Source organism: Panthera leo, chromosome A2 (assembly GCF_018350215.1).
Source record: "Panthera leo isolate Ple1 chromosome A2, P.leo_Ple1_pat1.1, whole genome shotgun sequence".
Classification (NCBI taxonomy): Eukaryota; Metazoa; Chordata; class Mammalia; order Carnivora; family Felidae; genus Panthera; species Panthera leo.
Window position 1 is genome coordinate 100084 of NC_056680.1, and position 135363 is coordinate 235446.

At 60.0% G+C, this 135363-nt stretch overlaps 8 protein-coding genes, 2 long non-coding RNA genes and 1 other non-coding gene across 14 annotated transcripts in view; 6 read left to right on the forward strand and 5 right to left on the reverse strand.

Moving 5' to 3' along the window:
- Positions 1 to 7132: 7132 nt before the first annotated feature.
- Positions 7133 to 9116, reverse strand: C2CD4C (C2 calcium dependent domain containing 4C). Its single transcript, XM_042927372.1, has 2 exons — positions 9051 to 9116; positions 7133 to 8436 (listed from the first exon to the last, which is right to left on the reverse strand). The coding sequence occupies exon 2, from the start codon at positions 8393 to 8395 to the stop codon at positions 7133 to 7135; it is 1263 nt and encodes a 420-aa protein (XP_042783306.1). The 5' UTR covers positions 8396 to 8436; positions 9051 to 9116.
- Positions 9117 to 14076: 4960 nt separating this feature from the next.
- Positions 14077 to 42869, reverse strand: SHC2 (SHC adaptor protein 2). 3 transcript variants are annotated; one of them, XR_006199604.1, is made up of 14 exons: positions 42405 to 42869; positions 29408 to 29478; positions 27384 to 27444; positions 27091 to 27210; positions 25422 to 25475; positions 25231 to 25282; positions 25015 to 25141; positions 23630 to 23783; positions 22943 to 23000; positions 20216 to 20359; positions 18081 to 18391; positions 16084 to 16217; positions 15882 to 15942; positions 14077 to 14538 (listed from the first exon to the last, which is right to left on the reverse strand). XR_006199604.1 is itself a non-coding variant. In XM_042927700.1 (13 exons), the coding sequence occupies exons 1-12, from the start codon at positions 42867 to 42869 to the stop codon at positions 16089 to 16091; spliced, it is 1746 nt and encodes a 581-aa protein (XP_042783634.1). In that variant the 3' UTR covers positions 14077 to 14538; positions 16084 to 16088. The 3 variants fall into 3 exon arrangements, 2 of the variants coding, with proteins under 2 accessions (XP_042783634.1, XP_042783635.1); XM_042927700.1 differs by lacking the exon at positions 15882 to 15942; XM_042927701.1 differs by lacking the exons at positions 14077 to 14538; positions 15882 to 15942 and having other exon boundaries at positions 16137 to 16217; positions 18081 to 18437.
- Positions 42870 to 45020: 2151 nt separating this feature from the next.
- On the reverse strand, positions 45021 to 49945 carry ODF3L2 (outer dense fiber of sperm tails 3 like 2). The gene is made up of 3 exons (XM_042927373.1): positions 49864 to 49945; positions 47930 to 48032; positions 45021 to 46017 (listed from the first exon to the last, which is right to left on the reverse strand). Exons 2-3 carry the CDS (start codon positions 47952 to 47954, stop codon positions 45533 to 45535), a joined length of 510 nt encoding a protein of 169 aa, XP_042783307.1. The 5' UTR covers positions 47955 to 48032; positions 49864 to 49945; the 3' UTR covers positions 45021 to 45532.
- Positions 49946 to 53667: 3722 nt separating this feature from the next.
- Positions 53668 to 53774, forward strand: LOC122214618. The gene has a single exon (XR_006199999.1). It is a non-coding gene; the product is annotated as a U6 spliceosomal RNA (small nuclear RNA).
- Positions 53775 to 67969: 14195 nt separating this feature from the next.
- On the forward strand, positions 67970 to 77847 carry MADCAM1 (mucosal vascular addressin cell adhesion molecule 1). 2 transcript variants are annotated; one of them, XM_042927374.1, is made up of 5 exons: positions 67970 to 68220; positions 68404 to 68676; positions 74460 to 74783; positions 76461 to 76835; positions 77496 to 77847. In XM_042927374.1, exons 1-5 carry the CDS (start codon positions 68160 to 68162, stop codon positions 77603 to 77605), a joined length of 1143 nt encoding a protein of 380 aa, XP_042783308.1. In that variant the 5' UTR covers positions 67970 to 68159; the 3' UTR covers positions 77606 to 77847. The 2 variants fall into 2 exon arrangements, with proteins under 2 accessions (XP_042783308.1, XP_042783309.1); XM_042927375.1 differs by having other exon boundaries at positions 74460 to 74648.
- A 952-nt stretch (positions 77848 to 78799) lies between these two features.
- Positions 78800 to 85896, forward strand: TPGS1 (tubulin polyglutamylase complex subunit 1). The gene is made up of 2 exons (XM_042927702.1): positions 78800 to 79360; positions 85076 to 85896. The coding sequence occupies exons 1-2, from the start codon at positions 79023 to 79025 to the stop codon at positions 85611 to 85613; spliced, it is 876 nt and encodes a 291-aa protein (XP_042783636.1). The 5' UTR covers positions 78800 to 79022; the 3' UTR covers positions 85614 to 85896.
- An 836-nt stretch (positions 85897 to 86732) lies between these two features.
- Positions 86733 to 91639, reverse strand: LOC122213647. The gene is made up of 2 exons (XR_006199606.1): positions 91056 to 91639; positions 86733 to 86968 (listed from the first exon to the last, which is right to left on the reverse strand). It is a non-coding gene; the product is annotated as an uncharacterized LOC122213647 (long non-coding RNA).
- Positions 91640 to 92357: 718 nt separating this feature from the next.
- Positions 92358 to 99917, forward strand: CDC34 (cell division cycle 34, ubiqiutin conjugating enzyme). Its single transcript, XM_042927703.1, has 5 exons — positions 92358 to 92570; positions 95385 to 95471; positions 95580 to 95677; positions 96447 to 96581; positions 99670 to 99917. Exons 1-5 carry the CDS (start codon positions 92394 to 92396, stop codon positions 99881 to 99883), a joined length of 711 nt encoding a protein of 236 aa, XP_042783637.1. The 5' UTR covers positions 92358 to 92393; the 3' UTR covers positions 99884 to 99917.
- Positions 99918 to 104048: 4131 nt separating this feature from the next.
- Positions 104049 to 108452, reverse strand: LOC122213650. The gene is made up of 3 exons (XR_006199607.1): positions 108365 to 108452; positions 107049 to 107178; positions 104049 to 104506 (listed from the first exon to the last, which is right to left on the reverse strand). It is a non-coding gene; the product is annotated as an uncharacterized LOC122213650 (long non-coding RNA).
- A 162-nt stretch (positions 108453 to 108614) lies between these two features.
- On the forward strand, positions 108615 to 117772 carry BSG (basigin (Ok blood group)). Its single transcript, XM_042927704.1, has 8 exons — positions 108615 to 108771; positions 114611 to 114767; positions 115494 to 115576; positions 115703 to 115839; positions 115916 to 116192; positions 116756 to 116780; positions 116941 to 117002; positions 117097 to 117772. The coding sequence occupies exons 1-7, from the start codon at positions 108705 to 108707 to the stop codon at positions 116999 to 117001; spliced, it is 807 nt and encodes a 268-aa protein (XP_042783638.1). The 5' UTR covers positions 108615 to 108704; the 3' UTR covers position 117002; positions 117097 to 117772.
- Positions 117773 to 122772: 5000 nt separating this feature from the next.
- HCN2 (hyperpolarization activated cyclic nucleotide gated potassium and sodium channel 2) overlaps positions 122773 to 135363 on the forward strand; it is a 22176-nt gene continuing 9585 nt past the window's right edge. The window contains exons 1-3 of the mRNA XM_042927708.1: positions 122773 to 123392; positions 133993 to 134416; positions 134938 to 135099. Coding sequence (XP_042783642.1) covers positions 122773 to 123392; positions 133993 to 134416; positions 134938 to 135099 — 1206 coding nt within the window. The remainder of the gene's footprint in view (positions 123393 to 133992; positions 134417 to 134937; positions 135100 to 135363) is intronic.

Consider the following 135363-nt stretch of genomic DNA (forward strand, 5'->3'; position numbering starts at 1 on the left):
TATTGATGTGAAAGTTCCCGATTGTGATAACCGCGGTGGGTTATAAAAGAGAATCCTGGTTTTTAGAAAATATACGGTGATGTGTTATGGGTGAAGGGGCATTACACTTCCAGTCTTAAGTGGCTCAGAAAAGTACATTTAAATATAAGCATATGCATACAGATAATAGATAGATATAGACACCGAACACAACAAAGCAGACAGGACTAAATGCAACCAATTGGTGAGTCTGTGCAGAGTCTATGAGAGTTTCTGGTATTAACCTTGAAAGTTTCTGCAAATTTGAAATTAGAGCAAAATTAAAAGTTGAGAAAAACAATACCCAAAGTGCAGAGCGCTGGACCCCATCAAGAGACTTGGCTGTACAGGCCCAGAGTCTGCCTGACTTCAAGGAACAAAGAAGGGGCTCTGTGGCTTGGTTGGGGGAGCTAAAGTAAGGATGGGGACCAAAGGGGTAGCCTTATCCGGGGACTCAGGGATTGAGTCCTCCCTCCAGGGAGGTAAATGTAAGCGCCAGTCAGGGGCTGGCAGGGAGTGGGGAGGGGTGGGGGAGGGGACATGAGTGGTCACCATGGCAACATGAGCTCCCAGGGAGGGCAAGGGGCTGGCGTGGCGGTGCGGGAGGAAGCCCAGCTGGAAGGACTAGATGACACCAACTGCAAATCCAGGCAACCCCAGAACCCCCTCACGCTTGGTGACTCTCCGGAAGGGAATCACAGAACTCACTGAACACGCGGGCAAAGCCTATGCGGGCGAACAGGGCCAAGGGAGAAGCGTGGGGGGGGGGGGGCGCGGTTCAGCGGGAACAGCCAGGCTGGCCTCCTGCCACATCCCCCCCCCCCCCCCCCCGCCAGACCCGGCAGGTGGCCCCCTGTGGCTGAACTCCACCTCCAGGTCCGCGGATGTGGGGACCCAAGGCCCCGCTTTAAACCACAGGCATCGGCTGTGTCCCGGAGCCCTCCGGGCAAGTTCAAATTCCCCGCCAGGCAGCGGCCCTAGCAGCGCCCGCTCTGGGTGCACACCTGTGCCAGATCGGACCTTCCCCCAGCCGCCAACAGCATGGGGTAGGACGCAGAGTGCGAGGAGGAGGCTGAACCACAGAGAAGGGACTGACTTGTCCTGATTCAGACTCAGGCCAGAGGCCCAGGCAGGGCCTGGAAGGCAGGGGGTGGCGCCTCCCTGAGAAGGAGGCTGTGAGGGTGTGGGAAGGCAGCCTGGCTGAGGCTGAAGGCTTGGGGTCTGCAGCCAGCGCTGGCGGAATCGCCTTCCTGACACCTGCCAGCTGGGCCTACCGCCCTGTGCCTCAGTTTCCCCCTGTGTGAGTCGGGTCAGCAGAGTCTAAGGGTTCAGCAGTCCATCCCTGTCACCCACCGCGGGCTTAACGACGGGCCCTGCGCGGTCTGCATGTCCACGCAACCCTGGAGGGCGGAACATCTCCAACATACAGGTGGGGCGCGGCCCCAGCAGGCCCTCCGCGGAGGCTGGCTTGACAGGGGTCGGCAAACGCAGTCCGCTCCCTCCCCGAGGTTCCTGTTTATTGAAGTCGTTTTTCTCCGTGGTAGCCGCTCGTCGCCGCCGCGGAGAAGCGGGGGAGGGGGGGGAGGAGGGGGAACAGCTTAATTGAATCCCACACCGGAGAGGGGGTGCCGGCAGCTGGAGGGAAGAGCAGGGGCGGGGGAGCGAGGTCCCGCCCCTGCGGCCAAGGGGGAGCCCGACCACAGTGGGTCTGGCGGTAGCCTACAATTATCACCCTAATGTGATTATATTAATTATCATCGCTAAACTGTGCCTGCTTCTGCAGAACGCGACTGTGCGTCGAGCTCTGCCCACAAAGGCGCCTGGGCCTCATCGCAGCCCAAGCATCGGAGACCCAGACATGCCCCGGGACTCGCTGGAGGCCGCGCCATGGAAAAATCCGGGGCTTGAATTCCAGCGTGGAGCGCTGCCCTTAAGCTCCTCCCTGATTAGGGTTCGGATCTCCAGGCCCAGAAAAGTACAGCACACGCAGAGAACAGGTTCACAGACAGTGGGGGCCTGGCCACAGGGTGGGTCTCCAAGGCCAGGATATGGGGCCATGAGGAGCCATGGAAGGTTTGGGAGCAGGGGTAGCAGATGAAGGCAGAGGGCAGACTGGGGTGGGATGCAGACCCATGGTGGGCCCCATCCCCAGGCCCCTTCCCTCCACCTTTGGAAGGTCCCTGCTGCCCCAGTGCCCTTCCCTGTCTCAGATTCTGCCCCTTCTGCAAAGCCCTCCTTGGTTAGTGCCACCTTCCCCAACGCAGTGGGACGTGCAGCTCCCAGGCCTTCCGGGGCTGCCTGCCTAGGTCAGGGCTGTTTCTACTTCACCAGACTGAAGACTTGGCCTATCAGTGTTCTTTGACTACAAGTGGAAAAACAACAAACAAACAAACAAATATTATCAAGCTGGCTTACACAGAGAAGGAACTTTACTGGCCCTCTGAACTGCAATGGTGTGCAGTTATGGACTTCAGGCACAGTCAGATCCAGGTGCCCACAAGGTCACCAGGCATCTGACTCCTCATCTCTGGCCTCTGTTGTCAATGGTACCGGCTCGGGTCAGACAAAGGGGCACCATTTTGTGATTTGCCCACTGCTAGTGGTGGCCCTGGATGTCCATGGCTCTCCTGGGTGTAGGGGCACTCAGTGTAGCAGCCAGGCTGGAGGCACAAAAGACTCATGCCTCCCCCCGCCCTGCGGCTTGCACCCAGGGCTGAGCGCTGGGCGCAAACAACAGGCCATTCCTATCAACTTGCTATCACAGGCGGTACGTGACACAACCAGGGTCATGAAGGGGGATCTGACCTCACCGGGGGGCCGGCCACCCTGAGAAGGAGAAGGCGGCTTGATACCTAAACGCAGAGTGAGAGCACATGGCGAGGGTGTTCCCAGCGAGGAGCCAGCACGGGGACAGGAGGCAGGGGCCTTGTTGAGCTGCTGGTCCCATCTGGGCACGTCCTCTTGAGTGTCGTGAGGCACGGGGCAGCCACAGCACACACACACTACATGGTGACACGTGCACACGATGCGTGCACAGAGAAGCACACACACAGCCCGTGCAGGTGCGAGGGCAGCGGGTGCACACGTTCTAACACACACGCGCTCCTGCACTTACCCCTGCACAGAGCAGGCATGTGGCCACACTAACACGCCCACAGGGTGAACATGTGCACAGACGCCCATGCACACACGCACAGCACACACCTGCGCATGCACACACACACACAGCACACAGGCTGCCGGCAATGAGTGGCTAGTGGGGAAGAGGCAAGAAGGCGCCCGGTTGCCCTGGCAACACATCCTGGGACCAACCGTGCCGGACCAGGCCTCATTAGTGCGGCTCATCTGGCGGGCTGTCAGCAGGTGGAAGGCTGCTCAGGACCCCAGCTCCACACAAAGGCTCCTGGTGGCTTCATGGTGGGCCTGACAGTCCAGGCCCCATGAGGGTAAGAGGAGAGAAAGGAGCCAGGCCTCGGTTCAGACCAGGAGACAGGGCCCTGAACTGGGGCACAGGGCACTCACAATCTGCTCAAGAATCCCAGAGGAAACCAGCTCTGGTGTTGGGGCGGGGGGGGGGGGGTCCTAGTGGACCCCAGCTCTGAGCCAGTAGTCCGGGGGGGGGGTGGGGGGGTGGTATCCAATCCAGCCCTTGGCCACGCCCCTGTCCTACTGCACATGGGTTCAAGGCCAGCTCCTTCCTGGGCTCCCTGCACTCTCGTTTCTCTGCTGTGAAGTGGGTGCCAGAGGAAGAGACCAGCAGACAACGGCAGGCACCCAGGGCGCAGGAGCTGCACACAGTAGGGCCACACACGGATCCTCGCCTCTGGTCTGCGACATGCAGCTTCCCGGCTGGGATGTGGTGGCCTTGTTCCCAGCATACCCCCGGAGCTCAGCTAACGCCCCCTTCAGGCAGAAAGACTGAACACTCAGATGTGTTTGCTGTCCCCCCAGCCCACGGGGTCTGGTGGGGCCGCTCAGTCCCACCAGTTCTACAAGGACACTGGCTGTGCCAGGTGGGGGTGGGCAGGCCCCACACAGGCTTTGTGGAGGAAGGGGTGGCAGGGAAGCACCCCCAGGGCTCAGCCGTGCCCCCTCGACTGCAGGCAGTGACTCTGTCCCAGAACTGGTGTTGAGGAGGAAGCACACCCTTGTTGAGCAGGTCACTGGAAATGCCGCTGACCTGCTTCCATTCTCTGGACTGGTCCCCCCGCCCCCACATCAGACGGAGCAAGTCTGGAGTAAACGGAGCCCACTTCAGCCGAGCTCCCACACTCCCCGAGACTGACCTGCTCTCCTCCTCGTGATGCCCCACCTCCAACCCCCGGCATTCTGTGACAGGAGCCCCCACACGTCCCCCAGGTCATGGATGCCACCTCCCATCACGCCTTGACGGGACAAGAGTTCTCCACATCTCGTGCCAACTCAGCTCCTTGGTGAGAGCCAAGCTGGGGTGAAGGGCGGGTGCCCCTTCACTGCCGGCTTCCCTGTTCCCCAGCTACCCTGCAGGAGCACAGACGTGGGGGGGTCAAGCTGTGGCTTTCCAATTATTCATCAGTCGCCGGTCAGGCACCTCTTGGGAGCCCAGCATGGTTTTGGACCTGAAGACACCACTCACCGAGATGAACCTGTCCCGACCCTGGAGTCGGAGACAGACAGGACCCCCGGCAGCATGTGAGCCGAGGTCGGATGTAGGACATACTGAGAAAAGCCCCCCTTCCCAGCCAAGAGGACCGGGAAGGCTTCCTGGAGGAGGCACCATCTCAGCTGAAGCCTGAAAGTGGAGAAGTTGGGGGCTGGGAGGCATTCGAGGCTGAGGACACAGCATCGATGTGAATGGCCTACAGCCCAGGCTGTTCCTGCCGCCCTGGCCCGGGGCATCTCCAAGTGGCATGACAAGGGTGGGGGTGGCCTCCTGGCTGAAATGCTGGCTTTCTATTCCTGTCTGACCTCAAGGCCTAGGGCTTGAGAGTGAGGGCTGCGTCAGCGGGGGCATTCCTGCCTTGGCAGCTCATGGCATCTGAGGGGGTCCTTATCGGTGATGACACCTCAGTCCAGTTTGCTCCATAGCCTGGAAGTGGCAGGCCCGAGCATCCTTCTGGTGGCCACAGTGGGTTCCCGTCCTGGCTCTCATTAGCTGGGCTGCCACAGGCAGCTTACTGAAGGTCCCCAGCCTGGCCTGTGAGGTGGGATGTCATGTGTGCAGATGGGGGACGAAAACAGGACAATGCTCACTGACCTGCTGTGACTGTGAGAGGGCCTGGGGGTCCCCAGGGCCATTGCTCTGTGGCAGTCTGGCATTCCCGCCTCCCCCACAAGCAGGAGACAGTCCCAGAGGATCCAAAGGGCTGAGAAAACTCCACCGACCCTCCCTGGAACTCAAGGCAAAATTCCTCTCGTTACTAAACAAGCAGATCTCCACCCCCGCACTCCCGAAACACCTTTATTGCACTAAAAACAGCATTTATAAACAAACACACTTGGGGGAGGGTGTCTTGAAGATTTACCCACAGTCGACACGGAACACAAAGATATCGAATAGTGCAGGGGTGTATAAAACACCCCCCCCCCCAGACGGAAAGCAGGGATGAGAGGTCGGGGTCAGAGGGAAGGGAGACAGTGGAAGCCCCAAGCATCTGACTCAATGCAGGGTCCTCTGTCTGCCTGTTCCAGCCCACAAGCCTGGTGCTGGGTGGTCCCCAGGTTCCAGAGTAAAGGGGAGCCCCTCTGACACTAGCAGCAGGGAGCATGAAGGAGCAGGCCTAGGACAGAGGTAGGGGCAAGGGGGGCACAGCAAGGGACCTCAGCTCCAAGGGCCCCAAATTCTCCCCAAAGTGCAAAGGGGACCAAGTGCTTTCCCAGGCTATGGGGGAAGGGTCCTCCGTCCCTTCCCCAGTGGGATTTGGGAACCTACTTAGGAGAGACAGTGTTTGGATGGGGAGGGGTGCCCCCATCCTGGTCTGCCCTGGTCCAAGGGTGCCCACCAGGTGGGCTAGGAGAGGCCCCTGATTCAAACCATACTGTTTCTGTCCTGTTAGGCCGGAAACTGTCTGCAGACATCATTCAAGGACCCACGTACTGACACAACACTTAAATCCATGCAGCGGCCTAGCGGCATGAAGGGGCACAAGCAGGGTACTCCTGGCCTGCCAGCTTCATCCCTCCGTCCCACCCACACTAACCACAATCATTTACCACGTGGAGTAAAATCCAGCCATCAGTCCCTGGTGTCCAGCTGCCAAGGGCACTGCGCAGGAGGCTGGCAGGGTGGCAGCTCCCAGCCCCAGAGGGGCAGGGAGGAGGGGGTCGGGGGGGCCGGGAGGCTGCTGTCTGGGTCTGTTCTGAGCAGCCCCTCCTGGGGAGGCAGGCTCCGGATGTCCCAGCAGGGTCTCAGGTGAGGTGAGTCGGGCCAGGGAAGGTGCTGGAGGAAGACAGCACACAGGAGAGCTGTCTGCTTTCCACCAGCCCTCCTGGGGCTTCCTCTGCGTCCGGGCCCCCTCCTCTGCCTGTCTTTTGCCAGGTCGTGGCTCTCAGACCAGACGTGGCACCCTGCTCCCCGGCGGGCTCTGCCTCTGGGGCCCTGTGGGTGCTGTTGGCAGATCCCAGGCCTGCTACTGCTCTCTGGCGGGGGACGGGGTGTCTCGTGGGCCGGGCCAGGAGAACTCCCATACGACCAAGGGAAAGATGGGCCTCAGCCTCAGGACTGGTCACCTCTAGGCCTGTGATCCACACCAGCTGCCTCCAGGAACAGGTTCCGGCCCCCCACACCCCACCCTGAGAACCCCTTTCCAGAACTCTTAAAGGGGTAAGGCCGCGCAGAACTTGGGGCATGGGGGGTCGGGAGGGGGGACGCTCAGCCCTGCCAAGTGTCCCTTTCTCTTTGCTGGCAGCCCCCTCTCTTCCTCTTCCAAAAAAAAAAAAAATGAATCCGTGAAAAATAGTATCCTGGCCACCCCCGGCATCGACTGCAGCCCCGGTCTGAGCTTGAACACGCCGCACCCCAGCCCCCGCCCCCCGCCGGCCTGGCCAAGCGGCCTCCTGCCCGTGGGGACCCGGGTGGGGTGGGGTGGGGTCTTCCCCCGCATCCTACCCTCCGCAGGGAGGCAGGGAGGGGCCTTTACAGGAAAGGCAGCAGGGAGGCCAGGGGCAGCTCCTTCTCCCCGAGCAGCGTGTCCCGCTTGAGGCTGCCACCCTTGTTGACCACCTTGATCCGGAGGGCCAGCTTCCGGACACTGGCCGGCCCCAGGCCGTCGAAAAAGAAGTCCTCGTTGAAGACGGGGTGGCGGCTGTTCTTGATGATGGTGCTGCGCTGCTTCTGCAGCTTGCCGGGGACCAGGCACAGGCCCACACAGCAGTTGATGCTCCGGGCGTCACACAGGCGGTCATAGAGGCCCTCGGCAGCCAGCAGGCGCACCCGCAGGCGGGCCTGGGCTGCCTCATACTCTGCCAGCAGCCTGACGCTGCCCCGAGGGCCCATCCGGACGGCGTGCTCCACCCGGGGCGCCTGGCCAGTCTCAGGGCCCGGCTCCGGGGTGGCCCTGCGGGTCAAACGGCGCCGAGCCCCAGGGCTGGCGTCTGGTGCACTGTCCTCAGCAGACAGAGAGCCGTGGCGGCCCGCCGAGTGCTTGAGCTGGCTCACTTTGGCCTGGCTGTCCTGGGCAAAGCCTTTCAGCAGTGACACAGAGCGAGACAGCAGAGGGGACCCGAATGGGGAGGACTCGGCCGAGGACCCAGTATCACTCTCCCCACCGCTGAAGTAGCGACTGGGGCTCATGAGGGCCCCACCAGCCTCCCTGGGCACCCCATCTCCCCCATTGGCCTTGGGGGCCCCCCGACGGCGCCCGGCACCTGGGGACCCCACCTGAGCCAGGGCTCCATGCTCGCTGTGGAACAGGGACTCCTTGCGCCGCGTGTGGGGGCTCTCTGCCAGTGTGGCAAAGCCATAGGACGTCTGGGCTTTGGGCACAGAGGGCAGGGACATGGCGCCCTGGGCCTGGGGGTCTGCGTTGGTGGCAGCCTCCTCCGCTGGCCAGTCCTCCGCACTCTCAATCTGGATCACGTGCCGGGTGGCTGCCTTCAGCAGGCTCTTGCTCTCAGCCGGCAGCTTGGCAGACAGCCGGGGACTCCGGGGGGCTCGGCGGGGTGTCCCCGAGGCCAGGTTCTGATCGGAGGTGGCGGGGCCCAGCTCTGCCTGAGCCTCGGGATCTGTGGGGCCAGCGGGCAGCTTGGGGGGTATGAAGAAGTCAGGGATCTTGTCGGGTGTGAGCACATTGCTGTACAGGGGTCCCTTGGATCCCCTGTCCCCTGCCTCACTCCCAGGGCTGGCGTTTTCTCCGGACCCCCGGAGACGCTCCAGGAACCACACGTTGGTTTTCTTCATGGGGGCAGGCAGAGGGGAGGCCAGGAAGAGCTCTGCAGAGTCTGAGAGGACAAGCGGGGTCAGGAGCTGCATCCCAGGCCCTGGGAGAAGGGAACAGGGGCTCCCGACGCCTGTGTAGGGGAGCCACAGGGGCAGGTCCCGGCCAAGGGGGGTTGCGCAGGATCACTCAGAGCGCATCACCTCTCCCCCGTCCTCCCTCCCCAGGGAGATCGAGCTTAACTTCCCAGAACCAAGGCGAAGCTAGGGAGGTGGGGGCGACGTTCGACTCTTGGGAAGCTCCCAGGGGACAGCGACCCCTCTCCCGCCCCCACCCCGTCTTGAGGATCTCAAAGCGCTTGCTAAAGGGTCTGTGCTCAGTCCAAAGGGAAGGCACCCCTGGTATGCGCGGATCCCCAGGATGTCCCCGCTCCGCCCCCCCCCCCCGTCCCCCCTCCCACCCCCCGCCAAGCTCCCACCCACCTGTGGCTTTGCCCAGGACTGAGGGTCCAGGCACCAGGGTCTGGGCAGGGAGAGGAGGTCAGTCGGAGGACTGAAGGCGCAGCGAGCTGACCCCTCCCGCGTGTCTCCCCGCCCCCCCCCCCGCCAGACTCAGCTTGGGGTGGGGGCGGGGGTCCTAGCAGACCCCCGCGGACCGTGGCGGGGTCCCCACACTCACCTGCCCCGGGGTGGTGACCCGAGGCTGGAGGCTGTCCCGCGGGCACGCCGGGGTCGCAGCGCGAAGGGGTCGGGGCCCGCGGGGGGACGCGGTCGCAGCTCCAGCTCGGGCGGCGGCGGCAGCGCAGCAGGGACTCATTCACCGGCGGCGGCGGCGGGAAACCGCCCAGCCCGGCCGCCGCGCCGCCGTATTCCTCCTAGTACAGCCGCACCACAGCCCCCGCCCCGCCCCGCCCCCAGGCCCCAGGGGCCCCCGCCCCGCCCCGCCCCCAAGCCCAGGCCCCAGGGGCCTGGTGGGGGTCGATGGGAGGCAAGCAGGTGGTTGCGCCTCGTCGAAGGCCAGTCGTAGCTCTTGTGCCTGCGGATCCGCGCTGTAGGGCCCCCGGAGGCCCCAAGCCCCTGCCTCAGCTCACCTGGGCGGGGCACAGACCCGCATCTGCGGTGGGCCGGGGCTCCAGAGACAGGCCCTTCCCGTCTCACGCGATGAGTACAGTAATGGCAACAATTGGGGCCCCTGGGGGGGCGCAGTCGGTTGAGCCTCCGACCTCCGCTCGGGTCATGAGCTCACGGTTGGTGGGTTCGAGCCCCGCGTCGGGCTCTGGGCTGACCGCTCGGGACCTGGAGCCTGCTTCGGATTCTGTGTCTCCCTCTCGCTCTCTGCCCCTCCCCAACTCATGCTCTCTGTCTCTCTCCAAAAATGAATAAACATTAAGAAAAAAAGTGCGGCTGAAGGTGTCCCCGCCGGCCCCAAGGATTCACCAGAACCCGGTGGGTCTGTGCAGGGGAAGTGAGGGTTTCCTTCCGGAAATAAGGACATGGCCGCTGAGACGCGCTCCTGTCCAGTAAACGGGCGGGCGTCCGCACCTTGCTGCCGTGCGAGAAGCGGCCTTCATTTCGAGAACAAATGTTTATTGAGCAGCTGGTGGACGCCGGGCGGGCAGCAGTCTGGGTGCTGAGGACGCGACTGTGATGCATGGACACAACGTCCAGCTTTCTGACGCGTCCCAGTGCGAGAGATGCCAGAAGACAGACACCGGTGAGATGTTAAGGGTTCGGTGGTTCCTGCGACACACGCATAACAGGAAACTGTGACCCAAGGGAAGAGGGGACAGCACCGACATGCTGTCCACAGACAGAGAGACAGAGGAGGGGTGAGACCAGGAGCACACAAGGTCTGCTGGATCCCAGCCCCTCCCGACTTGTGATCTGCTCCCCTCAACCTCTGCTTCCTCATTCCTGGCCCTCCCTCCAGCCTCGACGCCCCCTTCTGAAACCTAAGGCCTGCCGGTCTTGCGAGAGGAGACAGCACGATAATGTACGGCCAGGACTGACCCAAAGCCCGGGCTTTATTAAATTACGATTGTCCCAGAGCCTCCTGTGTTCCAAGAATGTCCCCAAGCCCCATCGTGGCCCCAGCTTCGGCTGGGGCTGGTCTGGAGTGGCCACTGGTTCAACAGCAGAAGGGGGTGCAGGGGGGCAGGTGGGAGCCGGACAGAACTCCTGCCCCTCCAATGCCTCCACCTGACCTTGGAGTGAGGTGGGCTTTGGAGTTCCATTGTCCAGATGAGAAAAGCAAGGCTCAGCAGGGTCCATGACTCCCCCGCAAAGGTCTGTCTCAGCTTTGCTCTCTCTCAGCAAATATTAAGGCCCCTCTTTGTGCTGTGGGCAACACTGGCACGACCACAGGGTCTGACAGGGGAGGCAGATGCCAATGAATGCATCATTTCACCACTGCCTCCAGGAAGCCTGCCCTGCCTGCCAGCCTGGGCTGGGCCAGCATCACGGCCTGGCAGAGCCCACCGAACCGCAACCTGAGCTACCATGAAGAATGCCCTGGAGTGCATACTTGTTTGACATCCGTTGCCCCTGCCAGCCTGGAACCGCTGGGAGGAAGGGGTGTGGCAGCCTTGTCCCTGCCTGGTGCCCAAGACACTGGGGTCTTTAATAACCACCTGGCAGACGAATGGATGAACTAGCACCACAGTAAGAGGGATGACTCGTGGAAGTGCACTCTTTCTGGTAGCAGGCAGGAGGGAGGACCTCAGAGGCCACGGGCCGCCTCTCTCCATCGCACAGACAGGGACAGTGGTGCCCACTAAGGTGGAGTGACCATCTCAGGTCTTCTGACGACAAGCCACGCTGCATGCTGGGGGCTTCACTCCGCCCTCACCCCGACCCAGCTGGGGCAGGCCTACTCCCAGTTGGGTTGAGGGAGGAGGCAATGAGTTTATTCTGTGCCGGTTCCTGTGCTAAGCAACCGGGGATGCTCATCTGGGGTTTGAATCCCGAGGCCAACACTTCCTGAAGTGTCCAGACCTCTCTGCCTCTATCTCTTCGGCTGTCCACCAGCATAACAGCTGTCCCTGCACCACAGCCACAGAGCAAGGACAAACAGGTGCTGACAGGCAAGGTGCTCACAACAGGGCCTAGAGCACTGATGTGAGCGCCAGCCTTCACTTCTTGGGTGTTGCTCCTGGTGAGAAAAGGGGCTCAGCTGTGGGAGGCCTGGCCGGGCCTCGAAGGGAACCCCAAAACCTGAACGCCACCACTGCTAGCTCAGCCGAAGCCACACCCCTGTGCCTGCACCCCATCACCTTTGGGGGCTGGGGAAACTGAGCCCCAGACAGAAAAGGTAACTGGGGACAGGTCCCAAACACCTGCCTTGGGAGGGGCGGGGGCCGGGAGGCTGGCCCTTCCTGCTGGTTAGTGAGGCTTGCGGTCCGTACAGAAGAACCTCTCCCAGCCGACAAAACCTACCTCTTCTGCAGAGCCCTGTGGCTGACCGGCGTGGCAGACCCCCCGGGACTCCCCCACACCCCAAGTTGCAGCCTTCCTGGGATCAGAAATGGGGAGGTGCAGCCTTCCAGTCCAAGCTGGGGAGGGGGACCAGGCGATATTGGCCAGCACCCCCACCCCTGACCTGAGTCATGCCACTGCATGATGGATGGCCTTGGTCTTCCACTCCCACCCCCCAGGGAGCTAGCCTCATGGGAAGGAGGAGGGACACGGTGCTTCCCAGGAGCTAGCCTGAGTCATAGGCCGCCCCCCACAGCCACCGCAGACAGGTCTTGGGAGAAGCACAGGGAGGGGCCTCAAAGAAGGAAGCTCCAGTCCAGAGGGCCACCTTGTACCCACACAGCTGTGGCAACAGCTGCTCCTCTGAGCTCTGTCTCCTCCCCTGGAAAAGGAAGGCCTGTCTGCAAGCTCCCAGGAGAGACCCCGACCCAACAAGGCAGAGGTTAACTCTCTGTGGGGGAGGGCCACCACGCCCAGTTTCCAGGTAAGGAAACTGAGGCACAGGGGGCAGCCCAATTCCACAGGGCACGCAGTTCAGGGAAGGGAAGCAACCAGTCTGAGTTGACACGGTGGCTGCCTCCCACCCCAAGACTCCCTGAGGGTGAGGCTGGCGCAAGGAGCATCTGTTGAGTAATTGAAGGTAGAATGGCGCAAGAGACAAGTGCGGGGTACCCAGCTGAAGCTAGGCTCACAGCTCCCGTCGCTGTGTGTGCACCCCAGACCTGGCTTTTCCAGCGCAGAGAGCAGGACGAGGAGGTGATGGGGTGCGAACCCCAGCTCTGATACCCCCCGGCGGTGAGGCCTCGAACAAGCTGTGTCCTCCGCTCCACCTGTAGTCACACACAGGTCATCCTTCTGGTCCCTAAATGTGCTGGGAGCCACACACACCACAGGGCCTTTGCACGTGCCATTCCTTCTGCCTAGAACTCTGTCCTCCTCATCTGGGGCTCTCATCCTCCAGATCGCAGCCCCTGTGTCATTCCCACAGATCACTAAGTTCAGGACTCTTTCCTTTTCACTGTTGTCATTACACGCTTAGCAGTGATTTGCTGATTAATGTCACTTGGCTGTTAACCCCACAAGGACAGACCACAAGGACCAGTCTCGGTCCTGCTGCACCCTTGTTAATCCACCAGAGGTCCAGGCAGGTAAGAGGCGAATGCAGGCTTACTAAAGGGTATCAGGATGGGGGGGAGGGGTGGATGGCCAGTGAACGGAACGCCTAATAGATGGCTGGATCGATGGGTGGACGTGGGTTGGGTGCACACACTGGTGGCTCTCTGCCTCCGTGTCTCCAAAGTAAAAGGCACGGCGTCAGTCTCCTCGGGCTGTTTTTTGACGGCTTTCCCCCCTGGTTACAGACAGAGCAGAGTGTGGGCTGCTCCCCTCACCCTCACCAGGCTCCCCCAGGGCAGGGGGTGTGGCCTGCTGACTGCAGAGAAATCCCATCGGATCTCTCAGTCTCCCCAGAGATCCAGACCCTGGGCAGGGGTGTGGCCCTGGCAGGGAGGCCTCTCCAGGAGGGCCAGAGGAGGGGTTCCTGGAGAGATGGTGGTCTCTGGGAAGGAGAGCCCAGAAATCATGTGAGGCAAGGTCTGCAGAGCAACAGCTGTGTGCAGGGGCTCTGCCGGTGACAGGGGTGGTCTGAGAGAAGTCAGGCCACATTCGGGGGGAAGTCAGGAGCAGTTTGGAGGGAAAAGAACTTTTTGCCAGACATGCAGGGGCATCTTGAAAGAGGTTTGCAGCATTCAGGAAATACAGATGTTTCCAAGGGGAAGACGGGGGTGTTGGGGAGGCTTTATCTCGGGGTAAAAACAGGTGTGAGGGAGATGCCGGGGGTTCTGGGACAGCAGACCACTGCCCCACAGGCCCAACGCCCTCTTCCCCATCCCCCCTCTCCAGTCCCCACATCCTCCAGCCCCGAAAGGCCACACCGTGGGCCTTGACTCTGCCCCTGGGACACTGGCCTCAGCCTTCCAGCCAGAGGGCCTCTCAATGTGCAGGTGGGTTCGTTTCCTCATGGTCGTGTTACCAGCAGATCCCAAATGTCCATGCAGGTTGGCAGCCGGGAGGGCAGAGTCCCACAACCACCCACCGCTCCCCCCGCCGAGCCGGTTGTGCTGGCCTTGCCTGGATGCCCCCCATCCCAGCTGGGCCCCAAGACTACCCGCCCCCTTCAACATCAGCAGGTGCCCCGGCCTGAGGACCCAAAGCATCTCAATTCTTCCCCATAAAAGACAACTGTGCACTGATTTTTCAGGTGGAAAAACTGAACCAGTCAAGGACAGGAATCCCTCTTTCCAGGGAGAGAAGCTGAAGTCCATCCGGGAAAAGAGGTGGGCCTCCTTAACCCATCAAAGGCCCTGGCCAGGGCTTGGAGATGGAGGACTGCTTGTCTTTACTGTATTTTCTTTAGAGGTGAGAAAAGGTTCTGTCTTTGGTATGGACACCCTCACTCCAGGCAGAGGGTGGAGGCAGGCAGGGCGTCAGCAGGATAAAGGGGTCGTGGGCCCCCATTTCTTGGCCTTGTTGACCCCGCCCAGGGACGGCTGGAGAGAGGCCTATGCGGAGGAAGGAGAGACAGTGGCGGTTCCAGCCTGACCAGGGTCCGGAGGGAGAGGCTGAGGAGCCCGTAAGGCCACAACAGGGGCATCTGCGGAGCAGGACAGGAGCTGGGAGCTGAGAACCATCACCTGGGGAAGAAAGAGAAGGAGAGGTCAAGGGTCAGCTGAGACGGCAACCAGAGACCCAGGTTCCGGCGTCCAGGACCCTGAACCTCAGTGACAGGGCCCAGTGAGGGCCTCCAGGCTGAGGGACCGGGGTGAAGCTCCCCACGTTCTTACAGTGTGACCTAGGGTAGTGCTCTAACCTCCCTGTGCTATTTCTTCTGCAAAACGACAATGCTAATGACAGTGCCAGTTCAGAACCACGGGGGAAGCCTGTGGAGTTTCGGGAGGTGGGAGCATAGCTATTATTACTGCCATCAGCATTGTTTCTCGGATCCAAACACCTTGGGGAAGAGAAGCAAACACACAGCCCCGCACCTGCTGATCCTTTCAGGTGTCCCATGGGCCCACCCCCAGCCCCAGAAGCCCTTCCCTAGACTGGAAACCCCTTCTATGACTGCAGCCTGAGGCCTGGGTGGGGGAGGAGGCGGGAAGGGGACCGTTGTCTTGGGGACAGGAGAGCAGCCCAACCTGGCCAGAAGCTCCTCTCTGCTGAGCCCTTGGGGAAATTCCACAACCCTCTTCCTTTGCAGCCCCTCCCTCCCCAGCTGAGCCCCCAGCTCCTGGCTTCCAAATCCCAGGTCTTGCCTCTCCCTCCTCCCCAAGACAGTTTATGCCACCACCACCCCCTGCACCCGCAGCTCACGCGCATGTCCTGCCTAAACCACCCCCCACCTCCCCCAGAGGCCCCAGTCTCTCACCAAAAGGTCCTGGAACCACCCAGACCCAGACCTGCCTGTCCCTCTCCAACACCAAAAGCAAAAGCCCAAGGGTGCACCTTTTCATCTCACGCACCTCTCCTGAAACACCCATCGGACCCAGGCTACGCTAGCCCCTCCTCCAGAATAGTGCCCCCCCCCCCCCGTGTTTAATTAAACACGGAGTTACCATAGCAACTCAGCAATTCCACTCCTGGGTATATGCCCAAGAGCCACGAACATAGTCCACGCAAAAACCTGGACGTATGTGTTCTGAGTGGTCTTCCTCGTGATAGCCAAAAAGTGGAAACACCCAAAGGTCCACTGACAGTGAGTGGATAAACACGTGCCCACCGCGCACGCGCACGTCCACAGATGACTGCATCCCCCGCGCATGCGCACGTCCCTCGGCTGCAAGCCGAAGCGAGACATCCACACCTGCTGCCCGTGGGCGCACCCCGAACACACGACGCTCAGGGAGGGAACCAGACACGAGAGGTCACACGGAGTGTGAGTCCACGTGTGTGAAACGTCCAGAACAGGCTCATCCACGGATGGGAAGGGGGCTCGTGGGGGCCGGGGACTGGGGGAGGGGTGATGGTGACAGGGTACCTTTTGGGGTGGTAGAATGTTCTGGAATTAGGTAGAGGATGGTTGCACATCTCTAAACATGCTAAAAAACAAAACAAAACAAAACACTGAGTTGCACACTTTAAATGGGTGAACTGTGTGCTTTGTGAATTTTCTCAGTTTCTAAAATGAGAGAAAAGCTGGCGAACGGGTGAAGCTGGGATCCGTGGGGCCCACTGCGCACCTGGCTCAGGGCTCGCGTTTGACCACGCCGCGCAGATGCAGCTCGCTTTCGGCCGCCACGATGGGTTGCCCATTCTGCAGGTGGTAGTCGATCAGATGGCTGATGCTCTCAAAGAGCACATCCTTCGTCCGCACCTGTGGGGCCAGAGGCCTCAGCGTCAGCAGCACTGGGAGCTGGAGAGGCCTGCTGACTGGGAATCTGCAACCTCGGGAGCCTGCCCCGTGGGTCTGATGCATGCTCCAGTCTGAGAGCTGCTGCGTCAGAAGCTTCCAGGACTTCAACCATAGAATCAGACTCAAGATTCCAGAGTAAGGTATGCACACGGGCCCCAAAACCACCAGGGTTCTGTGGTCCCCAACAGACCCCTTTTTGGTGGTCCCCAAAAAGTCGTGTCCGTGTCCCAAACCCTGGAAGCCGTGGACAGGAACTTATTTGGAGAAAGTGTCTTTGCAGATGTGTCTTTGATGCAGTTCAAAGACACAGCTGATGGTTAAAAAACACGCAGGCTTCAAAGATGTCAAAACAGATGAACGTGGGGAAAGGGGGTGGGGGGGGTAGAGGGAAGCAAACCACAAGAGACTCAATGATAGAGAACGAACTGAGGGCTGAGAGAGGGAGGTGGGTGGGGGTGGGCTAGATGGGTGATGGGCACTAAGGAGGGCATTTATTGGGATGAGCACTGGATGTTGTATGTGTGTTATGAATCACCGAATTATACTCCCGAAGCCAATTTTACCATACATGTTAACTAACTAGAATTTCAGTAAATACTTGATATCAAAAAATAAAACTTAAATTTGAAAAAGGAACTAAGCTTAGTCTCTTCAAAAAAAATGAGAGAGGGGTGGCTGGGGGCTCAGTCGGTTAAGCATCTGACTTTGGCTCAGGTCATGTTCTCGTGGTCCATGGGTTCGAGCCCCACACTGGAGTCTACGCTGACAGTTTGGAGCCTGGAACCTGCTTGGAGCCTGGAACCCTCTCTCTGTGCTCCCCCCCCTCAATTGTTCTCTCTCCCCTGCTTCTCAAAAATAAATAAACTTTGGGGCGCCTGGGTGACTCAGTCGGTTAAGCGACCGGCTTCGGCTCAGCTCATGATCTCGCAGTTTGTGAGTTTGAACCCCGGGTCGGGCTCTGTGCTGACAGCTCTGAGGCTGGAGCCTGCTTCAGATTCTGTGTCTCCCTCTCTCACTGCCCCTCCCTGGCTTGCAGTCTGTCTCTCTCTCAAAAATAAATAAACATTAAGAAATTTTTAATAAATAGATGAAAAGAAAGTGTGCATCATGAAGAAATTTACTAACTTGTAGACCCTAGAACTCCTTGCAAATTGACATGTTTATGAGGCTTGAAATACATTATTTAAAAAAAACACTCAAAGACATCATTCTTTGTAAGACACACAGTGATGACATGAGACAAAGATAATGTAAAAACGGGGTGGGGGGACAAAACAAGAGACCCATAAATATGGAGAACAAACTGAGAGTTACAGGAGGGGGTATGGGAGGGGGGATGAGCTAAATGGGTAAGGGCACCAAGGAATCTACTCCTGAAATCATTGTCATACTATATGCTAACTAACTTGGATGTAAATTTTAAAAAATAAAAAATAAAAATTAAAAAAAAAAAAAAAAGACGCATAGTGATGACAGACTGTAGGGGCAAAAGCGCATCTTATAATTGATCAAATACAGCACTTTGTAACCCCTGAAAGGCCTCGAGGCTAGAAAAGGTTTTGTAACCCCTAAAACGCCGTATAGACTGGGAACTCCCCTGTAAACCCTGAAATTCTTCTTAAACGGGAAAATACTTTGTAATTCTAAGCTACCTGGTAAACGGAAACAGAATCTGCTTTGTAACCCTCAAACAACTTCGTTAAACCTAAAGGTGCTAAGGCCGTCCATCCGGGCCATGCTCCCGGCCCCGGCCCCGGCCCCGCCCCCTGCGGCCCCGCCCCTCCGCTCTCAGGCCCCGCCTCCGGCCCCCGCGCGCCACCTTACCACGCCCTCAGGGTCCACAAGTAGCAGGTGCTTGGGCTGCCCCGCGTGCATGCCTGTGAGGACGTACTGCCCGGGATTGGTGACGCTGTCGCGCACCAGGAAGTCCCCGTCGGCTCGAAGCAGCTTCTCTGCGGCCCTTCGGCTCATCTGGCCATGGTACCAGGGCTCCTGCCGCAGCTGCTCCTCCGTGGGGGCGATGGGGGCCCGGCGGGTGGGGGGGCTGGGCCACTGGTCCTCCAGGGGAACGGGCGCTACCGCCGCCCCCGCCCCCGCAGAGCACTCGTGCAGCTTCAGAGCGTCCTCGAAGGGTCCTGGAGGCGAAGATGAAGTGCAGGAGGCGGGGTTGGCAGCTGCCTCCTGCTGGAAAGCGGAGGTGGGTGGCCTGGGCTGGGAGGAAAAACCTCCAGGTGGTTACCCCCCACCCAGGACCTGAGCAACATTGAGCACCTAGGGTGCCTCAGACCTTGCCCTAAGGCCACAGTACGTCACTGGCTGTGCGCTGAGTGGGTGTGTGTGTGTGTGTGTGTGTGCTCTGTGTGGTGCCAACCTGGTCACCAGTCACCTTCCTGCCCCTCTAATGGGTTCTATTAGTTATGCAGTATATTCTCACGGATTCGGTTAAGTCTATGCAAATGAGGTCAGCGTTTCTTCCTCTCCAGTGTTTATGCCTGTTTCACTAATTGCCTGGTGACATCGCCAGCCCCTCTAATACGACACTGCATCTCGGTGGCAGGCAGCAGGCATCCCTTTCTCTTACAGACATTCACAGAAAAGCTTCCTATGATATGCAGGGGTTTTCTGAGGCTTCCAGCAAGCACCAGTGTGACACTGGACAAGCCACTCGCCCTCTCTGAGCCTGTCTCCTCACAGTAAAGTGGATGTGGAGCTGTGGCGCGGCATAGATCAGACACCCTGGAAGGCAGAATCCCAGCGCTGACCCCCGCACTCCCACTTGCCTTCCACTTTCTCACCCTTGGGAATCCCTCCTCCCTGACTCCTTCCATGGTCTGGGCGCAGCCAACCCAGCCTCCAGCCACCAGGACGTGTGACCGCACGAGTCAGAGACAGACCCAGAATTTTCAATGGAAGCCTGGCCAGGGTTGCTGGGCCGCCTGGTCACCCCGGGGGACCGCCGGCCTCAGAAGCCCCCACACTGGAGCAGCTCCTTTCCCAGGTGAGGACTGCTGTGGGGAGGCAGCGGGGGCCACGCCTTTAGTCTGGCAACTGCTGCACAGTGGGCACTATCAGCCCATGTCCTATTGCGGTAAGAAATCCAGTTGGGGGGCCTGGGTGATGGCACGGAACCTGCTTAGGATTCTCTGCCTCCCTCTCTCTCTGCCCCCCGCTCACATGCACACTCTCCAGTTGTCAGATGGTGGGGAAGGGGGCTTGGCAGACTTTGTGAAGGAAGAAATTTCCAGCCGGCTTCCTGGGGCTCTCCCACTAGGGAGGCGTCCCGAGGAAGGGAGATGACCATGCCTGTGGATGATCACGACATTGGCGTGGTTGCAGATAATGACGCTGTTTGGATCGCAAACTTCCCCCGATAGACTGACCACCCCCTCAGGCTGGGGCATCACGGAGGGAAGAAAGGAATCAAGTGTTCACTCCATCAATATGTGGTTCGGCCTCCCTCATTACACTGGGGTCCCCCCAAGGTTGCCTCCCCCACCAGGCTGGGATTCCCAGTGGAAGGGGCTTGGGCCTACTGCCTGGAGCCACAGAGTCACCTGAGGAGGGAGCTAAAATCCCCTTGTCAGACTGGGAGACCCAGAGGTAAGGAGCTACCCCCGCCCCCAAGAGACTAAGGAGTATCATGGAGAAGAGGGGCCTGAGCCTCCCCCATCATACTAGCCACTCTTTCCAGGCATGAACTGGGCCCCTCCCCTCAGACTAGGGACCCCTACAGAGAGGAGGCTGGCTTACTCCCAACAGACTGAAGAGCCCCGGGGAGGGGGGTGGGGGGAGGCCACCAGAGCCTCCCCTATCACACTAGGGAGTCCTGTAGGAAACACTTCCCACCCCACCCTCACCACTTTGCAAAGTCCCAACTGAAGAGTGCTGGGCCTCCCCCATCAGACTACAGGTTGCTAGGGGCATGGCCTCCCCCCTCAGGCTGGCCTGCCCCTACATACGCATGTCGAACAGGTCCTTCTTGGGGCTGTCCTCCGGCTGCAGGGGCTCTGGGGCATCCAGACCCTGTGTGTTGACGTACAGGTGGTCCTCATAGTCTCGGGGGCCCCGTGCATCAGCCTGCACGTAGCCATCCCCTGGTGGGCCTGGGGAGGGTAGGAGGAGTGGAGGGGCCAGCTGGGGGAGCAGCAGACCTCACCTGGGAGCCCCGCCCAAGCCCGCCTCCCTGCCGTATGGAAACTTCACACCCTCTTGCAGAGCCATCTGGAGTGAAAACCCATAAATGTCCAACCAGGGACTGTGGGGCACTAGAGGGCCACTCTCGGGGAGGGGCCACTGCGACTAGGCAGGACGATGGCAGAAACCCCCATGTTTCTGTTAAATGTCCCCATCTAAAAATTACTAACAACGAACTGTCCCCTCTGTAATTATGCTAGCCACATGACACATAGGTCATGTGTTTCTGTTTCTGTCCTGTTGTAGGATTTCCTTTCTTTTCAAACTTAATTGTGAGTGTGTAACGCATTTGCATGGTTCAAAAGCCACAACCACAGTAAAAATTATCCTTGGAGGGATTTCTCACTTGGGTCCACTCAGTGCCCCATTCAGATTCTGCTGGATCCTGACCACTTTGCCTCTGCCCTGTTCCCCTGCCCTCACCCCTCCCAGGGTGTTGGGTTTTTGCTGGTCTGACAGGTTCCCAGGTAAATGGCGTCTGGGGGACCTTACTTCCCATTTCTCTTATTTTGAGCAAGGCTGAGCTTTTCCCAGGTTCAAAGGGCATTTGTGCGTATTTTTCTCAGAACTGTCTCTTCATTTCCAGACGTCACCACTTTTAATCCTTGGCAGAGAAATAATGATTTTGGCACACTGCGTGGCCAAATCCAGCCCAAGGGCCCTACTGTTTGCAATCCCCATGGTATGCCAACTACATCCTTAACCTCATGGGCATTGGGCTCACAGGCCAGCTCCGCCTGCCCTCTGTGGACAGGGGAAAGTTCGCCACCCTCTCTGTGCCTAACTCTCTTCCTCTGTAAAATAGGGAGAATAGGAGTCTCCTTCATAAGCGGGGTGAGGACCAAAACCGTAGAACAGTGTCTGGCAAACAGATACGATTCGATAGGAGTGCTGACCATGTGCCAGGCCTGGATGGCTGATGGGGGCAGAGAGGTTTCGGTGCAGGCTTCCCGGTATGCCTGGAGGAGGCATGGATTCTCCCAGCCTTTCATGGCCAGGGCCAGGGAAGAGGGAAGAAACTCAGGTTGCAGAATCCGGACAGAGAGAATCCCCAGACACAGGAGCTGGGGCATTGATGTATTGGGAGGAGTTCTTGGCTAGAGAATTGGGAAAGGCGTAAACAGAAGCCTTAACAGTGTGTGCAAAGGCTCAGGGCTGGGAAGTGCCTATGAACCCTGGAAGTCATGGGTGAGCAGCCCATGTCCCAGACAAACAGCACACAAGGGCCACATTATAGCTTGGCACCTGGTTCTTTAACCACTGGGTGCTGGCAGTCGACGAGGGTTCTGACGCTTGGCAGCGAAGTGCCCAGATTATCTGGGAAGATCTAAAAAAAAAAAAGCCCAGCACAGATGTTAGGCTGTGAGGGGACAGGCGACTACAGCAGGCTGGTGGGCGAACCGACAGGCACCCTCGCTTCGGAGAGCAGCTTAGCGGCCTCCAGTAACGTGACTAACAGGCTCTGATGTCAGCAGCCTCACGGCTCGGCACCCACAGGAGAATAACGGGGCTGCACACCGTGTGTGTGAGGGGAACCCTCGGTGCCCACCAGTAGGAGCTACGTAGGCAAGCAAGCTCCAGGAGGCTGACGCTGCAGAACCTCAAAGCGACCAAGACGCCCACAGCACGCCTGGAGAGTCACCATGTCTGCGGGTGCCCGTTCTTACCGAGCCCGAGAGGAGACACAGAGGAGCCGGGGGGCTGAGCGCCCCGACTGGGAGCAGAGGGCCAAGGGGGTGCCAGCCTTACGTCACTTCTCATTCTGTGTAACAGGGCAAAGTGCTCGTGGGCCGAACACCCAGTCGATTCGTGAAAGCCAAAGCCTGAAGTGCCAGGTGGTGGGGACGCGCGTGATTTCCATCACAAGAGAACAAGGAGCCGCCCTCAGGGGACCGGACCGTGTCGAGACCAGAACCAGCGGAGTGACGAACATCCGTGGCCCTTCGTCACACCACAGACGCCACAGCAAGCACTTGGAGTCTACCCAAGTGTCTGTGAGTCAAGTGCAGGCGAGATAAAAGAGATCCTCTGCGCGGGGGGGTCGCGGGCAGTGCGAACAAGAACGGGCACGGGGCGCGTGCTGATGCGGAAGGAACTTCAGGATGGATTGCTACATGGGAAAAGCTAGGTGGGAGCGAAAGACATAGTACATGGATTGGAATGCGCGTGAACGTCCGTGGAAAATACTGGAAAAATAACGGAAACTGGTACTAAGTGGTGGCCTGACTGGGGAGGTGGATAGGCAAACGGGGCCAGGGTGACACAATGACTTCTCACTGAAGGCCTTTCTGTGCTCTGGCATTTTGAACCACGTGAATGCCGTGTCTCTCCCAAAATGCAATGAACCTAGTCTGTACAGAAGAAAGACAAACCAGCTAAGAGTGTGGGGGGTGCACAACATCTCGCGGGTGAAAGTGAAGTGGTGCAGAGGAGAGGCACTGGGGGGGGGGGGGGCGGGGGCCTCCCTGAGCCTCCAGGGTACCTACTGTTACCTGAGGGGCCCAGGTCCCATGGCAGACTGCGGGTGTCCTTTCGAGCAGGTGATACGCCCTGAAAAAGAGAGTGAGGGGTCCTTCTGCCACGTGCAAGCCCCTTCCCAGCCCAGCACCCCGCCCTCCCGGAGGGCTGGACCTTCCCAGCCCAACACCCCACCATCCAACACCCTGCCCTCCTGCACGGCTGGAGACCTAAGTCAGACGCTAAGAGGGAAGCTCTGCACCCTGCCAACCCTGCCCCCAGGCCCTGGCTGCTGCATGCTGTTCCCTTCACCTGGATGCCCTTCCCTGCACTGCTCTCCCGGGCAACTCCTGTTCACCCGTCAGGGCCCAGCCCAAACACTGCTTCCTTGTGGAAGTCCTCGGACCACAAAGTCAGTCTCCCTGTTGTACATTCTCATTACCTCCCCTGGAAACCTGTCTCGTCTCGTGGCCCTGATTAAACTGCCAATAGAATTCTCTAATCAGTGTCTGAGGGTGGGAGTCACATCCGGAGTAGGGCCAGACCCATCTGTGCAATTTGGGGCAGGAAGGAGGGAAAGGAGGGGCAGGGAAGCATGAGATACCTTCCCCTAGGGTCAAGGAGAAGGGAAGCAGAAGGAGAAGCCAGGGTCAGGCCCAAGGAGCCAGTGCCTCGAGATGACCTCCCACCATCCCTCCCCCATGAGGGCCACAGAGGCTGACCTGGCCGAGGGCGCCGACGGCACAGGGCTGAGTTAGGGCGAGCCTGGAGTCCACCAGCCCGCCCAGGGGCGGCTCCTTCCCTGGGATGCTGTTGTAGTAATTGTGTTCCGTTTCCTCCTCGTCCCCCCAGGCCGACTCCTCGGGCCTGGTCAGCCTGGGGACAGACAGCAAGCAGGAGCACAGGCAGGGACCTCAGGTCTCAGGGGCAGAGAGAGAGGGAGCTCCTGCCAGGACGCCAAGGCCGCGTGGCTGGAGCTTTGCTCGGTGGGCCGGGCTGAGCCCCTTCCTGCTCTGGGCCAGTGCTCTTTCCTCCTCTATAAAATGGGACCTCGCACTCTTTCCAGTGCCTTCTAGAAACTACAGCTGGTCTCCACTCCCTTGCGCCCACCTCTGCCCACCCCGCCCCCACCAGGCAGCACACACAGGGTGCCGGTCTGGCACACAGGGCCGGTGCCGCGGGGCCGGGATGGGAGTGCCCTCAGCACCATCTGGCCCTGCAAGGGCCCCTGTAGAAATTGATCAGGCGACTGCGGTCCGGACAGCCAGACAGGGGAGGCTGTTATCAGTGTTTATCAGGCACAGGGTGCAGGCAGCAGAGGAGGGCCCCGCAAGCGGACACGATGGACATGTGAGCCCGTGTGGTGAAGGCATGCTGGTGAGGGGCTGAACGGAGGAGAAGCGCACGGCAGCATGTATTCCTGCAGACGCTCCCTATTCCTTAAGGTGAGCACGTTTGTACGTCTAACACGTTCACCTGTCCGTCATTTAGTCTGGCAAGTTTCCACCCAGTGAGCTACTAAGTAGCTAAAAGCAGGGCTCAGCAAGTCTGGCCCCGCCTGCATGCGTGCAGCCTAGGAGCTAAGAATGCTTTCTACTCTTTTAAACCACAAAACTTTTAAGTGATTAGGAGAACATGCAAAGAACAATATTTGGTGACACGTGAAAATTACATGAAATTCCGAATTTAGCTCCTATAAATACAGTTTTGCTGGCAGGCAGCCCATTGATCCTTTCACGTATGGTCCCCAGCCGCTCTTGCTACAATGGCTGAGGCAGATGTTCTGGCCCAGGAAGCTGAACACACTGACTGGCCCTTTTGCAGAAGCGTTGGCCACACCCGTCCAGGCTGGTGATGACCACAGCCGCTGACTGGCTCCCCTAATCCTCGCCCCAGCCCGGGCGCGGGCTGTTTTCACCCGGGTTTTATAGAGGAGGGTGTGGCGACCGGGCAGTGGAGCCGCGTGCCCACTGGGAGCAGAGAGGGAAGGAGGGACAAAGCGAAGGCCCACACCCGGGGTGGAGATGGTGAGGGCAGGGACTGCGCATCTGGCCTTGGTCAGGTGGCACGATGTCTCTGGGAAGACGTGGAGGACGTGGCCTGGTACCTTTCCGGGGGCAGGACCACCCTGGGGGGGCTGTGCAGGTACTGTTTGAAGCGCAGCTCGAAGGCTTGGCCCACGGTGCTGATGATGCTCTGGGCGAGGCCCTCACAGCACTCCAGGATGTGGCAGGCTGCAGAGGGTCACGGTAGCATCAGCGTAGCCTCGGCCCACTGGCACAGCAGCCCACAGGGCCCCCGCCCGCCCCCACTGGGACCTCACCTCTCTGGTTGATGGGATCCTTGGCTACGTAGGCCACATAATCAGTCATGTCCTGGGGGAGACAGAGGACAAGTGGGAGGGCTGGACCTGCCGGGGCCACCCCGGCCTGGTAAGGGGGCAGGGGTGGATGGGCATGGGGCCGTAGGGCACAGATAGGACCAGAAGTCTACCCCCCCAGTCCCTGGCCTTACCGTGTCACCTCCCGACGCAAAGGAGATAGACTGCATGTGGTGGTTGGCAATGACCTGGTGGGAGAGAGACACAGTCATGGGGGCCACAGTCCTGGGGCCGGGGAAGGGGGCAGGCTCACCAGGCCAGGGCCACAGAGAAGCGACCAGGAAAGGGCTGGAGTCAGAATGGGGACCAGGGTGACCAGGAGAGCAGCTGGATGGGGAACGCCCGCCACCCTCACACGTGCATACTTCTGACACCCAGACACAGACGCACGGACACGCCTGTAGACGTGCACAGACACACGGACAGCCCACAGACGTGCACAGACATGGACACAACCACAGACGTGCACAGACACACGGACACGCCCTCCCACACACAGATGCTCACACATGCAGTCACACACACTCAAGCCCATCTTTGCACCCTCACGCCTGGTGCTCTGGCCTGCGCGTCCGCCCAGACACACACCGCGGACGGCGCACTAATCTGGCACAGCCAATGCAGCCATGGAGGCTTGGAGGAGACGCAGGAGGGAAGAGCCGGAGGCTCTTTTCTGGCACCAGCGCCCAGGCATCATCATCTGTGTGCTCATTTGCGTGCTCATTTGCATGCTCATTTACATTTGCTTGCTCATTTGCATGCTTGTTTTTGGTGCACACTTGCAGGCCTGTTTCCCTGTTCATTCACGTGCTCGTTTGCATCCATTTGCCACCTCCCATTGCTGTCCTCAGTGCTCATGTTCCTTCAGGGCCCAGGGAGCAGTGGCCGCCTCACCAGGTGCTCCACAGATGCCCTGCTTGGGCTCCCTCCGTGGTGCCCCCACATCACCGCTCTTCCCAGGCTCACAGTGCTGTCTGGACAAGTCCTAACTCCCCACCACGAGCCTCACTGGCCTCTCCAGCTCTGTCTCCCCACAGGGTGACCTATGCCTAGGACATCTCTCCTCACCTCCTCCCTTGGAGCCAGCATCACCGCCTCCAGGAAGCCCTTCGTGACACCCCTGCTAGGTTACAGTGCCCTGTGCACACCTACAGCACCCCTTGCCTGGCCTCACAATGCTTTTTATTTTTTTATTTTTATTTTTTTTTAATTTTTTTTTTTTTAAACGTTTATTTATTTTTGAGACAGAGAGACAGAGCATGAACGGGGGAGGGTCAGAGAGAGGGAGACACAGAATCCGAAACAGGCTCCGGGCTCTGAGCTGTCAGCACAGAGCCCGACGCGGGGCTCAAACTCACGGACCGTGAGATCGTGACCTGAGCCGAAGTCGGCCGCCCAACCGACTGAGCCACCCAGGCGCCCCTCACAATGCTTTTTAGAATTTGTAATTATTCCCTTATCTATGCAATATTATTTTGCTGGATTGTTTCCACTAGAAGATTCCCGGCCAGGGGCTTTCACCCTCAGCACTGCTGACAATGGGGTGGGGTCCATCTCGGCGGGGGTGTCCTGGGCACTGTGGGGTTCAGCAGCCTCCCTGCACCCCACCCCGCACTCGTGCCAACTGTGAGTGCCATGAGGGCAGCTCGGCTCCTGGCTCAGGCGGGGCCTCAGCACATCTCCAGATGAACATGTTCATACACAGCCCCACACCTGTCATCTCTCCAGCTTCGCCCACGGGACCCTGGACCTGCCCTGCACAGGGGGCTGCTGGGGGCTGAGGACACGGGTGGCGGCACTCACCTGGCGCGTGGCAGGCACGGACAGGTTGAGGCCGTCGGTGGAGATGCTCACAGCGATGCTCATGCCAGCGAAGCGCAGGTTGCTCTTGCCCAGGATGGAGGCTAGCGCCTTGTTCGGGGCCTGGGGACAGGGCAGAGGGCAGTGCTGGGCCTGCACAGTGGGGAGCCCAGGCACTGGAAAAGGTGGGGCAGCAGAGGGGCTCCAGCTGGGGCAAGGTCCAGGAAGGCCACGGCGCCCCCCCCCCCCTCCCCCGCTCCAACCACACCCACCAGGACCACAAGCCGGTCACCCACCTTCTTCTTCCAGGAGCCCCGGATGCCAGGCACTGCCTCATGGAGCCGGTTGATGGCTTCCCTGTGGGGGGGGGGGGGGGGGTAGGAGGAGGCTTAGTGAACTCGGAGGGGGGCTTGGGGAGGGGGTAGGAGCTCAGGGAGTGTGGGGGGCAGAAGCCATGGGCAGAGAAGGTACTTGGATCCTGAGCTGGGAAGGGGCTCACAGGAGGGAGGGAAGCGGGTACCTGGAGAAAGGAGGGAGGAACAGAGCCATGGACGGGGGGCTCTCAGCCCCCAACCCGTTTGTACCCGGCAGATACCCATGCACATACCGACCTCAGCTCTTGCCCTCTGGGGCTTCCTTCTCAGTGACCAACACATCCCTGGGCCATGGCCCAACTCCAAACCACAGGGGTGAGATTCAGGGGAGCCAACGACATAGGGCCTCAGCCTGGACCCCAAGTGTCATGCGGCCACAGGCCAGCCAAGATCCCCAGCTGTGGCATGAGAGCGTGACCTCTGCTCTGGGCTCGCCAGACTAAGAGACAGACCTCTGTGAAACCGCTAGCCCCGGGGAGGACTGGAACTTCACGGGCCCTGAAGGTCAGAGGGACCGTGCTGGGCCCCAAGCGGCCGGGGCCCTCACACCCGGCAGGCGCAAAGGCAAAAAGGCGCGGCGGGAAAGGTCTTGCTGCTCAAACAGCGAGATGTGGAGACACCACACAGCCCGACACCCCACCTCCCATCCCAGGAGACATGAAAACACACGTGCACACAAAACCAGTGCACGCGCGTTCACAGCAGCACGAGTCACAACAATCACCAAAAGGTCGAAGCCACCCAAGTGTCCATTGACAGGTTGACAAACAATGCGTCCACCGCGCAGGCACAGGTCCACAGAGGAACGTGTCCTTCGCGCACGCGCACATCACGCAGGTGTGTCCACCGCGCATGCGCACATCCGCAGAGAAACGCGACCACCGCGCACGCACGTGTCACTCAGGTACATCCACCGCGCACGCGCACGTCCACAGATGAACGTGTCCACCCCGCACGCGGACACCCCTCCACCGCGCACGCGCACATCACTCAGCCGGGAGCAGGCGCGAGAGGCACCCGCCCCCGCCGCCCCGCGGGCAGACCCTGGACACACGAGGCTCAGGGAAGGAACCAGACACGAGAGGCCACACGGGGTGTGAGTCCGCGTCTGGGAAACGTCCAGAACAGGCACACCTCTGTGAAGAAACCAAAACACATCGAGTTGTGGACTTTAAGTGCGTGAATTGTCTGATGTGTGAATTACAACTCAGTAGAGTGTTTTTATGCCTACAGTGAATGGCCTGTTTTCACATGCAAAAAGACCTCGATCCTGGGACGCCTGGGTGGCTGGGCGCAGGTCATGATCTCGCTGGGGTCCATGCGTTCGAGCCCCACGTGGGGCTCTGTGCTGACAGCTGGCAGCCCTGCCCCTCCCCCGCTCACGCTCTGTCTCTCTCTCAAAATAAATACATAAATAAATAAATAAATAAATAAATAAATAAATAAATAAATAAATAAAACATCAAAAAACAAAATGGACGTGGATCCCTAAGCTTCTTCATGACTCATTCCTGGCAGCTCAGAGCATCACGAGATCGATGTGCTTTGCACCAAAAAAAGCAGGGACAACAGAGGTGCCACCCAGAACCAGCTCGTAGCCCCTTCCAGGCCTGACCTGAGTCCTAGCCGGACACCAGCCAGCACCCGCGGGTCCAGCACACCTGTGGAATTCGCACACGGCAAGGCGCCAGGTGTCATTTCTATTAGAATCCGGGGTCTGGGGAGCAGAGACAACTGGACGGCAGGACAGAGCTGGAACTCAGCTTATGCCCCGCCACAAGGCCATTCTCAGTCCCGCCACACTGTTCTCCAAGCTGTGAGGCAGGAGGGAATGTTGCTGCGCAGACTGTCTGAGCGGCTACTGCCACCTCTCCAAAGCCTCACATCAGCCCTCCCTCAGCTGCCCCGAGGCCCTGGCCCCACAGCAGCCGGTCTCAAAGGCTCACCTGGTCACCTGGGTGCGAGTGTTAAAATCCAGAGAGCGCATGGAGCGGAGGACTTCGATGCAGCCCATGTACTAAGAGAAGAGAGAAGAAGCAATTAGCAGGCAGGCCCTAAGCACGAGCCCAGCAGAGCCTGGGTCAGGTGACAAGTGAATCCAAGCCCTTCCTGCAGCGAGCTCTTCACCCTCGTCTCCAGCCCCGTCCTCAGCAATGTCCAGCTTTGCTGCCTCAGGGCCTTTGCACCTGCTGTGCCCCTGCTGCTCCCTTTCCCCATCTTCGTGTGCACTGGTTCCTTCCCCGTCTCCAGGCTCAGTGTCACCTCCTCAGAGAGAACCCCCTTCCCTGATGCTAAGCAAGTTGTTCCACGGAAGCTGGTTGACTCTCCAGGCTCAGTCTCGCTTTGCCTTAACCATCAGCTGCTTGTTCTCCCTTCCTGTTCCATTAGAGTGTGAGCCCAGGAAGACCAGGATGGTGATGCTCCTGTCACTACTGTAGCCCCAGAACCCGGCACAGGGCCTGCAAGCAGACTGGGAGGAAACCATCTGGCCTGTGAAACCCAGCGCATTGACTGTCTGGCCCTTTCCAGGGAAAGTTTGCTAACTCCTGCCTAGGCCACCATGTCCACGGAAAGGTAGTTCAGAACCTCCAAGAGACAATGCAGAGGGACAGAGGAGGTAGAAACAGTCAGCAGAGCTCCCAGACTGCTTCGACCACAGCCAAGGGAGGGGGAGCGGGGACCAGACTAGGGCCACAAGCCTCTTTCCAGCCAGTGCCTGTGTGCTGGGGGGCATCTGGCACAGCATCTTGAGGGCCACGTGGCAGCAGCACCTGTCCTGTGATTCCCTGTCTGTGCAACGTCCAGACAAGTAAATCCACAGACACAGAGAGGGTTGGCAGGTGCCAGCAGTTAGGGGAGGGGAGGGGATGATGGCTAATGAGGACAGGTTTCTTCTAGGGTGATGGAATGTCCTGGAACCAGATAATGGTGATGGTTGCACAACCTTGCGAATGTACTAAATACTATTAAACTTTGTACACTTTAAAATGGTTAATGGTTGGGGTGCCTGGGTGGCTCAGTCAGTTAAGCGTCCGACTTCAGCTCAGGCCATGATCTCGCGGTTTGTGAGTTCGAGCCCCATGACGGCCTCTGTGCTGACAGCTCTCAGAGTCCGGAGCCTGCTTCAGATTCTGTGTCTTCCTCTCTCTCTGCCCCTCCCCCACTTGTACTCTCCCTCTCAGAAATAAACATTAAAAATTGTTTAAATAAAATGTTAATTTTGTCAATTTTACCTCAATTTTTTAAAAATCATAGATGCCCATACATTTTGACCTTGAAACTCCATTTTTAGGACTTTAGCCCACAGATACATCAGCCCAGGGACTGCCAGTGTGTTTACAAGTCACTATGTGGGGTGGCCCATGCTCTGCCCGCTCCACGGGGCTCCGAGCACAGGACTACAGGGAGACAGGTGGACAGGTGCTTGGTGCCCCGATGGATCCGCGCTTACCCACTCCCTTTGCCCTTGGGCCCCCCCTGGTGCTGGCACCAGGGGCTGGCTCCCTACACCTGGCCCTCTTCTGTGTCTCCTGCCTCAGTCTCCCCTCAGGGAGAGCTTTTGCACAGGCACTCCCTTGCTGCTGGGACCTGTAGAACTGAACAAATTAGCAAGAAATAAGAGACACCCTAAAACAACACATCTGGGCTTGTGCGATCCAATACATGACTGCAGGCCAACTGGAATTACCACTAAACAATGAATATTTCTTAGTGTAAGTATGCCCCCAAATAGTGCATGGGACATACTTATGCCAAAAATTATTGGTATTCGTTGGAACTTTAAATTTAACTGGGCGCCCTGTATGCTTGCTAAATCTAAACAAATCATTCTTGAAATGGAAGAGTATGCATTTGTAAAAGAGACAAGAATTGTTTATTTACATGAAATTATCTCCAAGGTATATTATTAATCAGCAGGAACAAGGTGCAGAACAGAGGTCATGGTGAGTCACGATTCCCTCGGACAAGGGGTCAAGGGGGAAGATGTGCACACATGCGAGTATACACAGTGCGAGTAGATGAGTAATTCTAGCAGATTCTAGCATGGTAAAGTGGTTGTTTCCAGGGGAGAAACCACAGGCTGTTGGCAGACTGAAACTATGCTCACAAGCCGTCCCTCACCCCATTCCCTCCTCCCCTCCCCGTCCCTACCCACCCCCATCCCTCCCTCTATCCCTCCCCCTATCCAGGCCCTTGTATGTCAGGAAAGATGACACATGTCACGAATGGCATGTCAGGAAAGGTGACGCAGCCAAGGCCTAAAAGGCCCTTGTGCCCTGGAGCTTGTCCCCTCACTAGTCCCAGGTCCCTGAGACCCTGCTAGGCCAGCCTGCTCTGTGAGAACAGACACGTCCCCATCGCTATCATCCCAGCTGACACTGGCCAACTGCCACGAGAATGAAGAGATCGGCTCAAGCTGACCCACAAAGCCACAAAAAAATAACGTTTGTTGTCCTGCATTAGACTGTGGGATGATTCGCGACACAGCGACTGCCACCTGAGGTAGTGACCGGAAGACAAGGGGCGAGGCAAGCAAAGACCCAGGCAAAGGGAATGGCCACTACAAGGCCCACACGTGAGAACAAGTTTGAAGAGGCTGCAGGCTCACTCCAGTGCAGCTAGAGCAGAGCACAAAGAGCTAAGAAGGATAGCAGGATCTAGGCAAGAAGGCTGCAGAGCCCTGGGGCTATGCTGAAGGTCTGGGTTTCATGCTGGGCAAGCAGGGGAGGCATGGGAGAGTTTTAAGTAGGGAAGTGAACAGATCTGTTTCACCTTCTCTTGGGTGGATGGATGGATGGATGGATGGATGGATGGGTGATGGATGGATGGTGGATGGATGCATGAAAGGGTGATGGATGGACAGATGGATGGATGAGTGAACAAATGGATAATGGATGGGTGGAAGGGAAGATGGCCGGCCGGCCGGCTGGCTGGCTGGCTGGATGATGGATGGATGAACAGGTAGACCGATGGACAGATGGACAGATGGACAGGTGGATGGGCACGGCCTATATGCCAGGCATGTGTCAGACACAGGGGACCTCAAAGGGAATTTGCCGTGGTCACTGCTCCGAGGAGGAGATCTGCACACTGAGAGGACAGCTTGGGTGGGTTTCGGCGTTCTAGGCCCGGGTTCTGATTCCCATACCACCTAATTCCCTAGACTCACCTAACTAATGCCAGCCCTCCCTAGCTGTGAGGCTGAAGTCCTCCAGTGTGCCCCCGGCCCTTCCTTAGATGAAGGGAAGAGGGAGCTCACACAAGAGGGGATACAAAGGGGCCGCCCTGGGACAGATCCCTACAGGGCCAGGCGGGCGAGGCCAGCAGAGAGGGGAGCCCCCCCACACTGATGGATCACAACCCACTTATCACACAAGCGTGCTGCACACATTACTTCTCTTAATGACAGCACTCACGTCCCCGTGCTGGAATGACCACTGTTAGGTGGAGTGGCCACTCTCAGGAAACAGAGGCCCAATGAGGCTCAGTAAAAGTCATAAGCTGGTAGGTGCAGATGCGGGGTTTGAACCCATGCCCTTAGGCTCTGGAGTCTCCCCGCTGCACAACAGGAAGGAGTGGGGACTGGGGTAAACTGCATATTCCATAGCCAGAGGGCCCAGTGCTGCCAGACACCCGAGTCTTCTTTAAAGAGACAAGAAATCCAGGACTTTGGAGCCAGAGCAGGCGCCAGGCTGTGAGCTGTGAGCACAGAGCCCGACGCGGGGCTCAAACTCACGGACCGGGAGATGGCAAGCTGAGCTGAAGTCGGACACTTAACCGACTGAACCCCCAGGTGCCCCTTCCCACTGCCTTCTCTTTAAAAGTAAAAACTCAGGGGTGCCTGGGGGGCTAAGCCTCTGACTTCGGCCCAGGTCATGATCTTACAGGTCGTGAGTTCGAGGTCTGTGTCAGGCCCGTGCTCACAGCTCAGAGCCTGGAGCCTGCTTCAGATTCTGTGTCTCCCTCTCTCTCTGCCCCTGCCCCACTCGTCCTGTGTCCCCTTCTCTCAAAAAATAAATACACATTAAAACAAACATAAAGACAAGGCAGTGGGAGAAGATCCGAGGTCAAATTCAGCCCTGGGTCTGCCAGTGAGTGTGACCTCTGTCCTAGAAGCACAAACTCACCCAACGACAGCCGTGGTGTGTTGGAGGCTGCCCCCCTGAAGGTGGACACACGTGCTCACCACCCCGAGCCTGTGGATGGGATGGGCCCCAAATCCAAGACAAGTGTCCCAGTAAGACACAGGCAGAGGGAGGGGTGTGAGGCTGGAGGTGGAGTGTGGAGAATTCGAGAGGCCGGCACCTCCAGAATCCGGGAGAGCCGGGACAGGTGCTTCCCTCCGGGCCTCAGAAGCAACCAGCCTGCCCCGGCTGGGTCTCAGACCCCGAGCCCCGGGACCAGGAGAGAACACCCTTGTGTTTTAAGCTGCCTCGTTTGTGCTAATGTGTTGCAGCCGCCCCAGGACACTAACACGGAAGGTCAGGACACCCCTGAATGGCCCTGCGTCCCACCTGCTCCTGTGCACGTGCAAAACCAGGGCAGCCCAGAGCCCACCCCAGGACGCCACAGGGAAGGGGTGATTTACCAGTCGGGGAACCGAGGCCCAGAAGGGGACGGGGCCAAGCTCCCACCGCCCTCATCTACCTCCTCAAGTCGTGCCACACGGCACATACTATCGTTCACTTAACATTTCATTTTAAATAAATTCCAATTATAAACATAACTGGGTTCATTTTTCAAGGAAATGGCAGGAAATGACTCAAACCTTCATCAATGGATGAACAAATCGACACGGCGCGTCCCCCGAGCACGCGCACGTCCCTCGGCCGCGAGCAGGAGCGGGGTTCCCACCCCCGCCGCCCCGCGGACGGACCCCGAACACGCGACGCTCAGGGAGGGAACCCGACACGGGAGGCCACGCGGGGTGTGAGTCCGCGTGTGTGAAACGTGCAGAACAGGCTCATCCACGGACAGGAGGGGGCTCGTGGGGGCCGGGGGAGGGGAAGGGGAGTGAGGGTGAATGCTAATGGGGACAGGGCTTCCTTTCAGGGTGAGGAATGTTCTGGGATTAGATCATGGTGAGGGTTTCACAACTGTATAAATGTACTAAAGATCTGAACTGTACAATTTAAGCGGGCACATGTTATGGTACTGAATTATATGTTGTTTTTTGGGGTTTTTTTTTTAGCTTATATGAGGAAGAGAGGAGACTGTCTGTTGCCACCATCAGACTCCGGTTTGATGCGTAACAGTGTTTTCCTAACGGCCACTGAAGTAAACATCATTACCGGAAAGGGAAGCATCCATCCAGGCAAGAGCTGTCCATTTCTGCTAAGACGAATCAGTGGGAGCGTGTTGGGAACCAGGATGTTTGCACAGCCTCTCAATCCCCCTCCCCAGAAAGGTTCTAGAACAGACCAAACCAAACTCTGCTGGTGGGGGTGGGGAGGCTGCAGGCCCCTGGGGGGACGCGGGGGCACTACAGGTGCCCAAGCAGACACGATGAGCTTGACACGCCCTCACACGCTTTATGCTTGTCATCCTTCAGTTTTAAAGGTCGGATTACACACACACACACACACACACACACACACACACACTACATCCCCGCAGACACTTACTAATTACAAAGGAAATAAATTCACCAGTGTGACGGTGTGTCAGTGTCCTGGGGCCACCGTAACAAAGCACCACAATCCGGACAGCTTAGAACAGGAATTTATTCTCTCTCAGTTCTGGAGGCCAAACATCCAAACCCAAAGTGTGGGCAGGGCCACACGGCAGCCAAGGGCTCCAGGGAAGCTGACGCTTTGCGTCCTCCAGCTTCTGACGGGGGTGGCCGGATGTCCTCGGCTGCCAGGCACACTCCAGTCTCTGCCCCTGTCGTCACATGTGTGTCTGTGTCCAACTTCTCTCCTTTTAGGACACCGGTCGTGTAGATGTACGGCATCCTGTCATCTAAACTAGATTACGTCTGCAAAGACCCTATTTCCAAAGAAAGTCACATTCTAAGGCTCTGGCAGCCACGAATTTGGGGGAACGCCATTCTTACCAGTACACCAAGCGATCCAAGTTTCCAGAACCGGTATCGGGACTGGCACCCGTCCCTGCCTCCTGCTTTGCTCAGTGGGGAACACACAGCTCTGTGCTGCTCGCCCAGAACGCACAACCTGAGCCCAATCGTGAGCAAACACCAGTCAGACACAGACCCAGGGACGGCCGGCAAGACGACCAGTGTGAGCTCTTCAGAAAGCGGGGGCGCCCTGCTCCTAACACGGGAAGTCTCCCATTGATGCCAACCGCCCTAGGTCCCCAGGGACTTCAGAATGGCCTGCAGGCTCTCGTGTACGTGGGAAACCCTGTGTGACCACCGTGCCTCCAATCTTAACTCGTCTCAATCACAACCCAAGCCATGGGAGGCAACTTCTGTTCACTTCCTGTGGTAGAAAACACGTAAGATTTGCCACCCTAACCATCTCTTTTTCTTTAAAGATTTTATTTTTAAGTGATCTCCACACCCAACGTGGGGCTCGATCTCACAGCCCCAAGATCAAGAGTCGCATGCTCCACCAAGTAACCGACTCTAAGCGCGCAGCCCAACAGCATCGAGCGCACTCACACTGTCGCGCAGCCGCCCCTGCCCCCCGTCCCCAGAACTTTCCGTCTCCCCAGACTGAGACCCTGTCCCGTGAAGCACTGACTCCCAGCCCCCCGCCGCACCCCTGGCTCCCAGCGTCTACTCTCTGTCCCTCCTCTGGGGACCCCCTGTGCGTGGGGTCACGCGGGACGTGTCCTTCTGCGTCTGGCTCCCGTCACTGCACACAGTGACCTCCAGGTCCGTCCACGTGGTGGCAGGTGGCAGGACGTCCTTCCTTCCTGGGGCTGGGTCACCCTCCGGGGTGTGGACGGGCCACATCGTGTTCACCCTTCATCCACCGATGGACACTTGCGGTGTGTCCACTTTTTTTTTGTCTTTGGCTGTTGTGGAGTGTGCTGCTGTGAACACGGGGCGGCGAATCCCCGCTTGAGTCCCTGGTTTGAATTGTTTGAGGTGCACTCCCAGGAGGGGGATTGCTGGGTCGCGTGGTGATTCCACGTTTCACTTTTCAGTATGGTTTTGATAGCCACGGAATTAACAAAACCATCACACGTATCGACACGTTACTTATTCTGTGTAGCTCAGACTTTACCAAGAGGTGCCCCCTACTTTGGAACATCAAGTTGCATACAGCACCTCCAACGGTGTCTGTGGCTGCCACGTGCATGGTGGGTCTCAAAAGGCACTGGATCCTGTTCCCGTCACTCTGCTCCTACAGGACGAAGTCTGCGTGTTTACATCCTGAAACACCCCCTAGGCCACCATCAAGCGCTGTCCTTGAGCTTCTCTTTCCACTGTTGCTTTATTAAATCACATGAATTTTAAGGGGAAATGAATGTGCGGGTAGGTGTTATATGTATCTCAAGTTCATTTCAGGGCGGAGGGTTTCAAAATACCAGGTATTAGTAAGTCGTGGTTAATCCAACAGGATGGCAAGCAATTGTCTTAAACTGGTGGTTCCCAAACATTAACGGATGTTGGAATCACCTGGAAACGTCGATTGCTGGGCCCACTCGCAGAGTTTCCAGCTCTGGGGTGGAGCCCAAGAAGTTCCCAGATGTCTAGGCACCTCACACTGCTCATAATTGGTTTAAGCCACTTTGGTAATCCGATTTCCCTTACTGTGAATGGATTTTGCCATTTGGGGGAAATGAGGGAGGGGGTGGGGAAGAATGGTGGAGAGTTTCTGAAAAAGAGAACTAAGGAAGAAATGGTCTTTTCTTCCAGTACATGTGACTGCATCCACGTGTGACGCCTGGTGCTGTGGCTACCGTTTTGTGACCACGAGGGCAGCTAAGCCAGCATGCTGAAGATGGCAGTGCAAAAAGATGGAAAGACCTAGGTCTTTAGGGATGTTGTCAAGCCACTGAGTTAGTCCACCCTGGAGACACTCTACCCCTTTCCTTCAAGGAATAAGCTACATTTGCGGCTAAAGGACATCTCTACTCAGTCAGCCTCCCATAGTTCCTTGCGTATTGCCAAGATATGAGAACCACACTTCAGGGGAGACTGGGCGACACGGAGTCCTAGTCATTTCACTGACATGTGTCCAGGCTTGAGCTCCCTTCCACACCCAGAGTCAGTCTGCCTGGGCAGGGTCACTGTCTTTCTGTGCCCCACAGCACCTCGAGCAGAGTCGGGCACACGCTGTAAAAACCTTCATTCAGGAAGAGCTCCTGAAAGGACACGAGCGAGGGCACCTCAAAAAGCAGAAAGGTCTCATCAGGGAAATTCTAGTGAATGGAGAAGTCAGAAGTGTCAAAATTGTAGGAGTGGGAGGAAAACAAGATTAGCAGCCCCCGCAGCTTGGTGCAAATTCTGGCTTGTCCACATCGCAGGTTCACTTCTGCTCAGATATCTACCTCTTCAGACAAGGTCCAAAGACCAAAGGAAACTAGACGAGCCACCCAGCACAGTAAGCACGTGCCTCGTGGGACCAGTTGAATTTAAAGTTAAGTAAAATTAAGATTTAGTTTGTTAGTCACACCGGCCACATTTCAATGGCTCAGGGTCACGTGGAGCTACCATACTGGACAGCACAGATCTAGAACATTCCATCATCTCAGAAAGTTCTTTGGGCAGCGATGACCTCGGTTTAGGGAAAGTCACAGGACACAAGTCTGGCCAAAGAGCCATGAGGGGAAGCTGGCTAGGGATTTCTGGGAATGGTCCCCTTATTCAAGAAAGGCCCCGCGGGAAGAGGGTCTTTTCTGCAGGCTGACGGGACAAGTGGAGCCACAGCCACTGCTTTGCAGCCAGGAAAGGAACTAATCCGAGAGGGAAGTCACGTCAAGGGTGGTGTATTCGTCTCCTGGGGAGGCCGTAACAGGGCACCGCAGACTGGGCAGCTCGCAAGAACAGAAGCACGTGCCCTCAGAGTCCGGAGACCAGAGGCCTGACATCCAAGTGGTGCGGAGTGCTTCCCTCTGGGGGCTCCGGGGAGGGTCCTCGCTGCTGTCCAGCCCCTGGTGTAGCCAGGTCACTCCAATCTCCGCCTCCCTCGTGTGGCCTCCTTCTCCGGCCCTCACGCGGCTCACAAGGACACCGGTCGCCGATTCAGGGCCCACCCTCCTCCGGCACGGCCTCATCCTCGGGTCATACATCTGCAAAGACGCTACTTCCAAATTAGACCATGTTCTGAGGTTCCAGGTTGACCTGAACACGGGGACACCATTCACCCCAACACAAGAGAAGGGCTTGAATCCATGATGAGGTCACCGAGCTGCTGAGGTAAGCACAGCGCCGTCCACCCGGGGTCTCTTCTCACATACGACAATCGACACCTTTTACCTCTAAGCCCTGAGGCAGGATGTGCGATACGGCTGAAGGCATCGCAGCTGCCAGGACCCTCACCAGGACAGCGCTCCTGGCAGGTTCCTGGACTTCGCCGTGCCTCCGCTTCCTGATGTATAAAATGGGTGGGAAACCTCAGAGTTGCGAGGATAATCCCCCCTGATCTGCACACGGCACTGAACACGGTGCACCTAGGACTCAGATGCCACGTTCCCATCTCTGCTCTCCGGGGCCGGGCCTTCTCATCTCAAACAGGGATCTTTCCAGGCTTTTGTGACGGTTCTGACATCGGGGAGGTGAGCCGACTGACATACTAGCTTCTTCTTGCCGCTACGATAAAAGACTACAAATTTAACATAAACTTATTCCCTTATAGTTCTGGAGTCAGGGTCGGACCCGGGCCTCCTGGCTAACACCCGGGCGTGGGCAGGGCCGGTTCTCCCGGGGCCCCAGGGAGCCCCGCGTCCCCCTTTTCCGGCTGCCAGAGGCGCCGCATCCTGGGCCCGCGGCCCCTCCTCATCCTCACGGCCAGCAGCGCGGGGTCCGCCCGGCTCTCTGCCTCCCTCTCGTGAGGACGCCGGGCCCCCGGGGCCCCCAGGGTCACCCTGCCTCAGGGGCCTGGACAAGGTCCCCTCTGCTGTGTGAGGGGACACATCTGTAGGTCCCGGGACGGGATGTCTCTGGGGTTGTCAATCTGTCACCTGCCCTCGTATTTGACAGACGGGTGAGTTCAGGCTCTGTGGGAGGGACCTTAGTTCCAGGTCTGGTACTGGATTTTCACTCCGCAACTGTGGACACGCTCTGCCGCGCTGTGCCTCAGTTTCCCAACTCACAAAATGGGAACCATACATCCTCTTCTGCAGTCCCAGGGTCCTAGTGTGAAAGAGTCCTGCTCAGACCAGCCAATCCCGGTGTGACCTGAGAGATGCCTGCCCCCTGCCCTAACCTCATGCCGCTCTGTAAACCAAAAGGCGCCACTTGGCTCTGTGACGTAGGCGCGCGCGCGGAGAGAGGCTCCCAGGCAAACACAGCGGGGGGCCGAGGCTGTTCCGGACCCCACGGGGCCCTCCGACCGGCCAGGGTCAGGGCCCTTCATCTGTCAGTCGGAGACCCCTCTGGGCTGCATCTCCAACACAGACCCTGTCCCCACCTCTCTCCACCCTCACGTTGCCCGGGTCCAGGTCTTCTCCCCTCACCCCCTCCTGGGTCTCTCTGCCGCCCTTCCAGCCCCCACCCCCACCCCGTTTCCATAGCGCCACCAGAAAGACCCTTTCAAACCCCCAACTCCACCCCGCGACCCATGCTTAAAACCATCTACAGCCAAACTTGCCAGCAAATCTCTTATCTCTCCTTCTCTAAGCTCCATGTAGGTCTCCTGCTGTTACCCAAACATGCCAAACTCATTCCCTGCCACCGGGCCTTTGCACTTGCTTTGCCCCTGCCTGGAACTCTCTTTCCCAAGTCATTTTGTGTCTGGGGCCTCACAGCTTCAGGTCTCAGTTTAAACGTCATCTGCCGAGAGATGCCTTCTCCTTAACGCCCCTGCTGAGGTGACCACCCAGTGTCTCTCTGGTACTGTCATTCCTGCATCGTAATTTAGCACCTGCCTGCACCTTCCATTTATGTGTTCTCTTGGTTAGTTACTGTCAGTGTCTCCCTCTAGAATCTAAGCCCTGTAAGGGCAGGCACCAGATCTTCCCCATTTCCGACCAGAGTGTCCGTGCCTGGCAGGGTGGGCATGCATTAAATACCTGCTGCATTGACAAAAATGTCATGATCATTGGAAGAACCCAACACCCCGCACCCCACAACGCAAGCATCTGAACTCTGAACATCCTACACGCCTGCCCTCACAGCCAGTGGGCAGACACAGCTCCCCTGTCAAGTCCGCAGCGCTACCCACGAGACACTCTTGCTACAAAGCCACTTCTGAATCGGGTCAAGCCTGTGGACCCACTGCCAGGACTCAGGAAGGGAAAGGGCAAAGAACCCAGTTAAAAGACGCCGTGAGAAAAGAGACAGATCCAGAGTGTGGGGCGGTCTACAGCCTCAACAACTCCACGTTGGGCCTGAGGCTCTACACATCTAACAGGCCCCCCTGGGATGTGATGTAGCACACCGGGACCCCGCGTGGAGGGAGTGTCTGGGACATCCAGAACGTCCACCCTATCAGGGGCACAGTCCTCTGCTGGGGCCGGCCCTGACGAAGTACCGCAAACTGGCCGGCTTACGACAACAGAAACATACATGCTCCCAGTTCTGGAGGCCCAGAAGTCAGAAAACAAGGTGGAGGCAGGGCCGCACTCCGTCTGCGGGCTCCAGGGGAGGGTCCTTCCTGCCTCCTCCAGCTCCCGGTGGTGGCGAGCGGCAACCCTTCGTGCCCCCAGGACTGTGGCTGCATCACCCCAGCCTCTGCCTCTGTCCTCCGTGGCTTCTCCCTGTGCGTCTGTGTCCTTATGCCCTCTTCTCATAAACACACCAACCATCACATTAGGGCCACCCTCCAGGATGACCTCATCTTAACGTGATTGCTTCTACAAAGACCCTATTCCTAAATAAGGCTGCATTCGCGGGTCCCCACGGACATGAATTTAGCGGGAGACACTACTCAGCCCAGTCCTGGGAGAGGTGCTGGACACGGTTGTAAAGGGAATGGACAGATAACCAAATGCAATCACATTAACTTCCAGGCTCCTGGTCCCCAAAGGCCAACTGACGGGGTGTGAATGACTACCAGTTTGATGACACTTAGGGATCTCTGGTAATTTCCCAGACGTAACAATGAGCTGTGCGTGTGCAGGAGGACGGCTATCTAGGGAGACGCGTGCGGGACATCTCACAGCAAGCGTCACACTCGGCCGCTTACTTCCTTCTGCTTCATGGAAAACCACACGCCAGGATAGGTATTTTGAGTGGAGAAGGCGAAAATGTTGACCGTCGTAGGTGCAGGTACACAGGGGCTGTTCCGTGCGTTTGCAAGGTTCCCAGTAAAGCACCGGGATAAAAGAGGGCCCCTCTCTTTACACCGCAGCGCGAGTCCCCTAGTCCCACTGCGGTCTGGCTGGGCGCGGCCGGGTCCGGATACCCCTTCCCCGGGCCCCCCACCTGGGCCAAGGTCTCTGCAGGTTCCGATTCCGCCGTCCGAGAAAGAGCTTTGAACCGGCTCCGGCGGTAGGACGCGACCACCCGCGACCGCCCTCCGCAGACCCCACCCCCCCTCCCGGCGCCAAAGGGAGCGCGTTCACCCTACGCCCGCGGGCGCCAACGGAGCGGGAGCGCGTTCACCCTGCGCATGCGTGTCCCCCACCCACCTGCCTCCCTCGCCCCGCCCCTCCCCACGTGACGCCGTGGGAACACCGAGCCCGGAGCCTCCCGGTTGGGGGCGGCCGGCGCAGAGCCGGCCGGAGGTGGGGGTCCGGGGTGGCAGGGAGAGGAGGGACGAGGGGGCAGAGGGGTCCGAGGGTCCAAGAGTGGGAAGTGGGGGAGGGGCGCCCCCAGCTGGGGTCCGGGGGAGGTGTGGTCCGCGGGATCCCGGCCGGCGCACTCACCCGCACGATGTAGGAGACCCCGGGCCCCAGGACCCTGGCGTCTGGGTGCAGCCAGCCGTGCGCCGGCTTGTGGATGAAGCTGCCTTTGCGGATCCACTCGTCGGCGCTGGCGTCCGCGGGCCCGGCCGCCCCCCGCGCGCCCCGCGGGCCCCTGCCCCCGGCGGCCCGGCAGCGGCTGAGCGCTGGCAGCGGACAGGGCGCGGCGCAGCGCGGCTCGCAGGCGCCCAGGACCGCGGCCGCCAGCGCAGGGACGCTGGCCGGGCCGGCCGGCTCGGGCTGGGAGTCGGCGGCCCCCGCGCCCCCGGCCGCCCGCGCTGCCGCGGGGCCCCGGCCCAGGAAGCCCGCGGGGGCAGCGAACTTCCACTGCGGCATGCGCGGCAGCAGCGCGCAGAAGGTGGTGGGCGCCTCGGGCTCCGGGGGCGCGGGGGGCGCGGGGGGCGTGCGCCCGCCCGGACCCTGCGTCATGGCCGCGGTCGCCCGACCGAGCCCGACCGGGCGCTGCGCCTGGCGCGGAGGAGGCCCTCCCCTCCGTCCCGCTCCCTCCCGCTCCCTCCCCGCCCCCCGGCCCGGTGATGTCATCCGCCCGGCCCAGCGCGCAGCCGCGGGGGGCTGCGCCCCTGGGACCCGGGCCCTGGGCGTCCCGGCGCCTGCGGGGAGGCTGGGGAAACTGAGGCCCACAGAGGGCACGGACCCTGCCTGGGATCCGCCAACCAGCGAGGGAGCGATGTTTCCAACCCAAGACCCGGACAGCGACCCCAGCGTGGCCCCTCCACCCGTTGTCCAAATTCCTAGAAGGACCGAGGTGGGAGAGACTTGGAAATCACTTGTCTTCTCCCGGTTTTGACCGATGGGAAAACTGAGGCCTGCAGAGGGTTGGGGACGCGGTCCGAGGAGAGAGCCCCAAACCCTAACCCCAACCGCTGTTCCAGCTGCAAAGTACTTGAAAATCACGCCCTGCCCTGTGTCTTGATGGGGAAGCTGAGACCCAGAGAGGGGCACGCAGCGGCCGCTCGTAGTCGGAAGTGTGAATTGGGCCGGCTGGGTCTGGGAGGGGGACTCAGGACGAAGCCGAGGCCCCCCTTCTGCCGCTTGCCCGTGGGCTTCACTTTCCAGGCTGTAAGCCGGGGACGCGGGGCTGGAGGGTCACGGGCTCCTCCTCCATTTCTGGGGAGCTCTGTCCCGCAGCGACCCAGCTGAACTCGTGGGCCTCAGCCTCGCAGGCGGGCCCGCCCTTCGGTCCCCAACCTCTCTGTCCCCCACCCAGACCTGAAAGGGTGATTCTTTCTGTACTGGGGATCAGGGATGCCACGGTCACCCCAGGCCTCCTGGCCTCTCTTGACAGACCTTCCTTCCCCTCCCCCGGCTGGGGTGGGGCTGACTGCCGGGAAACAATGGGAGGGGGCCGGGGCGCGCGCGCAGGTGGAGGAGGGGTGAGGCTGTCTGGAGCCCGATCGATAAATCAGAGAAATGAGATCACAGACTGGCGGTCGCCGCGGAGCTCGTGGAGGAGGAGGCGAAGCGGAGGAGGGACGCGCAGCCGATTGGCCGGCGTTGGGGTGGGGGTCGGGGATGCTGCCCCAAGCCTGTGTGTCTCACGCTGGGACGCTCTTGTGCAGGGTCCGGATGAGCCCCCATAGAGCGGGCGTGGCCTCTGGGTCTGCTGGTGGACGGGGGTGGGGGGGGAGGGAGGGCGGGGGACGTTTGTCTGGGTCTGGAGCCCCTCTGGACGTGTTTGTGTCTATTATTGTCTGCATACATGTGGGACTGTGTGGGAGTGTATATTGAGTGCAAGTTTGAACATGCGTGTGAGGAAGGCACCTGGGTTCCCCTGAGGGGTGTGTGTGTGTGTGTGTGTGTATTAGGGGTCCTGGTGTGTGTCCACTTAGTCAGTTAAAGGGGTGTGTGTTCACGATTGGCATCCCTGGACTGGGAGAAAGGGACAGAGCAGAGGTCATGCATGTCAGGACCCTTCTGGGTCAAGCCTGAGGTGCAGCCCTGGGGCCCCCTCCTTGGGGAGACATGGTGGCAGTCTGTCCCTCCCAGGCTCCTGGGTTAGGGTCTTTCTGGGTCAAGGATTTATAAGGCCTGGGCTTTCACACGGGAGGCTCAGTCACATGACACCACCCCTGTGTGTCCTTCCTGTCACTAGCAAAGAATGGCAGGAACAGAGCCCAATGGCCAGGATTCGGATCCTGGCATTAGGGGGACACGAGGGCTCATAGTGTGTCCTCAGGCAAGTGTCCAATCTCTCCAAAGCCCCATTTTCTCTCAGTGAACATCAACTGCCACCCGATTGCTGTGAAGCTTAGATGATCTTTATCAATATCTCAAACACGGTAGGCACCTACTGATGATGGATATTAGAATATATTAAACTCCTATACATCTTTCAAAACCCACCTTCGATGTCCTCTTTTCCAAGAAGCCTCCCTGACTTCCCCCATTCAAAGCCCTGGGTCTGCCTCTGGCCTTACCCAGCCCTGGATCCCTCCTGTGGTTCCATCCAGGCCCCGGGGGCTTTAGAATTGGGGGTCTGGATCTCAAGGGCACAGTTAAGTCTCTTTGCTTTGACATGGACAGGGGGTTAAATGAGCTCACATGTGTGATTCTGACAGCTCTGGTGCCACAGAGATTTATTGGCAAGCAGCTAGAGAGAGAGGGATCAGGCTGCTTCCAGCCTGATTTGGGGGCTGGGACCAGGGGCAGGCAGCTGGCTGTGCATCCGCGAGAAGCAGAGAAGAGCCCAAGTTTAGCAGAAACGTGAACTGTGCCAGGGACCCAGGCCCTAGCAGGGTGGACACTGAGCTCCAGAACACAGAAAGCTCCGCCGGCCGCTGGGCAGGGCTGCAGTCGTCCCTTTCTCTGCGTGGCCTGACTTAACCTGCTGTGACCGGGAGGAAGAAACTGGGGCACTGGAAGGAAGCTCGCCCTGCACGGAGCCACGGGGTCACAGCCCCCAGGGACCAAAGGAAGCAGGGGACCTAGAAGGACCTCAGAGTTCAAAAAAAGGAAGGCAAGATGTGTCTTCTCCACAGCCAGGCCCAGGAGGGGCCTGCCCACACCCCGTGTGACAACACAGGTAAACTGGGTTGGTCCCGGGGCAGCTGGGAACCCTAACCCCAAAGGTGTCAGGGCATGGTGTCCACAACCATGGTGGGAGCGCGTTTGGAGTGACGGATGCCCATGGTGAACGCTGGCGCCCGGGCTTTGGTCATGGTGACCTGCTCAGGGCTGTGGGTGCCAGGGCCAGGAGTCTCCTCTGGGGGCCGGGGGGCACGGGGCCGGCCCAGCATGGTGAAGGCGGGCTGGCGCTGACGGTAGGTGTTGGGGTCGGGGCTCTCGTACTGGCCCGGGCCTGGGATCTCAGCAGGGTCCTGAGGGGGACGGGCGGGGGGCGTGCGGCCCACCACTGTGTAGCTGGGGCTGCTGGGCTTAATGAATATCTGGGAACCCCAGAGGGAGGGCAGGGTATAGGCGTTAGGAGCAGGGGTGGAGGTGTCCTGGAGCTGTGGGCGCAGGCGGGAGCCCAGGGTGAAAGCTGGGGGTGTCCGCTGGCGCACAGGGGCCACCTTCTCTGGGCTGTAGGCCCCTGGGCCTGGTGTCACCTCCAGACCTGTGAGAATGGGGCAGGAGGGTTGATAGGAGTCCTCACCTGCTCAAAGACCTTGCATGGCCTCCCACTGCCCCTACACATCCTGGAGCTCACAGCACTTGTCAGGCAGCCCCAAAGTGTCTCTGCTGCTTCCCAGACCTCCCCCCCCCCCCCAACACACACACACTACCTGTTGTCTTTCAAGCCTCCAGGCCTTTGCCCATGCTCAACCCTCTGCCCCGCATACCTTCCGTTTTCCCATTCCCACCCCCCAGGGGCTGCTCCTCACCCTTCCAGACAGCCCCACAGCCCCCTCCTTCCTGCAGCCTTCCCCACTCCCTCCTCCTAGGCAGGCCCTCACAGCCCTTCCAAGGGCCCTCCAGGGTCTTCCCCTCCAGACATGGGCACAGTGAGGTGGGATGGTCTCCATGTAGGCCTAACTCCATCACCAGACCGGGGTCTCATAAAAAGCAAGGGCATGTCAAATCTACTTCAACTCCTCAGCTTAATACATGTTTGGATGAGTGAGTAGAAGGATGGGAGGTGAGTGATTGAATGGGGAGTGAATGAGTAGATGAATGGATCCATGGATATATAGATAGAGGGATTAAGAGCTGATTTGTGGGTGGGTAGATGGATAGATGATTGGGTGGATGATAAATGGGTTGATGGATTGTGAATGGAAAGATCATGGTGGATGGATCAGTAGATGGATGGATGGAAGGATGGACAGATGGGTGGATGGATGGTTGGATGGAAGGAAGGGTGGGTGGCTGGTGGGTGAATGGATGGATGGATGGATGGATGGATGGACTGATGGTTGGATGGATGGATGGACAGACGGACAGAAGGATGGATGGATGGATGGATGGATGGATGGATGGATGGAAGGAAAGGTGGCTGTCTGGTGGGTGAGTGGATGGATGGACGGATGGATGGAAGGAAGGGTGGGTGGCTGGTGGGTGGATGGATGGATGGATGGATGGGTGGATGGATGGAAGGAAGGGTGGGTGGGTGGATGGAAGGATGGTTGGATGGATGGATGGACAGACGGACAGATGGATGGAAGGAAGGGTGGCTGTCCGGTGGGTGAATGGATGGATGGAAGGATGGTTGGATGGATGGAAGGAAGGGTGGGTGGATGGATGTATGGAAGGAAGGGTAGGTGGGTGGGTGGGTGGATGGATGGATGGATGGTTGGATGGACGGGTGGATGGACGGATGGATGGAAGGATGGATGGATGGATGGATGGGTGGATGGACGGATGGATGGAAGGAAGGGTGGGTGGCTGGTGGGTGAATGGATGGATGGACAGACGGAAGGATAATTGGATGGATGGATGGATGGATGGAAAGGTGGCTGGGTGGGTGGGTGGATGGATGGATGGATAGGTGGGTGGGTGGATGGATGGACAGTTGGATGGATCAGTGGATCAACAGATGGACTGGATGATGAGCAGTGGGTTCATGGATAGGTTGGTGAGTAGATAGATGGGTGAATGGATGGATAGATGAACTGATTGATCAGGGAGTAGATGAGCAAATGGGTGATAGGTCAAAAGAGGAAAGGGTGGATGGGAGACTGGAATCAGGTTATTAAATTCGGCACTTAAGGTGGAAGTGAGTTTTTTGGAGTCTGTGGAGGGAATTGCCACATTTGCCACAGTCCCCACTGTGCCCTGTCATCCCCTGATGTCACGGATGAGCCCCAGATGCCCTCTTGGCACCATATGTACACAGGGTCACTGTCACCCTGGCCCACTTCCTCATTCAGGTTCTCTCAGGGCCCCCAGCCCCTCTTCGGAGTCCCTTGATTTGTCATTCCAAAGACACTGAAATTCTAAGAACCTGATGATGGGAGGAGAAGGAGAGGACAGAGGTGGGAGCCTGAATGGGCGGGGTCCTTGTGGGGAAGCATTGATCAGATACTCACCCCGAGACTTGCCCCGGCCCTGCATGGAGTAAGCAGGGGTGCAGCTTCGGCCAAACCGGGTGACTTTTGGGTCCAAGAAGTAGACTGGCCCAGGGCTGACGTCCTGTGGAGACGCTGGGGAGAGGAGCCCCCGGTCCTAATGGCACCTCTGATGGCCCCACCGACCCCGCTCAGTGCCCCTGGTCGGCCCCACCCCCGGCCCCATCTTGGAGAGCAGGGACCTTAGACCACTGACCTGGGGGCCCCGGGTACCTGCTTTGGCTTTGTCTGACAAGCACATCAGTGCCCTTGTGATCACAGCTGTGCCCCCCTCGACCTCTCTTCTGCCGCAGACTAGGAAACCAGCTGGTGGGTGGGTCAGGACTGTGCCACAGTAAGAGTAACTAGGCTCTGAGGAGGGCCCTTTGCATGCTTGGGCTTGTCATGGGGCATGCCTAAGGGGGCCTTGAGTCGGACCTCGGGGGTCTCAGCAGGGCCTCCGTGAGCTTTGTCTGTGGGCAGGCCATCTCCCTGTCTCTGCCTCTGTTTCCCCACTGGCAGGGCGAGTGAGGAGATTGAAAGCTGAGAGGGTCCATGGAGGGCAGCCTGGCACAGGGCACTTCCCTGCTGGGGCCAGTCACCGGGGCCAGTGCTGTCACTGCCGCTTCCAAGCCGTTCGGGCATAAATGCACACGCATCGGTGTGTGGCGTGTGGGGCACACACTCGCTGGCTAGCGGCTCTGTGTGCATGCGGCACACACACGCAGGGAGCACCTTTGCTGACAAAGGAAGGGCGTCCCTCCCCTCATCAAGGCCTCTGCTTGGGCTGTCCTTCCTGGGCCTCTTGTCTCCTGGGGCTCCATGGAACTCCTCCTCCTGCAAGCCCAGACCGTAGGCCTCCTCCTCCAAGAAGTCTTCCCTGGCATCAGCGAAGTCTACGCTGGCCACCACTCACCCTCAACTCCCCAATCTGTCCCTCTGCCCCAGAGTGTGTGTCCTGTGACAAGGACAGAACCTGGGAACCCAGGTCGCCCTGGGCCACAGGCGAAGTTCTTAACCCTTCCCGGTGATAGATGTGATGCTCATTCCCTCCTTTGCCTTCCTGGGGACCCCCTGGAGTTGCCTGAGTTGGGTTTCAGTTTGGTTTGGGGTTTTTGCTGATTCTGAAGATGTCAGCCGCCCCCTCCCCACGTGCCTTCGTCCAGGTGAGTCAAAGTCCTCCTTCAGGGCCCTCCCCACCCAGGTGCACTTGGGACCTCAGAGCAGCTCTAGAAAATGGGGTGATGGAATTTGTGGGCATTCATATGAAGGGCACAGTCTTGCTAGAACGTGACGGTGACACTGCTAATAGGCGTGGACAGCGTGCTGGGGCCAGGGCCTCCCACGTTAACAGCATCGATGCCCGTGACGTTCACTCACATCCCGACGCCGTCATTCCAGCCGGGAGAAGGGTGCACCACGCGGAGGCGAGGACCCCGCTGACGGGGCCAGCCCCACGACCCGCTGCCTGCCCAACAGCAGGAATTGTCACCCTGTCCTCTCCACAGCTGCCTGTGGGGGGCCTCGTCTTGCCGACAGAGAAACCCCTCCGCACCCACTTCTACGGAGCACTGTCCAGAGCCGCAGACCGTGCGAGCTACTTGTAACGGATGTTTGTTTAACCCCGAGGACAGCTCTGTGAGGAGCGTGGCACCACTCCTCACAGAGAAGGAGACGAGGGCACAGAGCGGTTAGGACACTGGTCCAAAGTCCAGGGGTCTGCAGCGGCCCAAAGACACACTCGGGCCCTAAGCACCACACCCTGCCGTCTTCTGCCTACGAGGACGCAGCTTCTCCAGGCTCCCCCAGCGAGCTGCCTGCCTCCCTCGGGGCGGGGGGGGGTGGGGGTGGGGCCTGAGGGGACACAGGGGGCTTGGGAGGCCCCCGCCCCCACCCGCACCCCCCGCTGGCCTTACCTGGGCGGGGCCTCCGGAAGAGTGAGTAGGCGGGACCGACCGCCCTGGTGCAGTCGTGGTTGACGTAGCCCACGGTGGACGGCAGGACGTACAGGCCCGGTCCGGAGCCTGCGACCAAAGCCCTCAGGTGAGGGCCTGGGGCCGGACACCCTGAGACCTGGGGGAGAACCCGGGGCCCAGCCCCTGAGCCCCCGCCTGGGCTCCCAACCACCCTCCGTGGCACGTGGAGGTGGGGGGGCTGCCCCCACTGGAGGGGGAAAAGTGAGGGGGGGCATTGTGAGTCACATCTGAGTCAAAGGTAGGAGGGGCTGCAGGCCCAGACAGAGATACGCTGTCACGCGGGGAAACTGAGGCCCAGACACGGGGATACGCTGTCACGTAGGGGAAACTGAGGCCCAGACACGGGGATACGCTGTCACGTAGGGGAAACTGAGGCCCAGACACGGGGATACGCTGTCACGTGGGGAAACGGAGGCCCAGACACGGAGATACACTGTCATGTTGGGGAAACTGAGGCCCAGACAGAGATACACTGTCACGTAGGGGAAACTGAGGCCCAGACAGAGATACGCTGTCATGTTGGGGAAACTGAGGCCCAGACACGGGGATACGCTGTCACGTAGGGGAAACTGAGGCCCAGACACGGGGATACGCTGTCACGTAGGGGAAACTGAGGCCCAGACACAGAGATACACTGTCACGTGGGGAAACTGAGGCCCAGACAGAGATACACTGTCACGTGGGGAAACTGAGGCCCAGACACGGGGATACGCTGTCACGTAGGGGAAACTGAGGCCCAGACACAGGGATACGCTGTCACGTAGGGGAAACTGAGGCCCAGACACAGAGATACACTGTCACGTGGGGAAACTGAGGCCCAGACACAGAGATACGCTGTCACGTGGGGAAACTGAGGCCCAGACAGAGATACACTGTCACGTGGGGAAACTGAGGCCCAGACACAGAGATACGCTGTCACATAGGGGAAACTGAGGCCCAGACACGGAGATACACTGTCATGTTGGGGAAACTGAGGCCCAGACAGAGATACACTGTCACGTAGGGGAAACTGAGGCCCAGACAGAGATACGCTGTCATGTTGGGGAAACTGAGGCCCAGACACGGGGATACGCTGTCACGTAGGGGAAACTGAGGCCCAGACACGGGGATACACTGTCACACAGGGGAAACTGAGGCCCAGACACGGAGATACACTGTCATGTTGGGGAAACTGAGGCCCAGACAGAGATACACTGTCACGTAGGGGAAACTGAGGCCCAGACAGAGATACGCTGTCATGTTGGGGAAACTGAGGCCCAGACACGGGGATACGCTGTCACGTAGGGGAAACAGGCCCAGACACGGGGATACGCTGTCACGTAGGGGAAACTGAGGCCCAGACACAGAGATACACTGTCACGTGGGGAAACTGAGGCCCAGACAGAGATACACTGTCACGTGGGGAAACTGAGGCCCAGACACAGAGATACGCTGTCACACAGGGGAAACTGAGGCCCAGACACGGAGATACGCTGTCACGTTGGGGAAACTGAGGCCCAGACAGAGATACACTGTCATGTGGTGAAACTGAGGCCCAGACACAGGGATACACTGTCACGTAGGGGAAACTGGGGCCCAGACACAGAGATACACTGTCACGTGGGGAAACTGAGGCTCAGACACGGAGATACACTGTCACGTAGGGGAAACTGAGGCCCGGACACGGAGATACACTGTCACGTTGGGGAAACTGGGGCCCAGACAGAGATACACTGTCATGTGGTGAAACTGAGGCCCAGACACAGAGATACACTGTCATGTTGGGGAAACTGAGGCCCAGACACGGAGATACTGTCACGTTGGGGAAACTGAGGCCCAGACAGAGATACACTGTCGTGGTGAAACTGAGGCCCAGACACAGGGATACACTGTCACGTAGGGGAAACTGGGGCCCAGACACGGAGATACACTGTCACATTGGGGAAACTGAGGCCCAGACAGAGATACACTGTCATGTTGGGGAAACTGAGGCCCCGACACGGAGATACACTGTCACGTTAGGGAAACTGAGGCCCAGACAGAGATACACTGTCATGTGGTGAAACTGAGGCCCAGACACAGGGATACACTGTCACGTAGGGGAAACTGGGGCCCCGACAGAGACACCCCACCACAACTGCAGTGCTTGGTGTCCTCAGCAAGAATGTCAGGGCCACGGAGCTTAACTCCTGCTGTCTTGCTACACACAGATAAATGAGGCAGGGGCCTCGACCCTCACTGAGAATGCACAGCGTCAGAACCAGGATGCCCGTGGCCCCTGCAGAGTGTCCAGGCCTCAAGCCTCCACACCTGCCCGTTCTCTCCTTGCCGCTCTACGTTGTCGAAGGCACTTATCACTAATATGCTATACATTCTGCTTATTGGTTTTGCCTTGTGTGTGTCTCCCCCACAGACCTTTGCTGCTCTGTCACTGCTGAAGCATCAGCACCTGCAAGGGTGCCTGGCCCATAAAATGCTCAGTCCTTGCTGAGTGGAGGACTGCACAAGAGCCAACAGAAATGCTATGTTCACACCCATTCTGCTGGGAGGAAAACTGAGGTTTGGGGAGGAGCAGGGACTCATCAGAGCCTCCCCACTCCAGGTGGCTCCCAGAATATTCTAGAAGCCCCAGCACAGCTGGGGAGAAGAGAGGACGAGATCCCACCACCATGGCCTCCCTCTCCCACAGTTGGTGCGTACCGTTCTCCGAGGTGGCCGTCCCACAGGACTTCCTCAAGCCGGTCTGAACACTCTGGCACTCAGTGGTCAGCCGTGGAGCAGGGTTGCAGCTAAGGGTCCCCATGGTGAGCAGGGGAGGTGGCTGCACGAGGCACGGGGGCCGGGCAGCTCCTGCGCCTGGTGTTTTCTCCTCCGCTGCAGCGGCTCCGGGCCGCAGGTCAGGTACTGTCCTCAGTCCTTGCAGCTTGTGCTGGTGTCGGCAGAGCCCCAGCCTCACCACACCCCCCTGGGGACGGCACAGACAGTCCCTTGTCCCGCAGCACAGAGTCTTGGGGCCCCGGCCCTAGCAGGCTGGTCGGCGGACGTTGGCCTGGAAGTGAGGCCAGGATCAAGTGTCGGCCCGGTGGCTGGATGGTCCAGGGAAGAATCCGGTGTCAGCAGAGCAGGTCCCCGGGGAGCCGCCAAGCTGGGCAGCCGGGGCCAGAGAAGGCTCCAGGGAGCCAGAGCCACAAACACAACACCTACAGCCATGTAGCAGGAGGGACTGGTGAGGTCATGGGCGGTGTGGCCCCATTTCTACAGCTGGGGAAACTGAGACGCAGCCCAAAGTCGTACAGTGAGTTTACCACTCTGGGGGTTGCAACTTTAGGCCAAGAAGCCTGCCTGCATTCTTCCTTCCTTCTTGCCTTCATCCAATAAGCACCTATTGAGCACCTACTGCATACAGGTTCTGTTTGGGTTGGTGGGGACACAACAGGAATACACAGACAAGAAGGTAGTGTTCTCAGGAGAGGACAAAGGAAACAGACAATAACCTAATAAATAAGCACATAGTATATAAGAAGGCGTCAAATGTGCTAGAAAACAGGGGCGCCTGGGCGCTCAGTCCGTTGAGTGTCAGACTTCGACTCAGGTCATGATCTCGCGGTTTTGAGCTTGTGGATTCGAGCCCCGTGTTGGGATCTGCGCTGACAGCTCAGAGCCTGGAGATTGTCTCAGACTGTGTCTCCCTCTCTCTCTGCCCCTCCCCCACTCACGCTCCGTCTCTCTCTCTCAAAAATAAAATTAAAAATATTAAAAATTAGAGTGCTCGCCTCGGCAGCACATATACTAAAATTGGAACGATACAGAGAAGATTAGCATGGCCCCTGCGCAAGGATGACACACAAATTCGTGAAGCGTTCCATATCAAAAAAAAAAAAAAAAAAAAAAATTAGAAAAAAATGTGCTAGAAAACAGACAAGGCTGGGAGCCCAGGATGGCAGTCCAGGTACAGGCCAAGTGCTGGGGCAGGAGGACGGGTCACTGAATTGCGAAGGCAAAAGAAAAGCATCTCATGATAAAGGAATGGCTGTGCAAAGACCCTGGGGCAGAAGCAAAGATGGCAGGGAGGTGATGGCGGTCCTCCAAGACAGCCCACTGCCTCCCAGAAGCCAACAGAGATTTCCTCCCAAAATAGAGTACATTTCCCTGCCTGCACTAAAGGCTACCACTGTGTCAGGCTCTAAGAAGAGGCTGAGGGAAACTTGGCAGAGCAGAATTCAAATTCCTGTCTCTTCCATGTGTGTTGCTGTGCGGTCGGGCCATTTCAGACCAGATTTTAACAGCTTTATGAAATTATAATTTACATACAGTACAATTCATTGCTAATGTAATTTTAATACATTCTATAATTTTTAACTTATTTTTCAGTTTATTTATTTATTTATTTTGAGAGAGACAGAGACAGCACAAGTGGGGGAGAGAGGGAGAGAGAGAGAGAGAGAGAGAGAGAGAGAGAACCCCAAGCAGGCTCCACGCTGCCAGTGCAGAGCCCGATGCAGGGCTCAAATCCACGAAGCCACGAGATCATGACGTGAGCCAAAAACCAAAGGTCAGACACTTACCTGACTGAGTCACCCAGGCATCCCTTAATTTTTTAACTTTTTAAGCAAAATGTTCCCAAAATGAGTCTGAAATGCTTATATTAGAAAAGAAGGGGGAAAAAAGAAGAAAGATCTTAAAATCAATGACCTCAGGTTCCACTTAAGAAGCTAGAAAAAGAATAGTGGGTGGCTCACTCGGTTGAGAGTCTAACTTCGGCTCAGGTCACGATCTCATGGTTCGTGGGTTCGAGCCCCGCATCGGGCTCGGTGCTGACAGTTCGGAGCCTGCTTCGGATTCTATGTCCCTCTCTCTCCCTGCCCCTCCCCCATTCTCACTCTGTGTCTCTCCCTCTCTCTCATAAATAAATAAACATTAAAAAAAAAAACTAGAAAAAGAATAGTGGAGGGAAGGCAATCAAAGATGCAACAGCAGAAATGCAGGAAATAGAAAACCATAGAAAGAACCAACAAAGCCCCTCTCCCCAAAGCTGGCTCTTTTAGAAAGACCAGCAAATTTGATAAAGCTCAAGCTAGAACGACCAAAAACAATGAGGAAAAACACATTACCGTTATCAAGAAAGGAAGAGAGGGCCGCCTGGGTGGCTCAGTCTGTTAAGCGCCCGACTCAATTTCGGCTCAGGTCATGACCTCACAATTGCACCCTGCTTCTGGCCCCTGAAAGTCAGCAGAGCCTGCTTGGGATTCTGTCTCTCCCTCCCTCTCTGCCCCTCCCCCACCCACGCACACGTGCTCTCTCTCAAAATAAATAAACTACTTTAAAAAAATGGAAGAGAGACATTACTACAGACCCCACACATTAAAGGGATAGCATGGTCTGTGTGAAGCCACCAGAAAATTCCCATGTGCTCAGGCACTTCATGTGCCTCGTGTTGTTTAATTATCTCAGCATCTCACTGACGGAAATGCGGCTGCTAAAACCTCACCTGTGGTTACAGGTGGGGAAACTGAGGCTCAGAGTTCAGGTCCCTGAGTAACATCAGCAGAGCCAGGAGTTGAATCCAGGGCTCTCTGACTCAGATTTTAGCTCAAGGGTCCAGGTCTTCTCCCAGACTGCAACCCCAGCTCAGCCTTCTGGGAGTGCTGGGGGTCCACTGCCAGCCCTCCCTGGCACTCGAGGCCCCACGAGGCCCAGTCTTGCCCCCTCTGCCCTCGCCCCCTCTCCTCTGGCCACAGTAGCAACCTCCCAGTCCTTAAAGCCACTCAAGCCAGTTCCCACCTCAGGGTGCTTACCTGGGCTCCCTTCACCTGGGGAGACTCGGCCAACAAATCGGCCCATAGCCAGCCCCGTCCTCAGTAACCTGTGGGCCCCCAAAGTAGACGAGCCATCGCTTCCTTCCAGAAGCAGCACAAACTCCAGAGCTGTGAACAGAACTGGGCACTGAGGATGGAGATGGGAGATAGACACCCCCACCTCCTTCTCTCCCTCCCGGCAGAGTCTCTGATTGACCCAAGCTGGCCAGAAGTGCAGGATACGGCCGCTGGGGTCAGCCTCAAGGACCCCAGGCCAGGCAGAGAAAGAACCAGCGTGCCGGCCGGAGGACAGTCCTTCCTCCAGGTTCTAGCTGGGACTCAGCCCCAGCTGCCTTAGTTTCCCCACGGTGACACAGGAAGGAGCCAAGAGCTAGTGTGGGGTGGGGAACAGATTGGAATGATTGCCTGAGCCTGAAAGGGAGGTTTGGGGGGCCTCGAGGTCCAGCAACATCACCAGACTGAGCTCAGGCACCCCGGCCGGCCTCGACCCGTGACCACCCGGCTCCTCCAGCTGTCACTTTCAGCTCGGAACCCGCACAACTGCCAGGTCATAGCATGTGAATGGGAAGCTAATTAATTCTAAGCCCATGCACAGGAGCCATGTTTTTAATCCAATGTGCTCACTGGCAGAAAAGAGCAGATCAGCAAACTGAAACAAGGAAGCCGGGACTGGGATGGGGCACAAGGCTCTGCCCTGGCAATGCGGCGCCGCGTGGGGGCCTCAGTGCCTGGAGGAGGCTGCAGGGTCTGAGCGCATAAGGGTTAACGCGACCTTTACCCATCTGTGTGCCCACCGCGTGCAGGCGCTGTTCAGGTGCTGGGAGAAGAGGTGTGCACAAAACACACAAACTCCCTTCCTCACCCTTTTGTTGAAAGAAGCAAACAAGCGAGTTACACTGCTTTAGAAGGCAAAGCAGTGCGTGGAGCAAAACCAAGGCTGGGGCGCCCCGGGGGGGCTCCGCCGGTTAGGCGGCCCTCTTGGGCTCAGGTCGTGATCTCACGGTCCGTGGGTTCGAGCCCCGCGTCCGGCTCTGTGCTGACAGCTCAGAGCCTGGAGCTGCTTCGGATCCTGCGTCTCCCTCTCTCTCTGCCCCTCCCCCACTCAAGCTCTGTCTTTGTCTCTCTCCAAAATAAATAAACATGGAAAGAGAAAGAAAGAAAGAAAGAAAGAAAGAAAGAAAGACAGGAAGAAAGACAGGAAGAAAGACAGGAAGAAAGAAAAAGAAAACCAAGGGTAAGGAGAGGTTGGAGGTGTGGAGAGTTTCCAGTCTGACATGAAGTGGTCACTGAGAAGGTGACATTCACGCAGAGACTTGAAGGAGGTTGGGGGTGGAGGGGGCGGTCTGGGGAGAAGACACAGCAGGCAGAGGCACCGCGGGTACAAAGGGCCTGAGCCTCAGGTGCACCGGGCGTCCGGCAGGAGCAGCGAGGAGGCCCGTGTTGAGTGGAACAGAACGAGCGATGGGGAGAGAGGGAGCGGGCCGTGCAGGGTCCCGGGGGAGGCACCGCGGAGCCCGGGAGGGCCGCGGGCAGAGCTGCACCTGCTCGAGCCGGTGCTCGCCGGCGCCCTCTGGCGGCCGCGGGGAAACAGACCGTGAGCGGGGCTCAGGGGAGGGGGCTGGTCCCGGACGGGTGTGGGGAGGCGGGGGGCTTGGTGGGCGATGGTGGAGGAGGAGGTAAGAAGCAGGTGGGTCCTGGATCTATTTTAAAACTACAAGCAACAGGGTTTGTGGCACATTTGAGGTAGGGGTGAGGGGACCGGAGGTGTTGGGGAAGCTCCCTGTTACTAGGAGGGAACACGCAGGGGAGGGGCAGGTTAGGAGAAGGTCTAGAGCTCAGTTTGGGAGCTGTGAGGTGTGGACTCTCCGGTGGACAGCCAGCTACGCGGGTCCAGGCTGCTGGCTCTCTGGGCCACATAACAACCCCCCCCCCAACACAGTGGCTCAAAAAACACCCACATTTCTTACCTCACAGCTTCTGAAGACAGTCCATAGACAGAGCTGGGTCCTCTGCTCGGGCTGCAGTGCTGCTGTTGGCCAGGGCTGAGGGTTCATCCGGAGGCTCCACTGGGGAGGGGCCCACGTCCCAGCTCCCCGGGGTTGCTGCAGGACCTGTGGCTGTGGGACTGGGGGGCCCACCTCCAGCTGGCTTCTGGCCAGGTGGCCTCCAAGCATGGCTGCTTAGCTTCTCAAAGCCCCAAAGGAAAAAGTCTGCGCAACATGCAGGATGGAGCTTATGTTGTTTGTAACAGTAACGGGAGCAGGTGTCCCACCCAGGGCCCTGGTTCTTCTTCCCTCTCTCAGCCCATCTCTTCCTGAATCCATTAGATCCTTCTTCAATCACGCATCACTGCCCCCAAATCCACTCGCGTCCCTTCTTCCCCTGCAACCCGTCTTCTGCACAAGAACAAAATGATCATTTGAAGTCAAAAAGTCACCGCGTACCTGTGTCCCGCTCACAAAACATTCCCCAGGCTCCCACTGTGCCGTCAACAAATCCAAACTTCTAACCTTGCCTTTGTTTGGCTGTGAGGGCACAGGCTGCATTTATTGGGCACCTACTACATACCAGCCTCTGTGCAGGTGCAACAACACAGCCCACAAGAAACAGAATGCAAACCACATGTGCAATTTTGAATTTTCTAGCAGCCATGTCAGAAAAAGAAACAAGATCATTTTAATGATACATTTTATTTAACTCAGCATAACCAAAATGTCATTCCAGCATACAAAAGTTGTGCTTGAGACATTTTACATTATTCTTTCCTGCTAAGGCTTCAGAACCTAGTGTGTCTTGTGCCCACAGCACATCTCAGCTTGGGGTTCAGATGCTCAGCCACGGTCCAGATGCTCCGTGACCACACGTGGCCACTGTGTGGTCAGCACAGATTTAGCGTGCTTTAGAACCAAACCCTTAGTCCTGTGGCAGTCGGTCCCCCAGGGGACACTGCAGAATGTCTAGAGACACCTTCTGTTGCAAAGACTGGGCGGGAAGGGTGCTCCTGACACTTGAGGGTGTGGGAGCCAGGGATGCTGCAGGGGAGACTGATGCAGAGGGCTGCAACCAGCATCTGTCCCCACAGATCAGGCCCGCCCACACAGCCAGCACTGACATCCCTGGACAGGATGCTTCCCGCCCTCCAGAAGCCCCACCATGCCCCCTTGCACTCCTCTCCTCCCCTCTACCCTGTAACCACCATGGTGACTTCAAAAGCAGGGCTATATTGTGCCCCCCTTTTTTTGCTTTACATAAATGGTAGTGCACTGCGTTCCCGTGAGCCCTCTTTCCCTGGACCTAGTGTGTACGATTCATCCTCTTGCTGGGTTCGACTGTAGACCATTCACTCTCATTGCTGGGTGTAATATCCCGCTGCATGAAGACAGCACACTTTATCTGATGAGCTTCTAGGAGGTTTCCCCTTGAGGCTACTGCAGATAATGCCATTCCCAACATTCCAGGCGGAGGGCACAGCCTGTGCCAAGGCCCTGGGGAATCGCTGGGCCTTTGTGTTCAAGAGCGAGGAAGCTCTTGTGGCTGGACCAGCAGAGCAAGGAGGAGAGGAGGAGAGGGAGGGAAGGGAGAAGGATGGGGTGAGGGGGCAGGTGGTGGACATGGGCTTTTACCCTGAGGGAGGTGGGAGCCCTGAAGGGCCCTGGGCAGAGGAGGGGTGAGGTCAGGTGTAAGAGAAAAGAAGTCAAGGCTTCTTTGGACCTGAATCTCCTCAAGAACGGATCTGACCTTAACCCAGACGAGGGGCCTTATTTCTTTTGTTGTTTATCGCCAGTCTCCCCCACACTCCTCTACGCAACACGCTAGCACACGCACACATAGGCGCGCACACGGGAAGAGGCGGTAGGAGTCCAGAGCAGGTGCAGAGCAAACACCTTTGACTTGTGGGTGAAGGGGGCTATCACTGACATCACCACTGCTGTGGGTCTAAGTCCCCACCATTCCCTTCTGGAATCATCTGGAGGCTGAAAGTGGGGCTGCACCGCCAGGAGGCTGGGTCAGTGACTGGCCTGCTGTTCTCTGTCCCTGGCACACGGGTGGCAGCAGGCCAGGTGTTCATGGGCCGCCCCATCCAGCATTAGCTGTGGCTCTGGCTCCCCAGTTGCCCTGATCTGTCACTCCCCCAGGGCACTCGCAATTGTCCTCTGTCCCGAGGTCAGCCCCTGACTCAGACTCACGTGCCTCTGTGGCTTCCTGCCCCTTTGTTCCCAGCGGACTCTAACAAAGAAGACTTGTTCTCCCAAGACAAGAACACAGTGAACCAGGGGAGCCAGGCTCCCCTCCGGTCTCCCTCCAGGAAAGTGGCAGCTCTCCACGTGGGACAGAGCTCTCGTGTTCTGCTGAGTGCCCGGCTGCGTGTCTGAAGGGTCTCCATTTTACAGATGCAAACACTGAGGTTCAGAGGAAGGAAGGGCTGTACTGGGAGGACTGGAGGGCTGGATAGGGGTCCCGGCAGGCTTTCCTGGAGCCTACAAACTCCTACCCAGCCAAGTGCTTTCTCTCCTCTCTGGCTCCATCCATCCCTCTGCTGCAGCCCTCTGCCTTCTTTGCTTTTCTAGAACACACCAGGCAGCTCCAGCCTCAGAGCCTTTGCACTCACTGTACCTTCCACCCGGTACACCCTTTCCCCCATACATGCTTGCTAAGTCTCTGCAGTCCCTTCAAGTCTCTGCTCAGACCTCTCCTTGCAAACATCCTCCTCTGACCACCCAGCTTACCACTCTACCGATCCCTCTTCCACCTTACTCGTTTTCTCTCACGGAATTTATCACTCGCTAACACAGTATACCATTCTTCCCATTGCACAGTGTTGGGCTGGAGTTGTGAGAGACGACTGTGCAGCTTGCAGGAGTTCTGTGAGCTGGTTGATGCCACGTGGGTAGTCATGATGGTGGTTTGATCAGCCACGACGGGATAGCGACACCACAGGAATGAGCATGCGCCACAGAGTTAGGCTTTTGACCCTGTTTCTCCTGCCCCCTCCCCCTTCCATTAGAATGAACGCTCCTTGGGGCAGGGGTCTGCCCACCTGAATTTCTGCTGTCACCCTGGCACCTAGAACAACGCTTGGCATCTAGGAAGCATTCAATAAATACTGGTTGAATTGAGTCACCCTCATCCCTAGCAACTGCTCTCAGACTTTGACATCAGGCCCCCCGTGACAAGCCACCCTTCGGCCTGACTCGGGTCTCTGCCACCATTTCGCCAGACTCCGGAAACATCCTCCAACCCTTAGATGACACACTCGAGTTCCCCAGCACCTTGGCCCCAGGGCGGTCAATAAGCCCCCGGCCTCCAGCAACAGGCCTCTTCTCGCAGAGGGATCCCAGCGCCCCTAGCCGCGATCCCGGCCCCGCGGGGAAGAGAGCAGGAACCCCGCGGCCTCGGACTCCGGTCCCAGAGACGCCCCTCTGTGCACTCATGCCGCGCGTTATCTATCGAGCGCCTGCTGCCTCCGGGTTCCGCACGCAGATCCCGGGTTCAGGACCTCTCGCTGCCTCCCCGACACCGGCCCCGCGGACGCGCGACCGAGACGTCGGGCCGGTGCCCACCCCAGAGGGCTGGGGGCGGGGGGCGAGCACCGCAGTTCCTCGCGCGACCTCGCAAGCGGCCAGGCGCCCACAGCACGCGCCCCTGCCCCCGCGGGTCCGCGGCTCGGAGCCCTGCAGGCGCTGTGCGCGGTGCTTTGTGGGAAACACCGACCGGGGTCCGCGGCATGCCGGGAGTTGTAGTGCGGCAGCGCGGGGCGAGCGCAGGGCCCGCCGGGACTTGTGGGCGGCACCGGGGCCGGAAGGCAGGATGCGAACGTGCTGCGGGGCCGCGGCGCCGCTGCCGACGACAAGATTCGCGATGTCCCGCTGGCTAAGAAGATCGTCACCGAGGACGGCGGCGCCGAAAGTGCCCGAGCCCCTGTCCACCCCTGACCCTCGGCGCCGGCCCGATCCGGAACCCTACCCCAACCCTAACCATACTGGGCACCCATAGCCCGTATGGACGGGCCGGGACTCCAGTCTTAGCCTTGGACGCTGAACCCCCTCCCTTCCCAGAAGCCCCAAAGCCAGCTCGGTCCACCCAGGCCCCTGTCGCAGACACCCGGGCACAGTCCTGCAACCTCAGTTCCCACCTTCCTCGCGGAACCACCTCCATGCTCTGAACTTGGCCCCGCCTCATCACTCAGACATAACTGCTAGACTCCCATCCGTGCCATCCGTGGCCTAACCCATGTCGCAGGTGCAGACGCCTGAAAGAAGCTTCCTGGGCAAGAGACCTTCTCTGAAGGGCTCTGGTGTGAGCGCCGACCGTGACCCCCGGCCTCAGCCTAACCGTAACCCCGGCCTCAATCCCTACCCCTCCACATCGTCACCCATCCAGCATTTCCCAACCTCTGAAGTTCCCAGCACTGCTGGCATTGGGGCTCGATTGTTCTCTGGGCCCCGTGGGGGGGGGGGGGGGGGTTGAGCAGTAGCAGGCCCCATTGCCATGCCAGGAGCACCCCCCCCCCACCCCCGACAACCACCTGCCTCTGCTACATATCACCCAGGATCACCAGGGTAAGAACCACTGTCCTAGTGTGATGAAACACCAGGGGTTCCCAGGTCTTAGCCTGCAGGTAGGTGGAGGAGAGGGGAGCTACCCACCTAACCAAAGGACATTTCCATTCTGTGCCCAAGACAGGCCACAAACCCAGCCTGAGGACAGAGCCCCCTGCCCACTAGAACACACAGCTCACTTAAATGCTCCGCAACCATGCTGAAAAAAACACAGTGAAAAAGGGACATAAATAGCATCTGGCTGGCTCAGTCAGGGGAGCACGCGACTCTTGTTCTAGGGTTGTGAGTTTGAGCCCCACATTGGTGGAAAGGTTACTTTAAAAAAAAGTCTTAGGGCGCCTGGGCAGCTTAGTTGGTTAAGCCTCCAACTCTGATTTCAGATCAGGTCATGATCTCTTGAGGCCAAGTATGGCGGGCTCCGCTGGGCGTAGATCCTGCTTAAGATTCTCTCTCTCCCTCTGCCTCTGCCCCTCCCCAGCTCATGCTCTATAAATCAATAAATCAATACATAACTTTCTAAAAAGTAGCATAGGGGCACCTGGGTGGCTCAGTTGGTTAAGCGTCCGACTTCCTTAAGCTCAGGTCATGATCTCACAGTTCATGAGTTTGAGCCCCGCATCAGGCTCTCTGCTGTCAGCATGGAGCCTGCCTCTGATGCTCTGTCCCTCTCTTTCTGCCCCTCCTCTGCTCACTCTCTCTCTTTCAAAAATGAATAAACCTTTTTTTATTTAAGTTTATTTCTCTTGAGAAAGAGGGAGAGCACACTCGAGCAGGGGAAAGGCAGAGAGAGAGAGGGCAAGAAAGAATCCCAAGCAGCCTCCTCGATGTCAGTGCAGGGCTCCAGCCCACGAACCAGGAGATCATGACCTGAGCCGAAAGCAAGAGTCAGACGCTTAACTGACCGAGCCGCCCGGTGCCCCCAAAATAAATAAATTTTTTTTAAACTTTAAGGGGCACCTGGGTGGTTCAGTCAGTTAAGTGTCAGCTTTCGGGTCAGGTTATGATCTCACGGTTCATGAGTTCGAGCCTCGAATCAGGCCCTCTGCTGTCAGCGTGGAGCCTGCTTCGGATCCTCTGTCTCCCTCTCTCTCTGCACCTTCTCCACTCGCATTCTCCCTCTCTCTCTCTCAAAAATAAACATTTTGATAAATAAAAAATTAAAAGGTAGCATAAATAAAATGAGTTTTATAGAATGTAAAATAAAATGTATTTTATATATAGTATATTCAAAGTACAGTTGTTTCAATATGTAATCAATATTTTAAAAAAATTTTAACATTTATTTTTGACGCAGAGAGAGACAGAGCATGAACAGGGGAGGGGCAGAGAGAGAGGGAGACACAGAATCCGAAACAGGCTCCAGGCTCTGAGCTGTCCGCACAGAGCCCAATGCGGGGCTCGAACCCACGGACCGTGAGATCATGATCTGAGCTGAAGTCAGACGCTTAACCGACTGAGCCACCCAGGCGCCCCTCAACATATAGTAAATATTAGGATGTGTGACATTCTTCATACTAAATCCTCAAAGTTTAGTCTGTATTTTACACTTACGTGCATTTTACATTTAATTTTCATTGGATGTTTTTCATCTATAAGATTTAATAAAATTGCAGATGAAAAAGTAGATTCACAAAGCCAAGTTGTTGCAAACATACTTACAAGTTTTCTAGTAATTGAGTCAAGTGTCTGCTTGTAAGTTGAAACTTTAATTCAGAATTATATTTCAGGTGGTCAGTAGGGACAAATCAGTGACAGTGCTGCCCTGGCCTCCGTTCACGGTGTGGCCCAAAGCTGTCACCTCGCCAGCCCGGCCCTCCGGTGGTTGCTGGGCCAGGCTGACGTAGCACGTGGCTGGAATCACCCAACCACGGACCCGGCGACCCTGGGCAAACCCTTCTGAACGATGTGAATCTACTGCCACATCTACGTGGATGGATACGGGCACGGATGGGGATGGGGAAAGGGTGGCCCACCGCCTCACAGAAAAGCCAAGGAGTCACCAGCACTGCATCTTTCTGGGGCACAGCAGTGACTGCCTCGTCAGGTACAGCTGGTCCCCAGTCCGTGACGGCTGTAGTCGGCACGGTCAGCCCGAGGGGAGAATGGTGAGGGCACTCAGTCGGGGCAGGACAAATGAGCGGGTGTCCACATGACGGACATGTGCACAGGTAGATGCACAGACGATGGGCCGCGGGATGGACAGACGGTCACGGAGTGGAGAGATAGATGGATGGACAGCGGCGGATGACCCACGGACAGATGGGCAGATCGCTGGTTAGACTGACAGGACTGGCTTCAGAACTCCACCCTGGTCTGCCCGTACCTCCTAGGCTCACTTTGGGCCTGTTCTGCCCCCTGCCCTGGGGGGCATCCGGGAGGGGCGCTGACTCACCTGCAGTTCTGGCCCCAGGCGTCGTGCAGAACAGGACTGCCAGCATCCGTGGCCTGTGCAAGAGGCTGGGCCCCCCCCCCCAACTACAGCTTTGTCTTCCATCTGTCCCGCATGGAGCTGAGCAAAATGGTGGCCCGGGGCCCCAGACAAAGCTGTCAGGACCAACATGGCAAACCGTTTGGACAAACCCTTGACCCTCCTGCGTCCCACATGTCTACCTGCCTGCCTCCAGGGACACCCACATTGACCTCTGATGCTCACTGTCTTCTCACTGGCGCATCACCCTGGGCCCCCCTTCCCCTTCAGCACCTCCTCTGTTCTCCTCGAGCTCCTGGTCACCCTTTTGACCTCCCCCCGCCCCCAGCACAATCACCTGCCCTGCAGCCCAGTGCCCACAACAAGCTTGGTGGTGGGCCCCCAAGGTGTCCCACAGCCCTTCGGGTGGGGCCCCCATCAGCAAGAAGCCGCTGCTAGAGGACAGCATAGCCTGACTTAGCAACAGGGCCTGAGGTCAGGGGTTACAGTTCTGGGAGCCCTGGCCCCACCAACTCCCGCTCAGGTCCCCCAGCCTCGGAGTGATGGAGCCAGCACCCCAAAATCAGCTGTCACCAAGATGTGCCTTCCGGCTCCTCAGGGCCCAAGGATCTTCAGGGCACCCCCAACCTTGCCTATTCAACTCCCTCAGCGCTAGCCCAGCCTGAGGTCCCCCTGGTGGGGGGACCCGCCACAGTCCCCAGGGACACCGGGCCCAGCTGCGGGGCCTTTGCAGACTACCCCAACCCCACCCCGCACTGGGTGCCTCCGTTCAGTCCGAATCAGATATCACAGCCCAAAGCCTCTGCCCCCTTGATGCTCATGACAACTTAAATCTCAGGTCCTCAGACAGGCCCCAAGGGGTCAGGGAGGGTGTAGACTCCCGGGTCTAACAGCCCTGCCTGTGACAGCTACCTGGCCACCACGTTTGGGGCTGAGCTTCACAGAAAGAGACTCATGCAGTGTTGTCCTTCATGAGCATTCAGTGTTCACTATTTACTTGGGGCTCCGGCCCCCGATCTTGGTGCCCTGGGGATCATCCCTCCTGCCATGCTCCCTTGGTTAGCTCAGCCAGGCAACTTCAGGGCAATTTTGCCAGCCCTCCAGAGCCTTCTGCGTGGGTCTTTATTAAAGAATCATTCACAGCCTCCATAGCCTTCTCCACCATCCCTGAGGCCCACAGAAGCAGAGAGTGACCACAGGAGGTGGGGGGGCACGTCCTACGTCTGGGGTCCTCCAGCACCAGAGCTAGATGAAGGACCCCAGAAGACCCTGCCCTCATGGCTCCAGCCCACGTCAAAGAAAGAGCTGTGAGCCCCCCACTGACCAGTAGCACCAATGAGTGGAGCTGGCCCAGCCCCGGTGGGAAGGGTGTCCCTGAAGAGAATGGGCATCTCTGGGGGGCTGGGCAAGTGGTCTCCCCTGGATACCCTCTGAGGAAGCCAGCACCCCCCCCCCCCCAGAGAACTACTGCTGTCATGGGAAGGTGGAGTCCACGATGACAAGTCTTGGGTGGGGGGAGGCTGGGACCCTCCATGGGAAGGAGGTTTCCTGCCAAGGCCACTGAGGACTTCATCCTGGGCAGGGACAATGCCGGGAAGGAGGGGGGGATCTGCAGGCAGGCACTGCAGGAAGCTCAGGTTGGGGGGGGCGGGGGATGTAGGGGAGGACCTCAGTCCCCACCCAGGCGGCTCCATGGGCTGTCTCCTAACAATGAGACCAGATATGAGACCAGATGCAGGCGCGAAATGCCGTTCAGTCCCCTCCAGTGCTGGTCCTGGGCTCCCAGAGTTCCGCCCCCTCTCCCCAAGGTCCACCTCGACCCTCTCTCCAGGCCCTGTCCCGTCCCTCTTCCCCCCTCTTCCCCCCCCTCCCCCCCCACCCCAGGTTCCAGCTCCTCCTCACCTCTGCCCAGAACCCTCTTAATCTGATCAGCCCATACCAGCGGTGATTAGAGCTGTGAGTGTCCTTGAGCGCGAGGGTCTGTCATCCACACAGGTAGAGCGTTTGGGGCTTGGAATGAGCACCATGGAGCACCGGTGATGGGTGGGGAGGCACAGCCCAGAGAGCTGGGTCACACCCTACAAGAGGCCTCGGCAGGGACGGAAGCAGGAAGCAGGGTCAGGGGCTGGGAAGAGGCCCATTCACCGGGCCCACTGCCCCCTGCCCGGGTTAAGAGCCCAGCTTCCCGAGAAAGGCCCGCACCTCCGGCCCGGGGAGGGCCGCACCTTGGCGTCCACCTTCCTGTGCCGCTTTCCCGGCACAAGGCTCGAGGGGGGTGGGACCAAGGAAGACAGGACTCAGCTCACACAGACGCCTCAGTTTCCCCCCTGTGCTGCCAGCCCCTGCTCTTGTGCCTCGGTTTCTGCCTCTGGCAGTTGAGACACTGAGAGGACACAGGCGCAGGGCTAGCGGCCCATCGACACCTCATTGCCGGGGAGACTGAAGCTGCTTGGGAAACACTCTGAGGAGGCAACCTTTGGGCAGAGGCGGCACAGGGCGAGGGCACCGCCACGCCGAGGCCCCGAGGCTGCCCGGCCCTGCAAGGCTCCGGGCAGGTGAGGGTTCTTCCCTTTATGCCACAGGCAGCCTGGCGGTGTGAGTCACCGTGCGCAGAGAGGTGTCACTCTGGGGGCTGGTGATGCATGGCCACAAAGGACAAAGAAACGAGGCCAGGCTGAGAGGCAAGAGGAAACCGTGGACGGATTTCTCAGGACTCACTGATGACAGCTGTGAGTGGGGAGCCTGGCCAGAGTCCCTTCCCAGGCCTCCCTGTGGATCTCAGGACCCGTGTGGAACACAGCAGGGAGGTCCCAGACTCCCAAGGGCCAGAGCTGTCTTACCTGAGGGCAGACAAGCTCAAAGGCGGCGGCCGTACCTGTCTCAGCTCCATCACCCCCAGGAGACCCTCCCGTCTCAGAGAACATAACCCCTAGGAGACCCCCACCACCCCCAAATCCTCACCCTGAAGGACCCCTCTTTCGGGAGGCCGCACCCCAGAAACCGCCCCCCCAGGAGCCCACCCCAGAGACTCTAGCAGCCAGGAGGCCACCTCCCACCCACCCATCTCTGCACTTCCGGGAGGTAAGGAGGCTACTCTCCACCCCCGCCCCCGCTCAGCCTCCCCGGCCTGGTTCTGATTTCCATTCAGTTGACCTCAACTGCCACCCCTCTCTGGCCTCCAGCCTCCGATCTTCCGGTCTCTCAAACTGGAGTGCGCGCATACCTTCCCGCTCCGCTCCCTCTGTTCTGACTTCGTCAGGTCCCCCCGCCCCCCATCTCTGGCCCCGGGCCTCTGCCTCGCAGCGCCGCCGTCGCCTCCAGGGTCGGGGGTCAGGACGGGAAACCCCCTCGGGAAACCCCCAGGGACTCGCTGGAGGAGGGGGCGGCGGGAAGGAGCCGGGTCACCACTATTTAAGCCAGTCCTGTTGGGCGGGGGAAAGAGCCGGACCCGGCATGGACCAGAGCCTCTGCCTCCTGCTCCCCTTCTTCCTGGGGCTCCTCCATCGAGGCCTCGGTCAGCAAGGGAAGGGGCCCCGTTAGGGGAACGAGTTTGGGGCGGGGGGGTGGGGGGGCTGCTGGCACAGGGAGGACTGGAGCAGGGCGGCGGGGAGGCCGCTGAGGACCCTAAGGCGGGGACAAGGGGGTCCGCCGCTGGGGTGGGGGTGGGGTCAGGGCTGAGAGCGCCTTCTGCCCGCAGGTGGGCCCCTGGAGGTGGAGCCCCCAGACCCGGTGGTGGCGGTGTCCTTGGGCGGGTCGCGGCGGCTCACCTGCCGGCTGGCCTGCGCCGGCCACCGGGCGCCCTCGGTGCAGTGGCGCGGCCTGGACACCAGCCTGGGCGCCGTGCGGTCGGACGCAGGCCGCAGCGTCCTCACCGTGCACAACGCCTCCCTGTCGGCGGCGGGCCCGCGCGTGTGCGTGGGCTCCTGCGGGGACCTGACCTTCCAGCGGACCGTGCAGCTCCTGGTGTTCGGTGAGCTCCCAAACCCCCCTGCCGCCCTCGCACTTTCCGCGGCCCAGCAGCCCTGCCCTGCCTCGGTCCGATACCGCGTTTTCCTGGGCGCCCTCCCAGATTGCCCAGCCCGCCCCCCACCCCGATCAAAGACTGCCCCAGCTCAGCCTGAGTCACTCGGCAACCCATTCCCCGCCCTCCTCACCCCTGCCCAGTGCCCCTCCCGACTCCCGGCCCTTCTGCTCTGCTCTCCTCACCCCCCAGCCCACCCCTCCTGACTCCCGCCGCTTCTGCTCTGCTCTCCTCACCCCCCACCCCGCCCCTCCTGACTCCTGCCCCTTCTGCTCTGCTCTCCTCATCCCCCACCCCGCCCCTCCTGACTCCTGTCCCTTCTGCTCTGCTCTGTTCTCCCCCTCCACCTGACTCCTGCCCCTTCTGCTCTGCTCTCCTCACCCCCCACCCCTCCCCTCCTGACTCCCACCCCTTCTGCTCTGCTCTCCTCACCCCCCACCCCACCCCTCCTGACTCCCGCCCCTTCTGCTCTGCTCTCCTCACCCCCCACCCCGCCCCTCCTGACTCCTGCCCCTTCTGCTCTGCTCTCCTCATCCCCCACCCCGCCCCTCCTGACTCCTGCCCCTTCTGCTCTGCTCTCCTCACCCCCCACCCCTCCCCTCCTGACTCCTGCCCCTTCTGCTCTGCTCTGTTCTCCCCCCCACCTGACTCCCCCCCTTCTGCTCTGCTCTCCTCACCCCCCACCCCACCCCTCCTGACTCCTGTCCCTTCTGCTCTGCTCTGTTCTCCCCCTCCACCTGACTCCTGCCCCTTCTGCTCTGCTCTCCTCACCCCCCACCCCTCCCCTCCTGACTCCCACCCCTTCTGCTCTGCTCTCCTCACCCCCCACCCCACCCCTCCTGACTCCCGCCCCTTCTGCTCTGCTCTCCTCACCCCCCACCCCACCCCTCCCGACTCCCGCCCCTTCTGCTCTGCTCTCCTCACCCCCCACCCCACCCCTCCTGACTCCTGCCCCTTCTGCTCTGCTCTGTTCTCCCCCCCCCACCTGACTCCCGCCCCTTCTGCTCTGCTCTCCTCATCCCCCACCCGGCCCCTCCTGACTCCTGCCCCTTCTGCTCTGCTCTCCTCACCCCCCACCCCTCCCCTCCTGACTCCTGCCCCTTCTGCTCTGCTCTGTTCTCCCCCCCACCTGACTCCCCCCCTTCTGCTCTGCTCTCCTCACCCCCCACCCCACCCCTCCTGACTCCTGCCCCTTCTGCTCTGCTCTGTTCTCCCCCCCCACCTGACTCCCGCCCCTTCTGCTCTGCTCTCCTCATCCCCCTCCCCGCCCCTCCTGACTCCTGCCCCTTCTGCTCTGCTCTCCTCACCCCCCACCCCTCCCCTCCTGACTCCTGCCCTTTCTGCTCTGCTCTGTTCTCCCCCCCACCTGACTCCTGCCCCTTCTGCTCTGCTCTCCTCACCCCCCACCCCTCCCCTCCTGACTCCCACCCCTTCTGCTCTGCTCTCCTCACCCCCCACCCCACCCCTCCTGACTCCCGCCCCTTCTGCTCTGCTCTCCTCACCCCGCCCCACCCCTCCCGACTCCCGCCCCTTCTGCTCTGCTCTCCTCACCCCCCACCCCACCCCTCCCGACTCCCGCCCCTTCTGCTCTGCTCTCCTCACCCCCCACCCCACCCCTCCCGACTCCCGCCCCTTCTGCTCTGCTCTCCTCACCCCCCACCCCGCCCTCCTGACTCCTGCCCCTTCTGCTCTGCTCTCCTCACCCCCCACCCCGCCCCTCCTGACTCCTGCCCCTTCTGCTCTGCTCTCCTCACCCCCCACCCCACCCCTCCTGACTCCTGCCCCTTCTGCTCTGCTCTGTTCTCCCCCCCCCACCTGACTCCCGCCCCTTCTGCTCTGCTCTCCTCATCCCCCACCCCACCCCTCCTGACTCCTGCCCCTTCTGCTCTGCTCTGTTCTCCCCCCCACCTGACTCCCCCCCTTCTGCTCTGCTCTCCTCACCCCCCACCCCACCCCTCCTGACTCCTGCCCCTTCTGCTCTGCTCTGTTCTCCCCCCCCACCTGACTCCCGCCCCTTCTGCTCTGCTCTCCTCATCCCCCTCCCCGCCCCTCCTGACTCCTGCCCCTTCTGCTCTGCTCTCCTCACCCCCCACCCCTCCCCTCCTGACTCCTGCCCTTTCTGCTCTGCTCTGTTCTCCCCCCCACCTGACTCCTGCCCCTTCTGCTCTGCTCTCCTCACCCCCCACCCCACCCCTCCTGACTCCTGCCCCTTCTGCTCTGCTCTGTTCTCCCCCCCCACCTGACTCCTGCCCCTTCTGCTCTGCTCTCCTCACCCCCCACCCCGCCCCTCCTGACTGCTGCCCCTTCTGCTCTGCTCTGTTCTCCCCCCACACCTGACTCCCGCCCCTTCTGCTCTGCTCTCCTCATCCCCCACCCCGCCCCTCCTGACTCCTGCCCCTTCTGCTCTGCTCTCTTCACCCCCCACCCCTCCCCTCCTGACTCCTGCCCCTTCTGCTCTGCTCTGTTCTCCCCCCCACCTGACTCCCGCCCCTTCTGCTCTGCTCTCCTCACCCCCCACCCCACCCCTCCTGACTCCCGCCCCTTCTGCTCTGCTCTGTTCTCCCCCCCCACCTGACTCCCGCCCCTTCTGCTCTGCTCTCCTCACCCCCCACCCCACCCCTCCTGACTCCTGCCCCTTCTGCTCTGCTCTGTTCTCCCCCCCACCTGACTCCTGCCCCTTCTGCTCTGCTCTCCTCACCCCCCACCCCACCCCTCCTGACTCCCGCCCCTTCTGCTCTGCTCTCCTCACCCCCCACCCCACCCCTCCTGACTCCCGCCCCTTCTGCTCTACTCTCCTCACCCCCCACCCCACCCCTCCTGACTCCCGCCCCTTCTGCTCTGCTCTCCTCATCCCCCACCCCGCCCCTCCTGACTCCTGCCCCTTCTGCTCTGCTCTGTTCTCCCCCCCCACCTGACTCCTGCCCCTTCTGCTCTGCTCTCCTCACCCCCCACCCCTCCCCTCCTGACTCCCGCCCCTTCTGCTCTGCTCTGTTCTCCCCCCCCACCTGACTCCCGCCCCTTCTGCTCTGCTCTCCTCACCCCCCACCCCACCCCTCCTGACTCCTGCCCCTTCTGCTCTGCTCTGTTCTCCCCCCCACCTGACTCCTGCCCCTTCTGCTCTGCTCTCCTCACCCCCCACCCCTCCCCTCCTGACTCCCACCCCTTCTGCTCTGCTATCCTCACCCCCCACCCCACCCCTCCTGACTCCCGCCCCTTCTGCTCTGCTCTCCTCACCCCCCACCCCACCCCTCCTGACTCCTGCCCCTTCTGCTCTGCTCTGTTCTCCCCCCCCACCTGACTCCTGCCCCTTCTGCTCTGCTCTCCTCACCCCCCACCCCTCCCCTCCTGACTCCCGCCCCTTCTGCTCTGCTCTGTTCTCCCCCCCCACCTGACTCCCGCCCCTTCTGCTCTGCTCTCCTCACCCCCCACCCCTCCCCTCCTGACTCCCGCCCCTTCTGCTCTGCTCTGTTCTCCCCCCCCACCTGACTCCCGCCCCTTCTGCTCTGCTCTCCTCATCCCCCACCCCGCCCCTCCACTCCTGCCCCTTCTGCTCTGCTCTCCTCATCCCCCGCCCCGCCCCTCTTGACTCCTGTCCCTTCTGCTCTGCTCTGTTCTCCCCCCCACCTGACTCCTGCCCCTTCTGCTCTGCTCTCCTCACCCCCCACCCCTCCCCTCCTGACTCCCACCCCTTCTGCTCTGCTCTCCTCACCCCCCACCCCACCCCTCCTGACTCCTGCCCCTTCTGCTCTGCTCTCCTCATCCCCCACCCCGCCCCTCCTGACTCCTGCCCCTTCTGCTCTGCTCTGTTCTCCCCCCCCACCTGACTCCTGCCCCTTCTGCTCTGCTCTCCTCACCCCCCACCCCACCCCTCCCGACTCCCACCCCTTCTGCTCTGCTCTCACCCCCCACCCCACCCCTCCCGACTCCCGCCCCTTCTGCTCTGCTCTCCTCACCCCCCACCCCACCCCTCCCGACTCCCGCCCCTTCTGCTCTGCTCCCCTCACCCCCCACCCCACCCCTCCCGACTCCCGCCCCTTCTGCTCTGCTCTCCTCACCCCCCACCCCACCCCTCCCGACTCCCGCCCCTTCTGCTCTGCTCTCCTCACCCCCCACCCCACCCCTCCCGACTCCCGCCCCTTCTGCTCTGCTCTCCTCACCCCCCACCCCACCCCTCCCGACTCCCGCCCCTTCTGCTCTGCTCTCCTCACCCCCCACCCCACCCCTCCCGACTCCCGCCCCTTCTGCTCTGCTCTCCTCACCCCCCACCCCGCCCCTCCTGACTCCTGCCCCTTCTGCTCTGCTCTCCTCATCCCCCACCCCGCCCCTCCTGACTCCTGCCCCTTCTGCTCTGCTCTGTTCTCCCCCCCCACCTGACTCCTGCCCCTTCTGCTCTGCTCTCCTCACCCCCCACCCCTCCCCTCCTGACTCCCGCCCCTTCTGCTCTGCTCTGTTCTCCCCCCCCCACCTGACTCCCGCCCCTTCTGCTCTGCTCTCCTCACCCCCCACCCCACCCCTCCTGACTCCTGCCCCTTCTGCTCTGCTCTGTTCTCCCCCCCCCACCTGACTCCTGCCCCTTCTGCTCTGCTCTCCTCACCCCCCACCCCTCCCCTCCTGACTCCCACCCCTTCTGCTCTGCTCTCCTCACCCCCCACCCCACCCCTCCTGACTCCCGCCCCTTCTGCTCTGCTCTGTTCTCCCCCCCCACCTGACTCCCGCCCCTTCTGCTCTGCTGTCCTCACCCCCCACCCCACCCCTCCTGACTCCTGCCCCTTCTGCTCTGCTCTCCTCATCCCCCACCCCGCCCCTCCTGACTCCTGCCCCTTCTGCTCTGCTCTGTTCTCCCCCCCCACCTGACTCCTGCCCCTTCTGCTCTGCTCTCCTCACCCCCCACCCCTCCCCTCCTGACTCCCACCCCTTCTGCTCTGCTCTCCTCACCCCCCACCCCACCCCTCCTGACTCCTGCCCCTTCTGCTCTGCTCTCCTCACCCCCCACCCCACCCCTCCCGACTCCCGCCCCTTCTGCTCTGCTCTCCTCACCCCCCACCCCACCCCTCCTGACTCCTGCCCCTTCTGCTCTGCTCTGTTCTCCCCCCCCCCACCTGACTCCCGCCCCTTCTGCTCTGCTCTCCTCATCCCCCACCCCGCCCCTCCTGACTCCTGCCCCTTCTGCTCTGCTCTCCTCACCCCCCACCCCTCCCCTCCTGACTCCTGCCCCTTCTGCTCTGCTCTGTTCTCCCCCCCACCTGACTCCCCCCCTTCTGCTCTGCTCTCCTCACCCCCCACCCCACCCCTCCTGACTCCTGCCCCTTCTGCTCTGCTCTCCCCCCCCACCTGACTCCCGCCCCTTCTGCTCTGCTCTCCTCATCCCCCACCCCGCCCCTCCTGACTCCTGCCCCTTCTGCTCTGCTCTGTTCTCCCCCCCCCCACCTGACTCCCGCCCCTTCTGCTCCGCTCTCCTCACCCCCCACCCCTCCCCTCCTGACTCCCGCCCCTTCTGCTCCGCTCTCCTCACCCCCCACCCCTCCCCTCCTGACTCCCGCCCCTTCTGCTCTGCTCTCCTCTTCAGCATCTTGCACTCTGGACACACGAGCTGTGGCCGCTGGGCCTTCCCCTCACCCTGTGCACCAGCAGCCCCCACTCACCCCTTGGCCCTGCCCTCAAGTCTCCTCCTCAGGGCCCAGCTGACCTACGGGCTAAGCCCACCTGGCCCCAACCCTCTGTCCATTCTGCAGCGTTCCCAGCCCAGCTGACTGTCTCCCCAGTGGCCCTGGTGGCCAAGCAGGATCGAGAGGTAGCCTGCACGGCGCACAATGTCACGCCGGTCAGTCCCGAGGCCCTCTCCTTGTCCCTGCTCCTGGGGGACCGAGAACTGGAGGGGGTGCAGGCCCTGGGCCGGGATGTGGAGGAGGAGCCCCAGCAAGGTGAGGACCTGCTGTTCCGAGTGACAGAGCGCTGGCTGTTGCCCCCCCTGGGGACCCCCACCCCACCCACCCTCCACTGCCAGGCAACCATGAAGCTGCCTGGCTTGGAGCTGAGCCACCACCAGCCCATCCCAGGTGAGTCTTCGGGGTTCTGGACAGCCTGCACTCGGTGTCCCCAGGAAGTAGGTGAAGTCACCCAGCTCCTATGTGCCTTGATGAGTGCTGCCCGGGGGCTCTTCTGGAATCCTGGCTCCACCCCTCGCCTGCTGTGTCCCGGTGTGGACCGGTCACAATTCCCACAGCAGGTGGGGCTATCAAATGCCACCAGAGTGACGTTCCCTACTCATCTATTCAGTCATTCACCAGATTTATTGAGCACCTACCCTGTGTCGGACCCCCTGAGATCCTGTCCTACTTTGCCCACAGTCCTCCAGGGCTCCTACCTCCCTCAGGGTAAAAAAAAACAAACAAACAACCAATCCTCCTTCATCCACGGGGCCTTGAATGACCTGCTGTCACCTCCTCCCTCTTCCTCCATCACCCTGCTCCAGCCACATGAGCCTCCCAGCTGCTCCTCCAACAGGCCAGATGCAGTCCTGCCTCAGGACCTTTACACATGCTCCAGCCTCCACTGGGAATGCTCTTCCCCCAGCTCTGTCCATTGTTCCATCACTCACTTTCCTCGGGTTGCCTTCCCAGTGAGGCTTTTCCTGCCCTGTCTGAAGGGTCAAAGCACCGTTACTGTCCCTTACACATGTATGTGTACACACACGAGCCATGTGACTTCTCTTATTGTATATTCTTTGACACTTTTTATCAATATCTGGCATCCTGGATTTTCTCTTCATTTTTTTCCCATTGTCTGTCTCCCCTACTGTTGGCTTTGCTGAGATAGGAATATGTTTTATTCACGGCTACGTCCCCAGTGGCTAAAACAGTGCCCAACACATAGTAAGTATTCAACAGATACATTCCGAATGAGTGGATGGGTGGACGGAAGGACAGATGAAATCATGGTGCCTGGCACGTGGTAGGTACGCAGTAAATACTTGCTGAATGAATGAACAAATGAAAACATTTAACTTGGGGCTAAGAGCACGGCAGGTGCTCAGTTCGTATCAGACATTATTAATTTAACAACGTGTCTAATGTGGGAAGGGCCGTGCCCACATCATGAAGCCCCTGGCAGGCTCTCATTAAAAAAGCACAAATCCCTTCTCCAGCAGGGCACCCTGAAACTCATGTTACTGCACTTGGGGTCATCGGGGTGGGGGTAGATCAAGGGAGCTCCCCGGGGGTGGGGATCGATTGGAAGGGGCGGGGTGCAGGGAAGGGGTGGTGGGAGAGCACACAGAGAGGCCACTGGATCTGAAAGGTACTTTCTGGTAAGATGTACAAACCCCTCCTGGGGCTCAGCCTCCCATCTCCAGCACGAGGGATGAGCAGAGAGCCCCGGCACCCTTCACTTTGTCAGGGAGCACCTCCCCTCTGTCCACCTACTAGCCCTGTAATTTATAAAAGTCGGTACTCACCAAGCCCACACTCTGATTGCTCTCCATGGCACCCCTAGGATGGGTGGCTCTCAACCCCTTTACCACTGAGGAAATTGAGGCGCAGAGGTTCAGATGCTTACTCAGAGTGGGGAGAGGACCAAGACAGGCCCTGGCCCCACTCCTACCCACTGGGATACCCTTCGATTTGCCCAAGTGGCCCAGGATGGGGCCACAGGGTCAAACCCTGTGGTCTAAATGGAGAGGCAGGCAGGAGAAGGGGCCTGGGGCAGGAGAAAAAAACAACCCCCCTGTTTTCCAGTCCTGCATAGGCTGACCTCCCAGGAGCCCCCTGTAACGACCTCCCCCAAGGCCACCCCAGAGCTGAGCTCCACCCACAGCCCCAGGAGTCCTGGGCCCCCGCCTGGGAACAGCTCCGCCAGGCCCTGTCGCCCTGAGATCCACCAGTCACCAGCACCAGGGGGTCTGGAGCTACTGTGTGAGGCAGCCTGTGGCCCCGGTATGTCAGCGAGCTGGACCCAGGCCCCCGGGGGTCTTGAAGCCTACGAGAGGCAGGAGGCTGGGGCCCTGGCTCGGCTGACCGTGCTGTGGGCCAGGTGCAACCCTGAAGGCTGGTTTCAGTGTCGCCTGGACCCAGGGGGACAGATGGCCAGCCTCTACCTGGTCCCTGAAATCTGTGAGTTCTGGGGGCTAGGGAGGGGGCTGGGGGAGCCTCAGAGGGAGGAAAGCCTTGCATCAAGCCCTTAGACAAGGAATGGTCCCGCCCGGCTTCAATTGCCCAAACTGTCCAGTGGGCTTCCCAAATGTAAGATCACGCTTACCTGGCAGGGCAAGGACTGTAAATCTAAGGGACTGTGTAGATTTCACAGCACTTTGTAAACTCGAAACTTTATAGCCTACAACAGCCTATAGAATAGAATACAGCCACTTAGGTCATTTCAAATTTTCTAGTAGCCACATTCAGAACTATAAATGAGACATCTTACATTCTTTTCTCCTTTTTTCAAACTAAGTCCTCAAAACGTGGTGTGGATTTTACGCTGACCTCACTTCCCATTCAGACATGCCGTATTTCAAACACAGGCGTGGGGGGCGGTCACCTCACTGGACAGCCCGTTTCTAACTACAAGGTCCTATGTGCCTTTCAAAAGATTCACTCCAAAACCTTTGGATAGTCTAGCAGCTTTTGGACATTTCAAAAGACATTCTAAACCGTGAAGTCCTTTGTAAAGTTTCAGGGAACCCAGTAAATGTGGAGGCCCCTAGCAGATTCTACTAAGCTTCTCCCCCAAACCCGCCAAGAGGTGTTCAGAGCTCCCGACACTTCCTTCTCTAGGTCCCCCAACGACATCCGCAGCCCTGTGGCCGGGCAGCTTGGTGCTGGGGCTGCTCTTCCTGGCGTTCCTCACCCATCGCCTGTGGAGACGCTGCAGGCCTGCTGGCTGACCACCAAACCCCAGCAGACCCTCTGGGCCCCTGCCCCACGCAGACTGGATTGAGGAGGACTGGCCTGAAATGGCCTTCCTTGCCTTCCACTCAGTTGCAAACAGAGGACATCTGCAGGGTTCTGGATCTACACGGTTGAGAGCCGGCCATGACCTGCTAACTGTGATGGCCAGCATCTGAGTTTCCCCTCAGTGGGACCCCTGGGGCCCCACCTCCCAATGGGCCAGAGCTAGGGAATAAAGGGCGTGTGGTCTGACCTCAGTGGTGTCTGTGGTGTTTCGGGGATGCCAGAATCTCCTACCCAGCCCCAGCGACCCTCTGCACTGGGGGGCTCCCCTGAGAGGTCGGGATGGACAGGCACCCCACCCCCACTTGGCCAGGGCTGGGGGAAAGGGCACAACAGGGAGCATGGCGTGGATTCTGCCCGGGTGGGAGAACACAACTGTTTGTGGCTTCTCCTGGATGTGGGAACACTGATACTTGAGAATAACTGGGATTCCTCAAAACAAGTGGGGACAGGTATTGGGGGGGGGAGGGGCGGGGGGGATGGGGAGGAGTGTGAGCAAAGACACAGAAGTGGCTCGTTAAAGGAAATTTTATCTCTCTTGGGGTGGTTTGGGGGCGAAGTCAGTCGGGTGGGGTTGGGGAGAGCTGGAAATCAGATGAGCAGGTGACAGGCTGTAGATGCTGAGGGTTCCGCCTGAGGGCACTGGGGAGCTACCGGAGAGTTCAGAGCTTCAGAGGCTGTGGTGTGAGAGAGCCCTCTGGTGGTGAGGCAAGGTAACAGCATGGGACGGGGAAATGGGGGCCTTGGTTGGTCCACTCATTCAGGGAGCTGTGGGAGCTCAGAGCAGATCCCCCAATTCATCCTGGTGGGTGGTTGGCGGGGGAGAGGAGACCTCGCCCCACCGGGCGAGCCTGAAACTCAGACGGAGATTGGACTAGGCTGAAGGCCAGGCTGAGCACAGACCCAGCGGAAAATCAGAAAACAGGGCAGGGGCGGCGCTCCGTCCTGGAGTTGGAACAACCGCCCGCACGCTCCGCCCGGCATCGCTGATAGCCAAGGAAACCGGTTGCTAGGGGACCATGCTAATGAAGGACTCGCCCACTACCAAGATGGCAAACAATCCGGCTTCAGGCCAGAAACCATGTCCTTTCCTAGAGAGCCATTTTGGAGTCTGGTAAAATTCAGGTTCCGGACCGAAGCCTGGAAAGCTGTCCAACCCACGTGAAGAGGAACCCGGAGGGAAAGTGCCAATTAAAACCCAAGGGGGCAGGAAGTGGACTGCTCCAGTTATTTGCCAGAGTCTTCCAGCGGGATCCGGGCGGGCTCTGCCCTTAACCAAGATGGCCGTCCCGAGGCGCCAGCGCACTGTGGAATACGGCGGCGCTTCCGGTCCCGCTGCCCTCAGCGAAGATGGCGGCAGTGGAGAAGCGGCGGCCGGCCGTGGCTCCGGCGGCCAGTTTCCCCGACAGCGGCCGGCCGGCGGTGTCCCGGGCAGCGGCAGCGACCGAGAGTGAGGAGGACTTCCTGCGGCAGGTCGGCGTGACGGAGATGCTGCGCGCGGCTCTGCTGAAGGTGCTGGAGGCGCGGCCCGAGGAGCCGATCGCCTTCCTGGCGCACTACTTCGAGAACATGGGCCTGCGCTCGCCTGCAAACGGCGGCGCCGGGGAGCCCCCGGGCCAGCTCCTGTTGCAGCAGCAGCGCCTGGGCCGCGCGCTGTGGCACCTTCGCCTGGCTCACCACTCCCAGAGGTGCGGGGCGGGGCCGGGGCGGGGAGTGGGTGGGGCTGGCGCCTGTAGTTCTGGCCGTCTTCGTGTGTTGTGATGCCTTTCTGCAGGTGCTGAGTTCCCCCTTGAAGCCCACGCCACTTTTAAAAATCACAAAGCTCAGAGAGGACTTCACCCAAAGTCACGGAGCGAGACCTCCGAGCCAGGTCCTAACAAGCTAGGTTTTTTCCTAGATGTGTTGTTACTAGCGTCGTTGCATCCCCATCCGTTAGGCCAGAAAATGGATATTTACAGGGCTGGGCGGTGGAGTCACCCAAGACCCCTACCCTAGGAGGTAGCGCCCATGGGGCAGGAGTGGTGTCCAGAAAGAGGCCTGCTTTAGGCACAGGGAGAGGGGCTGCAGGCTCGAAGCCGGCGGGTGCACTGGCCTGGAGGCTGTAGAGCTGCAGTGTGGGACCCACAGGCTCCTTAGCCTTCTGGTGGCTGAGGCCTGGTGGGGTGGAGGACATGGTGACCGCACGGGAGCACGGCCCGCCCCCAACAGTTCTGAGCCCAAGGAAGGTGGTTGAGGACCATGGATTGAATGAATGGTCCACATCAGGGGGGTTGAGGAGAAGCTTTCTGACACGCACCGTCCACCAGACCAGGTCATGACTGGGTGTGGATGGCTAGGTCTTGGTTGAGACCCCTGGAGAGAGGCCCCTAGAAGCAGAGCCTGAGGCAAGCATCTGTGTGTGGGTAATTTTATAAGGGAGTGCTTCCAGAAGAACCAAGGAAGGGAGCGGAAGCCAAGCAAGGGAGTGTTCCAGCCTGATCACCAGGGGGTCCCCGCACGTTTCAAGCATGTGCCCACCTTTGGGCGGCCTCCCAAGAGAGTCATGGGTACAGGCCATAGGACGGCACAGAGAAGCTGGGGAGAGGTCTCAGGTGTGGGAAGGGGTGTGGAGGGTGGGCATCTGAGAAGAGCATGCACGTGTCTGAAGGTCTGCAGGGGCTGGGGTGGGAAGGGAGTCCCAGGTAGCCCATGGGGCCGTCCACTGAGATGGGAGGTCATTGGTCTGGGGAAAGCGTGCAGTGTTGCTCCAGGACTCTAAGTCAGGCTCTGGGAGAACCATGCAGCTGGAGAATAGACAGGTCTGCAACTGGGACAGGAGGTCGTCGGCTGGGAGGGGTGTGAAGGCTTCAGGAGAACCAAGAAGAGCTCAGGACCCAACCCTGAGGAGCCCCAGCCTCAGAGAGCCCGCAAAGAAGCATGATCAGGCCAACCAGACATGAGGGCGGGAACCAGCGGAGAATGGCATCCTGGGGCATCTGGCAGAGAGGAAAAGGGCCACCATGTACGGTGATGCAGGTCAAGCACTGCATGAAGCACTCGCCCACAGGCAGTCACAAATGAGGACATTTATATAAATGGCTTTTTGCAGAGCTTTTTCCTAATTCACACGGAGGCACTTTGTGGACCGGGGGCAGTCCTGTGTCCGTCCGGCGGCCCGTAGACGAGGGCTGCAAAGCGTCTGTTGGATTTAAGGCCAGGAGAGCCCTATTCCTTTCCCGTGGCTGCTGGGACAAATTACCACAAACTCGGTGGCTTAAGACAACAGGTATCCGGGGCACCTGGCTGGCTCAGTAGGTAGAGCACACGACTCTTGATCTCAGAGTCGTAAGTTCGAGCCCCACGTTGGGTGTAAGAGATTACTTAAAAATAAAATCTTAAAAAAAGAGAAACACACACAGAGACTTATTCTCTCACAGTTCTGGAGGCTGAGAGTCTGAGATCAAGGTGTCAGTGTCCCGGGGCCGTGCTCCCTCTGGAGGCTCCAGGGGAGAGGGTCCTTCCTGCCTCCCGAGCTCGGGGGTCTCCAGGCGGCCCTCCTCCCTCCAGGGTAAGCCTCCCTCCTTCTGTGTCTCTCTGTCCTCTTGTCTCTCATCTGAGGACATTTGATGTAGGGCCACCTCATCTCATCTCCACATCCTGAACTAGTTCCCTCAGCAAAGACTGTATTTCCAAATAAGGCCAGTCACAGGTTCTGGATAGACGTGCAGTTTGGGGGGGACTCTGTTTACTGCAGTGCGGGGGCATGGGAGCCATTGGCTGGAGGCAGTTTGGAACGGCAGGGCCACAGAGGGTGCAGTGAACAAGGGCATGTCTGCCGCTGGCATCGGGGCTCACCTGGGCCCCCCAGAGACGGAGCCGGTGGCTAACTCAGAAGACAGTGCAGTCAGGAGCCCTGAACCTTGCCTGACGGGCCAGAGGCAGAAGCCAGGCCAGGCAAGTCCCCGGGCAGAAACCAGGGGCGCCAGCTGAAGCCGGGCAGCTTCGCCCTGATGCGGTGGGGCTGACTGGGCCAGGTTGGGGCTGTCATCGGCATGAAAGGTTTGGGAAGAAGTCATCCAAACTCCCCTTGTCCTACGTCTCGCAAAATCAGAAGCGCTGGCCCCCCGGGATTGGTGACGGTGGCAGTGGTGTGCAGTCGGCCACCCCCCTGCCAGCCCCAAGTCCCCAAGAGCACAAAACAAGCCTTATGAGACCTGCTGAGGGCCGTGTGGCCACTGAGGGGCAGAGCCCGAGCCCGAGCTGGGTGTTGGGGCCCCCGGGGCGTCTGGGCCACTGTACCGCCACAGAAAGAGCGCCACCTCGCGCCCCCATGACCCGGGAAAACGCTCAGAAGGCACCACAAAGCCCGGTTCCTTAGGTCACTCTGAGTGGGGCCATCCCAGGCCCTGCCGGGGGCCGAGTAGCACCTCTGGCCTCCACCCACCCGGTGGTAACAACCAGAAGTGTCCCCAGATCTCACCCCCATTGACAACCTCTGGTCTAAAGCAAAATGTTTCCACGTCTCATTCTGGAGATACATGCACGTACACGGATCTTTAAAACAAACGCTCGCACTCTTTAGCGTGACATGGCCAGAGCCAGGTGGCCCCGCATGCGGTGTGGGTGAGGGGCTGACTTGAGGCCAGTGCCCTGGAGGCCGGGTGTCTCCTTCCTCAGCACCCTGCCTGGGACTGTGATTACCTCTTTGCTTGTCTCCCTGCCCCGCGAGGCGGACGGCATCCGGACAGCCCACTGGACCTCGGCCCTGGACGCGGCTCAGAGCGCAGGAGGCCCTCCCACGTATGGGGCGCTGTTTTAAGTCCTTGACATAAATTCCATCCCTCTATCCTGCAACACAGGCATTAGGACCCTCATGGTCCAGACCCCCAGGGTGGGGGGCTCAGGAGCTCGGTGAACAGGGGACCCGGCCGGCTCCTGGGGTTTCTCGCGCCAGGCTGTCTCCATCTCTAGGGAGGAGCGAATTCGCTCAAGAGAACCGGTGGCTGGAAAAGATGAGTCTTGGGCCACGTCGGTGTCGGTCGAGACAAGCCGTGTCACGCGGCAGTAACAAACAGCCCTGACACGAAGGACTGCTTCTCACACCACGAGGCCGTGGCCGCGAGGGGCTGTGCTCACGGACTCTCGCTTGGTTTCCCCAAGTACGGCAGCGGGGAGCGGACCGTGGGGACACCACAGTCACTCCCAAAGCTGGCTCGAGACAGGACTGCGCGTGGCTCCGCTCACCTGTCGGTGGTGGAGCCACGTCCTGTGGCTCCTCTCACTTGAGGGGCGTGCTGGGCCTTCAGAGCGCCCGCATGTCAGATGGGGAGGCTGCCACGTGGGGAGGGCGCACGGCGGCTCTGGAGACGCCACGGGCCCGGGCGCCAGGGTGCCGGCGTGTGAGCCTCAGGGGACCCTGACGGCAGCCTCGCGAGAGACCCTGGGCCACTGCCGAGTCCCCGACCCGCAGAAACAGGCCATGAACGCTTGCTGCCATTTCAGGCCGCTGGGCTCAGGGCAGTTTGTTACGCAGCGACACGTAGCTGCTGGGGGCGCCGGTGACGGCCGAGTCTGTTCACAGCGGACCTCCCCCACGTTCTTTCCTCCTCCCGGTGGAAGGAGTTAATGTTTCGGGCTCCTGCAGGGGCCCCTGTGTGGCTCGGTCGGGTAAGTGGCCAACTCTTGATCTCGGCTCATCTCAGCTCAGGTCGTGATCTCACGTTTCGTGAGTTGGAGCCCCACGTCGGGTTCTGCGCTCACGTCGCGGAGCCTGCTTCCAATCCTGTGTCCCTCTTTCTGCGCCTCCCCTACTTTCGTGCTTCCTCTCTCTCTCTCTCAAAAATAAGCAAATGTTTAAAAACAGAACCCAAGTCCTGCACAGGGCTGGTTTGAGGCATCGGCTCACGTGGGTGACAGTCGTGGTAGAGGAGTGAGCACTAACGCCACGCCAGCGCTCCCCGGGGCAGTCTCACCGACCGCTGGCTCCAGCAATGGCGAGGGGCCAATGAGTGAGAAGAGAAAGGGGTTTGTAGCCCGACCGACGGAGAAGCGAGTCCCAGCTGGCAGAGAGACCCCCCAGGCTGCACTTCTGCAGCCCCTGGGCCTCGGTTTCCTCCTCTGTCACGGGGCTCCGATCCACAGAGCTCGCTGGGTCGGCACATCCGCCCACAAGCCCCACGCCGGGCAGCAGTGATGACCGCAGTGGCGGTCACGTATTGACCAGCATGTACTGAGCACCGGCCGTGCGCCAGCCCAGCCTCCACTAAGCACCCGCTGCTTACGGGCCAGCATTTGCTGGGGTCCATTGCTCGCTGGCCCATAGAAAGGTGAGACGACGTGCCCAGGTCACACGGAAGGTGAGTGGAGCCTCTGCGTACCTTCCCTCACCTGGAGCGGAGCGGACAGAGGAGGAGTGTAAGCCTCGCAGTTGCCCGGCCCCCTCCTCTCTGGGATCCTTGGCCTGACCGTGAGCCTGCACCGAGCCTCAATACCTATTGGTCACGGTGGAAATGCTAACGGGCCACCAGCCACGGTAGCGCTGGGCCACCGGCCAGGCCCTAGGCTGCCAGTCCAGTGAGGGAGTGAGACACGGGGCGAGCCAGCCACCCAGGCTCACCCTGCAACCCGCACGTAACCGCCGTGCTCCCCAATCAGCTCGTGAGGCCCCCTGCACGGCCAGGCCGTGCAGGGGAACCTGAGCCATGCCCGCCTTGCGCCGACAGCTCACAGCAGGGTCAGCCCCCTCCTGTGCCGGCGGTTTTGTGCCCCAGTCGCTGTTGTAGCCATTCAGCTCTGCCTTTGCAGCGACCACAAGCAACATGTCAATGGATGCACGAGGCCTTGTGCCAATAAAGCTTTATTTACAAAATAGACGGAGCGGGGGGGGGGGGCTGGGGCAGACTTGACCCCCTGGTGTAGTTTGCCTACTTTTGGCCCATGGGACTCTGACAGAATGAAATAAGCGAATCCGTATTAAACGCTGGGCTCAGCTTTTGGCCAAGAGTGACCACCCCGTAAGCGTAAACGTGATTGTCGGACGGTCCCTGTGGGGCAGTGCCCGTTGGTTGACTTAGCAGACATTTCTAGAGCACCTGCCATACACCCAGCAGTGCTCTAGGCACTAGGGTTCCTGGGCCGACATTCCGAAAGGACATCTTACACTAAGTCGGATGGTGGTAACTGCCATGGAGAAAAATAGGCGAGGCAGGGGAGGTCCCCACAGGAAAGGTGACATCTCAGTAAAAACTCAGGAGCTGGAGGACCTGTGGGGGAAGGGCACTCCAGGCAAAGCACATAGTCCGTGCAAAGGCCCTGGGGCTCCCCCAGGCCTGGTTTGTTGGAGGAAGATAGATGGGGACAGGGGAGGGGTCCCAGGGCTGTGCTGGACTCTGCTCAGCTGGCCCAGCACGCCTATCCTCCCGCAGGACGGCCTTCAACAACAACGTCGGCGTGGCCTACGAGTGCCTGAGTGCCAGCGGGCGCAAAAAGAAGCCGGGGCTGGACGGGCGCACCTACAGCGAGCTGCTCAAGCGCATCTGCCGGGACGGGGAAGCCCCCGAGGAGGTCGTCGCACCGCTGCTGCACAAGATCCAGTGCCGGGACCATGAGGCCGTGCCGCTGGACGTCTTCCGCGCCGGGATGCTCACCTGCTTCGTGCTACTGGAGTTTGTGGCGCGGGCCGGCGCCCTCTACCGGCTGCTGGAGGACCCCACGCTGGCTGTGGCCGACCGCCGCGTGGGCCAGGCCGTGCTGGACACCCTGGAGGGGGCCCTGCGGGCCAGCGACGGGGCTGCCGTGCCTGCCTGCTTCCTGGAGGCTGGCTCGCGCCTGGGCCCCGACAGCCTGGCGCTGGCCATGGACCGCGCCCTGGTGGCTCGGCGGCCCAGCTCCCCCATGACCCGGGAGGAGTTCCTGGAGAAGGCTGCCGCCCTCTTCATAGCCAAGGTCAAGCCGGTGGGCTGAGCGCCCACACGCCTGCCCTGCCTCCTCCCCCTGGGCGGCTGGAGGCACCACAAGGTGGTGGCCACCTGCTCCCTGGCGGAGTGCAGGTCTGAGGCCGGAACTGGAGTGTCCCTGCATGCAGCGGGGAGTGCGGGGAGCCCTCCCGACGCCCGCCTTCCAAGCTGGAATCGTGCCCCAGCCCCTTCGGAGGGGAGGCCGAGGGTCCCAGGGAGCGGGCACCCGTCCCCCCACCCCCACAAAGGCCCCTCTCCTCGACAGCAATAAAGTCTGTGCTCGAGGCCGACCCGGTGTGTGTGCTCCCCTCCCTCCCCTCCATGTCCGCTGAAATGCTTCTCCGCTCCTGCCTCCGCTGCTCAGCGAGGCGCCCTGGACTCACAACCCTGAGACCCAGGAGGCCCTGCTGTCCACAAGTGCCCCACCCAGCCAGTTCCTGGCCACGGGTTCCCCAGCTGTCGAAGGAAGAGTCCGGCTGGGCAGGTAATCGTGACAGTGATGATGGAAACGGCGGACACGTGTGAGCCCTGCAAGGTCTTATGTGCCTCCGAGGAAGGCAAATCACTACCCCGATTTTGGCAGATGGGGAAGGCGAGGCCCAGAGGAGTGAAGGGTCACCCTACCGGCAAGGGGCGTACTCCAGAACCCACACCCTCCACCACCTCTGTCACCTGCCGTCGGTCCACCCAGAACCACACACACCTGCGAAGTCTGTCCTATCACTGTTCACCAAGCACCCGCTGGGCACCCCTCTCCCCTCCAAGGGGACTGTTGCTTGCAAGAGGAACCCCTCTGGGAGCAGGAGGAAGGAGTCACATTCCCAGCCCAGAATGGTGGCCGGCCGGTGACCTCCACCTCCAACTCTGGTAAATGGGACCCAGGACTCGGCCCCTTTTCTGATTGAAGGAGACCCCGTGGGAACAGAGCTGAAACCATTTTTCAGGCTACCGATGGCAAGGACCACCTTGTCTCCCCATCCCTCCCCCCTGCACAGGCCAGGTGATCAGCGAACTGTGAGTTGTGGCCACTATGTGTTTTGCAAAACCGACCACAGCAACATTTCTGTTCCCACACGCTTCCAGAACGTCCCCACCCCTCCCTCGAAAGGCAGATGGAGAGGTGAAATCCGCATTCCCTTTCACTGAATTTGGGTGGCTTTTGTAAGACCACAGGATCTCCACGGCTAGGTCACAAAAGGTGCCAGGTCCCATGCCCCCCGCCCCGGGCTCACCGGTTCACTCAGCAGCCGCGAGTTGGGACAGCGGGCGACTGGCAGCACCGACTGCGCAGATTCACGAGCGAGACAGATCACCGTGTTTGCCATGAAGCTTTAGGGTCATTTATCATGCAGCCATGGGCAACTGGAAGATTAAGGAAAAGCAAGCCGCTGGATAAGTGTTGGCTGGAACGCTTCTACTCTGTCCTGCGCCCACACACAGGGATTGCTCCAGAAATTTGCAACCCAGCCGCCACGGGGCCGGGCAGCAGCAGGGACAAATCGTGGGTGAGGCCCCTGCCCACACTCGGCTCGTAGACAGGTGGGCCATCTGCATTAGGTGCATACCTGTCCCGGAGCCCAGGCAGGTGGGGGCCTCAACGGTCAGCTCTGCGGTCACTCCTTCATGACCTCAGAAGCTGAGGTGGGCACTGTGTACTGGGTCACCCCTCCCTGCTGCCCCCTCCAGGCTGCCCCCGCCCTGCTGCCCCGGCTCACCGCTGCCCCTCTGCAGGGGAGCCACGCTGCCCAGGAAGCTCCACTCCTTCTGGGGCAGGCATTGCTAGTGAGTGAGGGCCAGAGGGTATAAAAGCCAGCCCCTTTGCCTCAGGTGGAGCTAATTTTGGGGCAGCTCATGTTCCAGAGCCCCCAGAATAGAGTGAGGCCAAGTCCAGCCAGGACGATTGCCCTGCCCCATCCAGCCTCGCCCGCTGCCTCCCTGGGTCACCATCATGCGTGGCCTTAGGTCCGGAAGTCCCATTCGTTACGACCCCGGCTTGATCTCTGCCAGCCGCCAGAGTCCAGGGAAGCTGACACAACGTTCGCACCTGGCCTCAACCTCATGGCAGTGTGGACCATGCGACACTACAAACCTCCCCCTTCTGGAAACACCCCCTTGCCCACTCTCTAAATGCTCCTGCCCCGCCCCGTGGCGGCCTCCTCCTCTTATCTCAGCTTTGGGGGTCGGGGGACATGGCCCCCCAGCTCTGTCCAGGGCCTCTCCTCACACATCCTCCTCACTTAGAATATCACCAGCCTGAGGCATCTATTGCCGCCCGGACACCAGGGTTCTCAAAGTCATGGCTTGGACCCCTTGCCTTGCTCTACTCCAGCCTTCGAGAACCAACCACATACCTAGGACTTCTGGAGACATCCCAAGGACACCCTAGGCCTGCTGTATCTGGGACTGAGCCTCTAGCTGACCTCCCAAACCTGGGGCTCCCCTGGAGTTTGTGGCCACTGTGGAAGCCCCCTGTCCACCCGGGTCTGGGGGAGTGGCTGGATGCCTCCTCCCCCTCAGCTGGCCCTTTTCTGGAACAGCAGGTGACTCCTGGATGGCCAATGAGATGCAGCCCTGGGATTGTTTTTGACACAGTTGAGCTGGGAGGACCTGGCCTGAGTTCTGGAGCCATTACAACACCACAAGTCCTGTGAGCAAAGTCAGCACTCCAGAAAGCTGACCCAGGAGACTCCCCAGCTCCTTGTCTTGCCTCTGTCCCCTCACTCTGTCTCGGGCACACCAGTCTCTAGCTGAAGCAACTTGTCCCCACCTCAGGGCCTTTGTATGTGCTAGCCCCTGTCTCTGTAACACTGTTACTCCAGACCCACATGGCTCACTTCCTCCCTTCATTCTGGTCTCTGCTCAGATGCCACCTCCTGAGGGACACCTCCCCTGACCACTCTCCAAACCAACCCTCCAACCACTCCTGTTGCTAATGCCTCACCATACTGTATTTTTCTTCTTGGCAATTATTGCTACCAAAAATCGCTATTTATTTACCGATTTGTTTATGGCCTCTCTCCCTACCTCTCCAAAGGTGGGAGGCTTTGCTAGTCCTGTTCTCTGTAGCCCCGGGGCCTAGATCTGTGCGTGGAAGTCATGAATCAATCAATCAATTTTCCAGCGGAAGAATCTGAAGCTTACAGAGCTAAGTGTATTCAATTCCCACGACTGTTGTTACAAATCACCGTGAATTCAGTGGCTTAAAGTTACACACACTGGTTCTCTGACAGCCCTGGGCTCACAGATCCTAACTCCCAGGTGTAGGCAGGGCTGGCTCCCCCGGGGGCCCCATCTCCTCGGTTTTCCGGCTTCCAGAGGTGCCGTCCTTGGCCCATGGCCCCTCCTCATCCTCAGAGCCAGAAGCACGGGGTCTGCCCATCTGTCTGACTTTGGTCCTTTGGGAATGGGGTAGATTACACAGGGCCCAACCACCGTGATTACCCAAAATAATCTCCCATCTCAAGATTCCTCTTCTTTTTTTTTTTTTTTTTTTTTTTTATTTATTTTTGGGACAGAGAGAGACAGAGCATGAATGGGGGAGGGTCAGAGAGAGAGGGAGACACAGAATCGGAAACAGGCTCCAGGCTCCGAGCCATCAGCCCGGAGCCTGACGCGGGGCTCGAACTCACGGACCGCGAGATCGTGACCTGGGTGAAGTCGGACGCTTAACCAACTGCGCCACCCAGGCGCCCCAAGATTCCTCTTCTTTTTAATGCAAGCTTTATGCCCAACGGACTCCAACTCATGACCCTGAGATCGAGTTGCATGCTCCAGCCAGATGCTCTCTTCCCATCTCAAGATTCTTTTTTTTTTTTTTTAACGTTTATTTATTTTTGAGACAGAGAGAGACTGAGCATGAATGGGGGAGGGTCACAGAGAGGGAGACAAAGAATCTGAAACAGGCTCCAGGCTCCGAGCTGTCAGCACAGAGCCCGACGCGGGACTTGAACTCACAGACCGAGAGATCATGACCTGAGCCGAAGTCGGCCGCTTAACCGACTGAGCCACCCAGGCGCCCCAAGATTCTTAATCTCATCTGCAAAGTCCCTTTTGTCCTGTGAGGTGGTATAGTCACAGGCTCTGGGATTAGGATGTGGACGGCTATGGGAGGTGAGGGGGGCATTATTCTCTCCCGCAGTAAGTGACCGGCCCCGTGGCACAACCAGGAAAAGGCAGGGCTGACCTCGAAGCCAGTTCTATTGCATCCAGAGCACACTGGCCTTGAAGCCTCTGTCTTAGGACCCCATTTCCCTCTACCCTTGAGGGGCCACATTCCCCCCTGTCCGTCCTTTTATTCCACTCCTGCAGTCCCTGCCTCCTGAGATCACGTCTTCCTTCTCAACCGGCATGATTGCAGCAAAATGCCATTGTATACCTCTCCATAACATCTTCAAGGCCCATGCTAAGAGTTTTCCAAATATTATCTCATGTAACTCGTTTTACAGATAGAGAAACTGAGACCTGGCTTAGCATCCCAGGGCCATTTCCAAGGTCAGAGCAGAACTTAGGTTTGAATGCAGGGCGCTCCTGTGGCACGTGATGGGAGGCGCACATCAAACTGGCTTCATAAGAACGAAAGTAATTTATCAGCTTGCACCTCTGGAGCATTCAGAGAAGGTCAGCATGGCTGCATCCAGGAGCACACACAGGGTCATCAGGATCCCCGAGCGCCACCTTTGTTCGTAGGGCTTGTGGTGATAAGACGGTCCCCTAACCTCAGGCCAGGTCCCCACTCAGTCACCCCAGCCCAGTGTTCTCAGAAAAAGTCCCAGAGCTGCATCTCATTCGATGGTTAGCCACATGCTGTTCCTGAACCAACCAGTGCAGCCAGGGGCTTGGAACGCTCTGATTGGGTGACCCGTCCCTGCAGCCAGGGTTTGGGGGGTCAGTCCAATTTGAACCTTACAGACTAAGAATGAGAAGCCCCTAAGGGAAAATCAAGGTGCTGTGGACACGCCAGATGACCAGCTCTCCAGGATATTGCAGAGCCCAAGGAGCAGGCTTTCCTGGGGATGAGGCCCCATGTGGCACCTCCTGGAGCGGCCATAAACTTGGTACCTCCCTTTCCGTCTCCAAGGCCACCCCGCCCACCCAACACTTTGTGGGGATTACACAGGGAGATCCCGGGAAGCCTCTCTGGAAGAATCACGATTAGCTCTCACGACCGTTTATCCATAAGCTACCACACGCCAACGCCGACACTGCTGCTGTAGGCAGAGAACGAGCGTCAGAGTGCACTTGCCACAGGGCACACAGTCCTTTTACAGCTGAGGGGCCCACTCCACGCGCCTCCAAGGAGGGCGGAGGTTCCGAGACTCGAAGCCCGGAGCCCCCTTTACGGATGAGACGGTCAAAGCCCCAGGCTTGGGTCAGCCCTCTGAAGCTCAGCTCCGCCCGGGGTTCCTTCTCAGAGTACCCTGACTCTCTCCCCTGTGGAGATGTTGCTCACCTTGCCCCAGACAGGTTGACACCTGCCTGTCCTCAGCTGGGACACCTGGAGGAGGGCGGAGCCCAAGGTGTTGCAGATATTGGCTGCCCCTGACACCTGCCAACAAGGCTACGGGCACATCCCAGGGCGGGACCACAGCAGGCGCCACTGGCCCAACGCCCACTCTCGTGGGGAGCGGTCACCCTGAGGTTGTGCAGGATGTTGGCCGGGGCACCACGTCTGACTCTCATGCCCAAGTGTCCCAGCAAGGGTTGTGTGTCTAGGCCTCGGACCAGCCAGATCTGAGCTCAGCCGCAGTCGGGAGGAAGGACAAGCTGGGGTGGAAGGTCAGTCTACGATTCGGGCACAAGCAGGGCTCAGCCGAGGGTGGGACTCAGGCGGGGGGGGGTCGGCCAGGATGGGTGCTGAATCAACACTGCCGAATGAAACCCGAAAGCGGGGGTGCACTGATCTCCCCAGCTTCCCTGGGGAGCAGTGTCTTGCCCATCTCTGGATTCCAGTTCGTCGGACCGTATTGAGCAGGGAGGTCACTCCTCACCTCTGCCTCGAGAAAGTGAGGCACCGCCCAACGAGGACCCGGTCTGCGGACCCCAGACACTCCCTCACCCCACCCTCCCGCCTACCCACTGCCGGCCGGGCCGCCCTTTCCGCTCGCTCAGAACCGCCGGAGAAGGGAATCCGCCTCCGTCCTCCCTTCCCGGCCAAAGGACCCCGCCCCGGCCCGCCCCCGGCCCCACCCCGTGCTGGGACGTCATAAAAAAGACCCCAAAAGCTCAGCGGCCCGTGCCGGGACGACGCAGCCCAACCCTGCCCGCCTCCCCGCGCACAGGTGTCCGGGGTGCTAGCCCGAGAGAGGGGCGGCGGCGGCCTCCCGGGGTCGAAAGCTCCAAGGCGCCTGCGCGCTCGGCCCCCCTCCCTCCCCGCGGTCGCGCCTGCGCGCTCGGCGGGCCGGGGGCGGGGACTCCACTTCCCGGCGTGCCCCGCGGGCGGGCGCGCAGGTGCGGTCCGGGCCCGGCCGCCGCGCGCAGGCGCAGTCGGGGGGGGGGGGGGGGGGGGGGGGGTGGCGGCGGCGCGCAGGCGCAGCGTGGGGCGGGGCGCGCGGGTCAGGCCGAGGCGAGCGCCGGGCGGGCGGCGGTGCCAGAGCGAGTGGAGCGCTCAGGGGGCTCGAGCGGCGGCGGCGGCGGTGGCGTAGAGGAGGAAGGCGGCGGCGGCGGCCCCAGCCCCGGCGCCTCCCCGGCCGGCGCGCGGCCCGGCCCGTCCCGCGCCTCCGCGGCGGCCCCACGGCCCAGCGCGCCCCCGACCCCGGGCCCCGCCGCCGCCGCCGCCGCCGCCGCCGCCATGGCCCGGCCGCTGGTGCCCAGCTCGCAGAAGGCTCTGCTGCTCGAGCTCAAGGGGCTGCAGGAGGAGCCGGTGGAGGGCTTCCGGGTGACCCTGGTGGACGAGGGCGACCTGTACAACTGGGAGGTGGCCATCTTCGGGCCCCCCAACACCTACTACGAGGGCGGCTACTTCAAGGTGAGCCCGCGGCTCGCAGTCCCGGTTCCCACCCGGCCTGTGTGCCCGCGGCGGTCCCCGTCTCCCTGGGTCTAGCTGGTGGTTCTCTCGGCCACCCCTTCCGTCCCTGGAAGCAGCTCCAGGCCCCCGCCTTCCCAGCCGGTCTGCTGGATCCCCGGAGAGAAGGCTCGGGGCGCTCCCTGTTTGTTTGGGTGTGGGGCTCGTGCTTACCTCAGCCTCTGGCGGACCCGGGCCCTCAGCTGCCTTCCCCGCCCCCTGCCCGGAGGAGACAAAGAGCCTCCCCAGACCTAGCAAGCTCTATTGTTGGGGAGCACGGGGTTGGGGAAGGGAGGGAGGGAGGCCAGACTGGGGGGGCTGCTCCGCCACTTGTTTGGGTTCCAACAAAGGCTCAGATGGGGCCTTGCCAGCTGGGGCCTGCTTGGAAAGCAGCCACTCTTCCCGATAGCAGCAGGCCAGGCCCACTTGGCTTCCTCTGGAGCTTTATGTAAGTTGTTCTCTAGGGAACGTTGAGGCAAGACGGTGGCATCACTGCCACTCTCCACTTTGTCCCTGGGAGCCACACCTCAGAGAGCAACCCCACGGACCCGGGACCCGGGACCCTGGCCTCCAATCCTGGGGCCCCTCTCTTGCCGCAACTTGCTTTTCTCAGGTTTCGCTGAGCAGGTGTCCTTTTGGGGCTCAAATCTCACGTCTGGGTCGTTTTCTCTGTCCCCTGTGATAGTTTCATCCCGGGCAGTTCTTTTCTGGGAGCGGGGAGGGGGTGCTGGCCCTGGCACTGGCTGTGTTTCCCGCTAGTGTGACAGAAGATCTGAGCCAGAACCCAGGCAGCTTTCTTGATCTCACCATTTGAGCCCCCACGTGGCCTTGGAAGGACCCTTGTCAGATTGTAGGGCTTTGCTCTTTGAGCCAGAGGGATGGGGCAAGGGGTCTGCCTGCACGAGAGGTGGGGCAAGGATCCTCAGCCTGGGAACACCCTCCTCCCCCAGCCCTGCCCGGTTGGGGGGGGGGGGGCGGGCAGAAACCACAGCTAGGCCAGGCTGTGGGGGAGGGGCGGGTGATACTCCCAGGACACATGTCTGCGTTTGCACTTTTGGCTCCTGTTTTAGCTGAGCCTGCTCAGTGGCTGTGAGGGAGCAGCCTGGTCTGCTGGGGGTGAGTCCTGAGTTGAGATTCCCCTGGTGTTGGGGTGGGATGGGGGGAGGACTGTGGACCGCTCCCGCCCGAGTTGTGCATCGGCAATCCTGCCTCTTGCATGCATGCGGGGACTGGATTTGGGATTGATCACCTGATGGTCCAACTAGATCCCTCCCCCAGCCTCCTTTGTGTACTTCAGGCTGGAGGGGTGGGAGCTCCATTCAGAGCCGGAGGTGGAGTCCCACCCTGAGGCAACAGCGAGACTAAGAGACTGAGTGAGCTCACAGATCTGGAAGGAAGGGATGTGGGCTTCTGACTTTTGCTCACTAACTGGTTGCAGGGGACCCTCCACACTAGGGTTGGGGGATTGTCCTGTTTTTCTGGAGAAGAAGGGACTGGGGGTGGGGCCCTGCCAGATTCGAACACATCTGCCGTAGGTTGTGTTGTGTTGTGTCCTCAGAGGAGCCGGCGGGGGACCCGGGGTGGTTTTGGCACCCACCCTGATCCTCCTGTCGAGGCGTGACTGGGTGGGGAGACCCTCTGCAGCAGGTGTGGAACAGCCAGACTGGGAAGTGCCTGGCGGCCACCACCACTTCCCAGCCACTTCCTGCGGCGCCTTCCTTGTCCTTCATGGGCCATGGTGAGCATTTGGGCAACGCAGTGTACTCAAGGGGGTGCCAGAGAGACGCGGTTCAACAACCTCCTCCCAGCTTGCTTGCTGTGTATCCTTGCGCAAGGTACTTTCCTTCTCTGAGCCTCAGTTTGCTCAGTGGTGAAGGCATCTCTGGGGACGCTTGAGACAAGATGAGGTGGGACTTGCTGGGTGTTTGAGAACAGCTGTCCTCGGGGCCATCGCTTAGAAACCTGTAGGGCAGGTTCTGAGCTCCGGGTTTGCTCTGCAGTCACCAGCAAGTTACCTGCCTCCCAGGCCTCAGCACAATCACCCAGGAACAGAGGGACTTCTAAATGCCCCCGTGCCCCTGCCCAGGAGGGTGACTCTCCAGAGATGGGCCTGCGAAGCTCCAGCAGAGGAGCCCAGCTTTGGCTCCCAGCACACTGGCTCGCCCGGGAGAGCCTGGAGCACCACCAGGACCCTAGGCCAGACATCCCCATGTCTGGGACTGGGGCTCAAGCCGCAGACGAAGCTCCTGCACCTGCTGAGGCCTCGGCAGGCAGCCCTCCCCAGTCTGCCCCAGGACCTTCCTGTCTGCCTTCCTGGCCCCCCAGGATGGATGCTTGTGGGCAGAGAGCCCATCCGTCCAGCGCTGACTCATCTCCTCCCACAGAGCCCAGCCCACAGAGGTGTCGGGAATGATTGCCGAGTGAACACACATCTATTTTTAACCTTCCCCACAGCCTGGAAACTGAGGCCTAGGAGTCGCCGCCATGCTGGGGGTGCACAGCTCCCTTGGGGCCTGGCTCCTGGCCCCTCCCACGGGTCTGGGCCAAGAATGGCCTTGGAGTTGCCCTTCAGCAGCAGGAGGGGGGCCAGGGTCCGCTCAGGCCACCCCAAAGAGTCCTGGGGGGGTCTGTGAGGGGCGACCAGCAGGGTCCAGGCGGTCCTCCTGCAACAGGGGGGGGGTCTGTCCTGGCCAATGTCCTTGTTTGTGTGTTCGTGGGCACAGTCCCTGAGCAGTGGCCAGCACTGGCTGAGCTCTTCTGCTCTCTGCCCCTCCCCAGGCACGCCTCAAGTTCCCTATCGACTACCCCTACTCCCCGCCGGCCTTCCGGTTCCTGACCAAGATGTGGCATCCCAACATCTACGAGGTGAGCCCACCGGGCAGGCCCCTCCCGGCTCCCCTGTAGTGGGGAGGGCACTGCGCTGCCTGGTGGCAGTGCTGTGGGCGCTGACCCCTCTCTCCTGTCCTCACACAGACGGGGGACGTGTGCATCTCCATTCTCCACCCCCCAGTCGATGACCCCCAGAGTGGGGAGCTGCCCTCAGAGCGCTGGAACCCTACGCAGAACGTCAGGTGAGGCTGGGCCAGACCCTGCCGGAGGGACTGGTCAGCACGTGGACCCCTGGCCCCGCAGCATTCCTGACCTTGCTCCTTCGGGGCCTCTTCAGGGCCATGACTCGCCAGAGTACCGTGGCATCTGTCCAAACTGGCCTCCCACCAGGATACTGGGGGCCCCAAAGACCCCAGGACCAATTCTCCTAGCCTCTCCTCTCATTTCTTGGTGCCCCCTGCCCCATCCACCATGAGAAACAGCCCCTGGGAGTCTCGGGTCTGTGTCTTCCCTCCCATGGCCCCTCTGCCTGCCCCTGGGATCTCCCCTCCGTCTCAGGGCTGAGCTGCTCATCCTGAGTGGGCTGGCCTCCCTGCCTCGCAGCCTGCATGTCTTTAGTCCAGCCCGAACTATAGTAGAAGTTGGTGGCACAGAGGGACCTGTTTGCCCGCAGGATGCCTCGGGGATAGGGGCATGTGGGACAAAGGTGGTCCTGGCTTCAGCTGCTCCCACGTCATGTTGTCCTGGGAGCTGGGCGGGCAGGTGGATGGACTGGGGGGGGCCGGACCCTGCTGTTCTTGGGGCCTGAGACAAAAAGGGACAACGAGAAGTCCAGTCAGATGTCATCTGCAGGGTTGGGGGGCTGTGAGGGTCCCCAGGCAGGTGCTGGCTTCAGAGTGTCCGGAAGCTCCCCAGTGACGCTTGGGCCTGGGCGTGGCCTGAGAGCCCAGCTCGTAGGCGGGTGGCGTGGGCCAAAAACGCCCTGCACCTGTTGACTCCCTACTTCCCCAGGACCATCCTGCTGAGCGTCATCTCCCTCCTCAACGAACCTAACACCTTCTCGCCGGCGAACGTGGATGCCTCTGTGATGTACAGGAAGTGGAAAGAGAGCAAAGGCAAGGACCGGGAGTACACGGATATCATCAGGTGAGGAGGGCTTCTGTGCAGGCCCACACACCTCCAGCTTGCTCATGGCCAGCAGTCCCAGTCCCAGTAGGCTCATGGCCTTGCAGCCCTGGGGAGGAGCCAGCCAGCCTGAAGCCTACACCTTGGTTCTTCTGCTGGTCTCCTTGCCCCCCCCCCCTTTTTTTTTTTTTTTTAAAGAAAACGTGTGTTCTCTGTCTCTGTTGCACGGTGAGGTGCCCCAGTGTGTGTCGCAGATGTGTAGCTTAATGCCTGTGAGATGTGTAACACGGTGTGTGCATTCAGAGCACCTGTGGTGCACGTGTGTCGCGCACAGACCCGGTGGCACGTACATACAGAAGCCCCTGAGTGGTGACCGCCAGGCTTTAACAAGGGTTCACTGCGGTTTCTTTGCTTTGTAACTAAAATAGCAGAGACTCTCCTGGTCCCTCTCTCCTCCCTCCTGGGGAGCCTCTCCCAAGCATTGCGGGGCCTCCTGTCTGCATTTTGGCCCCTCGTGCCTATCTACAAACGGGCGCTCCGGGACCACAGTCCTTCGGGTACCTGCTCCTGACATCAACTCTGTTTTCCTGCTTTCTTTTGGGGGGGAACATAGGTTTTGTGTACTACTGAGGTCTGGTTTATGTCACGTCGTATCTTGGTTTCTTGCTGTGAACGTCATTTACATTTGTAATTTTGAAGCTTGGAATCATTTCCTAAAGGCAGAAAATGATCATGATACCAGCGCACTTAGAAAATTGCTATCTTTTCTAGAAAATAAGTTTTGTCTGGTTAGGAAGGCGATGCATCACTTGGGGATTGGCCAGGACTAATCCTCCACCTGGCGGGTGGTCATTTCCAGCGCTCTCCCCTTCGAATAAACAGGTGAGCACCCTTGGAAAGGGACCTTTGCACAGGATGGACACTCAGCGGGCAGGTGCGGGACCAGGGTGGGAACCTGGTTGGTCTAAGGCCCTGGGTGCACACGCTGTCCGCTTAGGACCTAGAGCTGCTTGTGCTTCACCCCCTTTTCTCTCTCCCTGGATTTGTGTGAGCTGCTCTGTGTCTGTTGTCCATTGTTGCTTTTTAATGCGGGTTTACTGACTCGTTTCATGACAGGCTTAACCCTTTGTTAGGTTTTTCTAGATACCCTTTCAGTTTGTCATTTTTTAAGTTTTATTTAGGTAATCTCCCAATGTGGGGCTCGAACTCATGACCCCAAGATCAGACATGCTTTTCCGACCCTGCCAGTCAGGCACCACCCCCCCACCCCCCGTCATTTACCTTTTAATTAAAAAAATGGGTGAGTCATGTGCACACCTGCATTAGGACCCGGCCACTTGAGGTCTGAGTATTTACCCAAGAGAAACGGGGGCGCGTGTCCACACCGGTACGCACACGAATGTTCAGAACAGTCTCGATTTGCCAAAGCTGTCAACGGCCCAGGCGTACAGCCGCAGGCGAGGAGGGAGCAGGCCGGGGCCTGTCCACGTGGCCTCAGAAAGCACGTTGGTGTCTGTCAGAGGGGCAGAATGCACAAGACACGGCGGAACCTCCGGGGGGAGGGGTATGCTTGCGCCCTCGCTTGTGGGGCAGCGTCTCAGGACACACGTGGGTCAAAACTCACCGCCACACACTTTAAGTTGCCACAGTTCACACAGACGAAGCCCCAGAAGCAACTGTGTGCTGAGAAGGCAACGTGTTCGTGATAGAGAAACACACACATCCTGAGAGAAACGAAAAGGAAGCCCCGCAACACTAACACCTGACAGTTTCCGTGTAGCCTTCCAGACGCCCACGTCCGCCGCCACCCTGCCCTGGCAGCCGCTGATCTGCGTGCTAGAAACGTGGAGAACGGTGCCGTGCACGTGCACGGGCCTCACACGCTGTTGCGCATCGTGTGCCAGAGCTCCCTGCCGCCTCGTGCTTCATGCTGGACAGACGCAGGTGTCAGGGGTCCACAGCCCGTAGCTGCAGGCCGTTTCTGTGGATTTTGGTTCTCTTTCCTCTGAGTAAAGTTGTGCCGGTTTTCTTCCGTAGACCTGGCCCGTTTTTTGCTGCTTCCGTGGTATTTTACGTGAGCAGAATTTTCTGAACGATTTCTGCGGTGTTGCACGTGTGACCTGAGTGCATCAGAGCCCCCCAAGCCACACACGCGGCCCCAGGGTGACCCATGTGCGTGTAGGGCAGCCCCTTCCCCCGTTTGTTTGTCCCCCGTTGTCGTCCCAGGATAGCTGTCCCCCGATGCCGGGCGGGGTCACAGCCTTGGGTCTGTGGAAGTGAGGAGGCGCCGAGCGGGGTGTCTGCCACGAGTGATGCCGGGTGCTCTGCAGGCCTCCCGGTGCTGCTGTGCGGGACCCTCGTGGGGTCTCGGGGCAAGGGCGCTCGGCTCAGCTCCGTGGCGGGGGGTCCTGCCCACATGGCCTGTTCTTCGCCCCAGTTTTTCCCAGCACCTCCCACGTGGTGCCAAAATTAAAACCAGACTGTTTTTTATCCCTGAAGACTCCCCGTGGGCTGGCTCACATGCGCCCACGTGAGCAAGGCTGTGACGGGCGCTTCTGCCTGCCTTTCCCCCACCCCCGCCAAGTGTGTTCCCTGCACAACGGGGCAGAGCCGGCTGACTTGGAGCCCCCCCCCCCCCCCCCCAGTGGGGCGATGCTGCAGGGTGTCCGTCTGGGGTGTCACCTGTGCTGGGACGTGGGCTCTCGGTGTCCACCCTGCCACAGCTCATGGGGGCGCCACGCCGAGTCCCCAGGAGAGCTGTCTGCTCTGTCCTGGGCGTGACCCATGGCGCCTGTCACCTCCCGGGTCCGCGTTCCCTTGTCCCCATTTCCCCCTGGCGTTGGCCCTCTTCATCCGCTCCGCCCCTGTCCGGCCGGCACAGGCAGCTGGAGATCTGGTCCAGCCCCGGTCCCGTCGCCCCTGGTGGCTGATGTCTGCCGGCTCGAACCGCGATAGTGGCTTCACCCTCCCACGGGGTGCCGCCGGTCTCCAGGATTCCTGTCTGGTGGCTCAAGGGGCCCTCCCCTGTGGCGTCCGTGCTCCTGCCTGCTCCTGCCTGCGGGGCCCCGAGGAGACAGAGCAGTGACCTGTGGGCCCGTGTCTCCCGCAGGAAGCAGGTCCTGGGGACCAAGGTGGACGCGGAGCGGGACGGCGTGAAGGTGCCCACCACGCTGGCTGAGTACTGTGTGAAGACCAAGGCGCCAGCGCCCGACGAGGGCTCAGACCTCTTCTACGACGACTACTACGAGGACGGCGAGCCCGAGGCTGAGGCCGACAGCTGCTTCGGGGACGACGAGGACGACTCCGGCAACGAGGAGTCCTGACAGGGCGACCCCAAGAATAAACGTACAGATTTTACCTCAGCAGCCCCGGACTGTGTGGCGAGACTGCCCCATGGGAGGGGTGCTGCCCGGCCCCCTGGGTGGTCTCCTCCCGGGCGTCGCCCTCCCTTCCCGCGCGCGTGTGTGTCCCGGGTCCCTCGCAGCCCGCCAGGTGGGGCGGGCCTGGGCGGCGGTGGCCTGAGGGACGCGGACCCGCCCGTGTGCGTGTTCAGCTCCTGCTGGCCGAGCCAGAGACTTGGGCCTGCGGCTCGCGCTGACGGATTCACTTGTGGTCACCTCTTCTCTCTGCTTTGGTTTGTTTGGAATCTAAATAAAACGACTTTATGAGAAGCTACAGAACCAACCTGTCCTTGGCCTTCCCGAAGGACCGCAGAGAGCGGTGTGCCACCAGGCGCCCCGTCCGGGCCGGGTCACGGCCCCAGATTCCCACCCGGGGCCGGCTGGTCTGCTGGCGGGGCTGGCCATCGGGCCCCAGGCAGCCCCTCTGTGGCCACAGCACCCCCAAGGAGCCCTGTGTGCTGGTGTCACCCAGGCCCGGTGGCTTCATTTCAGTGTAACTGTTAAGTCCAGAGTGGCCTGGGCTCAGGGTCAGATGGCATCAGGACCGAGGTCCCCCCTTGGGTCAGACGAGCACACGCCCAGCCTGACCAGTCACTGCGCCTGGGGCTGAGACGACCCCACACAGGTGGGGGACGGGCCAGAGGGGCAGGTACATCCAGGGTGCACACACATCCCCACAGCGGCCTGCACACGCCTTTCCCGGTTTGCCCTCGCGGTCTGGTGGTGTTTTAACCTGAATGATGTTTCTCCATTAAAACGTGGAAGGTTTCACTCTTCATCTCTGGCTTTTCTTAAACCCGGAGGGAAGTGCAGGGCGGGGAGGGCCCCTCCGGACTCAAGTGGTGTTCTCGGCGGGACTGTGGCAGCCACACCTGTTCCCGCACCTCCTGCACCTAGTTTGGGCCTCTGAGCTCTGTGGTGTATTACCAGCGACCCAGCCTCCGGAGTGGGAGCCTGGGCGTGTGACCCTCGCCCGTGTGCTGAGCAGGTGCAGGCAGGGCCAGGCCAGTGGCTCATGTTCATAACCTCCACAGGGCGCCGAGGCACCCTTCACCTCAGCCTAGAGGCATTTCCGGGGAGTGGTGTGGGGGGCTGGCAGCCCGCACGAGAAGACCTTGGTGGAGGTCTGGAAGCGGACGGCACGGTGGGGTGGTCTGTCCCTGCCCCACCCTGTCCGGGTGTGCTCACAGCACGGCGGCACGGGCTCCGGCGGGAGGACCCCGGGAACAAGGCCGCTTCAATCACTCGGGGGTCACACGCACCACTCCTGCACAGGGCTGGACACGGGCGGGCACCCACCCAGACCCGAGGGGAGGGGCGCGGACCCCACGTCTCCATGGGAATCGTGTTCCCTTCATACTGTCCCCCACACAACTGCCATGGAAGCTTCTGCACAGAGATCTGACTGATACCTGAGGCCTTGGGGTTCACATCCCATAACCTATCTGCAAAACAGAGATCATAATTAGGGTTGCCCGGGGGAGCCTGGTGGCTCAGTCAGTTAGACGTCCCGACTTCAGCCCTGGTCACGATCTCACGGTTCATGAATTTGAGTCCCACACTGGGCTCTGTGCTGACAGCTCAGAGCCTGCTGAGAATTCTCTCTCTCTCTGCCGCTCTCTCACTGTCTCTCTTTCTGAAAAATAAACCTTAAAATAATTAGGGTTGCCCAGTTAAATATAAATTTCAGATAAATCATTCTTACTGTGTATATATATATATATATATATATATATATATATATATAATATAGTGGGTATATGTCCTGTGCAGTGTTGGGGACATGTTTACAAAGTATTTGTTGTTTATCTGAAATTCCAAGAACTCTATTTTTAGTTATTCGATTTGACCATCCGGATACTAATGGAGCCTACTTCCTGGGGGTGGTTCCGGCTAAACTAGACAGGACATGTGAACACACTCTATAAATACTGATTTTTCTTGAACTCATCCCTGGCCTGACACACCCGACTGGGTGAGGACAGGATGCCACCAAATGGGCGGTAATGGTTTCCAGAGTCTCTGCACCTGGGTGAATTCATCTGCCTGTTGTGATCAGTTGTTTTGGCCACCTCTCCTTTATAATGACCCCTTCGGTAGCAGGACAAAATGCCCAACTCAAACTGACTTAAACAGAAAGGAATTTAATTGGCTTCTGTGAGTGACAAGGCCAGGGATTTCAGGCATAGCCTGTTCAAGGCACTGGTTCTGCGCAGTCTCTCCCCAGACCTGTGGTCGCCAGAATAACAGCTCCAGAGATGTCCGTGCCCTGATCCCGTAACCTGAGAGCCAGAGAGCTCTCTGAGAGCCAGAGCAGGCAGGGGTGCAGGTCTCCCCCGGAGCCTTCACGGGAGCCAGCACTGCCCACACCCGGACGTTAGCCCCGTGAGGCCCGTTTCCTACTTCTGGCCCCATAGCTGTCAAAGAATAAGCTTGTGTGGTTTCAGGCCCTGAATGTGTGGTAATCCGTTAATCCGCTAGAGCTGCAAGAAGAAACCGTCACTTGCCAGGCTCAGCTTCCACTGAGTGGCCCTCGTTCTCAGGTGTGCTCCTGTCACCTTGGGCCCACGCAGGCCGACAGGCTAACCACGGCAAGTCCAGAGGGCGAGAGCTGCTTTGGAGAATCCCCACGGAAGAGGTTCCAGACCACGGTCTTCATTGAGCTGACTTCCTGGGCACCACGGGAGCCCGTAGCCCCTCTGCTGGCCTTGGGGGCCTGTGTGCAGGTGAGTGGGAGCCAGAGCAAGATGGGGACGGCCCCTGACTCTCAACTTGAACCTCTCAGGAAACGGGGACTTGGGGCCACTGCTAGGCTAGTAACATCAGGTGTCTGGGGCCTCAGAGCTGAGGTAGCAACGTCACAGGAGGGGGTGGGGCCCCTGCCCCTAACCTGGCTCTCTCCCCAGGGGCGACACCCTTGAGATTCACATCACCACAGGGTCTGCCCCCCACTCCTCGCCCATACTGGTCTCGCTGCAGAAAGCTAGAGCCCGCCTGTGCAGAGCTGGGGGGCAGTCCTCATGCGCTCAGGACTGTGCCTCCCACCTAGCCACAGGGGCAGAGCTGACCCACGAGGGTGGCAAAGTCCACACCAGAGGAACTGGGGCCTGCATGCCACGGTGAAGCCCCCAGATAAACCCATCCTGGAGCCAGCACCAAAGACCCCAGACTACACCGGTTCGGGTAACCAAAAGGCCCCCGGTGCCTCCTGTAATTGCAGAGTCTGGGAGGACACAGGCGTCAGGCACAGCGGGATCCCAGCGCTCACAAGAGGTCCTCACGAACCTGCCGCCTCTCAGCCGTGGGATCATGAAGGCTTTCTCTCCTGGCGGCAAGGACGGCTGCCCCTCGGGTCCCGTGGAAAGAGCTTGTTTCTAGTGCTGCTGGACCCAGCCTAGGTTTCATGCTGGCCTCTGGACAAATCACTGGTTGAGGCAGAGCCCACGCACGGGGCAGGGCCGGAGCCCCTGCTGAGGGGAACCCAGCCAGGGGCTTGGCGTTTTTGGACACACGCCTTCTGGAGTTCGGGGCAGCGGTGGGAACAGGGGAAGACTGGCCAGACGGGAGCCAGGAGGGGGCTGCAGGCTGCGGGGCGTCCCCAGGACACAACAGCAGCCTTATGCGAAGCATCAGGGCCACAGCCTAGCACCCAGAGTACAACTGGCCTCCAGTATGGAGAATACCTTCAAGATGTTCAAGGTGCTGCGGGCAGGTTGGAGGGGTAACAGCTTGCATCCCAGGACCCCCTCCCCCGGCTTTCCCATCCTCCACTGCTCTCCTCCCCCCATCCCCACTCACCTACCCCTTCCTGTCACCTGTAGCAGGACCAGAGGTCCTGGCCTTGCCCCAGTGTCCACAGCAGCCCAGTGCAACATGGCAGGCTGGGGGCTGACCCTCCGGGGTGGGCCCCCACCAGGGCGCTTCGGGGCCGGGCCTGCAAATGCCGAACATGCATCCAGAGTGTGTAATTCAGTGGGTGTTCGTACATTCACCGGGTTGTGTGACCAGCACCTCTGGAACATTCCATCTCCCCAGAAAGCAACTCTGTCCCCACACAGTCACGCCCCACCGCCCAGCCCCTCCCCCACGAACCCCCTTCCGTCCGTGGATGAGCCTGTTCTGGACGTTTCACACACATGGACTCACACCCCCGTGTGGCGCCTCGCGTCTGGTTCCCTCCCTGAGCGTCGTGTGCTCAGGGTCTGTCCGTGGGGCGGCGGGGGTGGGCGCCTGGCTCCTGCTCGCAGCTGAGGGACATGAACCTTTCGCAGTGGACGTCCACCTTTTGTGTGTGTCCATCCACCTGCCGATGGACATTGGGGCTGTTTCATTGGCTGCTGTGAGCTGCCTTGAAGCACTTGTCTGCCCACACGCGCCCATTAAGACCGAGGTCCCCACTGGTTTTGCAGGAAGCTATGGTTTTTATTGTTCTTCAACAGACATCCTCAGGTGAGACTGCATTTAGAGGTGTGCTCCCAGGCACCAAGCAGCTTCCTCTTCCTTCGCGCCGAGGCCTCATCAGGGGTCTGGCATGGCTCCATCTGGCTGCAGATTAGGGGAGGCCCGCCTGCTGCTGTCCCGGGAGAAGGCTTATCTCCCCGCCTGGCTGTTCCTTCCTGGCCCAGCAGGGCTCCTCCCCCCGCCCCCCCCCCCCGCAACCGGCCCCCAGGTGAACGGGAGGCCACCAACAGGAATAAGCAGGTGCCCCACCCTGCCTGCCTGGGGACTCAGCACCCGCCCAAGGTGGCCTCTGATGGTTTGATGACACGGTCTGATCTGGGGCATCAAAGCCACACAGCAGGAACTCAGAACAATGGGACTCTATCTTCCCACATTCTGAGGCCAAAAGTCAGAGATCGAGGTGGGCTGGGCTCCCCGCCTCCACAGGCTCCAGCGGGGAGGGTCCTTCCTGCCTCCTCCAGCTCCTGGAGGCCCCGGGTCTCGCTTGTGGCCGTGTCAATCCCGAGTCTGCCCCCAAGATCACATGGCCCCTGCTCTGGGTCTGTGCCAGAATAACCCTTTCGTCAGGATGTCAGCCATAGGATAGGGCCTGCCCTGTCCGCTCCTGGCCCTCTTCTCAGGCCCCTCTCCCCTGGGCGGCTCTGATGTCTCCCCAGAACACAACAGAGGAGGGACCGCCCTGGCTCAAACCCCTCCCAGGGCTCCCTAACACCAGAATAAAACCTGCCCTGTCCTCCTTCAGTCACTGCCTGGAGGGGGTGGATTTCAAAGCTCCCCCTTTCAGAAAAATGCACATAAAAAACTAAGCTGAAACATTTTAGCAGTGGACAGATGGGTAACAGAATGAAAGGCTGATGTCATCTCCTCACCTGTGAGTTTGAGGGTTGTTTTGTTTTGTTTTGTACGTTTATTTAAGTGACCTCTAAGCCCAAAGTGGGGCTTGAACTCACAACCCTAAGGTGAAGAGCTGCAAACACCTCTGACTGAGCTGGCTGGGCGCCCCTGAGAGGTTTTGGAAGAAAAAGCAGACGGCAAATGAACCAGAGCAGACGCCGTGTCCTGTGATGGGGCAGGGGTGGCATGCTGGGGCTGAGGTCCTGAAGACACGCTGCCCAGGACAGTCTGGTGGTCACTGGGGTGCAGGGAGGGAGCCAGCGGCACCACACGGCAGGACTCCGAGGCAGGACACAGGCCAGTGAGGCCTGAGGGGTCGGTAGGGCAAGGTTTACGGGTCTCCAGAGATTCTGCATCAGAGGACGGGCTCCCTGCCTTCTTCGCACCCCCAGCCCGGCTGCTGCACAGAACAAAGCTGCAGAAACAGGCCAGAGAGCTGGGCTGCTTCCCTGCTTTTCTGTCTGAGGAAGACGTCCGGATCCGGAACCTGGGCCCATCCCAGTGAGGGTGCCGGCCTAGAGGCCAGGGGTGGGGGCGCGGAGTGAGGAGGGTACCCTGTGTCCCTGCTCTCACACACAGGTGGGTTGGACACGAGGTCACAGAAGGGACCAGTGCAAATGAGGGAAATGACAGCGGGTAATGGAGCAGGGCTGCTTTTGAGCAGATCAGATATAGAACAGATACATTTTAGCATAAGTCTACCCCAAATACTGCATGGGATAGACTGATACTTTTAAAATCACTCTTTTTTTTTTTTTTTTTTTAATCTGAAATTCAAATGTACCTGGGTGTCCTGCCTTTCTATTTGCTAAATCTGACAATGGAGTGGCCCTAGAAGGCTTCTCCTGCCCCAGGTGGGGCCAGGACTGAGCAGCAAAGGGATCCATCTGACCAGTGGGAGGAGACAGGGAAGACTTTCCAGAGAGGGAACCAGAAAACTGGGCCTTGGAGAGGACGCAGCTTGGTTTTATAAACAAAAGCAAAGACTGCCTGGTGGCCCTAATATTTCCCACGAGATCTGTCCTCAGCCCAGCCCAGGGAGGGCAGGAAAGGGGGCCGTGGAATTCTATCCAGGCCAGAGGGACTTTGAAGCCAGCTGGCTGCTTTCCGCCTCATTCCGCACGTAGCCCTTGAGCCCCGACACTGCCTCCTCCCCACTCCTGACCGGCTGTTCTCAGACTTGCAGCTCACCTCCCGCGGCTGCTGCCTCTCTGAACAGCACAGCCTTCAAGAAGCGGCTCCAATCTAGAGAAGCCTTCCCTTTACCCACAAGGGGCAGAAAAGTTTCCCTGCTTCCCTTTCAGGTGCTTTGGCTGCTCCAATGATTAATGGATGTAAAACAGATGAGCAGGAGGAAAACAAACAGAAGTTTAGTAACACATGTACTGAATGGGAGACAGTCGCGAAAACCGAGTAACATTCAGAAGTACGGAAGCCATCACCTTCAGAGAAAGCCAAAGACGACGCTGGGGGTGGGGAGTGTGTGATGGGAGGTGACCCGGAACCGCACAGTAGACGGGGGCAAGGCTGCAGCACATTCAACTCCTCGCCTCCCCTCCTTACAGGTTTCTGAAGGGACACACCCTTACACAGGGACTTTCCCTTGTAAATGTAAATGTTTCTTGCAAAAGGGTAACTGCTGCTCGACTTTTCAGAGCATCTCAGGTATCTGCAGCTCTTAAATATCCAGTGGAAAACAATCAGGATGCCGAAGAGGGACGCGGTGCCTCACCTGGCTGTGACCGGCACTCCCTGATGGCTCACGATGGCCAGCGTCTCCTCATGGGCTTGTCCATTTGTAGGTCTTCTTTGGAGAAGCGTTGTATTCAGACCCTTCATCCATTTTTTTCTTTTTTTTGATACTGATTTTTGAGAGAGAGAGAGAGTAAGCAGGGGAGGGGCAGAGAGAGGGGGGGACAGAGGGTCTGAAGCAGACTCAGTGCTGATAGCATCAAGCCCAACGCAGGGCTCAAACCCATGAACCACGAGATCGTGACCTGAGCCGAAGTCAGATGCTCAACCAGCTGAGCCACCCAGGCGCCCCTATTTGTACTTGTTTTAAATTGAATTGTAAGTGTTCTTCATATTGGATGTGAGTCTCTTATCAGATCTATGATTTCCCAGTGTTTTCTCCCATCCTGTGGGTTGATTTTTCACTTCCTTCTTGGTGTTCTTTGAAACACAAAGTTTTTAATTTTGATGAAATCCTATTTATCTATTTTTTTATTGTTGCTCAGGCTTTTCGTGTCACAAGTAAGAAATTACTGCCTAACCCAAGATCATGAACAATAGACTACCCGTTTTGTTTTGTTTTTTGAAACTATTTTGTCATTTAACAAGGTATTTGCTGTGGGGGCGGCCGGCTGGCTCAGTCAGAAGAGCATACGACTCTTGATCTCAGGGTCATTAGCTCAAGCCCCATGTTAGGTGTGGAGATTACTTAAAAATAAAATCTTAAAAAAATAGGGGCGCCTGGGTGGCTCAGTCTCAGTTAAGCCCCCGACTCTTGGTTTTGGCTCAGGTCATGATTTGTGAGTTCAAGCCCCACACCAGGCTCTGCACTGACAGCCCAGAGCCTGCTTGGGGTTCTCTCTCTCCCTCTCTGCCCCTCCTCTGCTAGTGCTCTCTCTCTCTCTCTCAAAATAAGTAAATAAATTTTAAAAGTTTTTACTAAATAAATAAAATCCTAAAAAATTAAAAAAGTATTTGTTGTAAAGTATGGGGAACCTCAGGATGGGTTTTCCAGACAAAACACAGTACAGCCAGTTAGTGTGAATTTCAGATAAACAGCGAATGTTCTTGCACAGCCACGTCCAAATGTTGCACGGGATACTTAATTTAGAAATTACTGGCTCTCCACCTGAAATCCACACTTAACTGCCATCCAGGTATTTTTATTTGCTAAATCTGGCAGCCCACCCCAGCCCAAGGCACACATCCCACCTGTTCACAGGGATCCCCACCGCCTCCCTTAACGCTTTATTTTCCGTATTGTGGTAAGATGTACATAACATAAAGCGAGTATTTTAACCTCTACAGAGCACGCACTTATCTGTTCTGTCATCACACTCCGAGAGGCTGAGGAAACAGAGGCGGGGCCCCGCCCAGCCCTCGCAGGCCCCGCCCCCGTTTCCTAGCAACGCAACCACACCCCTAGCCCGTGGGGCGTGGCCGCCAGGGTCACGTGGCACCGCTGCAGGCGCCCGCTCGGGCCCACGCGTGCGTATGTGCGTCCACGCGCATGCGCAGGGGGCGGCTGGCGTGCCGTGCGCGCCCCCGCCCCGCCCCGCCCCGCGACGTTGCCCTGCGCGCGCGCGCCCGGCCCCTCCCGGTTCTTATAGTGCCGCGGGCGGCGGTTGGTGGCGGGGACGGCACGGACGGGGGCGACATGGCGGTGCGGCAGCTCGTGGTCCTGGCGCTGGCGCTGCTGAGCGCCGAGGGCGGCTCGGGAGCAGGTGAGGGTCCTGCCCGGCGCGGGTGGAGGCTCAGCCGCGGCAGCGGGGGCCCGCTAGGCGGCCCTGCAGGTGGAGTCCCTAAACCCCGGCGGCCGGGGAACGCGAGGGGTCCGAGGGCTGGCCTGACCCCTGGGTGAGGGGACCTGGGGTGGGGTCTGGAGGCGGAGCCCCGCCCTTCCGCCGTCCCCGCGTCCGGCGGCGGAGGCCGGGGCCGGAGTCCAGGAGCGGCCCCCTCTCAACCGGCGGGGTCCCCGCCCGCGGCGTGCCAGTGCCACCGCGGGGTGCATTGGCGCGGCCCCGGGATCCCGCGAGCCGTGGCTAAGCCTGTGCGGCCTGGAGCGGTGGCCGCCTCCACAGGCCCTCACGTGGACGCTGGAACCAAGGACTGAGGAATGCCCGCCCCTGAAGCCGGTGGGCTGTCTGGCACAGGAAGGGATTGTCATTCTTCCCAGGATTTAGGTCCCATGTCTGGCTCTGGGTAGGCACCTGCCCCCTGGTGTTTGCCCAAACCCTGAAACCTCCGGCAGGAAGCCAGCACGCTCTGCTTCCTTTGGTTTTGTCTGATTCCAGGCCACAGAATGAGGTGGCAGCTGGTCCACCCTCCTCCTTTAACAGGAGTGGAAACTGAGGCCCAGGGCGGGAGGGGACGTGTTCCAAGGTCACCGTGAGGTCGCTTTGGCAGCCCAGTTCTGGGCAGGATGTGTTGAGAGGGTGTTTTTAACGGAGTCACAAACAGCACTTATTTCTGGGAGGCCCGCACCGCACCGTGTAGAGAACGCTCAGGGGAAAATGGATCAAAGCGTATTTTTCAGGGGAAAGCGGGACAGCCTCTCTTTTGCCTGATAGAAATTTTCTTCCTTGATCGAGACTTCCCGTTTTGTTCTGGGTTAAAGATTTATAGTGATGGGCATGTAGGGAACAAAGTGCAGAGAAGGGTCTGGGGAGGCAGGAGTGCAGGGTCACAGTGTCTGCTGGGGGTGGGGGGCAGGAGGAGCTGCCTCTTGTGGGAGCTTCACCCACTTACTCCTGACCCACTTCAGGAGCTCAATTGGCCTCTTTCCTCTTCCTTATGATCAGAACGGCCGTTCATTGAACGCCTCTGGGCAAGGGCCTTGGCGCCTGGCGTGCACATGGCTCACTGCCCGCCAGCGGGTCCCTGGCCGCTGGAGCCCTTCAGGAATAGCTCTCCCTGGCGGGAGGTGGCCGCGGACGGCCCCGGGGACGGTGGCGGGGGGGGGGGGGGGGGTAAGGAAGTCTCTGCGTTTGCTCCTCCCGTCAGGGGGAAGCCCTGGGGTAGCGCCTTTTCACCTGTTTCCTGGGACCAGGCACCAGAGCTGTAGCTGGAAGCCCTGCGTCTCGCGTAGGGTGTGTGTGCTGGGGAGTCTAGGTGTGTCTGTGCCCTGTCTGAATCCACCTGGGACCTTTTTACTTTGTCACCTTTCCCGGGGACCCTCACAAATACCATGCGTCCCTTTTCTGCTGGGACGTGTGAATTAGTGACCGTGTTCACCTCTCGTGGCTGGGTCAGCTAGCTCCCCAGAAACTTGTTTCAGGAGCTCTGCCAGGGGGACCCCTGCTCTCCCTGGGACTGTCCAGGGCCCCGCTGTCCTGGTGCACCAGGTTGGGAGGGCACACATGGGCACCAGGTTGCTAGCTGGGTCCTGCGGGCTGGGGATTTGGCCCGAGCCTCAGGTGAAGGGAGCAGGAGCGGCCTCCTGGCCAGATGGAGGGGAGGGGAGGGTGGAGAGGCCCAGAACCCACGCCTGGCATCCCAGAAATGTTCTCTTGCTCCTCCTACCTGAGTAGAGCTGCTGAGTTGGGTGGGGAGGAGGGTGGGTGCCGGGAGCCTCAGTCTCATCCCCAGCTCGTGGGCTGTTTCCCATAAGGCCTGCCTGGCCCTGTGCCCTGCCCGGCAGCCTGAGGTCAGGGAGGAGGGGTGGCTGTTTTTAGATGAAGGTGACTTTACTTGAGAACGTGGGTCACAGTCACATGGCCAAAATGGGGGGGGGGTCAAATGTTCTCCCTTGTTCCTCCTTCCTGTCCCTGTGGCCCTTAGGGTCCCTGTGAATTCCTCGGGTGCCCTCCCCCCTCAATCTGCTGGGCCAGGTGGGGCGTGTCTCAGTTCCCTGCTGTGTGCTACCCTCAGGTCAGGGCAGGGGTGTCAGCCTGTGGTTCCTCAGACAAGGGAGGAGGGAGGCAGGGTGGGGGAAGCTGTGCCTAGGCCCTCACTGCTCCTGCTGGTGGAAGTGGCCCTCAGGCCTGTGGCCTTTGGGCGACTTCTTTCTCTCCCAGGGAGGCAGGGCGTGGCTGGGTAAGATCGGACTGACCTTTCTAGCAGCCTCTGGGTGAGGGGACAAGGGCACAGACGCGAGTCTAGGAGGAGGGCATTCTCTGGCTTCACTTCCTGCCCTGACTCACCCTCCCGGCTCTGCACCGGCTGTTGGGTTTTGCAATCTTGGGAAATCTTGACTCCTGAGAAATGTGGGTTGCCGGGAGGTGATCCTTCTGAAGAGACAGCACAGCCACAGAGGGCTCAGGGCAGCCACAGAGCCCCAGCTTCACCCTTCTGCCTACTTGGGATTGTGCCTGTTTTGAGTCCTGTGAATGGGCTTTGGGCCACCCCAGGGGCAGGCATGAAGGTCCACCTTGCCCCAGAGCAGTAGCCCGCGCCCTCCGATACGGACTTGAAGCCGTGAGTGTGTGCACGCACGTGTCCCTGTGCGTGCTTTCTGTGTGTGTCTGCACACACGTGTATACGTCCGTACTCACGTGTCGTGTGTATGTGTCTGAACCCATGTGTCCACGCGTGCATACACGTGCTGTGTGTGTGTGCACGCCCGTGACCACCCGTGTGTGTGCGTGCGTGCGTGCGTGTGTGTGTGGTGCTGTGTGCGTGTGCTGCGTGTGCGTGCACGCGCCAAGGGTGGGTAGTGCCTAGGGCAGCAGAGAGGAGCCTCCCTGTAGCTCCTGTCTGGCTGCTGCTGAGCTGTCTGCCTCTTCCCCTGCCCGTCTAGAGTCCTGGGACCTTGTGTCCTGCCCTCCACTGGCCTCAGGTCCTGCCTCTTCCACACAAAGAGGCCACCGCTCCCCAGACTGGAAGTGCCAGCCTGTGGCCAGTCTGTAGCAGGACAGGGGAGGGGAGGATTCAGTGATCTCTCTCCAGTAAAGCTCGCCTGCTGCCCTTTGGGTCAGGTTAAATTTTCTTAATGACCGACCCGGTCTCTGGACGAGAGAGCCTGCTTCTTGTCGCTGCTTACTTCACACTGTGGCCTTTTAAATACAGTCTCACATTCTGATTTTTCACCCAGTTTTGTGCTGTAGGCGTCTCCCTGCAGACTGGATGGAAAAGAAGCTTATCGCCAATAGCCCTGGGATGGATCTCTGTGCCCAAATCGTCTGGGCGTGGTCTTCTAGAAGGGACGCCTCTGGGGCATATGTCACAGGGGAGGCGAGCTGGGGACAATGTGGAATTCCAGGATGATCGCACCAGAGCGTCCCTGTGACACCTGCTCTGAGCCCCGGGATAGGGCTCTGACGTGCACAAGGATGGGTTTGCTGCTTCACTGATGCCCAGTGTCTGGTGTAGAGGGAAGTGGGGGGGGTCCTCCTGGTTCATTCTCATAGCTCCATGCCTCTTACCTTCGACCCTGGGTCCCCTTGAGCGCCTGACAGTCTCCCTCCCTGAACTCTGGTCCCTGGAGGGCAGCCCTCCCTGGCTCAAGCCTCCTTGCCTCAGCAGGCTTCTTACTGTCTGGTTCTAAGTGATTTTTTTTTTTAATGTTTTTATTATTTATTTTTGAGACAGAGTGTGAGTGGGGGAGGGGCAGAGAGAGGAAGACACAGAATCGGAAGCAGGCTCCAGGCTCCGAGCTGTCAGCACAGAGCCCGACGCGGGGCTGGAACTCAAGGACTGTGAGATCATGAGCTGAGCTGAAGTCGGACGCCTAACCGACTGAGGCACCCAGGCGCCCCTGGTTCTAAGTGATTTTTGATTCCTAAAGAGAACATCTCAAGCCAGTGGGGACGTTTGCCTAGTTGGAAATTAAACAGAAGGTCCAGGCCCTGGGAGTCCACCAGCAGTGCCTTGGTTGTCCCTACAGAGAGGCTTAGTGGCAAGTGGGGGTGCACTCTTGACCTTCCGGAAGAAGGTGCCGTTCAGGACGGGGCAGCTGGAGCCAGCAGGCCCTGCCCCGGTGGGAGGTACCCACCTCGGATGGCCCTGCCTTGATGGGAGGGGGGGGGGTTCTGCAGGGGCATCCAGGGAATGGCGGCTGGGACTGTGCTAGATTCACTTGTTTATTTATTTGTTTATTTATTTTTGAGAGAGTATGTGAGCAGGGGAGGGGCAGAGGGAGAAGAACTTTTTTTTTTTTATGTTTATTTTGAGAGAGAGAAAATCCCAAGCCGGCTCTGCTCTGTCAGCACAGAGCCCGACATGGGGCTCGGACTCCTCTGAGCTGTGCAAGTATGACCTCAGGCAAAATCAGAAGTCAGATGCTTACCTGACTGAATCACCCAGGTACCCCCAGTAGATTTATCTTTTTTTTCTTTTAATTTTTTTTTTTAATGTTTACTTATTCTGAGAGTGAGAGCATGAGCAGGGGAGGGGCAGAAAGAGGGAAAGAGAGAATCCCAAGTAGGCTCTGTGTTGTCAGTGCAGACTCCTGTGTGGTGTTTCATTTCCCCAACTGTGAGACCTGAGCTGAAATCAAAAGTCAGAGGCTTAACTGACTGAGCCACCCAGGCGCCCTTAGATTTATCTTTTTTCTTTTTTTTTTTTTTAACATTTATTCATTATTGAGAGACAGACACAGGATGTGAGCAGGGCAGGGGTAGAGAGAGAGGGAGACACAGAATCTGAAGCAAGTTCCAGGCTCCAGGCTGTCAGCACAGAGCCCGACGCGGGGCTCGAACTCATGAACCGTGAGATCATGACCTGAGTCGAAGTCAGTCGCCCAACCGATGGAGCCACCCAGGTACCCCAGATTTATCTTTTAAAAGAGGAATTTCGGAGGTGCCTGGGGGGCTCAGTCAGTTAAGAGTCCGACTCTTGGTTTCAGCTCAGGTCATGATCTCGCGGTGTGTGAGTTCAAGCCCCGCATCAGGCTCCGTGCTGACAGTGTGGAGCCTGCTTGGGATTCTCTCTCTCTCTCTCTCTCTCTCTCTCTCTCTCTCTCTGCCTCTCTGCTCCTCCCCCACTCACTCTGTCTCTCTCTCAAAAATAAATAAATAAAACTTAAAAAAAATTAGAAAATAAAAAACAGAGTCCAACTTCAGCTCAGGTCATGATCTCAGAGCTCGTGAGTTCGAGCCCCGCGTCGGGCTCTGTGCTGACAGCTCGGAGCCTGGATCCTGCTTCTCATTCTGTGTCTCCCTCTCTCTCTGCCCCTCTCCCACTCACAGTCTGTCTGTCTTTCTCAAAAATAAACAAACACTAAAAAACACTTTTTTAATAGAAAAGGAATTTCAGGTCTGTGCTGGGCTGGACCCAGCAGTCCATGTCTTGGCCAGGTTCTGGGGCCCAGGGTGGTTATTGGCTTTCGTTTCCAACACCTGAGGCCCAGCTGGTTAGAATGGTTCCCGACAGAACCTTCATCAAGCCCTCTTCTCTGCAGACCCCAGGCTCCTTTAACTCCACAGAAGGTGTCCTTCCAGAAGGAGCCAGGTGTGAGTCAGGACTCCTCTCCTCTGGGCCGGCTCAGGACAGTGTGGATGGCCTGGGGTGTCCGGGCCATTGCGCGCTTGCCACAGGGACAAGTGGGCAGGTGGTTCAGGGTCCTGGGTTTGGGTCCTTTCTTTCCCTGACCTTTTGCCAATATTCTCTCCTGTGGCCACCTAGGGAGCGGGATCTGGACATCTGTAGATGATGCTGGCTCCAAAACACGCCTTACCTGTGCCTTGAACCACAGCACCACTGAGATCGTCGGCCACCGCTGGGTGAAGGCGGGCAAGGTGCTGAAGGAAGACACGCTGCCCGACCTGAAGACGGAGTATGAGTGAGTGGGGCCTGCCTCAGGGCCCGCAAACACACCGGGCCCCATCTCAGCCTGCAGGCGTCACCCCCAGGCCCCTTCCTGCCCCTGCTCCCACACCGTGTTGCTGCTCACGGCCTCTCTGGTCAATCAGAACTGGGGTTGTGGTCGGCGGGCCTGCTTTGGACAGACGTTAGACACAAGCTCTGCTCAGATCCCTCAGTGTGAGAAGCCCAGGCTTCTGGGGTCTGAGATGGCCAAGGCCTGGCATCCAGCGAGGGTCCCCTGGCTGCTGAATGTAAGGCTGGACTCCAAGACCCTTCCCTTCTTTCTCCGGGGTACCGGCTGAGGAGGGCAGGCAGACCTGGGGTCTCCCAGCCCGGAGTCCCCAAGCACCTGGCTCCCTGAGGTCTGGGGGCCTCTGTGCCACCCTGCTCTGAAGCCTGGTCTTAGTCGATGCCTGAGCCAGCTCCAGAACCAGAGTCTGGTTTCAGGGGTGACTGGGCACAGGGGCTCATCGATGCAGGCACCGGGTCAGTCGGTGGGGGGGGGGGGGGACCAGTTCCATCTGCCACCCATGCCTCCTCGTCTCTCCCTGATGGGAAGCGGGCAGCCTGTGCCCTCGTGCCCTGCAGGGACTCCCGAGTGTGGCCTTGCTCTGGCCCCCGGTGGGAGTCCCCTGCGGCTCCACTGAGGACGGGATGGTGTCCCCACCACGAGCCCCGCTCATTGCTGCGCGTCTGTTTGCAGGGTGGACCTGGATGACCGCTCTGGTGAGTACTGGTGCGTCTTCCTCCCGGAGCAAGCAGGCAAGACCAGCATCGAGGTGAAGGGTGAGCTCTGGGGGCCCTCGGGGGCATCTGGGGCGGGGCCGGGGGCCAGAAGGACCCCCAGAGAGGGACAGCTCCTCCTCCAGGGTCACGGGCTCAGGCTCCTGCCTTGCTCGGTTACCCCTGTAGGGCTCCCCAACATCAAGGCCGTGAAGAAGTCCGAGCACGCCACCGAGAGGGAGTCGGTCGTGCTAGGCTGCAAGTCTGACTCCTTCCCCCCGGTCAGCGACTGGGTGTGGTACAAGATGGAAAGCTCTGGTGACCAGGTGAGGCCCACGCCTGCCGGGGGAAGAGCGGGCCTCCGCCCCGGCCCCGGTCCCTACAAAGTCCGCCCACCCCCAGGTCATCAGCAACAGCTCCCGGAACAAATTCTTCGTGGTGTCCTCGGAGACTAAGACAGAGCTGCACATCTCGAGCCTGGACCTGGAGACGGACCCCGGCAGGTACGCCTGCAACGGCACCAACTCGGAGGGCACCAGCCAGGCCGTGGTCACGCTGCGCGTGCGAAACCGCTTCGCCGCCCTCTGGCCTTTCCTGGGCATCGTGGCCGAGGTGCTGGTGCTGGTCACTGTGATCTTCATCTATGAGAAGCGACGGAAGCCGGACGAGGTCCTGGACGGTGAGCCCACAGGCCCTTTGCTCGCTGTGCAGGGGGGTGGGGGGTGGGGGCAGGCCACTGTCCGGGAGTGCGGGACAGAGGAGGGCGCTGTGGGGCCAAACGGGTCCCCAGCTGGAGGTCTGCTCGCCTATTGCCTGGTCTGGCCCGCCGTCCTCCCTCACTCGGCTGCAGGTGGGTGACCAACGAGGGGAGTGGCTGTCCTCTTGGCTGCTCTGCCCCTGCCCGTGGTGGCTGCTGAGGGCCCAAGGGTTGTAGGCACCAAGCATGCTCTTGACTTTGTACGTGACGGAGCTCAGGAAACCCGAGCTTGGCCCCCTGCCTGGCTCCTGCGGGCTGAGTTCATGAGGAGCGGGCGGGGCTCCCAGGCACCCCTTGGGCCATGACCCCAGACAGCTCATTTTGAGGACGCACGTGCTGGCAGCCGGGCTGGTTGCCTGCACTTAACAGTCAGGGAAACTGAGGGCAGGGCCCAGCAGGACCGGTGCCAGCCCACGAGGGGCCTCGTTCCGGGACACTTCCTGATGGCCTGTCCTCTCTTTACATGTGGCCGCGCGTCTGCACAGATGAGGACACCGGCTCCGCTCCTCTGTAAGTCATGGCCTTGCTGGGCTAGCAGGCAGGCAGTGTTCCCTGGGCAGGGCCTGGAGGGGCTGCTGGCCTGGATAGCCTGCACCGTGCACGTGGTGGGTGGGAGCAGGGACACCGTTGTGTCTTCCCGAGCGTCCGTCAGCCCTCTGTCCCTCCCCAGGAAGAGCAGCGGGCACATCAACGACAAAGGCAAGAACGTTCGCCAGAGGAACGCCAACTGAGGTGAGGAGGGGCGGGGGTGAGGGGAGGGAGGACTACCCCCCCCCCGCCCCCAGCTTCGGGCTGCTGTCTGAGCGTCTGTCCTGCCCCCACACAGGCCTCCAGCCTCTGTCCGGAGCAGCTCAGTGTCTGCTGTTCGCAGAGTCCACGTTCTTTCCTCTTAAAGGAGACCCGCTCCACGAAAGCAGACCACACTGTGGGTCAGCTCACGTTTCTTTCCTTTTTAAAACTAAACTAGGGTTTTCTACATGTAGAATTCCATTCTTTAGGAGTTTTGGTTTTCCTTTTTAAATATTTTGTGAGCGCCTTGAGGAAGCCATGAGCTTCCTGTGAGATTACTGGTGCCCTCTACCCATCCCCTCGCTGCCCACTTGTCCCCTCGCTGTCCCCCCCACACACACACACACGCAGACACCTGTCCCTCCTGTCCCCCCAGCCCATCCCCTCGGCATCCCACCCCATCTTGGGGGTCATGAAGGGCAGACTGGCCTTCTTCTGGGGCTCTACCTCCTGAGGCTGCTGGGCCTCGTTGGGACCCTTTGCAGAAAGTCACGGGTTGTGTGGTGGGAGCATATCGTGCCTGCCTGTCTGTCTGAGGTCTGTGCTGCCGGGTCGCCTCCAGTCTGTGTTGTGTGTTGGGACAGCTCGAGGCAGGCAGGGCCCCCGCCATCCACGCCTGGCTGAGGAGTGGTGTGGCGGCCATCCTGCCAGAGCTGCGTCCTGACCCGCCCGCCACCTGCCTGCTCACCAATAAAGGCTGACCCGTGTCCGTCTTTCCAGGCTCCTGTGTGCGCCGGCCCAGGGTCTCAGCAGGAGAACCAGGGCAGGGGTGGGGGGGTACAGATGGGGGGGGGGGCGCAGAGGGGCCGGGCCTGTGGCAGGTCTGGGAATGGGGGGGGCTCACCAGCTGGTTCCCTCCACACAGCAGCCCTTCCCTCTGAGTTTGTTTCTTGCCGTCAAAGAGGACCGGACAGGGGCACCTGGGAATCCTTCCCATGGGCCCCCCAGGACAGAACAGGCAACCCCCACCCACAGCTGCCTGGCACCCACCTGCCCTGGGCAGGAAGCTCCCTGTGGTTTGAGTGGGAAGTGAGGGGGTGGGGGGTGGGGCAGGCCCTCATGATGGATCCCAGCAGGTGTCCGTAGTGGAGCCAGCCCCTTGGGACTTTGTCCAGCTGAAGGGAGGCCACTGAGGCCTAGAAAGCCCCGAAGGGCAGTGCTGTGGTAGGGAGGTGGCCCTTCTGAGCTGGCCCCCAGGAGAAAGGGAGTCCCTGTTTGCACAGCCCAGCCTGACAACTGCAACAAACATGGGTGGGGCTGAGGGTCTGGGGAACACTCCATGGGAGCAGATCACAGGAGGTAGGGCCTCATGAGCTTCGTCCTCGCCAAACCTGGGGGCTCTGGCCCGTGCCATCTAGGCCTCCTGCTTGGTACAGAGGAGGAGTGACCCTGCAGCCACTCCTAGGGAGTGTGGTCGTCCCATACCTCCCCTCTGGGGTCAGGAGGAACCAGAGGCCAAGGAGCCCTGAGCCAGCTATTCCTAAGTCTCCGTAGCAGCCAGAAATTGGGGCTTGCATGTGAAATTCTTAATTTTCAATGTGGGTAAAAACTCCAGCGTAACGACGCCCGCGAGGTCAGGCTTGGCCCGCGAACTGCCAGTTTGAGACTCCAGGCTCTGAAACGGAGCTGACCGGGTGCCCCCACCCCTGCTGAGCTCTGGCGGCCACACTGTCAGCTGCAAGTATTCCCTGGGCTTCTGTGGGCAGAACGGGTGTCCGTGCTACAGCCCCCTCCCACCCCCAGGTCACCGGGAGGAGCTGGACCCGCTGGGCTGGGGGAGCTGCGGACCCGGCCTTCCCCCTGGCCGTCACCAGAGGGCGCTACACACTTGCCATGGAGCAGGCTCTAGGGGCCAGCGGAGCCCCTCCTCTACAGAGGGCTCTTGGGGCTGCACCAGCCTGGCCCTGGACACAGCTGGCCCAACCTCCCTGCACCCGGGGGTTCCTTGGGGGCACCCACCACTCACGCTTTGGAGATCACGCAGCAACACTGGCTGGGCACCCGTGTCGTGGCTGGGCTGTGGCGGGGGAGGAGGCGATGACGAGCTGGCCCCTCGCTGGGGAAGCTGCCGGGGCTCAGGTGCAGCCTCCCTCGTCGCCCCAAGTCAGAAGGCACACGTGCGCACTGGGTTGCTGGGGCTCTGTGTCCCCTGGGAGGCCAGGGCCCTGTCCATCTGCTTCCTGCTGCGCTCTGCACTGGGTCCAGACGGGGCGTGCGGGAGCTTCTGGCCGGCAGAGCCTGGGGCAGGAGCGGGGCTTCCCGGAGCGTGGGGGGTGCTGTGGCGAGGCGAGCGAGGCTCGGTCTCCTTAGCAGCCCTCTCTCTCTGGTCCTCCTAGCCCAAAAGACCCTCCCCTCACAGATGCCCCTCACGTGGACGCATAATTAGCAAAATTGGGACCACTCACAAGCAGCTTTGTAAGCTTTCTTTGTAAGCACTTAAGCATTCGTTCTTCCATCTGTAAGCATTTAATGAGCACGGCAGTGTGCTCTCTGTGCCGCTGGGGGGCGTTCTTGTTAACAGCCTGCTGGAGCCTGCCTCAGTTTCCCCAGAGTGGGGTGAAGAAGTGACAGCCGCCAAGTCTCAAGAGTCCATGGGTTCATATTTGGCAAGTGCTAGGAGGCTCAGGAACCGGTGTCTCGGGGTCCCAATCTGTGGAGGGCAGAGGGGCAGAGGGCTGGGGTGTCCATTAGACGAAACGGCACGTTGCCGGTGCTGTTTGGGCATCTCTGGGCCCCCAGAGGGGGCTGTGCATCCTCTCCCTGGGACACCCCACCCAGAGCACCCCAAGGTGCGGGCACCCCAAGGTCTCACACCGGTTGGCAGCAAGGGAGAGATTGGAGGTCTTGCCCAGCAGCAGAAGACAGAGCTGGAACGAAGTAGGACAGAGGTGCTGGGGGTCATCAGGTTTGGCTGTCCCGCCCCATCCACCAGGGAGAGTGATCTCTGTGAGGAAAGGAAAACCCTGCTGAGTCCTAGGTTAGCAGAACTGAGGACATCCTCCCTGCAGACACCATGAAGCTGAGGTCACTTGCCACTCTGGGCGGGAACCCCAGAGCACAATGGTGTTTGCATGTGTGGCTCTAAGACCTGGGGAACGTCACCCTCTACTTCCTAAGCCAGCCGTCCTGCCACCCATGTCTGATCAGACATCTCAGTATTCTTTGAGTCCGGCAGCCCCTGAGGCTTAAACTCCGGGACAGTCACTGGTCTGGGGCCTGCCAAAGCCCTGGCCTCGTTTTGTCTTCTTGTTCTTAAATTATTTTCCACTCAGAGGGAGGGTGCCCAGACTGTCTGGGCTTCAGGGCCTCCAGCCTGGACTTGCCCCAGCTAGAGAGGGAGCAGGCTTGTGAGTGGAGGTCCGAAGGTGCCCCCAGAGCCCGTGCCGGGGGTAGCACCGAAGGAGGGACGGTGCCAGGGGCTCAGCGCAGCAGAGGCACTGTCTGTAGAGTCCAGGAATGGTGAGCAAGGATGGGGGGCTAACTGGATGGTGTGGAGGGATTGGGGTTTCCTTCCAAAGGCACTGGGGAGTCCAGAGCAGTTTTAGGCAACAGACCTGCCTCACCCACTGCTGTCTCAGTGTCCTCATCATCTTCACCCACCCCCTGGGTCCTTCATATCCTTTCTTCTCCCACAAGCCAGGCACCATCCTGCCTCAGGGCTTTTTTGCACAGGCCTTGCCACCTTTCAGACACTCTTCCCGCAAATGTCCACATGATACCAGCCCTCTCTTCCTTCTGGTTTTCCCTCAGGGAAGCCTCTGGACATTGCCGCCCCCCCCCCCCCCGGCACCTTTTTCCTCCCTTTCCTGGCCTGAGTTGCGTGGCACTGGCCACCTTCTAATTATCTATGAAACGTAATGTTTACTGTGTTGACTGTCCCCTCTGCTTAACTGTTGGCCTGTGAGAATCAGTTCTGAATTCCAGCCCCTAATCAAGTGCTTAATGAAGATTTGTTGAATCAATGAATTGAATGAATGCAAAGAACACTGTCCTGGGCAGGTGGTGACCGGGTTGGGAGACGCACGCTGGTAGCCATCAGGCCCAGGGTGGAGTCTGTGGGAGGAAGGGGAGTTGTTGGGACCTGCGGACAGGGTCCCCAAGGCTCAGGAGGGGCTGGGACCATCCCCCCCCCCCAGGCGACTCCCAGGTCCAGGCCTGCCTCTCCCACCCCCAGGCCTGGTGGGTCCTCAGGCTGGGCCACAGGCCGCCTCCCTCCCGCTCTCAGCCACAAGCCCTGGGGCTCTGGCGGCCTGCCCAGACTGACATGCTCCCAGGGTGAGCATAAAAGGTCCCCCTTCAACTGGAGCACACATCTGCCCGGGGCGGGCCGCAGCCTGGCACTGCCAACCCTACTGCCCATCTTCTCGCCACCACCTCAGGACAGAGAGCAGCCCTGCCCGCCCACCCGCCTGGCCGTAGGTCCGGCCGCAGGCAAGGTGGCGGTGACCCCAGGGAGGCCAGGCCTGCCTCATGGAAGCACCGGGGGCCCCGGGGCTCGAGGCAGCCTGGTGGGGGGCTCAAGACGTCCCGGCTCAGTCCCTCTCTCAATCACCAGTGAGCACCCACCGTGTTCAGGGACAGTTACATCTCTGCTCTCGTGGACCCAACATCCCAGCAGGTGGGTGTGCCCACGGAACAGTGCTATGAAGGCTGGAGGCTCCCGGAGGCCAGGACGTGCCTTCTCCTCTCTGTCTCCCTCCATCACCTGCCTCTCAGGACGCCTCTCCCCCACTCTGGTTGAGCCCGGCTAGGGACGAGGGCCTAGGGACCAGGGGCTAGGGCCTGTGCTCGATGTCACTTAACACCAAATAAGTCCCCAACCTGGTTCCTGGTCCCGGCACAGAGCCTCAGGTGTCCTCCCAGAGGTGGGGGCTGGGCCCAAGAGGCAGAGAAATGGGGCAGTCGGGTGGGACTCCCATGTGGGCATCTGTGGGAAGTGGGCAGGGACTCTGAGTTCCCCTCTATGATCCTGGGACCCACCAGCCTTACAGGAGATCCCAGCCCTCCATTGGATTTTAGGGGGCAGGTGCCAACACCAATGGGTGGCTCTTCCTGTTGGCCACAGTTTTCTTCACACGCAGGAGGCGAGAAAGACCTGGAGACCGGCCGCATGGACCCCATTTTGCCCCTCCGCACACAACACACTCCCACGGGTCTTTCCAGGGCCCTCGAATTACAAAGCCAAGGCCCTTCTGGCCTTTAAAAACATCCTTCTTATTACGGAAATTCTCACTTACAGAAAGGAAGGAGGCTGGCACGGGGGCGGTCTCGCTTCCCTGCGCCTGGCTGTGGCCTCCAGGCGGGTAAACCCTGCGCGCGGGGAAGATCCCTTGCGAAGGTGGAGCGCGGAGGAGGCTCTGGTCCCCGGGGCTGGGCTCAGTGACCTTGGACGTGTCCTTCCGCCTCGCGGGCCTCAGTTTCCCTTTCTGGAACGAGGCCTGAACAGGTCTCCAAGGCCTCAGGCCGCGTGCCCTTGGGCGGTCACCGACCCCGCGGCCTCAGTTTCCCTGGCGCGGGGGTCTGGGCGCGGCGCGCCGGGAGGGGGCGCGGGCAGAGGCGGGGCCCCCAACCCGCCCCTGCCCCTGCCCCTCCCCGGGGCCCCGCCCCCGCGGCCCCGCCCCAGCCCAGGCCCCGCCTCCCCCCCCCCTCCCTCGGGCTCGGGCCGGCGGCGGCGGCGGCGGCTCCGCTCCGCACTGCCCGGCGCCGCCTCGCCATGGACGCGCGCGGGGGCGGCGGGCGGCCCGGGGAGAGCCCGGGCGCGACCCCCGCGTCGGGGCCGCCGCCGCCGCCGCCGCCCGCGCCCCCCCAGCAGCAACCGCCACCGCCGCCGCCGCCCGCGCCCCCCCCGGGTCCCGGGCCTGCGCCCCCCCAGCAGCCGGGCCGGGCCGAGGCGGCGCCCCCGGAGGCGACGGACGAGAGCGGCCCGCGGGCCCGGCTCCGCAGCCGCGACAGCTCGTGCGGCCGCCCGGGCACCCCGGGCGCGGCGAGCACCGCCAAGGGCAGCCCGAACGGCGAGTGCGGGCGCGGCGAGCCGCAGTGCAGCCCCGCGGCACCCGAGGGCCCGGCGCGGGGGTCCAAGGTGTCGTTCTCGTGCCGCGGGGCGGGCGCGGGGCCGGGGCCGGCGGATGAGGCGGGCAGCGAGGAGGCGGGCCCCGCGGGGGAGCCGCGCGGCAGCCAGGCCAGCTTCATGCAGCGGCAGTTCGGCGCGCTCCTGCAGCCCGGCGTCAACAAGTTCTCGCTGCGGATGTTCGGCAGCCAGAAGGCCGTGGAGCGCGAGCAGGAGCGCGTCAAGTCGGCGGGGGCCTGGATCATCCACCCGTACAGCGACTTCAGGTGTGGCCCCGGCGGGCGCCGAGGGGGGCGCCGTCCTTGGAGCACCTCCGGGAGGGCGGGGCTGCGCGCCCCGTGGGTGACCTCGGGGCCCCTCGGTGACCTCGGGCGCGTCCGAGACCCGCCCCGTAATGGCCTGGGCGCGCGAGGCTCCGCCCTGGGGCAGGGGTGGGGGTGGGGGGGCTCTGGGAAGCGCGCGCAGGCTCCAGCGGTGACCCCTGAGCGCCCCCTCCCACGCGCCCTGACATCCCCATCCCTGCGGGATGGGCGCGCGTCATGAGCCGCAGGACCAGGGTCTGAGCGCGGAGGGGCGGAGAGGACGAATAGAGGGGAACGTGGGCGCAGGGGAGGCGGCAGAGCGGAAGGAAGGAGGAAGGAAGGGCGCCCGGGAAGGACGTGCCTGGGAGAGGCCGGCGGAGAAGGGGTTAAGCAAACGTGGCTCGCTCCCAAGGTCTCCACCTGCGCCCCACAGCTCAGGGAGGCGCGTTCCGGTCCGCGGGCCTGGGTATTGCGCGAGGAGAGGGCGCTGAGCGTGCTGGGGTCCCCAGGCTGTGTTCTCTGAGCCGCAGCAGCCGGAGCCACTGGGTGGCGTGCCCATGTGTCAGTGGGTGTGTAGACGTTGTATGTGTTCAGGCGGTTGATAGGTGCAAAGGCTCAGAGCAAGGCCCAGCGCAGGGTCACGGCTGAGTATGTTTGTGGTTCTTGTTCCTGGGTGCGCGCCCTGTAGCCTGCGAGCGTGAAGCGTGCATATCACTGCAGGCTATGTGTGTGATGGGGAGCATGTGACTGCAGGGGGCGTGGGCCGAGCGATCTAGGGGGCAGGCGGGTCCCTAGGGGCGGGCGCGCGCGCGGGCGCGCGCGCGCGTGTGTGTGAAGTTAAGTGGCCGTCAGGGAGGTGTGACTTGGCACGCAGAGGGTCTCCACGGGGCCGAATCCCAGGGCGGACGCGGCTTCAGCACCACGGACAGCAGCCCACAGCGCTCTCGGAACCGCGGGTTTCATCAAGCTCTGGGTCCTGCCGGGAGCCTGAGGCCCTCGCCCCCACCCGGGAACTTGCTCCGCACTTGCTCCCGGACGTCCGGAGCTGGGAAAGGGGGCTGTGGGATTCTCCCCCGTTCTGACCCTTCCGCAGCCCCAGTGCTTGACAGCTGAGGAAACTGAGGCTCCAGGGGCACACAAGTCAGGGACAGAGACTGGGATTCCACCTGCCCACTCTTCAGACCTTCCCTGGGGGGTGAAGACGCCCTTGACCAATGGCTTGAGTTCTGGGAGAAGCCACGGGTGGGGGGACCTGGGGTGTCCGAATGAGGTGCATCTGGATGGTCCTGACCTGCACAGGGGCTCCCCATTCCTTGCAGGTGGTCCAGGCTGGGAGAACTTGGGTCAGTGTTTCTGCTCACGTTCCAGCGACCTGGCCAGCTGGCTGGGAAGGGACATCAGGGACATGGGGGGGGGGGGAGGGCAGGGGAAGGTGCCTGCAGAAAGTAGCCATTGCCCTGGGTCTTCTCCAGCACGTCTGCCTGCAGCCAACCTCCCCTCCCCCCCACCACCACCTGCCCTCTGCCAGCGGTGGGGGACCCTGGGCTTCCTCTTGGCTGCAGAAGGGGCGGCTTACAGCCTGGGGGGAGGGGATGCCAGGGGGAGGAGCTGGGCTTCCCGGTGCTTGTGCCACTTGGAGCATGGTCACCTGTGAGGATCTGGGCAGGCCACGTGGTCTGGGCTGGGCAGATAAGCTGTAAAATAGGGTTGAGCAAGCAGGGGGATGGGGACTAGGGGAGACACTGTCAAATTGAAAACAGGATATTTCCAATCTGGGATGCAGTGGGGCCTCTACAGCCCCCCATGTCTTAGTGGAGGGCTGATTCAGTATGGACACAGACCCCAAGCTTCCTGAGGCTGCCTGGGCGGCCCAGGTGCCATGGCAGCGCCTTACTAATACTGATTCAGTCATGTCGGCTGTAAAGTGGGAAGGGCACAGAGAAGTTAAGTCACCTGCCCAAAGCTACACAATGAATCGGGGCAAACTGGGGGTTCGCACCTGGGCAGGCTGGTAGCCCAGCCTCTGGCCGCGTCCCATCCAGACCGGGAAGACACGGGAAGGAAAAGGCTTGCTGGAGACTGTTCGAGATATTGGGGTACCCGAAGGCGGGCTGCAGATCATTGCTATGCTTCTATGCGTGTGTGAGTTCTTGTAAGACTACTCACGGAGCAAAAGGCGGAGCGGCCTTTCTGGGTCCGCTTTTCCACACTTGCCCCCTTGAGATCTGACCCGACGGTGCCTGCGTCCACACACTGTGCAGGCTTTAAAGTGGAAAGAGATTCTGAGGTGCAGGCTGCCACGCCAGCCCCCACGCCTGCCCAAGACCAGGGTGTCTCCACTTCCCTGGGCTCTCGCCGTTGCTTGCCTGTGAAGCTCTTCCCGTGCGCACCGGCCCGGCCCCCACCCGGCACGGAGAACGGGACGACGGGCGTCCGCTGAACCGGAGCCGCCCTGGCACCGCCTCGTGCGCAAGCCGCCATACGCCTTCCAGGGCGTGGGGTGCTTGTGGAGGCCTCGAGGAGGGGGAGCTCTTGACACGTGGGAGTGGACAGAGGAAGGTGTCCGGGAGGGGAGAGCGTCCGGGGGAAAGGCCAGAAGGCAGCCGTCTGCAGAGGGCCCCGGGCTGCCTGCGGCTGGGCTCGCGTCCTCTCTGGGCCTCCCGCCTCGGTTTCCCCAAACGTGAGAGGTGGTGGTGTGAGCAGAGGGGGGTGTGTGACTTGCTATGCCATTCCGGCCCCTCCCCCTGCTTCCCTGGAACGACCAGCCTTGGCACACGCTGTCCCCTTCCGCACCCCTGCCCGCACCCCAGCTCTGACCCGTTGCCGCCTTGTCTCACGGACGCGCTGCCGACACACCCCGAAGCGGCCGTTTTCACTTCATGTTGCTGGCCTGCCTGCCCCTCAGCGCCTGCCGTGGGCCTGAGGGCCCGTGAGGTCCCCGTCACGTCTGGGGTCTCAGGTGTCCGCGAGCTCGCTGAGCTCGCACAGGCGCTCCGTGCTGCCCATCCCTGGGCTGCGATGGACCAGCCCAACCCCTTCTGAGGCTGTTTCTCCGCGCGGAAACCGGGCGTGTGGGAGGCACCAGGGCCAGGACGGAGAAGCCCGGGTGCCTGTTCCAGAGGGGCTTGCAGGGGGCAGGGGTGGGGGGAGAGGGGGAGCAGGCGGAGAAACAGGTCCAAGGGACAGAGGGAACAGTTTGGGCTTGGGAGGCTTGGTGTTCCTTCTGGGCACCCTGAGGTCCGTGCCCGAATGGGAACAGGTGTCAGAACAGGAGTGCGAGGCAGGGGGGCAGCCACGGGGCCGCTGTGGACGGCCACAGTCCCAGCCGGCACCTCACGGAGTCCCCTCCCCTCCAAAAACATGAGAAAATAAATACAGTTAATTCCTGTTCCTTTCACCTGGAGCAGCACTGGTTCTAGAGGGCAACAGGCCCCACGTGTGTGAAGCTCGTGGGGAACAGTGGGTGGGCAGGGGCACCCCGGCAAGGGTGGCCCCTGTGGGGCCCGGCTGGGACCGACGGAGACGATCATCACTCGTTCTGGGTTGTTTTCCCCCACCGCCTCCTCATGTGGTTGTCACTCTGGTACCTGAGGCAGCCCCGGGGCCCGGGGGCCCGGGCCGGTCTGGAAAGTTTGGGCGAGTGGCTTTCAGCTTGCTCCTGTCTGTAAGTGCCTGTGAGGTCTGATCTGAGTCTCTGCCGCTGCTGACTTTCCTGCAACGGTCCCCAGGTGTCTACCGCTGGGAGGCCCCGTGCGAGGGGAAGAGATGAGTCCGCCCCTTTCCTGCCCCTCAGAGGCATTTAGACAGAGCCGGGACCAGTGGACGCTGACCTGTGTCTGCGTCACGTCCTCTGGGGTCCCCGGGGGACCGGGCCGGTGGAGGGGCTGGTCTGAAGAACCGGGTGGGGCTGGAGGCCCCTGTGTCCTACCCCAGATGGCCTGGCGGATCCGGGGGAGATGAGTGTGGGAGCACTGTCTGCAAATCCCCGCATTAACTCACGGGAATAAATCCTGCATCATCCGGGGAGGGGGGGCGGGGGCAGGGGTGAGACAAGGGTTTCCCTGGCTCCAGACCCAGCACGGAGGCTCGTGGGGTGGGGACAGGGGACGGATCCACTTCCCCAGGTGAGGGTTGAGGCCCAGGGCCCACCTGGTGGAAGGAAGGAAGCTCCACGATCCACATGAAGGGTGAGAGGCCATCTGTGGCCGAGGTCGCCCTCCTCTCTCCAGCGGACTCCTGCCAGAATTTGGAATTTCTGGTCCCTGCTTTAAAAACCTCATGTCTCCAACCCCCCTGCCCCAGCATCATGGGGACTGGGCCTCCTCAGACCAGACCCTGCTTCACTTTTCCCCATCAGGAAGCCGGCCCCAAACCAGCCACTACAGGCCATTCCGTCTCCCTCCTGCCCCCTTCCTAGCCTCCCCGCTGCCGGCATGGGCCTCTCAAGGTACATTTGTCCGTCTTTCCCTCTCACTTACGGCCTCCCAAGGGCCTGCAGAACCCAGCTCCTGCCCTCAGCCATTTCCTTTCGTGCCTACTCTAGCACCAGGACGCCTGGCCAGCCTTGAGAGGGGAAACCCCAGTGCAGCCACAGGACCTTTGCACTTGCTGCCTCCTCTGCGTGGGGCACAGGGTCCCCTGAACTCTGTCAAGCAGCTACTTCTCCATTTTCTGCCCAAGTGCCATGCCCTCTGAGAAGCCCTCCCCGCCCACTCTGAAGCATCCCGCTCACTTATCTGTGGGTGTGGAATGTCTGTCTCCCCCACCCAGCCTGGGGCTCTGAGGGAGAGCTGGGTCCGTGTGGTCGCCGACCGTCCTCCCAGCCTGGCACACACCCTGCCCCCACAGCCTGCCCAGGCTCGGGCCCACCCAGGAATCCGCTGATCTTTCCGGGAGGTGTCTTCCTTACCTAATCCCTGACACTCGACTCGGATTTGAAACTCCATAAGGGAGGGCTCCTGCCCGCCCTGGCCCTAATCCCTTCAGATTTGCCTGATTTGTAATTCCTGGACTGCTTCCTGCCAGGTTCTTAGTGCTGGGATCCTGCGGTGGGGTGGGGGGTGGCGGGCTGCCTTGGTTCAACAGCCCTTATCTGGCCTGGAAGTCTCTGCACCCGGGTTCTGTCCCTCAGCACTCGCCGTTCAGGGTGGGGGCCCCAGCCGAAGTCCCGTGCCCCTGTGGGTGCACGCGGGCACATCTGGGACAGGGCTCCAGGACCTTCTCCCAGCGGCAGGGCACTGGAGCGGAGACGTCCTGGGCCTGGGGGCTGGGGGTCATGGCTGTCGAGCCCCGAGCCCCCTGGAAGGCCTTGCATCGTCCCAGTGTCCCTGGGGCTGAGCCTGTGTCACTCAGCCAACAAGGCCGCTGCCCTCCCGGGGCTGCGCTGGAGACAGAACCGAGGGATCCGGGTGTTCCCACAGAAGCAGGGGCCCCTCTGGGGCCTCGTTGTTATTTGTCAGGGAAGGTTTTTTCTTTTAATGTTTATTTATTTATTTTGAGAGAGAGAGACAGAGAGACCGTGCGAGCAGGGAGGCGCAGAGAGAGAACAAATCCCAAGCAGGCTCCAAGCTGTCAGCCCCATGTGGGGCTCGATCTGACAAACCGTGAGATCATGACCTGAGCCAAAATCAAGAGTCAGACGCTTAGGGGCGCTTGGGTGGCTCAGTCGGTTAAGCGTCTGACTTTGGCTCAGGTCATGATCTCGGGGTTCGTGGGTTCGGGCCCCACGTCAGGCTCTGTGCTGACAGCTCAGTCTGGAGCCTGCTTCGGATTCTGTGACTCCCTCTCTCTCTCTCTCTTCCCTTCCCCCTGCTCATGCTCTTTCTCTCTCAAAAAATAAATAAACATTAACAAATATATACATATATATATATATATATATATATATATATATATATATATAGTGGGATGCTTAACCGACTGAGCCATGTTAGGGAAGATTTTAAAATATGGGATTTAATTACGGTCATTGAAGGCCCTGGGTAGCTGAAAGCTGACCGTGAGCCAGGCCTCTGCTGGCTGCCTGGGGAGGCCCTTGTAGTCCCTGGGCTCCAGTCCTGCTGGGGTGGCCCAGTGAGGGAGGGCTGCCAGGATTGGGCAGATGAGGCACTGAGGCTCAGAGCAGAATGATTAGTCCCAGGCTGTGCGGCCCAGGAGGGAGGTCAGGGGAGGAGAAGGGGAGGGGCTTAGGGGGAGGACCGGGGTTCCTCTGTCCCCTGACCAGATCCTCTGCCCCAGTCCTTAGGTCCCCCTTGGTGGGTGTGTGCAGGGCCCTCTTCCTCCTCCTGTCCCTTTCCAGGGGACCAGGGGGCTGGTGAGGACAAGGGTCAGGGCCTCGGGCCCCTTTTGGGGCGTCCTGGTTGGAGCAGGTGGGGCACCCTAGTGATGGACCTGGGGATTGGGTCACTCTGCCCCAGAGCTGCTTCAGAGCCCCTGTCCAGTGCTCTGTCCTCTGTGGTCTGACTCCTCATTAGCCCAGGGGACACCATCCAACCTGGGAAGACAGCCTGGATAGAGCGACAGGCCCAGGGATCGCTCCCCCAGGGACCAGGGGCCGTGGACAGGGCTCCAGGCCTGCAGGAAGAAGGTTAGCCCTAACCCTAAACAGGCGGGCAGTAGACAGAGGACAGGTCCTGAGGGCACCAGGCCTGGATCTCGGTTCTTTGCCCCCACTCCCTGGCGGGGCCACCTCTCTGGTCTGTCAGTGGGGAAGTGTGATGCTCGCTCCTACCCGCATCCCAGGAACAAGGGAGAGAATGTCTGTGAAGAGTCACCTGTGAAGCCACCTTGCACTCTGGCCATTTAGATTGTTTCTAGACTCCCCCTGGTGGTTTCTGACCGCCCCCCACCCATGGTTTCTAGGTCCTCTGGCCTTCTCAGTTACTTTTTCCCTCTTGCTCTGCCCCAGGCGTGTGCCGGAAGTGGGGGAGGGGGCAGGGCAGGCCTCAGTTCAGAGAGGGTGAGGGGTGGGACTACAGTGGAAGCGCTGGGAGGGAGGGTGGGGGGCAGGGGCAGCAGGCAGGTGGGGCCCCTCATCCCGCGCCCCACACCTTGCCTAGATTCTGGCAAAGGAAGGTCCTGAATTTTTAGCAGCCATTCGATTTTGCCCTTAATACCCACCCCCAGGGCACTCAGTCCTTTTAGCTCTCAAGGCCTTCGGGTCTTTGTCCCCATCCCCAGGCCCTCCCATCACAGCCCAGCAGGGGCCTCACGACCACCACCGAGAGGAGGCTCCCGCTGCAGGTGCGGGTGGGACAGGCTCGTGGAGGGCCCTCACAGGCTGCCACTCCCCGGCCCCTTTCTCCCCGATGGAGAGAAGAGTGGGGGTCCCAGGGGCTGTGGGACTGGCGCACGGCCGCACCCACCAACAGCCCAGAGAACTGGGTGTCAGCCCGGGTCTGGCCGCTGCCACCGAGGTGTTAGACGTTGGGTGCCTTCCAGCCTTTGGCTCTCGAAGACTGAGCTACTGTGAACATCTTGGTACAAATTGCTTTTTAATTTTTCTCTCTTCCTCTTGGACAGTTTCCTTGGGATCACTTCCCCGAAGTGGAGGGCCTGGGCCAGCCGGCACACACGGGGCTAACCGCTGCTCCCCGCAGCGCTGCCCAGAAAGGAGCTCCCAAAACACAGAGCTCACTGTGGCCAAGCCAGTCTGCAGCCTTCGGCTTTTCTTCAAGTTTTTTTTTTTTTTTTTTTTTTTTAAGTTTGCTTATTTTGAGAGAACGAGCATAGGTATTTCAGCCAGGGAGGGGCAGAGAGAGAGGAGAGAGAATCTTAAGCAGGCTCCTCGCTGAGCATGGGGCCCAAAGCGGGGCCCAGTCCCAGGACCCCAAGACCATAACCTGAGCCGAAATCAAGAGTTGGATGCTCAACCGACCGAGCCACCCAGGCACCCCTGGGTCTTGTGGCTTTTCATTTATTTGTGCGAATTTGGGCGAACGCTGCGGCCCATGGACCCCTCCTCTGCCCCTCCAGCCGGCCAGCCAGCAGGAGAATCCAGGGAGCCGCAGCCTTTAGGGGCCTCTGGGGCCTGTCCCGCCCACAGGTGACAGAGCTTTCTCTAAGTGGATGTGGGGACCCCACCGTGACGGGGAGGGCACTGGGCCCACGGCAGGGCCCTGCACAAACCTGTCTGGGAGAGTGACGACCTGGAGAGAGCTCACAGGGCTGACGCGATCCAGGGGTGGGGGTCCCTCTCTGCAGTATTCAGTAAGAGCAATTTAAAATAAGCGACTTTGTTCAAAATTCGAGACTCTCCTTTACCTGGATCTAGACAGGATGTGTGGACCCAGACCCCAGATCTGGGGCACCCGCTCATCACGGAGACCCCCAACCCATAGCCTCAGAGTTCTTTTTTTCTTTTATGTAACATAAAATTTGGCATTTAGTCATTTAAAAGTATACAATTGAATGGCATTAAGTACATTCACAGTGTTGTGCAGCCATCACCACCATCCATATCCAGAACTTTCTCATCTTCCCTAAAACTCCCCAACCCCCACGAGCCCCCCTTCTGTCCGTGGATGAGCCTGTTCTGGACGTTTCACACACGCGGACTCACACCCCACGTGGTCTGTTGTGTCGGGTTCCCTCCCTGAGCGTCGCACGTTCAGAGTCCGTCCGCGGGCGGGGGGCGGGGGGACGCCTCGCTCCTGTTCGCGGCCGAGGGATGTGCGCGTGCGCGGGGCACACGGTCGTCGGTGGACGTGCGCGTGCGCGGTGGACACGCTCATCCGTGGATGTGCGCCTGCGTGGTGGATGCACCTGAGGGGCGCGCGCGTGAGCGGTGGCCACGTTGTGTGAATCTGCTCCCCCACCGAAGTTTCCACCTTTGGCTTTTGTGAAGCCTGTTCCTGGGAACACGCATGCGCAGTTATCCTTAGGTGCCTGTTTTCAGTTCATGGGGTTCACACCTAGGAGTGGAATTGATGGGTAAGACCATGATTCTATTTTTTTTTTTAAGTTTTGTTTTTATTTATTTATTTATTTATTTTTGAGACAGAGAGAGAGAGAGCATGAACGGGGGAGGGTCAGAGAGAGGGAGACACAGAATCTGAAACAGGCTCCAGGCTCTGAGCTGTCAGCACAGAGCCCGACGCGGGGCTCGAACTCACGGACCGCGAGATCATGACCTGAGCCGAAGTCGGAGCTTAACCGGCTGAGCCACCCAGGCGCCCCAATTCTATTTTTTTTTTTTAAGCTTATTTATTTATTTTGAGAGACAGAGCGAGAGCAGGGGTGAGGGGTGGGGCGGGGAACAGAGAGAGAGTCCCAGGCAGGCTCCTCGATGTTAGTGCAGACCCTGACTAGGGGCTCGGTCTCATGAGCCATAAGATCATGACCTGAGCCAAAAGCAAGAGTCAGACACTCAACCGACTGAGCCACCCAGGCGCCCCGCTACCGTCTGGACTTTTGAGGACCTAACAGAACAGTTTTTCCTTGGAGTCGTTTTGATTTGCATTTTCTCGATCGGTGCTGTGCTGGGCATCTGTCCACGTGGCCCTTCGGAATCTGTATGTCCTCATGCTTTGTTCAGAACACCAAGCCCAGCCACCAGCAGATGTCCCTTGAGTGGACAGGCCTTTCCCTGTACGAGCTTCCCAGGTGGAGTGTGGAATCGGCCTCAGGGACTTGAGAGTGGAATCCGCCAGTCAGCACTTTTTCAGGAGAATCTGTCACATGAAATGCCCTCTCTCAGCCTCTCCCAGCCACCCACCTCCAGCCTGGGGGGCCTAGGCCTCTTTCCCCCTGCCTCCCGCCCCCCAGGGTGCTGCCTGAGATGGAAGTTGGGCCAGGAACCCCTTCCGGTGCCTCACTTGATGCCCTGCTACTCAGGACAGTGTGTGCCCTGCATGCCCCGCCCCCATCCCGCACCCCAGACCCTGTCGTCCCCCACTGTGCCTGCCCCCCCTTGCATGCCCACCGCCCCTTCCTCCAAAGCCCCCTACTCCCTGCCACCCCAGCTCCTCCTTGCTCGTCTCCCCTTTTCTTTCTCATACGGAATAGTTTTTTGGACACTGACCCTGTGTCTTGCACATTGAACTTTTTTGGTCATGGGAAAGTTTTAACCAATTTGGGGGGCACCTCTTGGGCTCTGCCAGGTCTCCTGCCTTTTTTTTTTTTTTTTTTTATTAAAAAAATATTTATTTTTGAGAGAGAGAGCACGCAAGCAGGGGAGGGGCAGAGAGAGAGGGAGACACAGAATCCCAAGCAGGCTCCAGGCTCTGAGCTGTCAGCACACAAATTGATGGGGGGCCTGAACTCACCAACAGGGAGATGGTGACCTAAGCCCACGTGGGAAGCTCCACCAACTGAGCCACTCACGCGCCCCTCTCCAGTTTCTTTAAGGAGGGAAGGTCGAGGGCCGGCTAGAGGAACCCAGGCTGTGGGGCCCCGCGGGCAGTGGGGGTCATCAGGGGGTGGGAGGGCTTCCTGGAGTTGGGGGACACACTGTGATTCGAGGCCCAAGTCTTAGCTTGGAGGAGGCGAGATCCGGGCTGGCCCTCGAGCTGCGTGCCGCGTGGGCCAAGGCCTGGCGGCGTGACGGCCCCCGCTTCGCCCCCAGGTTCTACTGGGACTTCACCATGTTGCTCTTCATGGTGGGAAACCTCATCATCATACCTGTGGGCATCACCTTCTTCAAGGATGAGACCACCGCCCCGTGGATCGTGTTCAACGTGGTCTCGGACACGTTCTTCCTCATGGACCTGGTGCTGAACTTCCGCACGGGCATCGTGATCGAGGACAACACGGAGATCATCCTGGACCCTGAGAAGATCAAGAAGAAGTACCTGCGCACGTGGTTCGTGGTGGACTTCGTGTCTTCCATCCCCGTGGACTACATCTTCCTCATCGTGGAGAAGGGCATCGACTCCGAGGTCTACAAGACGGCGCGCGCGCTGCGCATCGTGCGCTTCACCAAGATCCTCAGCCTCCTGCGGCTGCTGCGGCTGTCGCGCCTCATCCGCTACATCCACCAGTGGGAGGAGGTGAGCGCGGGCCCGCGGGCAGGTGCTGCGGGCCGGGGAGGCTCGGGGAGGGGCTGCGAGGGGCAGGGTCATGGGGGCCGCAGGCCGGGCCCTCCACGCATTCGCGCCCCCCCCCCACTTCATTCTGCCCTGTAAAAGGGGGATCTCGCCCCCTGCCCCCACTGGCGGCAGCGAAAACAGGCCCAGAGGAGCGAGGTCACGCCCCCTCTGCCCCGAGTGAGCCGCTTCTGGACTGTCCTCCAGCCCGCTGCCGGCAATGTCGCCCCCAGTTTCTGGGGCCGCGGCGAGGCTCCGAGGGGGGGCAGCGGGTGGGGACGGGGTGGGAGGGGCCCCGGGCCACGCGCTCTCGTCAACACGGAGGGCAACCGGCTGGGGGCTGGGGTTAGAGCTTGCGGTGAGGCGGGGACGCCCGTCGCGGGTCTCAGGGGCTGGGGGTCCGGGCCCGCGGGCGTCTTCCTCCTACTGCGCTGGTGGGTGAGAGGCGGCGGGCGGGGGACCCTCACGCCGCGCCCCGCCCGCAGATCTTCCACATGACCTATGACCTGGCGAGCGCGGTGATGCGCATCTGCAACCTCATCAGCATGATGCTGCTGCTGTGTCACTGGGACGGCTGCCTGCAGTTCCTGGTGCCCATGCTGCAGGACTTCCCGCGGAACTGCTGGGTCTCCATCAACGGCATGGTGGTGAGCGCCCGGCCCACCGTGGCGAGCAGTCCCCGGACCCCGCCCACCCCAGTGCCGGCCTCGGGTGTGCACAGTCCCCGCCCACCCCAGTGCCCGCCTCGGGCGTGCACAGTCCCCGGAGCCCACACGGTGCCCGCCTCGGGTACATGCAGTCCCCAGAACCCGCTCCCCCCAGTGCCCGCCTCGGTGGCGTGCAGTTCCAGAACCCCCCCCCCCCCCCCCCCCCCCCCCCCCGCCCCGCAGTGACCGCCTGGGTGCTCTGGT

What these genes read in the sequence shown, in the direction of transcription:
- BSG (XM_042927704.1), top strand. Translation starts at nt 108,705, where the DNA reads ATGGCGGTGCGGCAGCTCGTGGTCCTGGCGCTGGCGCTGCTGAGCGCC. An exon ending in TGGAAAGCTCTGGTGACCAG is followed by an intron (nt 115,840 to 115,915) that starts GTGAGGCCCACG and finishes GCCCACCCCCAG; the next exon opens with GTCATCAGCAACAGCTCCCG. An exon ending in GACACCGGCTCCGCTCCTCT is followed by an intron (nt 116,781 to 116,940) that starts GTAAGTCATGGC and finishes GTCCCTCCCCAG; the next exon opens with GAAGAGCAGCGGGCACATCA.
- TPGS1 (XM_042927702.1), top strand. Translation starts at nt 79,023, where the DNA reads ATGGCGGCAGTGGAGAAGCGGCGGCCGGCCGTGGCTCCGGCGGCCAGT. An exon ending in CTGGCTCACCACTCCCAGAG is followed by an intron (nt 79,361 to 85,075) that starts GTGCGGGGCGGG and finishes ATCCTCCCGCAG; the next exon opens with GACGGCCTTCAACAACAACG.
- SHC2 (XM_042927700.1), bottom strand. Translation starts at nt 42,869, where the DNA reads ATGACGCAGGGTCCGGGCGGGCGCACGCCCCCCGCGCCCCCCGCGCCC. An exon ending in CCGTCGGCGCCCTCGGCCAG is followed by an intron (nt 23,001 to 23,629) that starts GTCAGCCTCTGT and finishes TCTCTTTTTCAG; the next exon opens with GGCGTATCACCTGCTCGAAA. An exon ending in ATGGGACCTGGGCCCCTCAG is followed by an intron (nt 20,360 to 22,942) that starts GTAACAGTAGGT and finishes TACCCTCCCCAG; the next exon opens with GCCCACCAGGGGATGGCTAC.
- MADCAM1 (XM_042927374.1), top strand. Translation starts at nt 68,160, where the DNA reads ATGGACCAGAGCCTCTGCCTCCTGCTCCCCTTCTTCCTGGGGCTCCTC. An exon ending in GCTCCTCCATCGAGGCCTCG is followed by an intron (nt 68,221 to 68,403) that starts GTCAGCAAGGGA and finishes TTCTGCCCGCAG; the next exon opens with GTGGGCCCCTGGAGGTGGAG. An exon ending in CGTGCAGCTCCTGGTGTTCG is followed by an intron (nt 68,677 to 74,459) that starts GTGAGCTCCCAA and finishes TCCATTCTGCAG; the next exon opens with CGTTCCCAGCCCAGCTGACT.
- CDC34 (XM_042927703.1), top strand. Translation starts at nt 92,394, where the DNA reads ATGGCCCGGCCGCTGGTGCCCAGCTCGCAGAAGGCTCTGCTGCTCGAG. An exon ending in GGCATCCCAACATCTACGAG is followed by an intron (nt 95,472 to 95,579) that starts GTGAGCCCACCG and finishes GTCCTCACACAG; the next exon opens with ACGGGGGACGTGTGCATCTC. An exon ending in GAGTACACGGATATCATCAG is followed by an intron (nt 96,582 to 99,669) that starts GTGAGGAGGGCT and finishes TGTCTCCCGCAG; the next exon opens with GAAGCAGGTCCTGGGGACCA.
- C2CD4C (XM_042927372.1), bottom strand. Translation starts at nt 8,395, where the DNA reads ATGAAGAAAACCAACGTGTGGTTCCTGGAGCGTCTCCGGGGGTCCGGA.
- ODF3L2 (XM_042927373.1), bottom strand. Translation starts at nt 47,954, where the DNA reads ATGCAGGGCCGGGGCAAGTCTCGGG. An exon ending in GGGCCGGGGCAAGTCTCGGG is followed by an intron (nt 46,018 to 47,929) that starts GTGAGTATCTGA and finishes CCATTCTCACAG; the next exon opens with GTCTGGAGGTGACACCAGGC.